Source organism: Balaenoptera physalus (assembly GCF_965194825.1).
Source record: "Balaenoptera physalus genome assembly, chromosome: 7".
In the NCBI taxonomy this organism is placed as follows: domain Eukaryota; kingdom Metazoa; phylum Chordata; class Mammalia; order Artiodactyla; family Balaenopteridae; genus Balaenoptera; species Balaenoptera physalus.
In genome coordinates, this window is record NC_138886.1 from 46,529,453 (window position 1) to 46,673,631 (window position 144,179).

Here is a 144,179-nt window from a genome sequence, read left to right on the forward strand (position 1 = left end):
TTTGTTTCCTTCAGATAAATACCCAGAAGTGGAATTGCTGGATCATATGGTAATTCTGTTTTCAATTTTTTAAAGGAACCTCTGTACTGTTTTCCACAGTGGCTGCACCAATTTGCATTCTCTCTGACAGTGCACAAGGGTTGCCTTTTTTCCACATTCTCACCAACAATTATTTCTTGTCTTTTTGAGAATAGCCATTCTAACAGATGTGAGGACATATATCATTGTGGTTTTGATTTGCATTTCCCTAAGGTGTTCACCTTTTCATGTACCTGTTGGTCATTTGTATGTCTTCTTTGAAAAAAATAACTGTTGAGATCCTCTGCCCATTTTTTAATCAGATATTTTTTTCTATTGAGATATATGAGTTCTTTACATAACGTTTCCCATGTTAACCACTTTTAATTATACAGTCCAGTAGTCTTAAGTGTATTCACATTGTTGTGAGACAGATCTCCAGAACTTTTTCATCTTGAAGAACTGAAACTCTATACCCTTTAAACAACAACACTCCTTTTCCCCTTCCCTCCAGCCTCTGGTAACCACCATTCTACTTTCTGTTTCTATGAATTTGATTTCTTTAGATACCTCCTATAAGCAGAATCATACAGTATTTGTTTTTTTGTGACTGGCTTATTTTACTTAGCATAATGTCCTCAGGGTTTATCCATGTAGTAGCATATGACAGGATTCCCTTCCCTTTTAAGGCTGAATAATATTCTGTTGTATAGATGTATTAGGTTTTGTTAATCCATTCATCTGTCAATGGATATTTGGGTTGCTACCACCTCTTGGCTTATTGTGAATAGTGCTGCTACAAACATGGGTATGTGAATATCTCTTCAGGATCCTGATTTCAATTCTTCTGGATAAGTACCCAGAAGGAGAATTGCTGGATCATATGACAGATCTATTTTTAATTTTTTTGAAGAAATTTTATACTCTTTTCCATGGTGATTATCTCATTTTACAATCCCACCAACAGTGCACAACTGTTCCAATTTATCCACATCCTCACCAACACTTGTTATTTTGGTGTTTTTTGTGGTTTGTTTGCTTGTTTGTTTTGTAGTAGTAGTCAGCCTAATGGGTGTGAGGTGAGAAGTTTGTCAATCATATTGATCTTTAAAAAAAGAAACAGTTTTTTTTTTCTTTTTCAATTTCACTGATTTCTGCTCTTATCTCTATCATTTTCTTCATCCCCCTTGGTTTGGAATCATTTTGCTCTTCTTTTTTAGGTTCTTGAGGTAGTAACTTACATTACTGATTTGAAACTTTTCATCTTCCTTAATATATACATTTAGTGCTGTAAATTTGCTGTTCAGCACTCCTTTACCTGTGTCCCAGAAATTTTGATGTGTTGTATTTTCATTTTCATTCAGTTCATTTTTTCCCCTTCAGACTTTCCATTTGACTCATGTATTGTTTAGTTTCCAACTGTGTGGAGATTTTCTTGTTACCTTTTTATTACTGATTTCTACTTTGATTTCACTGCGTAAGAGAATATACTCTGTATGAATTCAATTCTTTTAAATTATTGAGGTTTGTTTTAGGGGGTATGGTCTATCTTGGTATAGACAGGACCACTTGAAAAGAATGTATAGTCTTTGTTGTTTGGTGGAGCGCTGTATAACATAAATTACATGATTTTTCTTCTTCAATGTGTTGTGTGAATTACATTAATTGATTTCCATATGTTAAACCAACTTTGCATTTCTGGGATAAAACCCAGCTTAATGTCTTTACATATTATTGGATTCAATTTGATAATACTTGTTATGGACCTCATGTCTATGCTCACAATGGATATTTGTCTGCAGTTTTCTTTGTATATGGTGTCCTTATCTAGATTTGGCAACAAGGTTATGTTGGCCTCATGAAATAACTTGGGAAGTATCTCTACCTCACTGCTATATGAAACAGTTTGTAGAATACTGTAAATTATTTTACTAAATATTTGATAAAATTCCCACAAGTTGCTTTGGATCTAAAGTTTTTATTGTGGGAATTGCTTTAATTACAAATTCAATTTAATAAATGTGTATAGAGCTTTTTAGATTTTCTATTTCTTGTGGTCAGAGCACATACTCTGTATGATTTTTTCCCATTTATCTTATTAAAACATAATTTACGTTCAGTGAAATGTATAAATTTAAGCATACAATTGTAGGCATTTTGACAAAAATGTATAGTTATGTAAGTACCACCAAAATGAAGATATAGAGCAGAGGTCATCCAACTATGACCTGTGGACCAAATCTGGCCCATGGACTGCTTATGTTTGGCCCTTCAATTTTCTAATCTGCGCAAGAAATGTTATGTTCAGCTGCTGAAGAATTTTTTGAGGATGCATTATCTTTCTGTAGAGAAATAGAGCTTTTGGAACCCAGAAGAAAGGAAACATGAAGTTCTGTGAGGTAATCTACTTGTCAAGGTCTTACAGAGGAAAGGGAAGGTTTGGGAATTACCTTCAGCTGTTTCCATTTCCCTGAGTCTTAGAGCTGGGTTTCTTAAACCAGAAGCCCAGCATATTTTTGTTTTAAAAAACAAAACAAGTGAAAATCTTGAACCTGTGCCCACAGCCAGCATGTACCCTTTTGAAAGCTACAGTATGTTTTGACTCACTGTTATAGAACGTCCTGAGACAGGAAACATTTAATCCAAAATGTAATGCCTTTTAGGAAAATGCCCCTTGGAAGCAAGGAGTCCAACTGGGTATCAGTGTGAATATTGTCATTGTCGTTGGCAAGATCTTCTGACCTAATTGGTGGAGGTGACATGGACACATGGTGCCTTTCCTCAGGAGTGCTGTTTAATAACACCCAAATACCTGAAACCTGATGTTGACAACGATGAGTATCTTCTTCTTTTCTGCCGGAATCCCCTGCTTTAGTGAGAAGGAAGGAGATACCTTAAAATGAATGGAGAATAGTGAAGTTAAATCTTAGTTAAAATGTTTTAATCATCAGACTGTGTGATAGAAATGAATGTGTTCACTCCAGAAAATATATAACGTTATCACAAAAGGCGTAAGGAAAAAGAAATGAATATGCTTGAGGGAAAATCTGCAAAGCCATAGAGGCTTTGTGTATGTGTGTGTGTGTCGGGGGGGTGATGGAAGGGGGGAGTGCTGGCAAAGGCACAATGCAAAAATATCACACTTACATTAAACTGAACCCAGAAGTTGAAATTCACATTCACTCTGAGTTGCCATTTTGCTGTCTTCGGGGTCCACACTGCAAGATCATGCTAAAGGATTACCAAGAGGCAGTGGAAGGAAGATTTGGAGTTCAAGAGACCTGAGCTCTTCTTTGGGAACTTAGGTGTCCCTAGCTAAGTTACTTAATTCTTTTCTGATTCTTAGATCTGACTTCCTGAAAATGGGTATATAATGATAATTGTATCTCCCATGGATTTTATGAAGTGTCCATAAAGTGAAATATGGTCATGGTTATACAATGATAATGTATATTTTTTAGCAATACAAATGTTAGTAACTCTTGTTTACATGTATGCAATACTGAACTTTAGAGAATTAGGCCAGTTAGATTCAGCACACAGTGAATTCCACAACAAAAGCAAATTATTTTAATTTCCAGTTCACAGGTAATTTTTAAATAAACTATTTGTTTTTTAGTATTATTATGATTTTTCACAATAAAGAGTCTGCTTTACATAATTTATTGACCAAAGTTCCACCCTTAACCTACCATTCAACATGATCTTCTACCCCTTTCCCTCTAACTTCTAGAGTTGGATATATCTTACAGGATTACTTTAATTTGTCTCATAAGGATATTGTGGAAGACCTATATAATAAAGGGCTTTTAAAATTCTAATTTGAAGCTTAATGAATAAAGTTTGAAGATGATCAGATTCATGAATTTTCTTATGGGCTTCAAGGTACAAATTAATACTAACCTTGATCAATGGAACAATATTTCTTTCTCTCACGCATATCCTTCCCCGATCTCCCTACATCCACCAAAGGCCTGACTTTCAAGTTTTTTCCTGTTGACTCTGGCAAAATGAACATGGAGTTCAGCGATTCATTACGTGACGTTTCAGAAAAAGTCTTTTGATCTAACGTATCAAAGAAAAGAATCTGGCAACCCAAAAGTCACCCAGCAGAAGGCAGCATTATCTTTACAAACTACAGCTGTGCTTAGGTGTGTTTGATAAAGTTGTTTGGTTATCATTTTTACAAAATAGAGAACCTCACCAGTTCCTCTAGGGTTCTCAAGTGAGAGATACTCTCAGCCCATATCGCTTCTACACCGTGCAACTAACCTTTGACGACAAAGAATGACATTTTACCAATTGCAATAACACCTAGTAAGTACCTCCTGTCGATAGTAGTACTGTGTTTTAATGAACAAATAAATGGCTTATCTACCCTTCTTGGCAAGAAACACCAGCTATTGAGGCGAAGCACCAGCTCTCCCTACGTTACTTGGGCTAATTGACTCTTTGGATGAAGCTAAATCACACTTATCCCCAGTGGGATGTATGTTTGCCAGTAATCAATAGCTCAACAAGATCCACATGGCAGGTAATTAAGTGGAAAGTAATTAATACCCATCAAAGGTTTTATTAACTGTTTGCCATTCCTTCACTCAAAAGTCCCACTGTACTGTAAATAAGAGGGAAAGAGGCAAGAAGAGAAGGCAGGGAAGAAACTAGCTTTGATTTCTAAGAAGTCAAAGAATTGCAGTTTTCTTCCTGGGTTAATTCCATTTTGAGGCTAGGAACTGCTCTCCAAGTTATCATTTTATTGGTTTGTTCTCTTTGTTCCATTTTTGCAAGGACTCAAGTAAAAACAGGATCTCAAATAAATGCACTATTGTAGAAAAACGGTTTTATTCTGATATTATGAAGAAAAGGGAAAAAAATAAGATGCCACAGTATTAGGGACCTTTGTGTTGAAGAAATTGAGAACTGATAGGCTAAATTTTGGGCAAGAACTTCTACTTAAAAGAAAAGAGAAAACAGTTATCTTGGTGAATAGAATGCTCTAAATATCATTAATTATTTTTGTTACTATCTTAGATTCTTTATATTTTTTATAAAATATTTAACTTTAATTTTTATTAAGAATAAATTCTGCCTCCCAAACCTCAGCTACATCAAGAAGGATTTTACATTTAAAAAGGATTATCCTTTTTAAAATCTGCCTTTTGTGCCAATACCTTTTGGAAGATACATTCAGAAGACTTTTCCTTATGCTGTTGCTTTTTGTTCGTCTTTTGATCTAAGAAAGGAATTGAGTCAGTTCCCAAAGAAGCCCTGACTGTAGGTAGGACTCTTGAATAAGGTAGGAAATTGGTATGGGAATGATGCATAAATTAATAAGACACAAAACAAATTAATCCACTGGGGGAGGCAGTACTTCATCTACTTGGAAATTTCTCACCTATTGACCTGGTAAGGTTCAGGGTTTTAAGGCTTGGATCATTATATTTTCAACCTCATTTATAGTTTAAAAAATGCAGTGGCATATGTTAATGATAGGGATCTGGAGAAGAGATTGTTCCCAACTTAGATCTTTATTACCAAACCTCTATAATATCACACAAGAATGTCTTTCTTATAATTATTGAGATTTCAGAACAGTTCTTTGGAAGTAATAAAGGCACACATGTTCAGGATGACAAAGGCTACTGAACATATGAATACTTGACAAAGTGTTACTTGCATATTTTACTCTATTAAAACAATTCTATGCTTATAGAATTTTTATAGTGCCAAACTAAAAAAAAATTCTTTTCCTTTAAATAGAACACTATTTATTCATGAAACTGAGTATTTTAATTGTTAGTCTAGGGTCATAACTGAAAAATAGGCATGTCTATCCTTGTAAAATTGCTCTAGAAAGAAAGCTAAACCTATAGATGTTTTGAGAACTATCTAATTTTTGTGTATTACCTTTATGCTCAGAAAACTATGCATTATTTAACTTAATTTAATGTTATTTATATTATTAGTCAAAGTTTTTACAGATATTCATACATATATTACATCTATATACTATATACAAGTGAATAATGTGATCCTATTAAAAATGCTTTAGGCAACAAATATAATTTTCCCCTTTTTGCTTAATTTCTCCGCTTAACTCCCAGAGTACTTATTATCACTTATTATCTTATTGTATGTACTTGTATATATCCAATTACATGCATAAATATACATATATACATGCATAAATTCACATAAACATACCAACAATGTTGAACTTTATCTGAGTCCTATGCTCCCGAGAAGCAATAGTGGTTAGGAAGTGGCTCTTTTACTTTCTGCATTTCCATAGAGGAAGGCTCTGAACAGGTCAGGTCAGATGTTTACTGGCCAAGATTCTCATGTTGTACTGGATCTGTACATGAATTTGCTTTTAGCAGCATGAAATTCCAGCAACTGGACAAATGACTAGGAAATGACTGAAAAATGACTAGGAAACCCATCACAGAGAAAGGAAATTCAGCTGAATGGGCAGGGTTTCAAGAACATGCAAGAGGTTGAACTCAGACAAGAGGATTGTTAAATGTCTTTAAGGAAATGAAATATTAACTTACTTGCTGATTTCTATTAATATGGCAGAAAATATATTAGTAGAAAGTTAAGTCAACAGTGAGAAGGTAACATATTAAAAGGAAAAATAATTTAGATTCTGGATGATTGATTCATGAATCATAATCATCACGACAACATCATTTCAGCTACTATTTTTCACATGCTTATTACCCTGCATCTAGAATTCATTCCTTTAATAAATCTTCAAGGGGTTGTTATTATTAACCCCACTTTTCAGCTAAAAATACTGAGGCTTGGAAAGACAAAGAAATTTTCCTGAGTTCACAGAGCTAGTAAGTGGCAGAGCCTGGATTCGAAGTCAGGACTTTAATCATTAGTCAAAGCCTAAAAAGAAGCAACTTCTTACATATGGATTTCCACAATTAAATAATTTTAAGGATTGCAAGTAAATCCAATACCCAATATTCCAACATCTGACTTCTGATAGGAAGAAGGGAAAAGATCCTGCTACCTTGGTTTAATTGTAAGCAATTACCAGTACAAAGAGAGTATTCCACTGAGCTACTGATACTGCATGCTACATAGTTTTAAAGAGGAACGTGGTTCCTAATACACCCAGCACGGGTGCCACTCTATAATTACACTGCTAGCAGCCCTGTAATGAGGACTTTCTTTTTCCCCTCCAATCAATATAAATGCCTATCAATGTAAAATAGCCACACAGCTTTCTACAGTCTGGAGAGTAAAAAGCAATCCCAGGCTGACATAGTATCTATAATCTAAGCATATTGCTTTTTTCAATATGCATTACTGGTATTATTTAACATGCATTGAAGGTGGCCAGCATGCAGGAATAATTAGAACAATGGGCACCTCAAAGGGAACACATAGATGCCCCGCTGTACTGATAATGAAAGGTGCTATCAGAGGCAAATCACACCCAATTAAGACATAAAAAGGAGACATTATTAGTGCTTAATTCTGACTGTGTCAAGAATCTCTGTTTGCCTTCCTTTATTGCTGACAACAGCATTGCCTTGACCTTACTGCAAAATTAATGGTAGGCATTTCATTGTGTTATAGCCACTGTAACCTACTAGAAATTTGTGTGTGTGTATGTTTTTACGTGCTTTGTGATTTGTGTTTTTATATGACATATCACTTAGCCTTAACTTTGTTCATAATTCTTTAAAAAATGCAAAGCCTCAGAGCCAAACCAGATAAAAAAATCTCTGTTCGCAACATTCAAAACTATTCAAGACCAGCTTAATTTAAATTTGCATGAGCTATGTAGACCCGTGAGCTGGGTCTCCATCTGGTTTCGGTTTTTTTTAATTTTATATACTTTACTGTACAGATCTAAAGACAATACTTTAAGAGATATTGTCTTGTGTTGTGTGTGATCATTGCACCTCTCCTCCAGAGGAATTGATGGTAATCCTTAAGCAGTGTGGCTAGACGGCTTTTGTCTTTTTTTTTATTGAAGTATAGTTGATGTACAATATTATATAAGTTACAGGTGTATAATATAGTGATTCACAATTTTTAAAGTTTATACTCTATAGTTATTGTAAAATATTGGCTATATTCCTTGTATTGTATAATATATCCTTGTAGCTTATTTTATACGGAATAGTTTGTACCTCTTAATCCCCTATCCCTATATTGCCCCTTCCCCCTTCCCTCTCCCCACTAGTAATCATTAATTTGTTCTCTATATCTGTGAGTCTGCTTCTTTTTTTTATATTCACTAGTTTGTTGTATTTTTTAGATTCTACATATAAGTGATATCATACAGTATTTATCTTCCTCTGACTTATTTCACTTAGCATAATACCCTCCAAGTCCATCCACATTGTTGCAAATGACAAAATTGCATTCTTTTTAATGGCTGAGTAGTATTCCATTATATATATATATATATATATATATATATACACACACACACACACACACACACACACACATACATATATACACATATATACTACAACTGCTTTATCCATTCATCTGTTGATGGACAGATTGCTTCCATATCTTGACAATTGTAACTAATGCTGCTATGAACATTGGGGTGCATATACCTTTTCAAATTAGTGTTTTTGTTTCTTTTGGATATATATCCAGGAGTGGAATTTCTGGGTCATATGGTAGTTCTATTTTTAGTTTTTTTGAGAAACTTCCATACTGTTTTCCACAGTGACTGCACCAATTTACATTCCCACCAACAGTGTACAAGGATTCTCTTTTCTTCACATCCTCACCAACATTTATTATTTGTGTTTTTTGATGATAGCCATTCTGACAAGTGTGAGGTGATATCTCCTTGTGGTTTTGATTTGCATTTCCCTGATGATTAGTGATGCTGAGCGTCTCTTCATGTGCCTGTTGGCCATCTGCATTTCCTGTTTGGAAAAACGTCTACTTAGTTCTTGTGCCCATTTTTTTAATTGGGTTGTTTGTTTGTTTTATGTTGAGTTGTATGAGCTGTTTATATATTTTGGATATCGACCCCTTATAGGTCATATAATTTGCAAATACTTTCTCCCATTCTGTGGGTGATCTCTTCATTTTGTTGATGGTTTCCTTTGTTGTGCAAAAGTTTTTAAGTTTAATTAAGTCCCATTTGTTTATTTTTGCTTTTATTTCCTTTGCTTTAGGAGACAGATCCAAAACATACTGCCAGGATTTGTCAAAGAGTGTTCTGCCTATGTTTTCCTCTAGGAGTTTTATGGTTTCTGGTCTTACATAGATGGCCTTTTTCTCGATCTTCCCTGGCAGCTGTTCTGAGGCTCTCTGTTCTGGTCCCACACCATCTCTTTGTGCCTGTGTGTATGCTTCCTGCTGCAGGACTCTTACTCAGTTTTAGTTTTCACTTGAAAACTTCCTGAAAGGACAATCTTTAATTTTGAGCCTGTTTTTGTTAATGTTGGGAATGTCTGTGTAGTCATGCAAAACCTGTATTCTCTGTAGTGACTTGTGTTGTTTCTGTTTTACTTTGGTATATGAGAGGGTCATGATGATCTTTGGAGGCAACAAAACTCTTCCTGTTTGAAATCTAAAATAAAAACTGATCTTCCATCATAGTTGTGTCATGACACTTTCTGTGTAACACCATTCATGTTCTATAGGCCACAGGAGCTTGGTATTGGTAACATGTGTATGAAAGTAAAAAGGATATATTCAATTCAATTCAGCAAATACATGTTGAGTATTTAGTACAAGCCAAACCTATGTAAGCTGGTTTCTCAGCAGCAAAACAATTCATAAACTGATCCACCAAAAACTCATAGCCGCGATGACTCATGCTATAGAACAATTCTGAAGACGGTATTGATGAAACATGAGAGTCCACAGGATCCTCCCACACATGTTCTCAGAGAAGAGAGAGGCACGTTGCTCTTCTGATAATTTTACCTCTTCAAGCGTTACACTTTTCACAGTCAGCACAGAAGGACAAACAAAATATAATCAGGCCCTATTATCTCTACCGAGTTATCGTCACTGTTGAGTAACATGATACTTCACTGCTCTCTACATAAGTATTGTCAGCTGATGCTAAAAAGAGGAGGGTTATGTATGTCCAGTAAAGGGACTTACTAGGGCTGAGTCCTCTCTGAGGGCCGAATAAAGTGAAGAAATAGTGCCTTTTGTTTTGCCTCAGTGTTCTCTCAACCTCCTAAATAAAGTGTTCCCTAATAGCATGAAAAAGATATGAGTATAGATGGGAACAAAGGGACCATATCAAGGACTATCTCCATCTCTTGGGCCAGTGACATACACTGTGAGCTGGAATCTTACCAGTTCCTGGGTTCCTTTATCACCCAGCAGAAGAGTTTAGCGTCCATTCTAAATACTCATGAAAACAGGAACTCAATATGGTTGAATTCGGATGACAGATCAATTTCTAAATTCACAGAGACAATGGGATTGTTACATTTTAATATCCCTTCCATTTTGAACATTGACTAAGGTATTCTTTTCTGGTCCTATACTATACATAATACTTTCCATAAGCAATTATACTCCAATAAAAAATTAGTCTTTTTTTAAAAATTGGAGTATAGTTGCTTTACATTGCTGTGTCAGTTTCTGCTATACAGCAAAGTGAATCAGCCACACATATACATATATCCCCTCTTCTGGATTTCCTTCCCATTTAGGTCACCGCAGAGCACTGAGTAGAGTTCCCTGTGCTATACAGTAGGTTCTCATTAGTTATCTATTTTATACAGAGTAGTGTATATATGTCAGTCCCAATCTCCCATTTCATCCCACCTCCCTCCCCTTTTCCCCTTGGTAATCGTATGTTTGTTCTCTACATCTGTGAAAATTAGTCATTTTTTATGTGCAGTACTATGCACATGGATGTTAACTAATTACTTTTTAAAAGAAGTTTTGCGTCTAGCCTGGAACTTCTTCCTTCGTATTTCCCCAAATCAGGAATGGCAGTTACTTGGTATATATGCTGATTATCTGCCTTCCCCAACCATGAAGACATGACTAATTAATGACTGCTTGCATTCCTGTTGGGTCTCAGAATCCTTCTCAACAGAGCTCCTCTCCAGCCCCACAATCAGTCAGAGTTGTCCTGGGAAATTAAAAAACATTTTGCTATCCCTGGCATAGATACTTACAGAAACAATATTTTGGGCTTCATCCCTTACATTCTTCTCTGCCTGGTGTACTTATTGGCTTGTGGCTATGTCTGTATGAAATCGTTTTTTTCTTGAATTATGCTTTTCTGACTTTGACTTGATGTCTTTTCTTACTGTTTTATATTTTATTTTATTGTGACTTTAACCAGAGTATATGTCAAATGTACCTCAGTATTAATAGCTGCCCATTGATTTTCCCTCACTCACTTCAGGAAATGTCTTTACTTCTGCCATTATGATACTGTGGGCATTCAGGCCTCCCCAAGATGCACCACTTTGGCATGTGGATTATTTTGAGCTAAAGGCAATGGAGACCCAGTGAACTCAAGAAAAACTGCTGCCCCTCCTTTAACTACCTAGAAAAAATTTAAACTGGGGATTTTTCTCAGAAAAAGACTTATTTCCAGAGATAATTTTTTATCTAAGTGGCCCCATCTGTATGGCAGGGCAAACATCTAATACATCTGTTCTTCTTCTTATTGTCCTGTGAATGACCTCCTGTCCTTGGAAGCTCCAGACCCCTATCCTATTCTTTAGCTCATGATGGCATATAGACCTCATTTTACCTTTGTCTTTGAACCTCTCATGTGTGTGGGTCTCTGACCCTCTCATGTATATGAGATTCCTGTACATATGAAATTAAATCTGATCTCCTGTGAATCTTTCTCAGGTCAATTTAATTCTTAGATCAGCCAGAAGAACCTAGAAAGGTAAAAGAAAATAATTAATCATTTCAATTTTCATTGTGACTAAAAGTATGGGCCCTGGAGTCAGACAGCCTGTCTTATGTGGTCTTCCTTTGGTTTCCTTACCTGAAAACCTCCTACAGCTGCTGTGAGGATTAAATGAGATAATGCATACAAAGCACTTAGAACAGTGCCTGCCACATAGTATGTGTCTAATACATGTTAGCTGCTAGCAGTGCTTGTAATATTAGCCATTGTTGTTGACCCAGCCTAGGTGGATTTACTCTTTTTTATCTGCACATTCTCAATATGCAAGATCTGATCTCTTAATCACCTTTTACTCATGGAACCCAAGGTTCACAATTATATAAGTGGGGCACATTAATAACAACAATAGCAATGGCATAAATTTCACTGTCTCATTCACCTGCTTCCTTGGAGCCATATCTTTTTTTTTTTTAAATAAATTTATTTATTTATTTATTTTTGGCTGCATTGGGTCTTTGTTGCTGCGCACGGGCTTTCTCTAGTTGTGGCAAGCGGGGGCTACTGTTCTTTGCTGTGTGCAGGCTTCTCATTGCGGTGGCTTCTCTCTTTGCAGAGCACGGGCTCTAGGTGCGCAGGCTTCACTAGTTGTGGCACGCGGGCTTAGCTGCTCCGCGGCATGTGGGATCTTCCCGGACCAGGGCTCGAACCCGTGTCCCCTGCGTTGGCAGGTAGATTCTTAACCACTGCGCCACCAGGGAAGCCCGAGCCATATCTTTTTGAAAGTGCTGTCAAGTGATCCTCCGTCTCAGTGCCCTCATACTAATTTCTTCTCTTCTACATTCCCTTTTTCAAATCAATCCATGCACATCGACTTGCTGGAGAGTACACAACAATTTGCTAGCTAACATACACATGAATTAATTCAGATATTGTACACATGACATAAAAACAATTTAGTGTTTACTGCCCTCAAGGCTATTAGCATCAAGAAGTAGAGAAATAGAAACTTCCCTCTTTCTTCTTCTTTACCCCATCTCTGTGTCTACCAACCTCCAGGACTTTCTCCCAACATGCAAGGAGTTGGCCCACCATGCACATCTTTGTCTTTACACTTCCGATCATCCCCAGTGTCTGAAACACTTGAAAAATGCAAATTTATAACCCTGTAACACCCTAGCTGCGCAGTTCCTCGATATTAACAAAACTTATTTGCATTCCTCCTTTATACATCTAGGTGTGGCCATATCCCGCCTCCTGCATGTTTTGGATCTAATCCACCCTCAAGATCTCAAACTGAGAAATCCTCTTTCTTGAGCAGCTGTTATCCTTCCACTCCCCTCACTTTGTTTTATGACATACTAACTTGGGTTATAATTACTTATATTTATTACTTATCTTCTCTAATATATTGTAGGTTTTTTGAGAGAAAAAAAATCATTTGTTTCCTATTTACCAGCAATGCCTTGTTCATAGGAAGTGGCCTTTTAATGTATGTGGAATAAATCACCATGTGGGATAATCATATAAAGATGTATCCCTCCATGTTCCTTAAATGCTATCCTGGGGCTTATTTGCATGATCTGTCCCTAACAAAACATGCTGCACCTAGTTTTCATAAAATAAATCCATGCCATTTGATCACAGACTTGCACTTTACCAGTGGTGTGTTTTGTAGGAAAGCTGTTTAATCTCTTAGAGCCTCATTTCTCATTTATATAGAAGAGAGAGTCTTTCTGGTATTGTTGTGAAGTGATAATAATGAAAAGCACCTAGTACAGACGTACAGCTGTCATCCCTCTTTGGTATATGATGTCCCTTCTCAAAAATTTGAATACACTGAATACATTTTAATGCATGAAAGATTATTTATCCCTGCATACTGGAAAAAGAGTAAACATTTTTTCATAATGCCTAGTTTTTATGAGAATATAAGGAAACAGGTATATGCTTATAAATGCTGGCGTAAGTATAAATTAGCGTAAGCTTTGGGAAAAGCCATTTGGCAGTGAGAGAAAGGAAGACAAGAAAAACAGAGTCCAGAAGGAGGGAGATGGAAAAGGAAAATCACAGGATATAAAGGAAGAGAGAGATCAAAAAAGGTTGGGGAGTGAGAGGAAATAGGAAAAAAGGGTTGAGGTAGATAAAGAGAGTGGAAAGAGAAAAAAGAGAGAAGAGCAAAATAGGCTTGATGCCCTAGATAAGTAAAATGCTTCCAGGTAGAGAAATAGGTAAGCCCAGGAGTACTGAGCACAGCACCGGTGCTCAGCAGTTGCTTCTCCCTTTCCACCCCTCTCATGTGCTTCTGCTCTGCTCTTTTCCCAGCGGCCACCATCTGGCCCTGATCCCGGAGAGGAGAGCACATACTGTCACTCTCTAACAAAGTCTTTCGTCCTGGGCTTTGCTCTCTCTGGCCACATCTAATATTCTTCATATTCTTTTGATGGTTACACGTGAAATGTAGAATCAATAGGAATTTGATCACAGACTACATGAACATCAGAAAGCAGAACAGAAATAATGTATACTATTTTCTCATTCATTCCACATGGCAACTCTCCGTGTATATGTGATATTGTGGTTTCTGTTAAGAAATATATAGATTTAGTTTTCGTCCCCATTCCTGCCACAGAACTCCTTGGAATTTCCTAAGTGATGAGAGCGGGGGTGGGGGTGGGGGGAATCTCTTTTATTATGTTAATGAGGTAACTTTTGGACCCCACCTAAAGATTAGGGGCAAGCCAACCGTGAGATTAGAGGGTTGGAACTTTCAGTACCACCCCAGACCTCCAGAGGCGGGAGAGGGCCTACAGGTTGAATGAATCTCCAGTAGCCAATTATTTACTCAATCATGTTTATGTAATGAAACTCCTATAAAATCCTGGAAGGACGGGGTTCAGAGAGCTTCCAGGTTGTTGAACACATTGAGATGTGGGGAGAGTGTCGCACCTGGAGACGGCTTGGAACTGCTGCACCGTTTCCGCATACATCTCCTTATGCATTTCTTCCATCTGGATGTTACTGAATTATATCCTCTCATAATAAACCCGTAATCTATAAGTAAAATATTTCTCTGAGTTCTGTGAGCCACCTTAGCAAATTAATTGAACCCAAGGAGGAGGTCATGGGAACCTCGGATGTATAAGCAGTAGATCAGAAGTACAGTTAACAGCCTGGGCTTGTGACTGGTGTCTGAAGTGTGTGCGGCGGGGAGGAGGGACAGTCTTGTGGGACTGATCCCTTAACCTGTGGAACCCTATGCTGTCCCTGGGTAGATAGTGTCAGAATTTGGTTGAACTCTTGGGGATTCTTGCTGGCGTCCAGCTGGTGCTTGTTGGTGGTGCGGGGAATCCCCTTCTCCCCTCACACTTGGAATGGGTACCAGAAACTACTTAATGGGTAAATATCGGATGGCCCCGTTTCTGCCACTACCTCTATGGGTAGCTTTGGCTCATTCTGCCCCTATGTGTCTCAGTTTTCTTTCTTTCAGTTGAAGGAATCAGCAGTTTTAGTTTGAAGTCCGAGTTTCCCAGAACCTGGAGAGTTCTATGGCTCTCCAGTTAGAGACTGAAGTCAGTGATTCCCACAGAAAGTGAGGAAGCATCTGGCAGACAGGGCTCAACAAGGTGGCTCTGCTCTTTTACATTCCATGTACGACTTCTACTGGGGAAGAGTGTGCATTCTCTAAACCCTCATATACTGAGTGATCACAGGACTGTGCACTACTGGCCAGAGGACACACTCATAATCCTACCTGTCTCCTCTCACCGCCACATATTCATGGCAAATCTTTTACTTATGTCCAAAGTTTGCCCAGCTCTCTACAGCTTGTAGGTCCTAATGGGTTCATATTGACTGAAAAATTACAGGCCTCCTTGGCAGATGTACTTACCCCCATAAGGATGGACCTCCAGCCCTTACAAGTCCCATTCCCTGAATTTCTCTTTGCATCCTCACTAATTATGCACTTGAGTTTTTCTGCCCCAGGCTGATCCCCTCCTTCATATCAGCTACCTCTAAAGCCATCTGAGGTCAGCCATCAGCCCTGTTTGTGAGAATGTGGGACTCTCTCAGCGCTCCAGAAGTTAACCATTGAGGAACCAAAGTAGCATCACATCTCTACCACCCTGAGTGCCTGGAGTCACAAGGTATTTCATACAGAAGAGAAGTTACTACTCTGTCCTTTCCTGTGATGCGTTTTGTCCTCTGTGACTAAAACTACACTTCTTGTGCTTCCAAGGCCTTCCCTTTCTGGGATTAGTTCTTTCCTTCTATTTCTGCCTGCATCCCCTTCTCTCCTCAGGGCTTAGGCACATATCGTGTGAAGGTGATGGCATAGTACCAACTTCCGACCTAGAACCATGCTGGTTTTCTTACCCACCATGAAAGCAGTGCAAACCTTTTCCTCCCACCTCCCCAATCCCTTTTATTGCCCCCAGGGGACTTATCACATGAAAATGGTTGCTTTGGCCAACCTAATTTACCAAGCTCTCAGGTATTTCCAGGCCCATGTGAATGAATCCCAGAAATGCCTGAATCCTAATTATATCCTAGCAATGAGCTTACAGATTCCCGTTCCTTCAAGACCATGCTCTTTACAAGTTGGTGAAGGGTGAGTTTGATGGTGTTCTTTTCCCCATGATTGAATACATACACTTTAAAACCCATTAGAGTCTTTTACAGAAGCAGTAGACAAAATCAGTATGAGTTGGTGAGGTAGGCAAGGGCTGGATGAGTCTGAGAGAGTTTAGATACATACACATAGATAGATAGATACACATATCGATATGTGTGGGTGTGTGTGTATACATATATAGATAGATACATGTGTATGTATATAAGATTCCTTTTGTACATATATAAATAAACATCAGTGACATGTCCTATTCGAATATTTCTATTTACTGATCCACCAAGGGAGTGAATGTGGAGCACTAATATAAGAAAGTATAAGAAAGTAAGAGCTTACTATAACAGAAAAGTAAAAGTCAGAACCATGACCCCCCACAGAAAGAAAGAAAAACAAGCCAGTAAATCATGTCCCTAACTTCCCATTGGCTATAATAAAGGCTTTAGACCCACTATTGCTGTTTCCCTGAAGCAAATATACTGATGTATATCATACACTTTGTGCACATTAAACCATTTCCTGGGTTTATCGTCTCTCCTAGGATGATCTCATTTTTAATATTGTATGTGTTTTTAAAAACTGGATTATTTTGTTAATTTTATCAAATTATTTGCTAAATGAAATTTGCTGAATTTTATTGTGAAATATATAATAAACACAAATATATACATATTTATACACAATCTATGTGTGTGTGTGTGTGTGTGTGTGTGTACAAATCAAAAATTTTAAAATATTTTTAGAAGGATGAGATAGATAAAGAGTGTTAACTTAGCAGAGGCATATATAACAAAACCAAAATAGCTTTTGCTGAATCCTTATCATTATTATCAAGAATGTCTAGGTGCTTAGAATTGCGCTATGCAAAACAACTAAAATGCTTTCACATCATCTGAAAATTAAAAAAACGTATTTTTAAGAATTAAGTGCATTTGAGAAAATGTGAGAATGAAGAAACAAAAAAATGAAAGAAATAAGGCACAATTCTAGAAACAGTGATGCTTACCAAATCCAGAAGTAAATTTATTATAATATTTTAAAGTATGCAAGTACAAGGAGAACTCATAGAACTCCAAGTCCAATCTAGTAATATTGGTCAAACAACAATTTTATGGTGTGGTCTAGAGGGCAGTCAGGTATGCACGCCTACATCAATGTTTCAGAAAATAAGAGTTAAGGCCCTTACTGAGTCATGAAATCAATAACAGATTAGAAACATTTTAAGTGGAATAGAACAAAACAAAACAGAAAAGAATAGAAACATGAAATAGAAAAGATAACGTCTTTGTATTTTCCAAGGCAAGGGTGCTATTTCAAGAACCTTTGTTTCAGATATATACATACCTACAGGAAGACAGATATAAGATTTTGTTTTGTTTTGTTATTTTACTGTGGTTACCTACCATATGTTTTGACAGCTCCTACCTTTTATAGTATGAGTGAAAAATAATTTGCATGACACCAATAAGGTGATGTTCTACTTTGAAAGTATTGCAAATGGTGACCTTTCTGCTAGTACAAATGGCAAAGCACTTCACAAATAAAACCCTGTAGTCGAAATAATCAACATGAAGTGATGATGTAGGAAAAGAAAAGGAGGGGAGGCCAGAGCAGTGGGGAGTGGTTGGCAGTGATAAAGAGCCACTTCAATCTATCAAAGAAAAAAATGCAGCTATTAGATTAGCTACTGTCCACAACTAGTGGTTTCTTCTCCACTTCCACATCCCCTACACTGTTTTTCTTTTCAAACGTGTGAGCTCTCGAACAATACAGATTTTGACATTTCCCATAATATAGAATGGCTCAAAAATCATTACAATCAACAATCATTATAATCAACTGGGTGAAATGGCTGGAAGACGCTTAAATGCCTTTAGTGCCAGCTTCTCACTCACTGAAGCAGACCTCAGACCATCTCTCACCGCTGATTAGGCCACGGCTTAATGCATTGTAGCTGGGACTCTGATTTACTAGGAAAAAGGGAGAAAGGGAAAAAAGGGAAAAGTTGAATGTTTTAATATGGACTGAAAGGCTTTCCTCCTTCTTTCTATATTCTGTAACTTCCCACCACCCATATTTTCCTTCTGATTATGCTGACAAGATATTTTTTGGATTCTACCTTAGGGCAAGGTTCTGTATGAATCCTGTGTGATTTCTCAATCTCGAGAGAACTAAGTTTGAGAAGGTTTTCCGCACATGCGTGTGATTTAAACATTTATTATGAAAATGAGATGTATACTCATCTCAAAGATCTGGATAGACCACATCTCATAATGGAGGGAATCTTAGGCTGTGAGTCAGTTCACCCGGGATTCTCACCCAATCATGAAATAGCTGTTTATATAAAATGGACACATTCCTGCGTCTCTCTGGGTTTAGTTTCTGTAACACATCTGCTCCTCATCTGTAAAACAAGTGAGGAACTTGGCTAAATGTTATTAGAGTTTCCTTTCATTCTAAAACTCCTGGAATTTTTCCCTAAAACTATGGGATAAATACAAAAATTCTCACCATGTGTTTGTTTGTTTAAGCACTGAGCCATGATAATGCCAACTAAATAAAGTATACCTGTAGACTGCTAGTTAGTTGCAACCTCCTGTTAGTTACTAGTTGTTCAAAACTAGAACAATTCTAAGGAAACGATGTGACCCGAAAAAGGAAAAAAGTAAAAAATAAAACCCATTTAAGATACTACCAAGAAAAGGATCCATACAGATGTGCCTTTATGGAGAAGTAATAATAGTAGAACACTCTATTCTGTTTATCCTCTGACTGGAGATAACCAACAATGCCTTAGTTGAACAGAGTCTACCCACCATAATTCTACTTGAAAGAATGATGGAGGAAGCTTGGGAAGAAAAAGTGATCCTCATGGAAGAAAAAAATTACTCAGGCTTGACCTATAACATCTCCATATAAGCCCAACAGGAGGGAGGGTGGGTGAACTGACTCACAGCCTAAGATCTGAGTTCTGGAAGAGCTCTTATTTTAACTTGTTTTCCAACTGAGGCTATGGTGTGGGGTGAGGGACTAGGGAGGAGGAGGAAGCTGGCAATTATTTTGTTGGCAGCTTTAGCCCACACACTCCCCGGTGAGTACATTAAAACTGCAATGCAAATGACATTAAGTGGTACAAAGTTGAATACTGTTTTACTTTAATAGAAATATATTTAACATCTATAACTTGTATATAAAAACCTATGAATTTTAAACATATTGTTGTCTAGGATGTTGAGAGAAACTAGGTAATTGATTTGAAGAAAATAGGCAGTCAACAGCAATCCTTGTGGTGTGCAGATATAGCAAACATCTTAAAGGTGACCCATGAATGGCCAAAGTGCGGCCATTGACTTTCTAACTTGTCAACTTCCTTGACTTTCTAACTTCCTGTCTCTGCGCATATGTTTGGATTTCACGTATGCTTTCATTTCTGCTTCTTTTGAGGGCATTCGAGAAGACACATTTTAAAAGTTAAAGAATCAATTTAAAATGCAAACCGCAGCTTCCTAGTTGTTTAAAGGGGGATTACCCTGCTTAGAACAAGGAAAAGTAAGGCTATGCACAGTTCTTTAAGACCAGGGATTTTGGCAGAAATGGTTTGCTGCAGGCACTGTTGAAACAGATTGGTTATAGCACCATGTCTAATAATACCAAGGAAAGCAAAGCTATGACAGGTGTCCAACTTGGCAGTCCTTCCCCCAGTAAGACCATTTAGTTTTTGGCAACCAAAAAATAAAGCTTCATCAGATATACATAAGAGATGATTCACAGCATCTAATCTCTAGACCTTACTTTCCTTCCTCCCATGGAGACAGGAAAGCCACAGCTCTTACCTGTAGAGACAGCATCACAGGACGATGTTTTCAAAGCACTCTTCCTGGTCACTAACTCCTATAGGTTGGAGAATTCTCCTGTTTCTTCAGTGGTAAGGAATAACAGTGTTAATACAGATGTTCTACATCAGGTGGAGATCAAGCCTTTTGACCCTTAGGTGATTTTAGGTGGAAAAATGTAAATTCTTAAGTACATCACTGTTACAGAGATTTATCAGTTTGAGCTATGGAAATTACGACAGATACTAAAATGTCTTTTTTTTTTCACTGAAAAATGGTCAATCTTGAAAGGGACATTCTGTTGCTTCAGAGCTGTAGTACAGAGCACTGGTTTTGCGGTCATACTTAACCTCCAGCTAGTTAGCTATTTGGCCCTAGGAATGATATTAAACTTCTCTAGGCTTCAGGTTGCCTCTGCAAAATAAAATAATAAGAGACTAAAATTTAAAAGGTATGTGTAAATATTAAATGATATGATATATTAAGTGCTTAAGAAAGCAACCCACACATTTAAGATTAAAGGCATTATTTTTGCATTGATCTCATACATACAAGTTGCAAGGTCAATTTGGTTGTGTAGCCAAAATCCGGAAATGTCACATTTTCTCACCTAGCCATACTTTTATTAATGTCGTTCATTAAATTTCTACCTTATTTTTCTGTTTTGCTCTGTTTCATTCTGTATTATCTTCTCTTAAGACCCTGTAGTCGCTTGCATCATTTCCCTGCCCAGTGGAGGATGTTGGCAGCCCAGGTTTTTGTTGTATTTCACTTTCAGAGATGTATCCTCAGACCCTTAAATGTGGCACTGCACCTCTTTTTTGTATTGTCACCTTTTAAAAAAGGTTGATTCATTTAGCTGTGCACCGGCATGCTGTTAGAAAGAGGCTCTCACAATCCACTTGGGAGAACAAATAAAATCTTCCAGCCTCTGCTGATGCATAATCAATAAGGACCTGGGTGTTTCAGATTTTACTTATCTTATAGCTACCTCTGCAGCATAAAGGGAGATTAGAACACGCAAGGATTCTGGGGATATTCATAAACTTGGCTGAGGGATTTTGGTTTCTGACTTAATAGGCCCACGGTGAATATTTTTATTGTTTTTCATCTACTGGGGATAAATGATCAATTTCCCTCAAGACATCCAATGTTAGCACCTGATTTACTCCTCAGTTAGCAGGTTCCCATCCTTATCTCACTCCTGTTTCTAGCAGTGCTTCTGAGAGGATACAGAAACAGACGTTTCCTGATTTGACAGTTGGTGAAAGGTACTGCAAACTTTTCACTATATTATTTTGTCTTTATCATTTAACAAAATAGGTAACTCAAATACTAACTGTATGACTTTCCTAGGGCTGCCATAACAAAGTACCACAGAGTAAATGGCTTAAAGAACAACAATGTATTGTAATCCTGGAGATGGAAGTCCAAGATCACTGTGTTCACAGGGCCATGCTCCCTCAGAAGGCTCTAGGCAGGATTTGCTCCAGGCTTCTCTTCTAACTTCTGACGGTTCCCTATCTTGTGGCAGCATGACTCCAGTCTTCATTTGGCTTTCTCTCCATTTGAGGGTCTGTCCCTGTGTCCAAATTTCCCCTTTTAATAAGAATACCAGTCCTATTGGATTAAAGGCCACCCGTACACCAGTATGACCTCATGTTCACTAATTACATCTAAAAGGCTCTATTTCCAAATAAAGTCACAATTCAACCCATAACACAATTGAACACGTAAATTCATTTATGAATTAATTACTTTATTCTAAGACCTAGTCTATAATAAGAGCTTATTTTTTCAGATTGGTCTCTGGTAGATGAGTTTATAGCATAGGACTCCCAGGGATTTCATTCAGGATGCCGAGTGATAGAAACACCTGGAAGAACACAGGGACAATATTTCTTGACCGTGAGCTGACTGTACAAGGAGAAATAGCATCTATCTTTTCAATGCTGTGGCTGAGGTTCACAGTGTACAACGTCCAAGCATTCCCAGCAAATGAGCAAAGCATGTAAGGTTTTCATATGCAACACTGATTCACAACACAATAGCACATCTGCACTGTATAAAAAGTCTAGATAGACCACTTCATGAATTACACCTAAACTGAGGTGTAAAATTGTGAATATGTTAACTGCAATTCAGATAAATTAATCATCAATTCTTAAATCCTCTGATTCCTATTTCATAAAAGAGTGAACTTGATATAGATGTCCATCTCTTCATCCAGCCACTCTAAATTCTTTAAACTTACAGAGGTGGGGCCTCACCATTTACATCGGCATACGGAATTTAGTGAAAAGTGTGGGCGATGGATTTTTGGTGTGCCTTTTACCCACAGCAGCAGAGCTTTATCTGGGAGACAGTCCCAGATAAAGCTCTGCTGCTGTGGGTAAAAGGCACACCAAAAATCCACTCGGCTCTTTCAGAACTCATTAAAGTACACTGGTACTTCCAAACAGAACTTGGAATTTGAAATGGCTTTTAAAAATGCAACATATTCATTCAGTATAAAATAAATGGTTTGTTAAAAGATTTTTTTAACAAAGTTTAAGAGGCTGAGTCATAGCAAGAAGTCTTAAATCCTATTGGCTTATTTTGATTGCATTTGCAAGTACCTCATGAAAATGTGCAAATCAGCCCATCTCAGCATTTCAGGCTTCCTGTTGATTGTGTGACGGAGTTGCCAGGCACATGACACATTTATTTTACAGCACTGCATGATGAACTCACAGGGTTTTACCTCCAGGACTGAAAGTCCTTAATTTGTTCTTTGAGGAACAGTCTGTTTTCATCAGGAGACACGCTTTGGTTGATCAAGCAATTCTACAGAGAGTGACATTAAAGAAAAAGAATCTGGGGATAAGGGTTAGCAAGGAAGTATCTGCCCAGCGCCTGTGAAAACATAACAGTTCTTATTTTCCAATTAAACACATTTATTCATTTTTAAATGAAGTTTCCAGAATATGCCTACATCCAGCACAATAGCAATCTCCAGGGCAAAGAAAAAAATGAAACAAAGCACAGGAAACATTGATCATTGAATCTGTACTGAATGCTCTGTTTAAGGGAAGTCATGTAAATGTCAAGAAATATATAACACATTTAAAACATGGTTTGGGTAAAACATTACTCTCTGCTTAAGTATCTATTATCATTTTTCTATATCCACTTTAAATATGTTGTGGGGTAAGAAAAATATATGTACAATAGATATTGTTTTTCTGGTTGGTATTAGAATTAGGGAATATCTTGATGTATTCATTTGATATATACATATATATTTATTATTTATCTCCTCCATGTCAGCCACTCACCCCCCAAATACCTCTTCAGACATTGAAGATTCAGGGCTGAAACGACAGACACTCTCCCTCCCCATGTGGAGCCTACGCTCTAGTCTGAGCTCATCTTAACAAGCCACTGGGGGCAAAGGTGAGGTTTGGGGGGCTGGGGTGAGGAAAAAACAAAAGAGCCTCATAGTGTGCTCAGGATAGGAGAGGAGCATTAATTTAGGGACGGGGCAAGCACAAAATCAACTAAAGGGTTTAGTGGAAAGAGAGGAACAAGAATAAGGTAAAAAGCTGAAACCTGAGGTAGTGAAAATGCCTGAGAAACACTGAAAAAGCAGACCAGTTAATATCCAATTTTAAAATACCTGTTGAACAAGTATTTTGTCATTACCTGTGAATAACCAGAATAATCCACTACACACCTGGAGCTACCACCAGACATAGAGAACTGGCATTCAGAAGAAGCTAGAAACTGGAGCAGAGATGTCTAGTAAACATTGCACACAGGGTAGCTCAAGGGACTCGGGTGGGTCTGAGTGTGAGATGAAATCTGATCTTAAAGGGCACAGTGGGGCCCCAAATGGAAGCCATTATAGAAATCTCTCCCACTCTGTGTATGTGTGTGTGTGTGTGTGTGTGTGTGTGTGTACATACCTGTGTATAGTTATTTATCATATATAAATAATTACCTTTAAATGAGAATTTAAACTTGAATCCCAAATTCAGCAGCCAACCATTCCTGTTCGGTTTCTTAAGTTGTAAAATTGAGCATGCCTGGAGCTTCCTGACGTCACAGAGCCTCAGTATTCACATCTGTGCAATAGAGGGTATCTCTTTCTGTTCCACAGGACATTTCTGAAAGCCAAATTCAACAATACACATTAAAACAATTTGTAGATTGCCGCCTGCTGAACAAGTAATGATAGTAATAACTTTTTTTTTTTTTTCCCAGTCCCAGGTTTGTTTTTTTTTTTAACTTTGGGTTTATTTATTTATTTATGGCTGTGTTGGGTCTTCGTTTCTGTGCGAGGGCTTTCTCTAGTTGTGGCAAGCGGGGGCCACTCTTCATCGAGGTGCGCGGGCCTTTCATTATCGCGGCCTCTCTTGTTGCGGAGCACAGGCTCCAGATGCGCAGGCTCAGTAATTGTGGCTCACGGGCCCAGTTGCTCCGCGGCATGTGGGATCTTCCCAGACCAGGGCTCGAACCCGTGTCCCCTGCATTGGCAGGCAGATTCTCAACCACTGAGCCACCAGGGAAGCCCAGTAACAACTTTTATTTGTACACCTCTGAACTCTTTTAAAGCTCTTTACCATATATTATCTTCTTTTCTGTTCACAACCACTCTGCAAGACAGACCTTACTGATCCTATTGAAAGGCAGCAAGACAAAGCTCCAAGAGGCTAATTGAGTATCTCAAAGTCACACAGCAAACGTGAGAGGTCACTTCATATTTCAAGAGCTGCACTTTTCCACAACATGCATTTTTTTAGCCATTTAATGAGATGTTAGATAATCTGCCTCAGCTTCACCTAACCCATTTTGCCTCTGACAGTGAACCAGCTCTGTACAAATGACCCACTGTCAGAGATCTTGAACTATACAATCTTTCTATTTAGTTAAAAACAAATATTCAGAGGTATGGAGAAGGCAGACTAAAAAGTAGGAAAGTGGAGAAGATGTTGAAGTTTAAAACAGAGCTCTTATCATGCTGGGTAATTGCTTTCCATAGGGTTTTTTTTTTTAAGCAGAAATTATAGATCCGTAATATGCTAATGAACATTCACACTCACAGCGTGCGCTGTAATGACTCTGGTGGAGAAGTACGCAGCTTCCATTCACTTCTGAACAGGCTGCCAGATGAAATCATACCTAGTTTCAAGCAATCATAGATTAAATGATATCGGTACCTTACTTTAAAATACGCACACACACCCACCACCACCATAAAATAATATCCTTAATTACAATAAAATAGAAATCTAATCAGAAAGGAAAAGGAATCTTTAGAGCAAATTGTGAAATGACCCCCAAATTAAGCATCTTATAAGGTTAAACAAAGCAGAATAAGTTGGGGATCTGAGGGCAACCTCATTCTCATTCAAGTTTGCTGTCAATCGCAATTCTTAAAATGCCAGAACCTGAGAGACATAACATCAATAAAAAAATGTTGTAGTGATATTAAGCACAGGACAATCCTCTTAACACTTTCTCTAGACCAGTACAACTTCTCACCTCTCAATATGGATCAGTTGGAATGTGGGTGTGTTTTACGTATATGTGAATAGACTACCCAGTCTAGCCCCTGCCACCCGTTCCCTCACAGTAACACAGTTGCCAGCATCTCAGATCTGAGCACACTGGACTTAAATAATTTACTAATTGTCTTGCCACATCATTTTGCCAACTGATAGGAAAAAACCCCGTCAGTAAGCAGCTGATTATTTTTATTATTCCTCTGTCTGTGCTGTGTGACTGCAGTATGGTACAGCCATGAATTCATGAGATGCTGTCACCTCTTTCTTCCTCCGTTTTCTCTACTTAGGACTAAAATGGATTTGGCTATTTGTCCTAATTTGAGTCTATATTGCTAGTGCCCTTCCTGAAGATAAAGTTCATTCTGCTCTCTTTTCCCTCCTTCTGAAGAATTCCATGCAAGGCTGAGACAATACTTTCTCAGTCCCAGAAATATACATCTCATCTAGTTCCCCAATTTAAGGCAGTTTTATAATTATGCATGCATGGATGTACAAGTGAATGTACAGATATATGTCTCAGTTTGGGTTCCTCCAGAACCTTGAAATAAGGATTGAGCACAAATAGTTGGTTTGGAACATTATCCCAGGAAATATTAGTGAAGGAGGGCAGTCATAGGTTGTGTTAATTCTCCTTTTGCTTTGCAGGAGAGCAGACCTGGCTCCAACTATCAAAAAAGCTGCTGGGCAAAGACAAGCAGAGTGTGTTATGTAGAAGTCAGAACGCTATGCATTACATGGGAAGGCCCTGAGGAATATAACCGGGCACCAGCAGCATTTGCTTCAGGATAGATATAACCCCCAAATGGGGTAATAATATAGAACACACATGTCAGGGTGCTGTTAGGATAAAATCAACACATATGTATAGACCACTAGGATCTGTGTGTGATAAGTATTCAATAGGCATGTTATGCCTATGATTATTATGATTATGATATTATTTTATCAATTTGTCATGTCTTCATTTTTATTCTGTTAGTTATATTTCATCTCTGTGCTTTTTTAATATATTTCTTGCTTATTTCATAAGTTATTTTAATGACTTACCATTATAAATAAATTGTAAAAAATTTTAAATGTGACAAATAGAGAGATACAGTTGGAAATACAGACTGGAGCAATGAATGGGACTAAAAGCACATATCACAGTGACCTACACGTTTGTCATGACAGATATATTACATATATAAGTATATAGATATTTCTTTATAAGCCGTTTAAAAGACAAAATCAGCAAGATTGCAAGCCAGAGCTAGTTTCTTATTAAATCTGAGCAAAGAGGCCAAGAAAGGATTGAGAATCTCTTCTGAAGTCAAGGGGCCTGGGTGTTTCAAGGTCCAAAGATAACATAAGGAAAATATTGGCCCCATATTCCATAAAAATTGTATTCTTTTACCAGAGACATAGAACACATCAACATTTGATATGTTTCCATTTATACAGAAATGCAGTGTGTGGGTAGTCATGTGAGATGTGTCCTGCTTCTGAAATTCCAAATAACTTTAGCCTGCCGAAGGTAGGTCTGTTCTAATAGACTCATACAGCCCGTAGATGTTACCCATGGAAAAACTGCTCTCATCAGAACCACTAATTGAGATTAGTGGTTCTCAAACTTTCTTGGTTCATGACACTGTTAATGTTTCATAATACATCTTTGGCACCGAGACCAGAATTAATACTGCACAGTTCCATGTATTAAGTAGTTAGCTCCAAGCAATTGAAAAAGTATTTATGGTTCTAACAATGTAGCAATCATTAAAAAATACACATAAATTTAAATAAAAAAATAATATTTTTATTTATCTCTTACCTAATACTTATAATGGAATCTGCTTTCTGTTGGACACTGCATGCTAACCCTATTTGCAAATTCCAACTCTTGCATTCCTTCAACTAAGAATAATCTCTGGCTTCGGAGCCCGTGTTTCTTACCTGTGATGGCAAGTGAGAAGTCCCAGGGAATCAACGTCCCACAAGGGCATTCCCAACCACCCAGTGGTAAGAGTTGGTGTATAAATACTCCAGTTCCCTTAGCTATGAAGGGGCGTAACTCTGAGATGTTTGTTCTAGTCTGTCTCCCTGAGTTCCCTAATGGCATTAAGCTTCAGTTACCTACAGTGGGAGTTTGCATGATAATGTACCCTTTTAATGGCTGCCTTCTCTTCTGTTTTTCTAGTGTTTGCTGGAATCACCTCCTAATCAATACCCTTCTATACTCAAACCCTTTCTCGGGGTCTTTTCCTGGAGGAAATCAAACTAACATGAATTAATGACTCATCAGCCTTACACCATGTGCTAACAATTCTTTCCTCATAAAGTTTCTCACTTCTTTCCTTTGCTTTTTATCACAGATGCTAACCTGAAGTGTTATGTATATGACAGGCACAGTTAATCATTATATTCTCACAGTGCCTAATCACACTAATATTCACTCAACTGAAATACATCAAGCACCCATGTTTTATATACTGTGCTCAGTGCTGAAAATAACAATATAAATAAATATAAATAGGACATACAATTCCTGCCTTCAAAAGTTTATAGTCTCTGGAGAAGAAAAACTTATGAACTGATGACTACTAATATTAAGTAAATGCTTGAAAACCCTTAATAAATAGTTCCTGAATACTTGAATAGACATCCTTCATGTCGCCATAATTGTCTTTTTTTTAACTGTTGTTGTCTTCTTCTTTATCTCTTCATACAACAGTGTCAGAAAGGAGCAAAAGCAGTGGGTATAGGTCATAAGTCACATGTTAGGAAAATCCCCCTTTTTTGTCTCTGCAGTCAATGTAGGGTCTGTTTGGTCCATTTGTTTAGAATAATGCATTGTGAGACCAAGATTATAAATCTCACTTTGGGTAGACATATGGAAAAAAATCATGAAAGAATTAACACCAATCCATCACCACTGCTAAAGAAACAGCTTAAAAATCACTCATGGTGGGATAATAGCATCATGCTTATTAGTAAAGGAGATTGAGTCATGAAAAAATCACGTGGAAATCTTCCCCCTTTCCCAAATTATCTCCACTCATTAATAATAAAGGTCCCTTGGGGGCTTCCCTGGTGTCGCAGTGGTTGAGAATCTGCCTGCCAATGCAGGGGACACGGGTTTGAGCCCTGGTCTGGGAAGATCCCACATGCCGCGGAGTAACTGGGCCCGTGAGCCACAATTACTGAGCCTGCGCGTCTGGAGCCTGTGCTCCGCAACAAGAGAGGCCGCGACAGTGAGAGGCCCGCGCACCGCGACGAAGAGTGGCCCCCGCTTGCCACAACTAGAGAAAGCCCTCGCACAGAAACGAAGACCCAACACAGCCATAAATAAATCAATAAATAAAAATGTTTTTAAAAATAAATAATAATAATAATAAAGGTCCCTTGGGAAAGTCCTCTTCAGTGATCAGAGATCAATAAAGTGCTACCTGGGTCCATATACATTAAGTTGAGCAGTCCTTTGCCAGATTACCCATGATTCCTCATATGGAATTAAGTTAAACAGCTAGCTAGCTAGATATACATAAAGACATATATTGAAGGATATAATGAATTCTTAATTCCTTGCTCCCCATCAACAACAAAGATAAAATAAAATGACTTTAAAATAATTAGGAGTTATTTTCAATTTAGCTATATTTTCACCAAAGGTCTAGATAGGTCTTGTTAGGGGAGTAGAAAGAAAATAAATATACTATTACATACAATATCATAAGGCAAGTTATATAGTGACCATGATCTCAACTAGTGGTCACAGTTTGAAGCCATCGAATATCAGGAGTTGGTAAAAGAGAGCAAAGAGGCTGCCACAAGGAGGACTTGAAAGGAAGGTCATACTTCCCTTGAACAATTTAATACTCTGTTGGTCTGATACAGCCTGCAATTTATGCCCTGGAATTAAGCGTTGAAGGAAGGGAGACTTGAAACTCAACTCAGAGGTTTCTTGAATGAATCATTGATAAGGAGATACTGTGTTTATATGGTTATGGTTGCCATGTTGCTATGGCTGCCCTGTCTAAACAAGGGACAAGGTAAACAGGAAGCTTTTCATTGCCCTCCCATCTCCTTCAGCTTCAGACAGCAAGAAAATTGAGTTATCTACACCCATGAATGCTTTCACACAGACACATACACAACACACACACACAGAGGCAAGAACATTTTAAACCCCTATAGTACCTACGTCCCTGACAATTTTCAAAGGCTGTCACTGGTTAAATACCAGGAATTAACAAGTGGAGATGAAATTTGTATTACATCATATTCAATAACTATGCATCATTGCCAAGGACAAAAGGACAGGAATCATTTTAGAAAAATACACTTTAATTTTTTTCTTAATTATTTGTAATGACCTTTTAGAAATAGTAGTAAATTAACTGTCCCTTTCACCTCTTTCTTAGAATCTATATCCCAAACTCAGAAACACTACACATCTTACATTTTGTAGTATCTTCTGGTAGTACTTCTAAAAGGAAAGAGGTTTCGGGTTTTATGTGTTTGTACAATTTGGGGGATTTTAAATGGGTGCATTGAAGCAGGGAGAATAAATAATAGGTTTAGCAAAACCCCCCTATTTTGAACTAACTAAAAGGGAACGTTCTGAATTAATGACTATGTTGAAGTCCATGCTATCTTTTTCCCTCCTGAGTATGTTCAGTACCTCACACTAGGCTAATAAAATGTTGCCTAGAAGCAGTCATTAGAGAAACTATTTTACTAAATAAGAATGTAAATAAGAATAAGTCACAATTTGTAGTGTATCGATTGTTTTAAGGGAATATTCCAAAGTACAATTTACATAAACCAATTAAAGGCAACCCTAACAAACTAGTTTACATGATAAAATCAAGCCATGGGCTCTTATAACTAGAGAACTAATAGTCCAAGTGTTGTTAGACATTTACATAGCAAGCCTAATACAAATGTTTCATTTCAATAAACACTATACATCTACAGTCTTGATATTACACCCATTTTACTTATATTGGACAAAGAAAAGGAGCATTGAGAATTCTCCATACACAGATATATACATACACCCATCCTTTGTTGATATTTAGCACAGAAGAAATAAAAATCTCCTGCATATTTTGCTCTTGTTATCTAGGGCCTATAAGAATACCATAAAGGGTGAAAAGTAGACCATCTAGAAAAAAAAAACTAACATACTGATCACAAATAAATGGCCCCTCTGGAAACAAAACAAAGATAAATAACAAAAATAGTCTTTTTATCTCCCAGGGAATAATAATTTAAAATACATTTTTAAGATGTAAAAATCATGATATCAAAGACCAAACCAAAAAAAAAAAAAAAAAAAAAAACTGTTGCAATTGATAGTTATGGTCAAATGCTGATGAATCAATTCAAGGTAAAGTAGAAATGAGAAGACAATTAAGACAGCATCTTTAAAAACACGATTCTACTAATCATACTAGGAGACCAGACAGCAGGCAAATGCCAAGAAATACGGGTCTGATGTCTGCTCTTGCCCGGACATTTGTGTTCAAGAGTAATGTAATTTTTTAAATGTGAGAGATAACAGTGCCTAGTCAGAGAAAACAATACATTTTAGGTGTGTAAGGAAGACTTTTCCTTGACAGACAAGGATAGCAAACAGTTACTGGACTGATTCAGGATAACTTACCACCAATTCTATAAAAAAGATAATTTTTAAAATCATACAAAAATATATAGTTCTTTATTTTAGTTTCAGCCAATCTCTATTCATCAGTTATCAATAAGGAAAACACGTGAATTATTTTTGTCATTAACAAAACACTTAAATTTCCTCCACTGCTCCTTTTACTGTTTTAACTGGTATTTCAGAGGATCGTATGCAGCCTCCAAGCCAACATCAAAGATGCAAGAGGTGAAATGATTTGCTCGTCCCATAAATATTTGGAAACCGGGCTTCAACTAGAATGAGCTATCTTGATTGTATCTCTAAGAGAACTTAGTGGAGTGAATGTTTCTTCTGTGCAGAGATAGAACAATAGCTGACAGAGACAATAGCAGCTCATGTTTCCTTTTTTTCCTCATCAATGTCACAGAATCATCAAGAGTTAAGTATCCTGGCACAAACCACATTACAATAATCAGCTGCCCAACAGGATGGGTCTTTTACTAAAATGGAGAGAGTCTGAAGAGAGTACATCTTGAGCCTTTCAGAGTAGTTAGTCCTTGGCTTCTCTGCTAGGATGGTAAAGAAGAGTCAGGTTTCATTAATGTCAACTCTGATAAAATTGCTGGGGACATGGGGACTTCAATTGTAGAGAAGTGGAGTAAGTCTACCAATTCTCTTAAAACCAACATCTAACAAAGCTTTCTGAAAATATCACATATGGCATGTATCAACCTATGACATGTGGCCAATAACAACAGGTATAAATTTAACTTGGGAAATTTGATATGAAAGGCATACTAACTCATTAATAATGTGCATTATTCAACTCTAGAGACAATACATGAGTAATTAGGCATGACACAGTCAGTGGACAGTTTCGACCACCAGTGCTGTCATGATCAGGGGTGCAATGCAGGAATTTACCGTGGGGGAGATGGAGGTGTACATTTTGAGTTGTTGGGGATGTGTTTGGCAAAGGTCTTCCAAGAGACTTGATAGTGAAAGGAGCCGCCTTGCCTACGTGTCAAGATTACACAGGAATGAGGAGGCTGGTAGCAGGGAAGAAATAGAGCTTTATTGCTGTTGAGAGATATATTTTCATTGGAAGGGAAGTCAACGGTGGATAAATAATATTGTTTAAGGAGTAATAATGTTGTCATCTACTAGAACTGGCTATCATCCGTGGGCAATGCCCAGCACTGGGTAACATAGAAAGAATGATAGAAATGACAATTATAGTCCTTCCATCAAGAAACTTACATTAGACTCTATTATATTAGAGACATCCACAAACTAAAAGAGGCTATAAGAATGCATAGCAGTATGCATAAGATATAGTTACCAAAAAATGTGCTGAAGATAATTATCATTATTGTTTAAAAAGGAAGTTTAGCATTAATAAGGGACAAGTCAAGAAAGGCTATAAAGAATTAAAATAAGAGCGGGCCAATTGAATTTCAAAGTGAAAAAGGAAAGACATGCATGCAAGGAGTGAGGTAAAAGTAGGTGTAGGTAGTAATGATCACACTCTTTCAGGAGGATGTTGAGTAAATAGATTGGACTGAAGCATTGGATTCTAGACTGTGGACTTCTTGATTGTCATGCTGAAAATGGTATGATGTTGTAGAACAGTGGTATCCAATAGAACTTTCTGTGATGAGAGACATGCTTTATATTGGTGCCGTCTGATGTTGTAGGAGTATGTGGCTATGGAGCACTTGAAATGTGGCTAGTGTAACTGAGAAATGGAATCTTAATTTTATTTAATTTTAATTAATTAAAATTTAAATTTAAGTGGCCACATGAGGCTAGTGGTGTCAGTGTTAAACAGCACAGCTCTAGAGAGTAGGGAATCACTGCAGGTTTTAATGTAGGTTTTAAGCAGGGAATGACAAGATAAATATATTTTAGGCAGATTAATTTGGCAGCAGTGTTTAGGAAAGTCAGGGGAAGAATGAGTAGTTCTTCTGAGATTGCACTAAATTTATAAATCGATCTGGGAGAATTGACATCTTTAAAATATGTCTTCCAATCATGAACATGATGTATTCTTCTATTTATTTAGGTTTTTCAATTTCTAAATGTCTCCTAACAGGTTTTATAAACTTATGGGAACACAGTGCAACAGTGCATAATAACAGAAATGTGGAAACGACCCAAATGTTCATCAAAATATAATGTGTGAGTAAAATATAAGGTAATAGTCTATTGCAATAAAAATTAAAGAGCTATAGCTATATACCACATTATGAATAATATTAGATAAATGAAGAGACAAAATGATATATATAGTATTACTCCATTCAAAAAGGGCACAATAACAGGCAAAACAAAATATTATTATTTATATGTATAATAAAATCATAGAGAAAAACAAAGAAATGATCTACTATAAAAGTCAGAATAATGATTTCTTTGACATGGAAGGGATGCAGTTGCAACATAGGGAATTTCTAGGGTTATTATTAAACCGGTTATTTCTCAATCAAGGTGGTTTGTGTAATAGGGCAGTTGCACTGTATACATTTAGAGATAAGTAAAGACATAGTAGCCATACAGATAAAGTTATTATTTACAACAAAAACAAACGTTGCTCAAATGCTTTGCTCTTACTGTCCACAAAATTTCTAGTTTTCTTTAATTCTATTACTTACACTGACATCAAAGCTATAAATACCTTGTTTATGCATTAAAAATCAGTTTAAAAAATTTTGCTACATATTGATTATAATTTGTCCCACTTGACAGTCTTTCATTGTCCTATTTCACACTTGTATAATTTCATATTGATGATGAATCTACTCTTATTGACTGATATTAAAACTTCCAATATCGATAAGATTCTGAAATCTGGTGAGCTGGCTAAGGCAAAAATAATGATCATCACAGAATACTTGACTATTAATTTTTTAAAAAATTCACTTCTCCCCTTCAAAACAAAACCAAAAAAAAGTAAGACTTCACAATAAGTATACATATTAAAAAATAAAAAGAATGTGGATCTGAGTCAGTGTCCAGAGTTCCCTGTATTTTATAAATTTCTAAAGGATATAATCCACGTGAAACTAACATTGGCATACGTCACCTGGATGGTTTAGGAAATAGTATAGCAAATGAAAAGAGAGATTAAGATTTTTCAGGGTTATAGAATTTGAATACAATAATCTCAGGGGCAGATAGAGGATTTAGAAGAGAAATCTTGCTTGCACTCGCTGAAATTTTCCTCCATTTGTTATTTAGTCACTCGCTGATTCCTTTAATAGCTTTTCAGTGGAAGAATTAAAAGAGAAGACTAGAGGATTGTTAGGGAAGTGACCAGAATGAGGGGGTGGGGTAGCTGCAGCCTCTTGGGAGAGAGGAGAGGATTCTGAAGAGGTGGGAAGAGAGTTATTAGACCCAACTATGGAAAGAAAATAAAAACATTCTGAATCCCGGAGGCCCGAGCAAAGGAAACCTTGGGGAGATTTTCTGGACCTGAAAAAGGAATAGCGGCTGAGAAGCAAAGGCCGGGTGCAATTTCCTGACGTGGAGGAAAACTGCAATAAGAGCCCACAAAACAATTAATCCCGAATGCTGAGAAATAGGTACACCAGAGGACTTGTCTTTGCTTTATTCTAGATTCTGGATGTGAGTTCACAGTCAGCAAAAGCATCTTTCTCCCCAGCCAGTAACAGCTCACAGCTAACGTATTAACTCCTTTCTGTTTATATAGCTATAAATAGTTACACATATCTTTATATAGTTTCAAAAAAAACCAAAAAAACCTTACCTTTATTTCAAATGAAGTTTTCACAAGAATCCACATTGTCTCCTGATTAACTCCTCTGCCACCATTAAGAAAGAAAAGTTATACCTATAAAGACTTCATGGTGTAAAATTTAAGTGGTGTGAAAAAGAAAGTGGTGTAGATCGGCCCTTTTTGAAAGCTTCTCTCTCTCTTTTTTTTTTTTTGCCTTCATTAATGGATTTAACATCATTAAATTGCAAAAGGCAGGACAGAAAGGTGATGTTTTGACAAAATGAGCTCGGTTGTTTGGAAGCAGCCCCTGAAGCAGTAGCTCTGAACTGGGGGCCTTGTGGATTTCTTCATAATGCAGATAAAACTTCATGATATATTTAAATCCTTTTCCGCAAACATTTCCCTGATTTGTTGCCAAGCTGTCACTGAATTTAGTAATCCAGACAGATTACCATAGAGGTTCTATTTTTAGGGTCCTTCTGTTAACTGCGGCAGTTGCAGCTGATCGGATTACAGCTACATCCTACCCATGTAAAATGCATTGATGCTTCAAGAGAAACCTGCGCTCCACTCCCGTAATTACAATGTCAGGATCATTGCTGGATATTTCTCTCTGAGTTTATTTTGTAGCTGCATTGTGGCCAATCCATTATCAACTCATGAGATGGTGTGTTTTCTTTTAGTTTTGTTCTGTGCCTTTCAATACTAGCTTACTATTGTGTGTATGTGTGTTTTGGGGGGGGGGAGGGTGGGTGATGGAAAATGCATGCTGTGGGTCACAGAGGACATGTGTAATTTCTCTGATTCTGAGGACAGGAAAATGTGTAACGCAGACATTACTCTCTCCTATAGATGACAATATCTCCATCTAGTGGTGAAAATGAGCTTAACCATCATATTATCTTCATTGTCAGAGGAGGAAAGAGGCAAATTTGCCTCAGAACGTAATTTGTATTTTACCTTTACCTAGAATATAAAATTTTTCTTAAGAAGAATAGATGTTCACTAAGCCAAATTGGACCCCTTCCTGCAGTCTTTGCAAGGGAAAAATAATTCCATTTACTTCAGGGAAAGTCTGGCCTCCAGAAACGACTCTCAATATCCAGGTATACAAAGTTGTCAATAATCTCTTTCATAATTTTTTACAAGGCTTTGGAAGGGAGACGGTTACAAAGTGTAATGAAATAACAAGTTGAATTAATGTCACATGGATTCTTGTATCTGGTCTAATAAGTAAGTTATCCAACACATTTCTCATCTCCCCATAAAACTATCTTTTATTGATTTCATAGTATTTACACTCCAGTGAATTAGTATATATTATAAACATATAAACAAGTAAATTACATTATTTTCTTGGAGGCATAAATGCTAAAGAAGAATGTTAAGATTTTCCCATTCTGTAAGTTATTGCAACCTCAATTAAAAAGCTCTTGTAATATAAAGTCAATAATTTAAGGCTGTCTTTTACAAATGTTGTTGATTACGTTATTGTTGTTTACTTTTGCAATCTCAGGATTGCTTTTAATTAATCTTCCAACTCCTATCAAGTTACACAGCTTTTAGTAACAAATTCATTTACTTAAGTATAGATAGCCCTCAGAGAACCAAGTTGGGGAAGACGGCCGCTGAGCTTGCAGCAGAGCTCCACCAGGTGGCAGCACTCGTGTGGGCATGTTTCAAATCCTGGTCTTTGTACTCGAATTCCCCCTTTTTTCGTGTGCCACAGGAATTTGATCTCTCTAGAAGGACTGAGTAGGGTAACCCAATGCAAAACAGTCAGATCTTTCAAGTCAGAATGCCAACTGATTTGTGTAAAACTGAGGATATTCCTTTCCTGAGTCTGTAATGTCAGACTACACAGAGATCAGAGACAGTTATGAAAATAAATACAAATACATGGGCATGTACACATGTCTATTTTCTAGTTCTGTGTGCTGAGCAACCATAAAAACAATCACACTCCAGTAGCTATGCACATCTAGTGACCAGATCTTGGTTCCTAAAATCATTCTCCTTAAAAAGAAATGAGAAATGGAGAAATGAGTGATTCCAGAGCTCATTTAGGGAAGTGCAAGATGAGCCTAGAGCATATTTTTTAACCAGAAAATATGGAAGTTCTCAGATAATGATAAGGACACGTCAAAATGACAGAGTCCAGACTGAAGAGGCTCCCATGGTCCAACATCAGACAATATGTACACCAAAATAAATTATAATATTAATAGATTATAAGAAATCAAGGCTATGATTGTCAAAGATAAACTGAGGAACTCTTCCAGAGCAAAGAAAACTAAAGAGACAGGACAACTAAACACAACGTGTGATTCTGGATTGCACCTTGGACCAGATATTGGGTGTTGGGGGGAGGATGGCTATAAAAGACATTAGTGGGACAATTGCAAAATATAAAATAGGTCTGAAGATTAGATAGGAATATTGAATAATGTTAATTTCCTGATTTTGATACTTATGGTTTTGTGAGAAAATATTCTTGTTTTCAGGAAACATATGCTGAGATATTTAGTGGTAAAGCCTAAAAGTTGCTTTCAAATGAATCAGAAAAAAGTGTGTGTGTGTAAAGAGAAAGAGAGGACAGAAATGAGGTAAAATGTTACAGCTATAGGGTCTGAGTAAAGTGTATATGAAAATTATTTGTACTATCCTTACAACTTTTCTATAAGTCTGACATTTTTCAAAATAAAGCAATTTAGAAATTTAGTGTCTAGAAAAATAATATTAACACAGTTCCTGGCACATACAATCTTCATAAGTGTCAAGTTTAGAATTCATGATTTCCATAGAACATTGTGAATTAATCATGCAGTATGATGAAATAAAGTAATATGTCCCTGCCATTCAACATTTAATAATTCACAAGGTGAAAAATAAAGTATCCGTATGTTATGTTTAAGTTAGAGGAGACACTTTAAAATGATGCTTACAAACTGTTAGTTTAAAAAACTGAAATGAGGACAGTATTTTTCCTTCCTTCCTTCTTATAATCTCCCTGAAATAATAGTAAATATACACAAGAAGAATAAATCACAGTGGTAAAAGAAAGAAAAGATGTCATCAACCAGCCACATAAATGTTGCATTTCTGTAATATAGAAAACTGGTAAAATCCTATTGATGGATATATTAGAATAGAGAAAATGACTCAAAACATGTGCAGGGGAAGCCTGAAAAAAGATAGGAACAATTTCTTTCTAATGAATCCCAAAGTGGCCAAGCTCAAGATTATCAAAAATGGGGGATGTAGGGGTGCAGAAGTTGTCAGAGGAATTAGTAAAAGGCTGAGTATAGAATGGCTGAGCCTCTGTATGGTCATGCTATAAACCCATAAACAATGGCACAAAAGGAGAAGGTAATCTTGTGGATACACCCTTCACTAGCTCCCTCTTGGGTGCAAATGAGTGAGAATGTCAACCATAGGGGAAAAGGCCAAGAGATTGCAGAGTTGTTGCCAGTTAACCTCTTGGCCAACCCTGAGGCCATATACCTCTAGGCTTTTTGTTATGAGCAGAAAATAAATTCTTAATGGTTTAAGCCATAATTCATCAAGCTTTCTTTTATCTGGAGCCAAAAATATTCCAAAATTTATCCAACATTTAAATGTGCCAATGCAATCATCAGAAAAACTCACAATAATAATATATGTAATAGACAAGCATTTGTAGGAGTAGGTGGGGCTGGGGAGATGGAGTAAGAAAGATATCTTCATGTTCCGCAGGAGAGATGTTAACAGATACTTTCTAAAGTTTATAAATTAAGAAATAGTTGTATAGGTTTGTAATACAAATTATTGAGTTAAAACATATTAAAATATAAATATTCAAATGGATTTACCCATAGAAAGTGGTGCATTCTGAAGCAATAGAAGAGCAAATTAGGAGAAAAGACTTGACTCAAATGCCATCGTTTCAAATAAAAGCAAACAAAATTTTATATGTTAAGAATATGAGATGAGAGAAGATACCATATAAGGTGATATATCATTTTCTTGATTTAATAACATGTGAATATTTATTTGTATAAGTTAAAAAATACGTAAGTACGTACAGTGATTATTTCCCATGTGTCTGTTGTGCAATTTTTTTCTCAAGAATGGACAAAAGAAAGCCAAAATATTTTTCTTTTTTTTTTTTTTCCCCTCTGCTCAGTTGAGAAAGAATAAAATGTTCGCAGTGTAAGGAAAATAATTTACTCAGTCTTTGAGAATAGATTTTAAAGATCCCTGGAAAGAAGTAATTGAATGATTATCTGATTTCATATGCTGTCAATGGGTGCTTTTTTTTCTCCCTCACATTTCCATTTTCAGTACTCTCTTTTCATTACTTCTCATTGTGTCAGGTACATACCCTCCATTTGGTGCTGATGGTCTTAAACATCTGAAAATCTTCCTTTAGAGTGTGACCTGACTTTAGGCAATCTACAGTAAATCCAAGAGTCCATTGGCACAGCACCGAGGACAAGAAGTAAAGAGTATTTAAAAGCAAGACCATTTATCCAAGGAAAAGGAATACTTTCTGCCAGCCTTCCGTTTTCAGATTACTAAATTCTAAATGGAGTTATTCATTCTTATGTGACAGTTTATGATGTTAATAGCCAGCAAAGTGCTTCTGCAAGTAAACACTACTGTTTTCTCTTGTGTGTTTGTTTCCTCCCCAGTGATAAGCAATGGCAGCAATCAGTGCCCTCACTATGTTTCTATTTGTTACCAGCACTGATGATTCTGGCAAAAGGTTGCTGTACCTTATCCCTTCTCTTGCAGACCCATTCACTTCTTTATCAGGACTAAACTTCCCTTTCAGGTTGAAAGTGTGGAGCTTTAGTTCCCCAGGGAACATCCAAGTGTTCAACAGGTCACTAGATGTGCAAGACTAGAGCTCTGGAGAATCAATCCCTAACACGTTAGATTTAAAGTTCATCAAAATATGGGTGAAGGATAAAAACATACATGTGGATGACATCATGTGACCATTAGTGAGCCAAGTATACCACCTTGGGTAATACCAATGCTGCAGACTGAATGTGTGTGTCCCCCTCCCCCCGCCAAATTCCTACGTCGAAACGTAATCCCCACGGTGATGATATTAAGAGGTGGGGCCTTTGGGATGTGCTTAGATTGTAAGAGCAGAGCCTTCATGAATGTGATTTAGTGTTCTTATAAAAGAGGCCCCAGAGAGACCCTTTGCGCCTTATGCCATGTGAGGTTACAGCAAAAAAGAGGACCTTATATGAACTAAGAAGAAGGTTCTCACCAGACACTAAATCTAGACTTCCCACTTCCAGAACTGTGAAAGATAAATTACTGTTGTGTATATAACCCTCCTAGTCTGTGGTGTTTTGTTATAGTGGCCCAAGGGGCTAGGTCAACCAATAGCACTTAAAGAGTAGGCAGAGGAAGAGGAACCCATGGAAGAGGAGGGATGGACAGAGGACCAGAAGGGACCAGAGGATTGAAGTCATGGGAGAAGGGGAGAGCAGACAAGAGCATGTCAAATGCAGCAAAGGAGCTCAGGAAAATAAGGACTAACAATGGTTATTGTATTTATTGACAAAGTCACTGCTGATGGGCCAGGGTCATTTCAGCAGAGTACTGAAGAATAAATGAGCAGGAAGCAGCAGTACCAGCTGCCGAGGTGAACTCTTGTCTGTAGTCTGGAAAAGAAGGATTTATGTGATTTTTAAAAATTTCCACTCCATTAATCGAGTGCCATGTACAACTGACTTAGGGAAAATGGATAAGTTAGCTTTCTAACACTTCACTTCAAATAAAAATATCAAACGTAATATATACCATCACTACTGCTTCCCTAGTACACATATAGCTTTTTCCCACTGTTGATAATTCTTTTATATTCTTTGAAAAGTGATTTTCCATATTTTCCATGCCTGCAGCTTATGTCTCCTGGGCTAGACTGTAAATCCTGTGAAGAAATAGAACATGCTTTCTAGTTCTTTTACTTTTTTTTTTTTTTTAACAGCTCTTTTTTTTTTTTTTTTTTTAACATCTTTATTGAAGTATAATTGCCTTACAATGGTGTGTTAGCTTCTGCTTTATAACAAAGTGAATCAGTAATACATATACAATATGTTCCCATTTCTCTTCCCTCTTGCATCTCCCTCCCTCCCACCCTCCCCATCCCATCCCTCTAGGTGGTCACAAAACACCGAGCTGATCTCCCTGTGCTATGCGGCTGCTTCCCACTAGTTATCTATTTTACATTTGATAGTGTATATATGTCCATGACACTCTCTTACCCTGTCACATCTCACCCCACCCCCTCCCCATATCCTCAAGTCCATTCTCTAGGAGGTCTGTGTCTTTATTCCCGTCTTGCCACTAGGTTCTTCATGGCCTTTTTTTTTTTTTTCCCCTTAGATTCCGTATATATGTGTTAGCATACTGTATTTGTTTTTCTCTTTCTGACTTACTTCACTCTGTATGACAGACTCTAACTCCATCCACCTCATTACAAATACCTCCATTTCATTTCTTTTTATGGCTGAGTAATATTCCATTGTATATATGTGCCACATCTTCTTTATCCATTCATCTGTCGATGGACATTTAGATTGCTTCCATGTCCTGGCTATTGTAAATAGAGCTGCAATGAACATTTTGGTACATGACTCTTTTTGACCTATGGTTTTCTCAGGGTATATGCCCAGTAGTGGGATTGCTGGGTCGTATGGTAGTTCTATTTGTAGTTTTTTAAGGAATCTCCATACTGTTCTCCATAGTGGCTGTATCAATTTACATTCCCACCAACAGTGCAAGAGTGTTCCCTTTCCTCCACACCCTCTCCAGCATTTATTGTTTCTAGATTTTTTGATGGTGGCCATTCTGACTGGTGTGAGATGATATCTCATTGTAGTTTTGATTTGCATTTCTCTAATGATTAATGATGTTGAGCATTCTTTCATGTGTCTGTAGGCCATCTGTATATCTTCTTTGGAGAAATGTCTATTTAGGTCTTCGGCCCATTTTTGGATTGGGTTGTTCGTTTTTTTGTTATTGAGCTGCATGAGCTGCTTGTAAATCTTGGAGATTAATCCTTTGTCACTTGCTTCATTTGCAAATATTTTCTCCCATTCTGATGGTTGTCTTTTGGTCTTGTTTATGGTTTCCTTTGCTGTGCAAAAGCTTTTAAGTTTCATTAGGTCCCATTTGTTTATTTGTGTTCTTATTTCCATTTCTCTGGGAGCTGGGTCAAAAAGAATCTTGCTGTGATGTATGTCATAGAGTGTTCTGCCTATGTTTTCCTCTAAGAGTTTGATAGTGTCTGCCCTTACACTTAGGTCTTTAATCCATTTTGAGTTTATTTTTGTGCATGGTGTCAGGGAGTTTTCTATTTTCATACTTTTACATGTACCTGTCCAATTTTCCCAGCACCACTTATTGAAGAGGCTGTCTTTTCTCCACTGTATATGCTTGCCTCCTTTATCAAAAATAAGGTGCCCATATGTGTGTGGGTTTATCTCTGGGCTTTCTATCCTGTTCCATTGATCTATATTTCTGTTTTTGTGCCAGTACCACACTGTCTTGATTACTGAAGCTTTGTAATATAGTCTGAAGTCAGGGAGCCTGATTCCCCCAGCTCCATTTTTCGTTCTCAAGATTGCTTTGGCTATTCGAGGTCTTTTGTGTTTCCATACAAATTGTGAAATTTTTTGTTCTAGTTCTGTGAAAAATGCCAGTGGTAGTTTGATAGGGATTGCATTGAATCTGTAGATTGCTTTGGGTAGTAGAGTCATTTTCACAATGTTGATTCTTCCAATCCAGGAACATGGTATATCTCTCCATCTATTTGTATCATCTTTAATTTCTTTCATCAGTGTCTTATAATTTTCTGCATACAGGTCTTTTGTCTCCTTAGGTAGGTTTATTCCTAGATATTTTATTCTTTTTGTTGCAATGGTAAATGGGAGTGTTTTCTTAATTTCACTTTCAGATTTTTCGTCATTAGTGTATAGAAATGCAAGAAATTTCTGTGCATTAATTTTGTATCCTGCTACTTTACCAAATTCATTGATTAGCTCTAGGAGTTTTCTGGTAGCATCTTTAGGATTCTCTATGTATAGTATCATGTCATCTGCAAATAGTGACAGCTTTACTTCTTCTTTTCCGATTTGGATTCCTTTTATTTCTTTGTCTTCTCTGATTGCTGTGGCTAACACTTCCAAAACTATGTTGAATAATAGTGGTGAGAGTGGGCAACCTTGTCTTGTTCCTGATCTTAGTGGAAATGGTTTCACTTTTTCACCATTGAGGACAATGTTGGCTGTGGGTTTGTCATATATGGCCTTTATTATGTTGAGGAAAGTTCCCTCTATGCCTACTTTCTGCAGGGCTTTTATCATAAATGGGTGTTGAATTTTGTCGAAAGCTTTCTCTGCATCTATTGAGATGATCATATGGTTTTTCTCCTTCAGTTTGTTAATATGATGTATCACATTGATTGATTTGCGTATATTGAAGAATCCTTGCATTCCTGGGATAAACCCCACTTGATCATGGTGTATGATCCTTTTAATGTGCTGCTGGATTCTGTTTGCTAGTATTTTGTTGAGGATTTTTGCATCTATGTTCATCAGTGATATTGGCCTGTAGTTTTCTTTCTTTGTGACATCTTTGTCTGGTTTTGGTATCAGGGTGATGGTGGCCTCGTAGAATGAGTTTGGGAGTGTTCCTCCCTCTGCAATATTTTGGAAGAGTTTGAGAAGGATAGGTGTTAGCTCTTCTCTAAATGTTTGATAGAATTCACCTGTGAAGCCATCTGGTCCTGGGCTTTTGTTTGTTGGAAGGTTTTTAATCACAGTTTCAATTTCAGTGCTTGTGATTGGTCTGTTCATATTTTCTATTTCTTCCTGGTTCAGTCTCGGCAGGTTGTGCATTTCTAAGAATCTGTCCATTTCTTCCAGGTTGTCCATTTTATTGGCATAGAGTTGCTTGTAGTAATCTCTCATGATCGTTTGTATTTCTGCAGTGTCAGTGGTTACTTCTCCTTTTTCATTTCTAATTCTATTGATCTGAGTCTTCTCCCTTTTTCTCTTGATGAGTCTGGCTAATGGTTTATCAATTTTGTTTATCTTCTCAAAGAACCAGCTTTTAGTTTCATTGATTTTTGCTATTGTTTCCTTCATTTCTTTTTCATTTATTTCTGACCTGATCTTTATAATTTCTTTCCTTCTGCTGGCTTTGGGGTTTTTTTGTTCTTCTTTCTCTAATTGCTTTAGGTGCAAGGTTAGGTTGTTTATTCGAAATGTTTCCTGTTTCTTGAGGTAGGCTTGTATTGCTATAAACTTCCCTCTTAGCACTGCTTTTGCTGCGTCCCATAGGTTTTGGGTCGTCGTATCTCCATTGTCATTTGTTTCTAGGTATTTTTTGATTTCCCCTTTGATTTCTTCAGTGATCACTTCGTTATTAAGTAATGTATTGTGTAGCCTCCATGTGTTTGTATTTTTTACAGATCTTTTCCTGTAATTGATATCTAGTCTCATAGCGTTGTGGTCGGAAAAGATACTTGATACGATTTCAATTTTCTTAAATTTACCAAGGCTTGATTTGTGACCCAAGATATGATCTATCCTGGAGAATGTTCCATGAGCACTTGAGAAAAATGTGTATTCTGTTGTTTTTGGATGGAATGTCCTATAAATATCAATTAAATCCATCTTGTTTAATGTATCATTTAAAGCTTGTGTTTCCTTATTTATTTTCATTTTGGATGATCTGTCCATTGGTGAGAGTGGGGTGTTAAAGTCCCCTACTATGATTGTGTTGCTGTCGATTTCCCCTTTTATGGCTGTTAGTATTTGCCTTATGTATTGAGGTGCTCCTATGTTGGGTGCATAAATATTTACAATTGTTATACCTTCCTCTTGTATCGATCCCTTGATCATTATATAGTGTCCTTCTTTGTCTCTTGTAATAGTCTTTATTTTAAAGTCTATTTTGTCTGATATGAGAATTGCTACTCCAGCTTTCTTTTGATTTCCATTTGCATGGAATATCTTTTTCCATCCCCTCACTTTCAGTCTATATGTGTCTCTAGGTCTGAAGTGGGTCTCTTGTAGACAGCATATATATGGGTCTTGTTTTTGTATCCATTCAGCCAGCCTGTGTCTTTTGGCGGGAGCATTTAATCCATTTACATTCAAGGTAATTATCGATATGTATGTTCCTATTCCCATTTTCTTAAATGTTTTGGGTTTGTTATTGTAGGTGTTTTCCTTCTCTTGTGTTTCTTGCCTAGAAAAGTTCCTTTAGCATTTGTTGTAAAGCTGGTTTGGTGGTGCTGAACTCTCTCAGCTTTTGCTTGTCTGTAAAGGTTTTAATTTCTCCATCGAATCTGAATGAGATCCTTGCTGGGTAGTGTAATCTTGGTTGTAGGTTTTTCTCCTTCATCACTTTAAGTATATCCTGCCACTCCCTTCTGGCTTGCAGAGTTTCTGCTGAAAGATCAGATGTTAACCTTATGGGGATTCCCTTGTGTGTTATTTGTTTTTTTTCCTTTGCTGCCTTTAATATGTTTTCCTTATATTTAATTTTTGACAGTTTGATTAATATGTGTCTTGGTGTGTTTCTCCTTGGGTTTATCCTGTATGGGACTCTCTGTGCTTCCAGGACTTGATTAACTATTTCCTTTCCCATATTAGGGAAGTTTTCAACTATAATCTCTTCAAATATCTTCTCAGTCCCTTTCTTTTTCTCTTCTTCTTCTGGGACCCCTATAATTCGAATGTTGGCGCGTTTAATGTTGTCCCAGAGGTCTCTGAGACTGTCCTCAGTTCTTTTCATTCTTTTTTCTTTATCCTGCTCTGCAGTAGTTATTTCCACCATTTTATCTTCCAGGTCACTTATCCTTTCTTCTGCCTCAGTTATTCTGCTATTGATCCCATCTAGAGTATTTTTAATTTCATTTATTGTGGTTTTCATCATTGCTTGGTTCCTCTTTAGTTCTTCTACGTCCTTGTTAAATGTTTCTTGCATTTTGTCTATTCTGTTTCCAAGATTTTGGATCATCCTTACTCTCATTATTCTGAATTCTTTTTCAGGTAGACTACCTATTTCCTCTTCATTTGTTAAGTCTGGTATGTTCTGACCCTGCTCCTTCATCTGCTGTGTGTTTTTCTGTCGTCTCATTTTGCTTATCTTACTGTGTTTGGGGTCTCCTTTTCACAGGCTGCAGGTTCGTAGTTCCTGTTGTTTTTGGTATCTGTCCCCAGTGGCTAAGGTTGGTTCAGTGGGTTGTGTAGGCTTCCTGGTGGAGGGAACTAGTGCCTGAGCTCTGGTGGATGAGGTTGGATCTTGTCTTTCTGGTGGGCACGTCCACGTCTGGTGGTGTATTTTGGGGTGTCTGTGGCCTTATTATGATTTTAGGCAGCCTCTCTGCTAATGGATGGGGCTGTGTTCCTGTCTTGCTAGTTGTTTGGCATAGGGTGTCCAGCACTGTAGCTTGCTGGTCGTTGAGTGAAGCTGGGTCTTGATGTTGAGATGGAGATCTCTGAGAGATTTTTGCCGTTTGGTATTACGTGGAGCTGGGAGGTCTCTTGTGGATCAGTGTCCTGAAGTTGACTCTCCCACCTCAGAGGCATGGCCCTGATGCCTGGCTGGAGCACCAAGAGCCTTTCGTCCACACGGCTCAGAGTAAAAGGGAGAAAAAAATAGAAAGAAAGAAAGAAAGAAAGAGGCTATAATATAGTGAAGTAAAATAAAGCTATTGTAAAGAAAAGCTATACAGACAAAATCGCACCCAGAAGCATATACATATACACTCACAAATAAAAGGAAAAGGGGAAAAATTAATATATCCTGCTCCCAAAGTCCACCTCCTGAATTTGGGATGATTCGTTGTCTATTCAGGTATTCAACAGATGCAGGCACATCAAGTTGTTTGTGGAGTTTTAATCCGCTGCTTCTAAGGCTGCTGGGGGAGATTTCCCCTTATTTTCTCTGTTCGCACAGCTCCTGGGGTTCAGCTTTGGATTTGGACCCGCCTCTGCGTGTAGGTCGCCTGAGGGCGTCTATTCCCCGCACAGACAGGACGGGGTTAAAGGAGCAGCTGCTTCGGGGGCTCTGGCTCACTCAGGCGGCGGGGAGGGAGGTGTACAGAGGAGGTGGGGTGAGCCTGCGGCGGCCGAGGCCGGCGTGACGTTGCACCAGCCTGAGGCGGGCAGTGCGTTCTCCCGGGGAATTTGTCCCCGGATCACGGGACCCTGGCAGTGGCGGGCTGCACAGGCTCCCGGGAGGGGCGATGTGGAGAGTGACCTGTGCTCACACACAGGCTTTTTGGAGGCGGCAGCAGCAGCCCCAGCGTCTCACGCCCGTCTCTGGGGTCCGTGCTGATCGCCGCGGCTCGCGCCTTTCTCTGGAGTTCGTTTAGGCGGCACTCTGAATCCCCTCTCCTTGCGTTCAGCGAAACAAAGAGGCAAGAAAAAGTCTCTTGCCTCTTCGGCAGCTGCAGACCTTTTCCTGGTCTCCCTCCCAGCCAGCTGTGGTGCGCTAACCCCTTCAGGCTGTGTTCACGCCGCCAGCCCCAGTCCTCTCCCTGCGATCCAACCGAAGCCCGAACCTCAGCTCCCAGCCCCGCCCGCCGAGCAGACAAGCCTCTCGGGCTGGTGAGTGCTGCTCGGCGCCGAGCCTCTGTGCGGGAGTCTCTCCGTTTTTTTCCTCTGCGCCCCTGTTGCTGTGGGGTCTGCGGTGATCGCCGCGGCTCGCGCCCTTCTCTGGAGTTCGTTTAGGCGGCGCTCTGAATCCCCTCTCCTTGCGCGCCGCGAAACAAAGAGGCAAGAAAAAGTCTCTTGCCTCTTCGGCAGCTGCAGACTTTTTCCTGGTCTCCCTCCCAGCCAGCTGTTGTGCGCTAATCCCTTCAGGCTGTGTTCACGCTGCCAGCCTCAGTCCTCTCCCTGCGATCCGACCGAAGCCGAGCCTCAGCTCCCAGCCCCGCCCGCCCCGGCGGGGGAGCAGACAAGCCTCTCGGGCTGGAGAGTGCTGCTCGGCGGGCGCCGATCCTCTGTGCGGGAATCTCTCCGTTTTTCCCTCTGCGCCCCTGTTGCTGTGGGGTCCGCGCTGTTCGCCGCGGCTCGCGCCCGTCTCTGGAGTTTGTTTAGGCGGCGCTCTGAATCCCCTCTCCTCGCGCACCAGGAAACAAAGAGGGAAGAAAAAGTCTCTTGCCTCTTCGGCAGCTGCAGACTTTTTCCCGGACTCCCTCTCGGCTAGCTGTGGTGCACTAACCCCTTCAGGCTGTGTTCACGCCGCCAACCCCAGTCCTCTCCCTGCGATCCGACCGAAGCCCGAGCCTCAGCTCCCAGCCCCGCCCGCCCCGGCGGGTGAGCAGACAAGCCTCTCGGGCTGGAGAGTGCTGCTCGGCGCCGAGCCTCCGTGCGGGAACCTCTCCGCTTTGCCCTCCGCACCCCTGTGGCTGCGCTCTCCTCCGTGGCTCCGAAGCTTCCCCCCTCTGCCACCCGCAGTCTCTGCCCGCGAAGGGGCTTCCTAGTGCGTGGAAATCTTTCCTCCTTCACGGCTCCCTCCCACTAGTGCAGGTGCCGTCCCTATTCTTTTGTCTCTGTTATTTCTTTTTTCTTTTGCCCTACCCAAGTACGGGGGGAGTTTCTTGCCTTTTTGGAGGTCGGACGTTTTCTGCCAGCGTTCAGTGGGTGTTCTGTAGGAGCAGTTCCACGTGTAGATGTATTTCTACTGTATCTGTGGGAAGGAAGGTGATCTCCGCGTCTTACTCTTCCGCCATCTTCCCCGAAGTCTCCAACAGCTCTTTGTATATACAATCGGAAGGAAGTTTATAAAGTTGATCACTAGATGGCGGTAAAGATCAAAAGTTGAATGAAACCGGGGCAGAAAACTTCCAAGAGTAATAATTTTGAAATAAATTATGAATTTGCACATTTGAAATCAATTTAAAAGCCATATTGCCAAATACAATAGCTAATACATATCTGAAAAAGTATGCTGACATGCTCTCTGTGCTTAAAAAGAGGGTTATCTTGGGGAAAACCATAGAAATATTGAAGCCAAATGATTAAAAAACAGAACCTAGTAATGACATGCCTGTTTGTATGACAACTATGCCTTCTACAACTCCCCAGAGACAAACTTACAAGCTTTTTACATTGTATGAGAATCATGTCTAAAATATTAAAGCACAATTCTGTGCCCTCTGTCAGAAAACATGCATTCCCCAACAAGTAAAGAAATTTCTTCATTTAGTATTTTAGCATTCTTCATTCCAGTATTTTCTTCATTTTTCAGGAAAAATTGGAAAATACAAAAAATATAAAATAATATTAGGAGGAAGCATAATAATTCTCACTATATTTAATGGAACTTTTGAAAAAAATTTAAAATAATTTCACAGTTCCTAACTTTTGTGCCAGCGTTTTATTTTAGAAAAGGTATAGGGACTTCCCTGGTGGTCCAGTGCTTAAGACTCCTCGCTTCCACTGCAGGGAGCACGGGTTCAATTCCTGGTTGGGGAAACAAGATCCTGCATGTCGCGTGGCGTGGCCACAAAAAAAAATAAATAAGAAAGGTATAGTATTTGTTGCTATCTTTAAGCATAATTATCATTTTGATTCTTTGCTTAATGTGAAGAGTTATGATAAAAACATTTTAGTTATATAGCCTTTGCACTCGAAACAGCACCATTTTTGTCCTTTGATCAGAGATCAAGGGAGCCTTGACAACTACATGGACTGATTCACCTCCAAGAAAGATCACACAAGTAGGATGGTTTAGTGAATTGCCCAGTGGATCAAAAGGTCTCCTCTCAGCTCTGTTTTGATGTCATTTTTCACTAAACAGTCCCTGCAATGAGTCACTTATGACTTAATTAGAGTGGGTAGCTTATGCTTATGGTGGCACCAGGTGCCAGGGACATATACTGGACCAGACACTATTTTTGTTTTTATTTTGTTTTAAGATAAAAGAGTCTTGACTCTTTTAAGTGAAGATAGGAAAGAATCAATAAAGGGAAAGACTTAAAATACAAATAAACAAAAATCAGCCTCATGAAGTATAAATGCTTACCCACTGGATACATTTATATGTTTTCTATGCAATCCATCCAAACACAGAGAAGCAAGAGGAAACAATGGGTTAACTGTATCCATTTAAAAAAAAAAAAAAAAACTTTAACAAATGATTTTACTGCAGGGTTCTTTTAAATAGGAAGCCGAATTTGTGATTTTATATAAAAGTGGGGGTTTTTTGGTTTGATTTTTTTATTTTTTTAGAAAAAGATACAAAACTCACTCCAAACATAAATTAATATTTACGTGTACATTTTAAAAGAAAATCTTAGAAAAACTATCATACATGACTAGGTCATAAATTTCATGTGTCCTAGCTTACATGTAGAGCAAATGTACAAACCTCTTATTTTGTCTTTGGTTAATCCGGTCTTTCTCCCATGCTCCCAAACAGTGGAAGAAAAAATTAATTTTGAGCCCTATCGTGTTTAAAATCCAATAATGACAGTGCTTCTAGGAACATATGGCTAGTATCTCACATCCTAAGTTAACCTCCAATGTCATGTTCCCCCCAGGTAGGCAAGAGATATGAACCAGCAAACAGAAGGGCCAGGAGACACTGAGCCAGAGACCTCAATCCTTCCCTCGACAATGACACCCTTCCCCATGGTACACTCCAAAAATTCTTAGAGAGTAGCCAAGGGAAGAAGAAGTGGAGGAGGAACTAAGAAACTATGCTCTTTTTTCTAGACAGAGGAAGATCTAAAAATAGATTATTAAATCAGAACAAAATTCACACCAGATGGCACTAAAAGTTCATTTTTTTTCTTCCTTAAACTGAGTATGAAGGTTTTTGAAGAAGAAGAGATTATTTTTAGACAACATAAAGGAGTTACATTCAGGGTTGGCTTCACGGATACACAACCTGTGCAGTCACATAGGGCCCTGCTCAGAAGACCCTACATTTGGTTCAATGGTCTGCCCTCACTGTCTTGAAATTCTTAATAATTTTTGACAAGGACTCTTACATTTTCATTTTGCCATGTAGCCATGCTTAGTTATATTTTCTCTGCCCCTTCATATTATGATGCAACTTTAATTTTTTTTATCCCACTAGAGACAAACCAATAAGGATTTTTTCTTTCTTTTCGTTTTGAAAATTAATAGAAAACTTGGTTTTTCTAGGACTATATAGAGAAGTCTTACGTGTGCTTTTCTGATGTTTTTCTTCTATGGTAATACATTTAGAAAGACTAAAGTAGAGATCTGAATATGGAGAATTTAAAAGAAAAGGTATACATGCTAGATAAACCAGGATAAACATATTTAAAATGTAAAAGTTGAGACATTTGAAATTAATAGTTGGCTTGCATGTTGACAACACAAAATTTCCAGTGGTCACTATCTTCATGAAAATGGAACAGCAATAATTGCTTCCAGTCAGAAGCAAGAGACTTGAAGTTTATTTCCATTAGACTAGCCAAAATGAAACAGACTTCTTTCCAGATGGGTTGTTTGGTAGATGACTCAGCTTGGGACTAAGCCTGAATTTCTACGGACTCCTGTGGTGGGCCCAAAAAAAAGAAGAAAAGAAAAACTCCACCCACACAGTGAAATTCTTGATGTACAGATATGTTCAAGCCGTTTTCCTTTCTTTTCCTTTCCTTTCTCTCATACTAAGTCTTTACCTTCTACTCCTGCTCCTTTTTCACAGGTATTTTTCCTACTTTTACCTTGGACCCATTTGTAGTTCCATATTCACAGAAAAAGAGAGGCAATAAATAAGCTTTCCATTGCTTGAAAGGCTGACACTATTGAACTTAATAATCTACAGTGAGGCAAGCATATAAAGAATATAATCCATAACTTAGTTTACTACATGCAAGAAATCTCATTTCATTTCTCTTTGCAATAGCTAGCTAGAAATGATCTGATATTTCTGATATGATAGAGCATTTTATAATGCATTCTCATATTAAAGGAAGCTTTCTTTGGCAGAAATGCATGGTAAGCTCCTCATAGTAGCAGCAGCTACTGTGTATTAATATTTATTGGGTTCTTTATGTGGGCGCGATGCTGATTATCTCATTTAGTTTTTATCACAACCATCAATATTCTCATTTTACAGATGAGCAAACTGAGACACAGGGAAGGTAGGAAACTTAGCCAGGCCTCACAGTCAGCGAGTGGTAGGGCTAGATTTGAATCAAGCAGCCTGATTAATTCTGAATTATGATTGTGAAGACACTGACCTCCTGTGAATCAGTCTTCAGAGCCAAAAAAGCAAACAGTGATTATAATTGCAAGAGGATGCATTGTTTATACATCAAAGCTAAAGAAAGGATTTGGAAGGTGGGTCACTTTGGCGATTGAGTCAATATCCCAAGTTTCTACCACTGAAACTAAAGAACGGGTCATTTCCACATGACTGCATTTTAGTTTTCCAGACACTGAAAAGACGTTTCTTTTCGTGTATTTCTGGCTCAGCCTGAAGCAGGAACACAAACCTCAGTACAAGGGTATCTTTTCAGGCCATTCAATTTTTAAAAGTCATTTCAGTTTGGAGCTAAGAATTAGCTTAATCCTACTTTAATCACAACAAGATCTGTATCATCCATAGCAAAAGAAATGGATGAGAAATAAACACTAATCATACTGACTGTTTGGCCTATCATTACCAATTACCTTAGTATTTGAAAGCATTGACTTTTTTTTCACTTTCTCTTAGGTGGTTTAATGGTAGCTGTCCCTCCAATTTCTTATGTACCTATTAAGTGTCAGTCCCTTTAACTCCATTACGTCTAATCCATATAGCAATTCTGTGAGGCAGGTAGTAGCAGCAGAAGTATTAGTAGTAGCAGTACTTTTTTTTTTACCGATGAAAAACTATAGCTTAGAAAAAGTAATTACTATCCTCAGGGTCACTTAATAAGTGGTAGAGATTTGATTAGAATTCGGATCCCTCTGGCTCCAAAGTCATTACCCTCTGTACCACTCTGCTGTCATATTATAATAAACCCTTAGCAAATACCCACAAATATCTTTTCTTGTCTCTCTTCTTTGCTAGTACTATTCCATGACTTGCACAAAGAAAAAAAAAATCATTATTAATCTCAACCCTCATTTACTATGATCTTTTGAACTCTGAGGTAGTATGCCAATAAATTGAACATGCCTTGTAAGCACCCCACAAAAATGTTTCCCAAAGTGGTTATCTATTTCTTGTATTAAAATAATCAGAACAGGAGAATCATGACTTTCTTTTTTAAAGCAATGACAACTTGTGAATCTGCATAGCCAATCCGTGGAGGATATTGCAAATGATGTTACATGGAATGCAATGACATGCTATCGTCCTACATGTGGCCTATTTTCTTTCCCCAAAATGGCTGTCACAATATCTCTATTCTTCCCCCAAATCATCTGGGACCTTGCCACTTCCCCTTTTAAGAGGTGAAGTGTAATTACTCTTCACTTGAATCTGAGCAGGCTTGTGACGGCTTGTAACCAAAATAATGTGGCAGGAGTGATGTGTGACTTCTGAGGCTAGGTTGTAGAAGATGTTGTAGCTTATGCCTTGGTAGCTGGAACACTTTTGTTGGAGCCCTGAGCTGCCGTGTCAGTCGGCTTACTTTTCTAAGGATACCATGCTGTAAGGAAACTCAATCTAGTCTACTTGGAGAAGCCCTGAGATAAAGAGAGAGATGCCTGGCTAGCCCTCAGTTTTCCAGTTCCAGCTGACTACAACTGCAAGAGTTTCCTCTAGCCAGAACTGCCTAGCTAGGAAGAGAGAGGTTTGAAGGTAATTCCCTGCAGAGGTCTTGTTGAGAGCAGAGTGGTGGTCTCCTGATTAGGGTGTGGGAATATTAAGAAGGTTGCTGTACATTTTCCCTCCTGCTTTTCATCCCATCGTGGCTCCCAATTTTCTTGCCTATTTCTAAACCCGGACTCCCAGCCTGCTACCCATTCTCAGTCCCTTACTCCAACACACTCATCCTTTTATAAATTCCTCTTTCATAGGTTAGCCAATTAGTTTATCTTGCTTTCAGCCAAAGACCTAACTGATACCTATCATTCAAGCTCATTGGAGGCCTATTGCTTTATATTATCACATATACACATAATCATCCAGTTTTGTTTCTAAGCAAAAGAATTAGTTTAGGGAACCTATGTGGTTCCCAAACATGATGAGCCTAGACATGATGTCTGGATCTCTAGCAGCCATTTTGAGACCATGAGATAACCAACATAAGGAACATGCCAAATGATCACAGGATTTCCTGGTATCATTCAGTCTTGACCCAATGCCAGCAGCAGTTATCTCCTGGATTTCTTGTGAAAAAAAATTTCTATTTATTTAGCCATTATTAGTCATCTTCTTTGTTAATTACAGAGGACCACAAAATTAATTGATACATACATAGAAACTATCCCTGTACATTCCATATGAGGCATATAGGAACAAAAAGAAGAGAGAAAGAAAAAACTCAAAAAGAGTTCAAGGACTTAACCTAGACACTCTGGTGACAGGTGTTACTGAGGTGTGATACAGGAAATAAAGAGCAGAGGTGGGTCACTGCGATGAGTATTTTCTTTATTATTTAATGATAAGAAGAAAAACAAACAAATGAGGATAGATAAAACTAATAGAGAAGCAAGACTCAAGAAGCTTATGAGACATTTTAGCCATAGATGAAGTATGTAGAGCATATGTGTGCTGAGCTTAGATAGAAAGGGATGAAAGACCAATTATTAATACATGGGAGATAGATAATTTTGCAGTGTTAAATATTTTCTCTTTTGTACTGTTCCTAGATTTATACAGATTGTTGAAAATATTACTACTATTTTGTTTGAGAAAATTTTCATTGACAGTATGTAGTTTCTACTCCTCCACACAGAATTTACAAGTATTCTGCGTGTGTGTGTGTTTTAACAAAATCACTGTAAGTTTACAAAAACTCATGTACCAAGCAAGGAAGGGTGACTGAAAAGTTTTTTCTGCAAATGCAAAATACTAGCTACCTTCTTTGTGTGTTTGTTCATTTATTTGTATTTACAAATTTAAGTATGTATTATCTAATAGGGTCTGGGTTAGGCATTAGAGAAACAGAAGTGAATAAAACTGTCTCTACCCTTCTGAAACCTAGGGAAGACTAAGGGCAAATGAACAGGCAATTATAATGCAGTATTATGGGAGTACAGGGGAGATTTTAGGTGTCAAAAGAAGACTTTTCAGAACTAATGTCTTATCACGTAGCTGAAACTATGTTAGAAAGGTAAATATAGGGAATGGGGAGTTTTCCTAGAGTTTAACCCTTTTAAGCACAATATTGTCAGAGGTTTAACTTACACCACAGTTTATCTGTTTATCTACAGGGAAGAACTTTCTTATTAGCATTATGCTTAATTTCAATACCTTGTCATAGAACCTGAGATGATAGTTTTTTTCCTTCTTCTTTTTCTCCTGGATTTGGACAATGAACACATTTACCTTTAATATATGATATTTACATCTCTTATTTTTTCCTTTAAACCTGGCCATTAAAGGGAAATATGCCATCAAAAAAGAAAATAAAATTACCTTTCATGGCGTTATTAGAATCACACACAAAAAAAATCACTGTACTTATTTATACGCAACAGAGGACATTTTGATTTTTACTCATTAATTAAAATAACATCTTTGTCAAAAGACCTGGTGTCTGAAGCAGGTTCTCATTCAGTCTCATTTCTTTCTTGGTCTTTCTTCCTATAGGTAGCTTTGGGGGTCAGCAGACCTGTGTTCAAATTTATGTTCATTCATTCACCTTGGGCAAGTCATGTGACCTTGGGAACTTCAGATTCCTCCTACGTAAAAAGCACATGACACTTTCCTCACAGGCTTTTTTGAAGACTAAATTTTTTAAAAAATTCTTAAACATCTAAGAATAGTTCGTAAGAATGAGAAATTCTCAATAAATTTATTCATTCAATAATTCAACTGGGTGAAGTACCACTAATCCTTCAAGTATTTTCCATTTTGTAGCTCTTCCCAATTTTGTTACTCTCTTATTTTACTAAAGTATTTCATATATGTCTGTATGTAACCATTATTACTTTATACTATCATCTTTTGCATGATTCTTTCTTTCTGGATATATTATAAGCTTCAAAAGTTGAGAACTGTTTTTTTAATAGACTTTATTTTTTAGGAGAGCTTTAGGTTTACAGCAAAATTTTGCTGAGTTCCCGTATACCATTTCTCTCCCTATATCTCACAGTTTTCCCTGTTGTTAACAGATTAGCGGGTACGTTTGTTAAAATTGATGAACCAATATTGACACCTTATTATTATCTAAAATCTATACTTAGGGTTCACTCTTTGTATGATAGAGCTCTATAGGTCTGACAAATGCATAATGCGTGTGTCCACCATTACAGTACTATACTCAATACTTTAATTAACCTGAAAACATCCTGTGCTTCACCTATTCATCTCTCTCTCCTTCTCCCTAACCTTTAACAACCACTCATCTTTTTACTATCTTCATAGTTTTGCCTTTTCCAGAACATCATATAGTTGGAATCATACAGCCAATTTTCAGATTGTCTTCTTTCATTCAGCAATATGTGCTTAAGATTAATACATGCCTTTTCCTCCATGTCTTGATAGCTCATTTCTTTTTATGGCTGAATAATATTCCACTGTGTATATGCTAGTTATCCATTAATCTTTTGAAAGACATCTTAGTTGCATCCAAATTTTGGAAAGTATGAATAAAGCTGCTATAAGCATTTGTGTGCAAGTTTTTGTGCAGACATAACTTTTCAACTCATTTGGGTAAATACCTAGCAGTGTGACTGCTAAATTGTATAAGACTATGTCTAACCTGTAAGAAACTGCCAAACTGTCTTCCAAAATGGCTGTACTATTTTGCATTCTTATGAGCAATGAATGAGATTTTTCTGTTACTCCACTTGGAATGGATTTTGGCCATTCAAATAAATGTGTAGTGGTATTTCATTATTTTAATTTTCCATTCACTAATGACATATGATGTTGAGTGTCTTTTCATATGCTTATTTACCATCTGTGTATCTTCTCTGGTGAAGTGCCTGTTGAGATCTTTTGCTCATTTTTAAATTAGGCTGTTTTCTTATGTTGAGTTTTAAGAGTTCTTTTGTGTGTTTTGGATACCAGTCTTTTATCAGATATTGTTTTTCAAAGATTTTCTCCCAGTCTGTGGCTTGTTTTCTCATTTTAACAGTATCTTTTACAGAGCAGAAGTTTTAAATTTTAATGAAGTCTAATCAATTTTTTCTTTAATGGATCATAAAGAGCTATATATTTTTTTCTTCTAAAAATTTTTTTATATCTCTACTTACTACATACTCTCCTATTCAAGTGTGTATCCACTTACCTATTCTAGAGTCTAGAATTTAGTCAGGAGCCTCTCAAGTAGTTTTTGATAAAATAATTAGGCTAGCACCTTTGGAAAGTATCATCATACAGAGTCCTAGCTGGAAATGGCTGGCACACCAAGCTGAGAGTTTTGTGATAGTTTTAAATAAGAGACTATTTACAGAGGTGGGAGCAGGTTAAAGGAACCAGCATGGAATGTTGCAGCACCCAAGGGCCAGCACCAGCAGGAATTCCAGGATCCAAGTGACAAGAAAGCAAAGTGTTGAGAGCTTGGCCAACCATAACATGTATAATTGTAGAAGAACACGCGTTAACAAATCTGTGTAGAATCAGGGAGGAGGGCGGAAGGATATCTCCTCCTGATCTCCCATCTTCTACCAGCTCCCCCAAAGGGCTGAATTCAGCCCGAAGTCAGAAGGTAAGAGAGCCTGCAGGGTAAAGTGTTCAGAAGTCATCTTCCAGAGGAGAGCAGAAAAGAGCAGATAATGGACCGGGATGGTTAAGACAGGCAAAGAAGAATAACTAGGTTAGGCAGTTTCTTTCAAATTAATTTGGAAGAGGAAGAGTGTGGATGCAATCTTAACTGGCAGAAATATTTGTACCACCTTGACCTTGTTTAGAACAGTGATAACAAACATATCTGGATAAATCCATCCTGTCTCAATGAACCAGCCCCAGGTTCCCTCTGATTTCCCACTCAGGTACTTCTCCTTCTCAATCCAGCACACAAGGAAGGTGTCATGTATAATAACAAAAGAACTAAAAAAATCAGTGCTGTAATAAGCAGCATATCTGCCAGCCTCAGTTTGGCTAATACGTTATGGGCCAAGTCATCATGGTTGTTCCGTAAGATGCAAGGGACAGGTGTCCATGGAGGAAAGTGAAGGACAGTAATTAAGGAAAATAAAGCTACAGTCAGGTGAATGAAGGTGAGAATAGTCAGAAATTCAAATACCCAACTCAATTCTTTTGGGAATGGATAAATTAAATTACCACCTATGTGGTAAGAATACTCTCAGAGGAAAATAACTGATTTTTTTTTTTTTTTTTTACGAACGTGCAAAAGCAATTCAATGGAAGAAAAACTACCTTTTCAGTAAATGGTATGAGAGCAACTGAACAGTCATGAGCAAAAAAAAAAAAAAAGAATTTTGACCAAGGTATGATCTCACACTTTACACAAAAATTAATTCAAAATGGATCACAAACTGAAATGTAAAACGGAAAACTATAAAACTTTTAGGAAAAACAGGAGAAAATCTTCAGGACCAAAGGTTAGATAAAGAGTCTGTAGACGAGACACCAAAAGCAAAATCAATGAAAGGAAAATTGAAAAATTGAATCTCATTAAAACTTGAAATGTTTCCTCTGAGAAAGTCTTTCTCTATTAAGAAGATAACAATACAAGCTATAGACTGAGAAAGTATTTGCAAACCACATATTTGACAAAGGACTAATATGTAGAATATATAAGGAATTCTCAAAAGTCAACAATAAAAAAAAACAATGCCAAAATACAAAATAGTGACAATATCAAATGCTAGTGAGGTTGTAGAGAAACTAGATTACTCATACATTTATGATGGGAAAGTAAAATGGTACAGCCACTCTGGAAAGCAGTTTGATAGTCTCTTAGAAAATATGCAACTACCATTTTTTATAAAGTGAGGAATTTTTATTGCTGTTGCTATTTCATCTTTATACTGGTTCATGAAATATAGCAGAATATCCAATTGTTACAATGCTGATGCAATAAATCCATTATTATACAAAGATACTCTCTCAATAATCTGTACCCAGATGGTAAAATGTATGAAGTTCATTTTCTAACTCTGTGAATATTTTATTTTGTTTAATATGTAAAATCTATTTCATGAGAGGATTATAATTTAGAATTCAGGCTCCTGTCCCCTGATATCAAATTAAACAACTGCATTACACACAAAAGAAAATCAGAATAGAAGAACCAATGACACACCAATTGTCCTGTAAAATCATTTTATTTTCTGAGACATAAACATCTTTCTCAAGCAATGTTACTAGAACAACCTCTTTATGGGGTTTTATAAGTTGGAGTAAATATATTTTTAAAAAACTTATCTCTATTATATAGAGTTGAATAAAAAATGATTTATAGGCTATACTTTTCAGGAAGGAGTTACTAGACTATATTCCTGTTGAAGAAACTTTCCTATTTAAATCTATGATATGGAATGGAAAGATATGGTTAATAAGTCTTCTGATCAAAAAGCTTGAGACCATCATAGGAATGTTTAGTCTCCTCCACAGAGAGACACCAGGATTTTTTCATAATCTCCCTTGGTTTCTTTCTGTTGATAAAAAATAAAGTATACTTAATGCTACCTGAAACCATAATCAACAGAGGTATTTTTAAATTGTAGAATAATTACTGTATTAGACTTAACAGTTGTAGAACATACATCACAGTACATCTATTTTCTAGGATCTTGGATAAGAATATCACTTATTTAATTAAATAATATAATTCATACAGCAGATAACTGATATTTTAATTATTATATGAAAAGCAATAGCTTTCAAAATTCAGATTGCAAACTTCTCTGAATTGATCATGTTATATATTAGAGCCATTATTTTCCAAGAATGAAATACCACAGAGAATTAAGTATAACACAATATAATTTCGTATCACCTCTGACTTGCTCAACCAGAGGGAAAGTTATAAGCCCATGATATTCTCACTTTTTCTTGGTAGATTTTAGTTATCCAATATAAATGCCAAATTGAGTTTAAACAGTCACTTATCTTTCATTAAGTTCAAAACCCCTTGACTTGTCTTTTTTTACTTCTTAACTTGAGCATGTATTTTATATATTTCACATATGACAAAATTAAGGAAAAAGTTAGAATAAAAAGTTTCAAATCCTCTGATCAATATTCATTGATCATAAATCATTATATAAATCATTCTATCTCTCTACTAAAATATTTTGATTGCTAAATGTATGTATGGGAAACTGTTTCCATGACCACTGAAAAATTTGCAGAGTCTTTCATTATAGAACTCACTAGTAGATTTTACCAGTGAAAGTTCAGTTTACTTTAAATTATGTATCTTTTTTTAAAATTTTTATATTTTGGCTGTACCACATGGCATGCAGGATCTTAGTTGCCTGACCAGGGATCGAACCCACACCCCCTGCAGTAGAAGTGCAGAGTCTTAACCACTGGACCGCCAGGGAAGTCCCTGTTTCTTAATATAAGAAATTAATCTTACATATGAAATTTAAGTCAGCCTTTCTTTGAAGAAGTTGCAAAAGTATTGTCATTTGTGGGGTTAGCATTATGAAAATCACAACATACCAGGATGTCTTGGAAGAGAGAGATGCCATACAACTTCTGATAGCATGCTTTGATGTCATTCATGTCAATTTCAGAACGGGAAACCATAATCCTGATCAGTGTCTTGTGACGAGTTCCAATACCCTGTCCAAAACAAATGATGCTAAGTGTCCCTCATGTTCGGAGCATATACTCTTAATAAGGCAGGATATGGGTTTGAATGGGAAGCTCTTTTGCTCACCTATATAGTTTCTATGGAGAAACTATCACCACATTAAAATACACACACACACTTTACACAAGTGGTAATAAAATGACACAAACCAAACTGTGATATCAGCAGCATATATAAGAGCTTTCATAACCTCCTAATTGGTCTTCTACCACCCAGTCTTTCCTCTGTCTAAACTATTCAATAATTACAAATGAAGTAAACTTTCTAAATTATAAATCTGATCTTCCCATTCATCTATTTAAAACCCTTCAATGGCCTTCTGCTGCTTTTAGGATGAAAACCAATCATTTTAGCTGGGCTTACAACGCCCTGCCTAATTCTACAACTTCTTCCACCATGCACCATCACTCTAATTATGTTTACTATCCTGAAAGAGACATGATATCTCCTCCTCCTGGACCAGTCTTGCTTTATCCCTTCATCTCATCCACTTCTGCTCTCCTCTGGCTAATTCCTTTTCAAATATCAGGTCTTAGTTTAGCTGACAGAAAGGCTGCATTGATTTCCAAAGTCTGGGGCACAGGCCCCTCTTCTGCTCTTTTACAATACTAGGTATTCATTGTTACCCATCTAATTACCTCACTAGATAACAGCAGGCATGGGGTCAGGGACTGTACTGCCTACTATTGATACCTAGTAGCACAATGCCTATCACTTCATAGGGACTCTTTCCTATTAATTGAATAGTTAAATCGCTCTCTGAAGACTTCCTTATTTTGGAGTGACAAAGGAAAAAAAAGACAATTTCCTAACTTGTCACAATATAAGCATGGAGGTGACATCTATATAATAAGATGCATGCTAAACGATAAAGTTAAAGTGAAGTGGTTAAGGTATCTCAAATACATCTTAATAACACCTTCCACTTCAGTGATCTTAGAACAAAATTTAAAAACCTTAGAATGACATATAAAGCAATGGCATGGAAGAATAATAAAAAAGATAAATGAAGCTTAGAAAGGGGGAGATTGTGCAACTTACAACTTTAACAGAAGTAGGTTACTAAAATCGTACATTAAAAGAGGAAGTATATCACCCTTCCTCTGCTGACTGAAGTTTTATTTAAATCATGAGTAATCTACAAATTGCATTCAAGCTCACCTTACTATCTTACCTATAAAAGAACACAACAAATCTAACAGAGAATTTTATTCTAATAAGGAAGTATATTACCTCTTGCATTGGATGGAAAAGTAATTCTTTTTAATGGAAAGATATTAAAATAAGTGTAATTTTCAAACAATATGAGGTTTTCTGTTCTTCTTTCCATACACCATAATTTTTTTTTCCCTAAGCAAATCACATATGTTGAAAGTTACCTTCATGGCCTGATGAAGCTTCTCAGCAAAGAAAATTGATTTGCTTGTGACACACTTCACTGCAAGAGAGGTATATTTTAGTTGACATATTTACCACCAAAAAAAGAAAGATGCATGTGACAGAAACAAGAATACAGGGTTTTGCAAGTAAGATTCTATTCTCCATCCCTGTTCCTTACCCCTCCTACCAATATGGGATATTTGGCTTATAAGAAGCTATTCTCTAGATGGTGACTTTGAATATTCTGTCCTCTGACAGCATCACTTTTTCCCTATTATCTTAAATCTACCCAATAGCAACTTCAGTATTTCATGCTATCTTGAGTATACTCTTCATGGAAACAGGGAAGCTAGTAGGTGTTAAAGGTCATGCTGGCATGGAAGAAATAGTTTTTCATGTTGTAATAAGAAAAAAATTTTAAGTGGAACAGGACAGTCTTAAAATATAAGGCAGCTGCCAAATATTATAAAATACTAACAGATGTGTCAATTAGTATGATTCTCTACCTTGATACTCAAAGTGTGGTCTATGGACCAAAAGAATTGGCATCAACTAAGAGCTTGTTAGAAATGCAGAATCCAGGCCCCACCCAAGACCTACTGAATTAGAATCTGCATTTTAACAAGATTCCCAAGGGATTCATGCGCACATTAATGTTTGAGAAGCACTGCTTTAAAATGCAGGTTTCCAAACCTTAACTGGTCATCTGAATAAAATGGGAAACCTTTAAAATCCTTTTCTTCTGAAGACCTTTTCAGAAGCCACCAGAGACCTACTGAATCAAATCCTTTGGACTTGCCCAAGATTACTCAATTAGCAAGTAACAGACCAGAATGTGGATCTGCATTTATTTAATTCCAAATCCTATGCTCTTAATGACCATTTTGACTTTCCTTTGTGCCATGCCCAGCCTGGTGTATTGCATGGTAGTATAAGTAGGTGCTCAGTAAGTATTGTCCACCTGCCCATCTTTTTAAAAAAGGAAATAATATCTGTTATTACTAACAAGGCCATGGTATAACTTTAGCTAAATATTTATTGCCGTTATCTTACATGTTGCCTCTATTTGAAATATAAATTACATCTGCGTTTTTGTTTTGTTTTGTTATATTTTGTTTTGTAAATTATGGGACAGCATTGACAATGCAATTTCAAGTTAGAAAACTCTTCCCCCTCCAGGACTACATACCAATAACTGTGAGGCATTTCTCGATGTCACCTTTCAACTCCAGGTCCAGAACTTTGTTCATGTCATGCTTGCTGTACTTGGAGTACTTCTGAAACACTGAATATTAAATTTAAACTAAGAGATGTACAAAACATCCTATTCTTTAGCAAACTTGAGCAAAATCAGGGCAACTGAGTCAAAGTATTCCTTAGGAGGACTGAACTTCAAAAAACACATTTTAAAGCTAATTATTCAACTGAGCATATTTTGGATACATCATTTTCTCTGAGGAATGTAACTTACATGGCTATTTTGGTGCTTCTGTATATTTTGGGGAAATTTTTGCAAATGTTGACATTTATTAGAAGTGGCATGTGATTGACAGCCATAACACTACATCAGAGATAAGTGTCATAACAAATGGATCTTTCCTTATATAAAGATCTGTGGAGTAGATTTCTCTTAATTTTAACATTAGAAATCGGAGTGCTGTTATAAAAATAATAAACTTTAGGTAATCATCATGACCTTCCCTTTGCCTCGACTTCCAGAAGTCAAGAGCTAAATCTTGTGATCAAAGGAAAGAACTCTTTTTTTGGTTTTTGTTTCTGCTGCATCTAGATACTCTTTTCTTCAATTAGCCATGAGGTTTTTTTTTTGTTTTTCTTCATTGCAATTTCATTTGTTCTGTTGTATGTGTATATGTTGTCAGACCTATTCCAAATATTTTAGGGAAAGGAAATAGTAAAAATAACAAACTAATGTTCTACATGCCAAAGTCATAAAATGTGTTTCAAATACTATAAAATGGTGGTGGTACAAAGCTGGACAAATGCACAAATAGCAAGAAGGGGTCAGGAACACTGCATCCATTTGGTATCAGAGTGACAATGATTAAGATTTCTCTCTTTCCTTTCTCTTACTTGTCCTAAAAAAAAACCCCTGCATCTTCTATAAACAATCCCAGGAAACATTTGTTTTCTTCTTACCTCTGCAAAGATGGGGATAGCTTCTGGTGGTAAGAATGGTGATGAACACATTAACATCTGTCCCTTTTCTTTTTTCTCCTGCTTCATATAAGGCCTGTCAAGAAACACAAAAACAAACACTTGACTATCTGCTGACTTGCTATCTGCACAAGAATGTTAGATCTCTTCAAAGATTTTGGAGGCAGCAGCTGCTTTGTGTCCAATACAATCAGAGTAGGCAATGCTAAGATTATAAGTTCCTTAAAGATGGGAACCCTATTTTGTCAAGTATTTTCCACAGTATCTCTCAAGGCACCTTGCGAACCCTAGAGACTGAATATATGTTTGCAGAATAAATGTTTGTTAAATTAAATTGCTTTAAGATTGCACTCTGTATCAAGGCAACTCCAAGGGACTGTCTAATTTTTAATTTTATTTTTAATTGTTCAAAGTAGTTTTCAGCAAATGGTACTGGTAAGTCAATAATTCAACCATTACCTAGATCTTGAATTTTGATGTTAGAATTTCTGGATTCAAATTCTGACTGTGCCACTTAATAGCTCTGTAATCTTAGATAAATAGTTTGACCTTATTAAACTACAGATTTTCCTCTTTTGCAAATGAAAAAGATAATCCCTGCCTTATTGTCACAAACATGCTCTATTAACTTTGAAATGTTAATTACCATCCTCTTCCTGGGTCACACTAATCCATGTAGCTGCCATAAATATACATCTAAGAGCCCTGATAGCCTTAAAATGGAAAGCAAATTCAGAAATATCAGAAGCAAATAAGAGTAATTTCTTACTATGGGCAACTATTCAAATGCTAACTTTGGTTCTTTAGTATGATTGCACAATTTCTATTAAAATGGTCAAATTTCCAATGGTCGTAAGAAGTTATTCTGGACTTTCCAAGCAAACATCTGACATATATGCATTCATTCAACAAAAGTTAATAAATGCTTATTATGTGCAGGATAATGTACTGGTACAGTGAATGGAGGTGATCAAATAAGTTTCCATTCTTACTAACTCACTGTGATGAATTTGTAGAGAATACTATCCCATGAGGAAGGCATATGTAAATAATAGCTGTCTTTTTTTTTTTTAACAAAAATTCCAGGCCCTAAAATGACACAGTTTTTCTAATGTTGCCAATGGATTGATGTATAAATAACAAGCAACCTCGCTGACACTATATATAACAATATGCTTGAAAGTATATAAATGTTATAATTTTAATGTCATTACAATAATACTTTTACAATATAAACTTACACCTCTAAACAAATGTTCACTGTTAAAAGAATATTAGATGTGCTTATTCTTTCCACTTTACTTTCTTATATCTGGTAAAATAAAAATTCTGTTTTCTCAACAAAACAATTCTTGGGAATAACAAATCAAATTCTCATTGTTCTCTCTCATTCCTCTCCAGCTTCATGAATAGTGCAATCTACTGAAAACATAAAGACCACATTTCCTCTCTTTGACCGCTTGAATGCAGGAAGGTAGGCATCTTTCAGGGAATGGACATTAGGTACCATTGTCCTTTTGGAGGATCTCAGATCTGCTTTCACGTAGAGGCCCTCAAGTGGTACCTCACCTCAGGTAGGACCTATTTGAAGTAGGAAAGTGGATTCTAGGAGTATTTGTGAGTACTTGCTTACCCTGGCATCCGTATCAACCAAGTCGTCCTTTACGGCAAGCTCCTCACATCGGTCACCCTGAAAAATATCCCATTCTTTCGTTAAGTGGTTTTCTAGAATGTAATCACACGATTAACTTAATTCCCTTAAAATCAGATGAATAATATTCTTTGAGGGAAAAGGAATGAATTGCTCATTTCTAGAGAGACGAAATCTAAGATTTTACTTTTCATAAAAGAAGAGGCATTTCCTGAACTATTTGAGTTATACCTTAGCAAGAGAAAGCAAAGCCGTCTTATAATCTCCAGATGTGTCTGAGATGATGTCTTTAGCCAGATCTCTCTTCAGTTCTGAGAAATAAGAAAAGTATATTTTGTATTAAACTAGTGATAAGTAATGGTGATAATAATAATACCTGACATCTCTATATTGGCTCACAATTTGCAATGACAAGTGTTCAATGACTTATGGGACACATTTCAAATATCATCATTTTTTAATAAAAATAGAGGAATCAGAGCAAGCAGAATTTTTGATCATCAAATTTATTTCCTATAAGGCAATTAAAACAATTTAGATAATACTGTGAAAAGCTATAGCCCTAAAGCTTTTGCTAATGAGAATAAATTGCATAGGTGTACATTATTAAATAACTAATTCTGAAATAAAACATACCAGAATTTAAGCAATGAGATGAATAGAACAGTTATTTAAAAGAATAAACCAGAGGAACTTGCTTGAACACAGAGTATTTATTTACTTTAAAAATGATAAATATCTTATATGTAATATATTTTAGTTATGCATGTATATGTGTATGTATACCCGTCTACCTTAGATATAGATGTAAAACTTTTCTTTGTTAAACACCCATACTTAACTTGCAAAATAATGCCGTATTAGCAAAAAATTAACTGAATTTATAATTCACTAGAAGACAGAACAATTTAATAAGCTGTCATTGAACTATACGTTGGGAATAATTTATGGATATTTACCTTTGTAAACTATGTTTTATCAAAGAAAAAAACTAATAATAGTGCCCCTCTTGATGGTTATCACTGATAAATGGATTTAAGATAAATATTGATAATGAGGTATGAATTGCAGAAAATGAGGTTAAAAGCTTCCTTATTCTGGTTCCTTTATTAGACTGCTGTGAAAATAATACACAAGGGCTATTGTATTCTCTATGTTTGGTATTAAAATCAAGCAGAAATATCCTCTGTGGTGCTACATGTTAAGCTGGGAAAACAAAAAAGCTGGGGGCTTAGGAAACTAGAAAAGGAAAATAGTACAGACCCAGCACTGCCCAGGACCCACTTGCAGATACTCTTTATAGTGTTGAGCATACCACTGAAATGAGATGGTTCACTGAATAGATAACATGAGCCACTGCTGGTCTTTCATCCCCATGGATCTATCTGGACGTTGAGAGTAAGTGAATCATTTATGCTCATAATGGTAAAGTTAGTTTCCATCAGAGAATTATAAGCACCAAGCTCTGTACTTTTTCAAGGACAAATGTTTGGGGTGTTTTGTTGTTGTTGCTGTTACCTTTTCAAAATGGAAGACAATGGGACATTTTTATGAAATAAACCTCAGAAAGATATGAAATGTTTTTAGGAAATTCTTTAAATTCAGTGCTTTGAATTGAGTTTTCCACTGCAATAATATGTGGCCATTTGTCCCAAAGGGACACTTTTTATTAAAGTGCAAACTTGATGAGGGCTGAGACAATTGTGTCCCTTATCTGCACCCCAGCAGCTCTAATGTGTCTGGTAACAGTATGTGCGTGCGGTAGACATGTGATAAACAATGAAGAAATATGTTAATATGTAGTTTCCAAAGTCCCCATAATTAACATCCACACTCAATTTTTTTTTGAAGTATATCAGATTTCCTTTCCGACTAAGGCACTTGGGTTGTTGGATATTAAAACTTACCTTCTCTATAGACTCTGTTAATTTCTCTGATTTCTGTGTTAGTTCTTGATGCCAAAATTTCATTCAGAGTGTCTTCGTCAGTTCCAAGGCACTGAATTGAAAAAGAAGAATAAAAGAAATGTAGAAAAATCTTCATTCAAGAATATCAACTAGTTTTTGTGTCCCAAAATTTGTTCGAATCTGACATTTAGTAAATTTCTCACAGTATTTAGTAAATATCCACAATATTTAATAATTACAATAAGGTCTATCTATTATAGTGCTCTAAAAACAAAATGGGTTTAAAGCCAATATTTTGGGCAAATACGTAAAAAGAGAGATCTATGATATATAATAACATCATGAAGATAGTGGAAATAACATAGTTGTTAACACCAACATTTAGTTATTCATTTATTTATTCATTCACTTATTCATTTTATAACCACTGATTGACGGCCCTGTACTAGTTGTTGAGAATACAGTAAGAGGCGTAAGTGGATCAGACATTCTCTTGAGGAAAGGAGTTTTGCTTAAATTAGATGATTTACCTTCATGGCAGCATGGAGCTCATCAGCATCAAACCGGGCTGGAGTTTTCAACAGAGCCAAAGCAACTTCCTCAAGGTGACCTGTGAGGGCTTTCTTCAGAGCTTCCTCCAGGGGCTATAACAAGGAGATGTTATAACCTTCTAGTAAATAACATGCAGGGTGATACAGTAATGTGGTGTTACCTGATCTTTAGATAGTCTTACTGAGTCCTAAACCCAACCATTTTTTAGAACTCCTTCCCTTTACATAGAAAAGGGTACCTGATATTTAATACCTTAATCTTTTAGATCTAGAGTGATTAGAATGAAATTTACTGAATTCATTGATAATTTCTTAAAGGACAGGGTACTCAATCCTTTATACAGGGAAGAAATCACAAAGCTCAAAAGATAGGGGTTGTGTATTAACAGAAACAGTAGTAAGAATACTTTAAAAATAATGTATTAATAACTTTTCCAACCATTGGGATGTGCACTGTTCAAATAAGCACTATAATCAGACATCAAATAGTTTTCTAACTGTACCTCCTTAAACAAATTACCCATTTTTTTGTATAAAAATATAAAGCTTACTTTTAAAATAGAATTATATGTATAAACTTTACATTCAGACATTAAACAGTTCAGTTTAAGTTTTAGCAGAAGACACATTTCAATCAGAACATATTTCTTATTGCCAATAGTAATCTTGATGTCTGTTATGTTCAAGTTAAAGGCTTGTCTCCAGTACGGAACACCACATGACATGTGCAAAGAATCAAGATGACAAAACGATATATAAAACCAGGAAATTTGCTAGAATTGATTACATTGCAACCAAGAGGATAAATACAGTAATCTTAGTTGTAATGGAAGAACAGTGGTTAGAGACTGACAGAACTAGGCAACTGTGCTTCAAAATCTATATTTAAACATAAATATGACTGAAATTAATTATCTCAATTAACCACTCCAACCTACCTTTCCTTTTTCCTGGAGATAGGCTGCTTTGATCTGCTGACGCTGGGCATTGTTTCTCTTAGTTAGAATTTCAATGATGGTTGCTTCATCCACACCTGGAAATAAAGGGCCCCTAGACTTCTAAAATCAGTTTTCTTCATCATCAATAACCGACATAAAATGGTTCATTATCAAAATCCTTCAAAGGAAGTTCTTAACAAAACTAAGAAGTACAAATTTTACCAGACTGGGATATGGATGCGATACTGCATATCAAATGGAAGCACTTGGGTTGACATTCCATTCACTTGAACGAGAAAGGAGGAAGAAATTGTTCCTGGCCCTCAGTGGTGCAGTGTTTGTTTCCTAGTTCAAACCCTAAGTGTGAGCAGAGGTGTTGACTTCAGCATTGAGCCTGTTAGAAATGGGCTTTGTGAGCATATCTGTTGTAGAAGCAGATATTCTACCGATTGGACCAAAATTTCCCAAGTGCTGAGAAAGGAAATATATCTTCGTTGACAAGGAAATCTTTTTATCTTCAAAACAAAAGACTCTTTAAATTGCACATGTCTGTTTTTTAGTAGCCATTCTGAAATGTCTAGGAGGGGACTGTTTTGGGGAGACAGAATTACCTTTAGCTGTGATTGCTTTATGCAAGGCCTCGACATCTGAGCATGGATCAAAGCTAGGACAGGGGCTCACTGATGACCCAGGACCACCTTTGGATCCTTTCACAGCTTTCTGTGGATGAGAGAGAAATAAATTACTGTCCATTCACTTACATTAGTTTCTATTTTAATATTTAACTAAGTTATTTTATTGTCACTTGACTTACAATGTATTCCTGCTCTTCATTGTCAATAAACCAGGCCTGCTTGAGGAATTCAGTTACCATTGACATTTTTGAAGGATCTGAAAAGAAAACAGGTCGATGCGTTTACAAACCACAAACCCACCACACATACACACCACTCCACTCCCTTACATACACAAGACATAGAGCAGCCTTGCCTTTACTTTCCAGGATTACTCTTAGGATCATCCTAAAATGCTAGATTTGGGTCTTTTTAAAAGAGAGTCTACTGCCCTTGAACAGAAACCCATAGCCTCAGAAACGTAGCTCTTTCTCAGCATATTCAGTCCTCACCTTAGGGATCAGATGACTTCTATAAGTAAGCATATAGGCTGAAGAGAGGAGCTGGAGTTTCACTTCACTGCTCTAAATTTACAGACCACCCACTGTATGCCAAGCACTGAGGGCGCAAAAACATTGAAACATCCCTTGGCTCAAAGAACTTGAAGCCAGTGTGTGCTCTCCCTAAGAAAATTCAAAAGCTAAGAACAATTCTTAGAGGAAGTTCTTGGTGACCTGAGCCTCTCTTGCGAATAGTTGAGATTAGCAGAAAAGTTAAAGAGAACAAAACAGAGAGAAACTTGTCATATTTGGGAAGTTGAAAGAAGTTTACTAGAGCAAGAAATGTTAACAGAAGCCCCAATTTAAAAGTTTAAATATATTTCCAAAGGTTTGGATAACATTAATGGAGTTTTTAAAAAGAAAGTTATATTTCAGAAAGGTCATCCTGTATCATAGAGAATGGCTAGGAGATGAGCAAGAGGGAAGATTAGAGACCATTTAGTAAGTTGTGGGAGAATCTATGTAGGATTAATGAGGACTTGAACAAAAGTAATGGGTAGAGAAAGAGCATAATACTGACATTTATAAGGTAAAATAATCTATGACTAATCTGCGGGAGTGGATTCAGACTCAAAACTCTATAGAAAGATATTCAGGTGATATTTCTCCCCAAAATAATTCAGTTTTCTTTTCCATTCCGTGGTATAAAATTATTTCAGTACCTGGAGTAATCACTACATTCACATTTCTTCCTATTTGAGCTGTCTAAATACTAGTCCTACATGTGTTTTTTACCCAACATAAAAAAACCCAGAAAAGGATTATTTTATAGCAGGTGCCTTGCTCTAACAGGATTCATTAGAGTGAAATTGCACCATGCATGCCCTCTTTTGGAAAACTCTATCTTAAAGAAAATTGCCTGACTTGCTGTCGTGGTTCAGCAATATTTTTATTTAATAAAACTGTATATTTTTAAAACCTGAAGTATGTTAAAAATTAATGCATTCTCTGAGTTATCTACAAAAGAAGCCATCAATGATCCTTTTTGTCTAGGGATTTTTTTTTTTAGGCGCTCAAGCTCCAGGTCTACACTGATCTATCTCTCCATACCCTTTTGTTTATTTCTCTGGAGACAGCTCTGATGAGTACATCTGAAGGAGGTTGGAAGGATAATCTTGGCAGTTTTAAATTCTTGCTATGAAGCTAAATGACTCATGAGAACTAAAACCCATAACCTGATTCCTTAATGGCATGTTCAGGCAAAGTATTTCAGTCCACACCTGCTGAAAAATGGCTGTAGTTGCAAGTAATGAGATTAAATACATGAGAGAAATAATATCCAAAGCAGAAACTATCTCCACCTAATTATCATGGGGATTGCTCAAATTACTGTTGTGTCATCTGTGAGAAGAACCAATATATTGTGCACTCACTTAATCTCTTCCCCACAAGCAACTGATAAATTTAAAGTTATTTCCTGAGGTACAGTCATGGTGTACAATTTTGCACAAGGTTTTAGTTCCTATTATACTATAATCTGGTGCAATTGCTGTTGGCACATGGAGTGCCATTTTCCTCTTGCTTAATTGGCATATCCAAAACTTCTTGCAATCTCTGGCAAGGTTTCAGGTATTTAAAATGTCCATTTCTATCATCACATCCATGCCCTTTATGAAGCAGAATCCTCAAAATGAGTGATATGATCGGTCACTTAGCAAAGTACTTTCCCCTCAATTATAGAAATATGTGTTCCAATATTTCCACTCTTTTCAATTAGAAAAGAAAAACTTCAAAAGAGATCAAAGAAGAGATTAAGGATCTTGTCAAAGGTAATTTAAAAAATGAGCCTCACAACTTCAAAATAAATTTTATGGAAACTTTACTCCACAATTTTTTCACTTAAAAATGCTTACGTAATGCATCAATTTCTTAAAAAAAACTTGAGAAAGCCTAGAAAATGATATTGCTCTATTAATTACTTAATACAAAATAACAAAAACAAAGGGGTTGAATAATTTGTTTGACACAAGAGTATCCATAGAGGAGACAGCTTTGTGACATATCCTCTGTGTTCCTCGATTTTAGTCTGAAGCCATTTGGATGGCCTGAAGGTATGATCTGGAATATGGTCAAGCAACCTGAATAGAACCTACTCAGGAAAGCAATTAGAGGAAAATGGAATCTCAATTCAGCCAAATAAGATCCACTAGCTCTCAGCAAAGCTTAAAGACACAAGGATTGTGGCAGGATGTACAAATCCTCAAGGAAATAGTTTCGATCATGTACTGCTAGTTAAGTGCTCAAACGCAGCTGCATGTTTTAACAGAACCTTGAATAGTTGCAACACACCTTACAAATACCACAGCAAAAATATTCTGCTCAGATTGTATTGCTAAACCATTCTGTGTGTTCAATACCTAACCTCTGCATGAAAACCAGCATTTTGTACTTGATTAAACCCATTCAGTAATTTGAAGGTAAGATTTCTTACCTATAAATAAATCACAAACATGCAAACATGATTTATAGATTGCCACATGCTATACAAATATTTGTCATATATTTTTACTATTCAGAGAATGATCTAGTCTATGAAGTAGAATTGCAGAGTAAAAAAAAAAAATTTAATAACCCTCTGAGTTCACAACAGGTTTTACTTTTTCCATCTTTCTTTTTAGTTGCAATGTTTAGAACATGTACTAGGTACTTAAGAGCTTATTTTATTAATTTTCCTTGGCTCAATATATATTTAATCTGGCTACCAATGAGCTCTGAAACCAAGTTTATCTCAGTCCTTAACATCATCTAATTTGAAGATGAAATTGACCATTTATACATAGGCTGACCTATATGGAAATTAATAATATTCCAGAGTTCTTCTAATTAATCATCTGTGAACATGCACTGCCTACCAATCGCATTCATCTATGAAAAAATGGATAACTTTTTAGGGATTAACATTTTTTTTATGTGTCGTAAGAGAGCTCTCTTCCTCTCATTCAGCAAGAAATTAAAGAAGGTAAATATGCATAAGAAGATGTTAGACAGAGAGGGAGCCATGCTTACTAAATGTAAGAGAAAGGTATTCCAGAAATGGTACATTAGCAATTGTACCAACTGGACAGTTTGAGAAAACGAAGGCTTATTGTATGAAAGTTAATTTCCTGATTTTTTAAAACTGCACTATGGTTGAAGTATCTAGAGACATAGGGACATCATATCTGCAGTGTTCTTTCAAATGATACAGAAAAAAATAACTATATAGAGAGGGTGGAAGGGGGAAAGGGAAGAATTAATGATAAAGCAAATGTGGTGAAAGGTTAACACTTGGGGAACCTGGGTAATAAGTATATGGTGATTCTGCGCAGTATTCTTGCAACTCTTCTGAAGGTTTGAAATTATTACAGAAGAACAGTTTTTAATAACTTTAAAAACCACAATTTCTATCTCTGTCAGCTTCATGAAAGGCTACTTCCAGAATTTCTGACAGAGAAAACTGAGTTTTGTGGTCTATCATGCCTTCCTCGAGACAAGTGAGAAAGATCAGAGTTCTGCAAAGACAGCAGCAGAAATTTGATCCTCGCAGAGGACAACATCATTATTCCCATTTTCTACCTGGGTAAACAAAGTGTAATTTCTTCTGGCAGTTTTCTAGATACTAGTGGCAAGCATCAAGGCATACATAAATCCATGCCATCTGATTCCAAAATATTGTATACGCTTTTAAACTAGTGACCAAAAAGACGATGACAAGATCAATGTTATTTTTAATAGCTTACACTTAAGAATCAAATTCATTCACAGTTAACCCATGGAGACCGTGGCAGGTTTCACCCCGGCCCGAGGGAGTTTATTTTTCAATGCTTTGGCTTGTGCATAGTTTTTTCCCTCGAATATATATTTCACAAGTCTTTCCCACACCTACTCGTTTGAGAAAACGCAATTAGTCTGTACAACGGCATGACTTAATGAAAGGTAGTCTCATGAATGTTTTGCTTCTAGACTTTTGAGTAGGGTGTTCCCTTTGCCTGGAATTCTGTTTCAAACTCCATGTCCAATTCCCTTTGCCTAAGTGATGCTTCTTGGTGAGGACTCAGCCTACACATCACGACATCCTCCAAGAGGCCTTCCTTGGTCCAGCACTGAGGTGAGTGACCGACCTTCTGTGTGCTCCCAAAGCATCCTGCCTTTACTCCTACACTTGACCCTATTGTTCTGCATTATCACTTTCTATTTACTTATCTATATTTACAGCAGCATTCCATGGGGGCAGTGATAACCTACCATTCATTATGAACCTCTAATCCCTGGCAGAATGCTTTGTACTTAGTATGCTGATAAGCATTATTGAATGAACAAATATTGTATCAGTGCTAATTATTCAGGAAAAATATCTATACTAATTTAACAAATATTTTCTATCCACAACTATAGGATGTAAAAATAAGAACTGAGGAGTTCTGAGCCCTACTTTGACTCTCTTTAGCTGGCTGTTTGCCCTCAAGAAAACATTTAACTTCTCGGCAGTGGGGGAGAGGGTCTCCATTTATAAAAATAAGAGTGTTGAAATACACAGTAGCTAAGATTCATTATAGCTCTGAAGTGCCAGTCTTAAATTTCACCTCAAGCAGATGGAGGTGGAGAAAATTAGCATAATGAATGAAGGTATTATATAAATTGTATCTGTTCTGATCTTTCTGATAAAAATCTCTCCCATTTTAAGGAAAGAGGAAATCATTTACTGAAAAAACAGCTTTTGGTTTATCACTGAAAAATAATAGGTCCATGGTTTTAAATATGTCATCAATTAATGGGTCTAGAGAGGATTAAGAACCAGCTCAGCAAGCTAACATCAATAGAAACCAATCTTTGCAGATCTTTTGACTGAAAAAGTATTTATTAACCATGAAACTCTAGCTGGTTTCTTAATAATATTATTATTAACAGTTTTGTCAACATCCATCAAATGTCAGATATCTGCCAGATGTGGTTGAGCCTGGGGCTCTAGGGTGGTTAACATAACTTCTGGAGAAGAGGCCATTTGGAAATTATGAAACCAGCATTTTACCACATTTGAATCGTTTTGCAATGTGCCTACCAAAATACATTCCTGCAAGCAGGGGAGAATATTACTTTTTCAAGGTCTATACATAATTTTAGACACAAACAAGGCAAGAAAAAGCACACCTTTTTTCATTAACTAGCACTAAAAATCATATGTTACGTCATTTAACTTAACATTCGGAATGAGCTAAGAAAAAATTCTTGAAGGAACATTTGTAATAAACAATAGCCAAATATATGGTTAGGATTCAAAATCTCTCACTTTTGCACATATATCCAACACCAGTAAAAACTCTACTTTAGATATGCTTTTTGCTTTCCTAAGGAGTTTTATGGCCATTAGCTCACAGCAATCAAGATGCTACTAAGTGGAATATTTTTAGAGGGCCGTACAGGCATTCCCAAGAGATAACTTATCTGACACCACCCGGGAAATACTTCCTTTCCCCTTAGGTTTTCAAATCAGCACTTGAAAAGCCTGTCTATGACACAGAGACCACAGGAAAAAGAATGTGGCCACACCCTCTCTAAATGAAAGGATTAATAAGTGGATCCTCTTATTTATCTACACTGCATGAGTGAACATAACGTTAATTTCAAAATGTTGATTACAAAAGGCATAATTGTCACTATGAGGTCTGAATCTATTTTTTTTGTTTTGTTTTGTTTTGTTTTACAAAAGAAAAAATAAATTATGTAAGTCCTGCTATTTTGAGATAGATCCCTGAAACCTATGTCTGGGTTCTTCTGGCCGGGCTCCCCACAAACACCCACCACCCATCATGATTTCCATGTAAAGCATACACAGCTCTTGGAGACTCATAACTTGTAGGAAAAAACACATTCTTTCCTTCTTTTCCATGGTAACTCACCAACAGTACAATAAGCCAGTATTAAGCAAAGTTTCCTTGTTTTTAAAATTGTATTTCTTAACTAAGTAAAAATAAAATATTGCAATTTGTGATTCCTAAAACATAAATAGCCAGTGTAATTTTACAGAAAGATTTATCAAAGGTGTAAGTGCAGCTAGCCATAAATTACACAGAAGTAACATTAAACACTGTAATGGGAAAAGTTTTCAGAACAGCCAAAACTACCTAAAAGTAAAACCAAGACTTACCTTTTTTTTTCGCCTCTGTCCAAAGACCTAAAGAGAGATTCTTCTCTGAATGGCTCACGCTGGAAGTGGAAACTTGGGCTTCTGATTTTATAGAATTTGAAAGGAGGCCACACCTAGCAACCAGAAGTTAGTAACGGGCTGCCTTTTGTTTGAAATACTGGGTTCAGTCTTGCTCAAGACAAAGTGAAGCAAGCCTTGCAAAATTACTCACTAAACCAACTCAGAGCTGATGGCACAAAGGAAAAAAAACGGAAGTACAGATATTTTTCCCTCTTTAGTTTGCACTGTTTTTTTTACAGGGGAGTAGAATGCAAGAGGTTTTCAAGTATGCAGTACTATCCGCCTCAATCCTGATACCAATAATTGGCATACTTTTTTAGTCAAATGAATTGTGAAATGAAAAATCATAAATTTTAAAACAAAATAAAACCCCCTTTGGTTAAGTCCCAGCTTCATCACTAATTACTATGTGATCTTGGGGACATATTTAACTTCCCTGATTTTGTTTCAACTTTTGTGAAATAGGGATAATATTTTCTAGGCTGCCTACTTACTAGAATTCTTATGACAATAAGAAATAATAATTAAGAAATTAAGAAATAATAGGGACTTCCCTAGTGGTACAGTGGTTAAGAATCATCCTGCCAATGCAGGGACACGGGTTCGAGCCCTGGTCCGGGAAGATCCCACATGCCACGGAGCAACTAAGCTCCTGTGCCACAACTACTGAGCCTGCACTCTAGAGCCCGCGAGCCACAACTACTGAAGCCCACACGCCCTAGAGCCCATGCTCCGCAACAAGAGAAGCCACCGCAGTGAGAAGCCCGCGCACCGCAACGAAGAGTAGCCCCACTCGCTGCAACTAGAGAAAGCCTGCACGCTAGTATTTTGTTGAGGATTTTTGCATCTATATTCATCAGTGATATTGGTCTGCAATTTTCTTTTTTGTAGTATCTTTGCCTGGTTTTGGTATCAGGGTGATGGTGGCCTCATAGAATGAGTTTGAGAGTTTTCCTTCCTCTGCAATTTTTTGGAAGAGTTTGAGAAGGATGGGTGTTAGCTCTTCTCTAATTGTTTGATAGAATTCACCTGTGAAGCCATCTGGTCCTGGACTTTTGTTTGTTGGAAGACTTTTAATCACAGTTTCAATTTCATTACTTGTGATTGGTCTGTTCATAATTTCTGTTTCTTCCTGGTTCAGTCTTGGAAGGTTATACCTTTCTAAGAATTTGTCCATTTCTTCCAGGTTGTCCATTTTATTGGCATAGAGTTGCTTGTAGTAGTCTCTTAGGATGCTTTGTATTTCTGTGGTGTCTGTTGTTACTTCTCCTTTTTCATTTCTAGTTTTATTGATTTGAGTCCTCTCCCTCTTTTTCTTGATGAGTCTGGCTAACGGTATATCAATTTTGTTTATCTTCTCAAAGAACCTGCGTTTAGTTTTACTGATCTTTGCTATTGTTTTCTTTGTTTCTATTTTATTTATTTCTGCTCTGATCTTTATGGTTTCTTTCCTTCTGCTAACTTTGGGTTTTGTTTGTTCTTCTTTCTCTAATTGCTTTAGGTGTAAGGTTAGATTGTTTACTTGAGATTTTTCTTGTTTCTTGAGGTAGGCTTGTATAGCTATAAACTTCCCTCTTAGCACTGCTTTTGCTGCATCCCATAGATTTTGGATCGTCGTGTTTTCATTGTCATTTGTCTGTAGGTGTTTTTTGATTTCCTCTTTGATTTCTTCAGTGATCTCTTGGTTATTTAGTAACGTATTGTTTAGCCTCCATGTGTTTGTGTTTTTCACGTATTTTTCCCTGTAATTCATTTCTAATCTCATAGCATTGTGGTCAGAAACGATGCTTGATATGATTTCAATTTTCTTAAATTTACTGAGGCTTGATTTGTGACCCAAGATGTGATCTATCCTGGAGAATGTTCCGTGCGCACTTGAGAAGAACGTGTAATCTGTTGTTTTTGGATGGAATGTCCTATAAATATCAATTAAATCTATCTGGTCTATTGTGCCAATTAAAGCTTCTGTTTCCTTATTTATTCTCATTTTGGGTGATCTGTCCATTGGTGTAAGTGAGGTGTTAAAGTCCCCCACTATTATTGTGTTACTGTCAATTTCCTCTTTTATAGCTGTTAGCCCTTGCCTTATGTACTGAGGTGCTCCTATGTTGGGTGCATATATATTTATAATTGTTATATCTACTTCTTGGATTGATCCCTTGATCATTATGTAGTGTCCTTCCTTGTCTCTTGTAACATTCTTTATTTTAAAGTCTATTTTATCTGATATGAGTATAGCTACTCCAGCTTTCTTTTGATTTCCATTTGTGTGGAATATCTTTTTCCATCCCCTCACTTTCAGTCTGAATGTGTCCCTAGGTCTGAAGTGGGTCTCTTGTAGACAGCATATATATGGGTCTTGTTTTTGTATCCATTCAGCCAGCCTGTGTCTTTTGGTTGGCACATTTAATCCATTCACATTTAAGGTAATTATCGATATGTATGTTCCTGTTACCATTTTCTTAATTGTTTTGGGTTTGTTTTTGTAGGTCCTTTTCTTCTCTTGTGTTTCCCACTTAGAGAAGTTCCTTTAGCATTTGTTGTAGAGCTGGTTTGGTGGTGCTGAATTCTCTTAGCTTTTGCTTGTCTGTAAAGCTTTTGATTTCTCCATCGAATCTGAATGGGATCCTTAATCTTGCTTGTAGTTTCTTCCCTTTCATCACTTTAAGTATATCATGCCACTCCCTTCTGGCTTGTAGAGTTTCTGCTGAGAAATCAGCTGTTAACCTTATGGGAGTTCCCTTGTATGTTATTTTATGTTATTTTTCGTTTTTCCCTTGCTGCTTTTAATAATTTTTCTTTGTCTTTAATTTTTGCCAATTTTATTACTATGTGTCTCGGCATGTTTCTCCTTGGGTTTATCCTGTATGGGACTCTCTGTGCTTCCTGGACTTGGGTGGCTATTTCCTTTCCCATGTTAGGGAAGTTTTTGAGTACAGTCTCTTCAAATATTTTCTCGGGTCCTTTCTCTCTCTCTTCTCCTTCTGGGACCCCTATAATGCGAATGTTGTTGCATTTAATGTTGTCCCAGAGGTCTCTTAGGCTTTCTTCATTTCTTTTCATTCTTTTTTCTTTATTCTGTTCCGCAGCAGTGAATTCCATCATTCTGTCTTCAAGGTCACTTATCCATTCTTCTGCCTCAGTTATTCTGCTATTGATTCCTTCTACTGTAGTTTTCATTTCAGTTATTGTATTGTTCATCTTTGTTTGTTTGTTCTTTAATTCTTCTAGGTCTTTGTTAAACATTTCTTGCATCTTCTCAATCTTTGCCTCCATTCTTTTTCCAAGGTCCTGGATCATCTTCACTATCATTATTCTGAATTCTTTTTCTGGAAGGCTGCCTATCTCCACTTCAGTTAGTTGTTTTTCTGTCATTTTATCTTGTTCCTTCATCTGGTACATAGACCTCTGCCTTTTCATCTTGTCTATCTTTCTGTGAATGTGGTTTTCGTTCCACAGGCTGCAGGACTGTAGTTCTTCTTGCTTCTGCTGTCTGACCTCTGTTGGATGAGGCTATCTAAGAGGCTTGTGCAAGCTTCCTGATGGGAGGGACTGGTGGTGGGTAGAGCTGGGTGTCGCTCTGGTGGGCACAGCTCAGTAAAACTTTAATCCGCTTGACTGTTGATGGGTGGGGCTGGGTTCCCTTCCTGTTGGTTGTTTGGCCTGAGGCAACACTACACTGGAGCCTACCTGGGCTCTTTGGTGGGGCTAATGACAGACTCTGGGAGGACTCACGCCAAGGATTACTTCCCAAAACTTCTGCTGCCAGTGTCCTTGTCCCCAAGGTGAGCCACAGGCACACCCCTCCTCTGCAGGAGACCCTCCAACACTAGCAGGTAGGTCTGGTTCAGTCTCCCCTGGGGTCACTGCTCCTTCCCCTGGGTCCCAATGCACACACTACTTTGTGTGTGCCCTCCAAGAGTGGAGTCTCTGTTTCCCCCAGTCCTGTCGAAGTCCTGCAATCAATTCCCACTAGGCTTCAGAGTCTGATTCTCTAGGAATTCCTCTTCCAGTTGCCAGACCCCCAGCTTGGGATGCCTGACGTGGGGCTCAGAACCTTCACTCCAGTGGGTGGACTTCTATGGTATAAGTGTTCTCCATTCTGTGAGTCACCCACCCGGCAATTATGGGATTTGATTTTACTGTGATTGCGCCCCTCCTACCATCTCATTGTGGCTCTCCTTTGTCTTTGGATGTGGGGTATCTTTTTTGGTGAGTTCCAGTGTCTTCCTGTCGATGATTTTCCAGAAGCTAGTTGTGATTCTGGAGTTCTCGCAAGAGGGAGTGAGAGCACGTCCTTCTACTCCGCCATCTTGGTTCCTCCTCCCCATGGACTTTCGAAGGAAAATAATTCCCTTAGTTTCTCGTAAGGGTCAGGCCAAAGTAAGACAATTTTTTTTGTTTGTTTTGAAGGTCCAGACACATCTGGAGCAATATGTTTCAACTGTTAAATCAAAATCATTAGTGAATTAGGAAGTTTATTTACTATGTATTGACCAACAGTAAAAAAATAAAATAGAAAGGAGTAGAATAGAATGAAATGAACAATGAGGAAACTATCAGCATGTTTCACATATTATAAGGTAACTATTATTTTGTGAAACCTTGGCTTAGAGTGTTATGTGTGTGCATGTGTGTAGAGTGAATGGTGTAAAGATATAAATGTATTCCAACTGAATGTTGTATTTAAGGTCTCACAAAGACTGAAGGTGACTACTAAAGTGAATATACCCAAGCAAGGTAGCAAATATTGTGTGTACCTAATTATATAATGTAGAGAATGCAATTATATCATGAGTCATGTATACATATGAAAATCAAAGTATTGCTTGTATTATCAAAAAATTGAAAACTCAATTATCCATAATCAAGAAATGGATATGAAAGAGATATAATATGAATGAATTATATATATATATATATATATATATATATAGAGAGAGAGAGAGAGAGAGAGAGAGAGAGAGAGATGAAGACATGAATACATCCTAAAAACCTAATGTTGTCCAAAAAGAGCAGTGGCAAAGGATAAGTATGATATCACTTAAGAAAAATTTTTAAACATCAAAACAAAAGTATATGCTGTAGAAATGTTTACATATGAAATAAGATTATAACAGCATGATTGAGAAGGATACTTACTAATCCAGATAAAGGTTAACCCTGAGGAGAAAGAAATGTAAGTGACATAGGGTATGCATTTTTCACCATACTTATATCTTTTTATTTCTTTTTAAAAAAGCATTCTGAAGAAAGTAACGTTTGTTAAACTCGAGTGTTAGATACAAAGGTGTTTTTATAGCCTTCTCTGTAACTTTCCATATGTTTAAAAATTTCAAAATTGTATGTGATAATGGAATCCGACATTGCGTCTGACATTTTTAGTCAAACTTATATTTATTAGATTCATCAATATTATTGTGTACATTATTATTGTATGTATTATTGTCTTTTCACTATTCTCCTTGCTGTATGGCATTCCTTTGTAAAAATATATCACAATTTATTTATCCATTTTTCTCTAGTCAAATATTGGAATGTTTCTAATTTCTAGCTACTACAAACTGTGCTACTACAAACATTCTTATACATATCTTCTGGTACTTTTACTAGGTCATGGGGTTTGCATACATTCTACTTTAGTCACTACTGCCACACAGTTCTCCAAAGCTGTGGAAGTTACACTCCCAAACAGCAGTAAATGAAAAATCCAGTCTTTCTTTATCCTTGTCAATATTTGCTATTGCTTTTTTCATTGTAACAATTCTGGTGTTATGAGTGGTATTACCTTGGAGTTTTAATTTGCTTTTCTTCAGTGACTAATGAGGTTGAACACCCTGTAACATATATGTTGAACATTGGATATGTTCTTTCTTAGACTCCAGCTCAAGTTTTTGGTCCATTTTTCTAATGGGTCATCTGCCTATTTCTCACTGATTTGTAGGAATTATTTATATATTCAAGTTCTTTACACAATGTTCACAAACAGGCAAAACTTATCTATTTTAGTTTTTTAAAAAATATTTTAAATTGAAATAAATTTACTTATACACACACACACACACCACCACATGCACAAAGTAATTGGTCTGACCTAAAGAGGTGGTTGCAATTCTCAGTCCTGGGAGGAACACGAGAGCTTTGGGTCATCTAGACCATATAGTGTGCTTGAATCTGCTCAGATGCCTCCATGTTAGCGTAGTCACCGAAGGGCATGACTTTCAGGGGCTGACTGCATAGGACATGAAAGACGTCAGCACCAATTGCCATGGTCTTGTGGCCTTACTGCAGGTCCCCGCTATTGACCTGGTCATCAGCAATTGAGATCATTGGAATGAAGAACAATGTGGTGCCCATTCTCATTTCACTAGATTTCCCAAAACCTTGCATTCTGTTGTGACCCAAGGATAAGAGAGAAAGTGCTAAACATGCACTGATATTAAATTTACTGCTAGTCTCAGGGTGTAAATTTTGAGGTAAAAGTTAATCTAATTTATAACTTAAAGAAATATTATATTTCTCCTATCCTCATGTTGTAATTCCAATAGCTACCAAACAAAAAGAGCTAACATACTTGTACTAAGATCTTATATTTCTGCCTCTCTACATTTTCTTTTCTGGGTGAGAAATCATAGATAAAACAGAAACTCAAATTCAATGGTGGCTTAGTATCTATTACTGTTTGACTTAGGAAAATGAGTGAATAATTTGGTGGGTCAATTCTTACACTCCTACCAGCAGGATCATGCTAGGATTAGTAACTTAATGTTTCACAAGTCTTTTTTAATCCTTGAATATGGTATCCCCATTCCTCTCAATATTAGCCTAACAAAAGAGAATAAGATGGTCACATTGGCTATTGTAACTAATTTTACCCCAATAAATTTTCAAGAAATCTGGGGGGAGAAAAATTAAGATTTGTGTTAAGGTCAAGAGGTCAAAGTCTGCCTTCTAAGTTCAAGGAGAGCAAAGGAGCTATTTAAATCCAAAGTTGTGAAATTTCGGGTTTCCTAATGCCAGCTTAATTACAAAACATTTTGTACACAAATTCTTCTATAACCTCTAGTAATTTGTGCTATCATAATGATTTTTCTTTTATTCAATATGTCAACCCACTTGCAGCAAAACTTTCTGATGGAAAAGAAAAAATATATAAACTCATTGCATGACGATATTAGTTTGAGTAATAGATATTTATTCAAAAATCCAATTGGCAGGAACACTTATTCACTGCTGGTAGGAATACAAAATGGCACTGCCCTTTGGAAGATAGCCTGACAGTTTCTTACAAAATTAAACATAGTCTTAGGATACAATTCAGCAATCGCACTCCTAGATACTTACTCTAATGAGTTGAGAAAATTATTTTACCACAGAAATATGCACACAAATGATTGTAGCAGCTTTATTCATAATTGCCAAAAATTGATAGCAACCAAGATATCCTTTAAGAGCTGAGTGGATAAACTGACCATTATACAACCATACAATAGAATTTTACTCAAAAATAAAAAGAAATGTGTTCTCAAACCAGGAAATGACATGGAGGAATCTAAAATGTGTATTGCTAAATTAAATAAGGCAGTATGAAAAGGCAGTATACCGTATGATTTCAACTATATGACATTCTGTAAAGGCAAACTCTAGAGAGTGCAAAAACATCAGTGGTTGCCAGGAGTTTGGGGGAAGGGTAAGAGAATGAGTAGGTGGAGTGCAGGGGATTTTTAGGGCAGGGAAATTTGTCTGTACTATCATATGTTATATACAAGGTATTTTGCATTTGGCAAAATCCATAGAACTGTACAGCATGAAGAGTGAGCCCTAATGTAAACTCTGGCATTAGTTAATAATAATGTATCAATAGTGGTTCACCAGTTATAATAAATGTACCACACCAATGCAAGATATTAATAATAGAGGAAACTGAGGCCAGGGGAAGAGGGATTTTGTGGGAACTCTCTCTACTTTCTGCTCAATTTTTCAGTAAACCTTAAACTGCACTAAAAACTAAATTCTATTAATTAAAAAAAAACTCAGTTGACTATATAACAATAGAGTCACATCCTTAAATTGAGTAATGATGTTATTTTCAACTTCTATTTGAACTCAATAGATTAAACAAGTAATTTAAAACAATTCTTCAAATGGGAACAATTAGAAAAACTGGATCCCCATTTCATACCATATTAAAAAATAATGTCCAGAGGGGTCTAAGATTTAAATGGAAGTAAATATATAAATAACATACATAATCTTTGGGTTGGCAAACTGTTATCTATGCATGGAAATCTAATATGATTAACAGAGAGAGATTTTTAATACACACACATAAAAATGCACATGTGGAAAAATATAAACAAAATCAGTAGGTTCTCACTAAAAGTTCAAATTTTGTTTTCATGTATTAACAAAAGACTGATATCTATATTATACCAGGAGCTCTTATAAGTTGTTGAGGAAAAAAGACAAGCAACGTGAAAAACAACAAAAATTAAGGGAAAATATGAATATTCAGAGAAGCAAATCCAAATGGCCAAACAGGAAAAGTTGTTCAAATGCACAGTAGTGAAGGAAATTCTGTTTAAAAAAACGATGAATATCTATCTATCTATACATATCCATTAGACTGAAGATGGTTTAAAACTTTCTATAACATCTTAACTGGCGAGACTATTCGAAAAGGGGTACCCTCATACGTTGCTGGTGCTTATTTGTTTAGAGAGCAATTTGCCAATAACTATCAAAATAAAATAAATACAGAAGAGGATATGTCAGAGTAGCAGGAAGCAAATGAAGAGAAAGTAATCCGGAAGAAACAACAGCAAGAGGAGAAATTATCAGGAAGGAAGACGTGAGTAATATTGCCAAGGCTACAGAATGGTCATTTCGAAGGAGGATTAAAAATGGGCCTTAAATTTGGTAATTAAGAGAGATAATGGCCTTAAGGATAAGAGTTTCAGAAGCAGAGTAGAGAGAAAGTGGTCTGAAAAGAGCATAGAAGCTGAGAATGTGAAGTATAGGCAACTCTTAGACCTCACACTTTCATAAAATGGTGGGAAAATGGGGAGGAACCACGTACTCATTGTGAGGTAGGAGTGGAAAATAATCTGAATGTATTTTTAAGTGGAATAGTAAATTATTAAATTAAAGAAATTAAAGAGAGTTGAAGATTAATTATTAAAGAAAGAGAGTTGAAGATTAAAACCAAAACCAAAACCAAAAACAGGGTAGCTATTGTAATAAGCTTCCACAAGATTTGGGAGGACAGACGAACCGGAACAGCAAAAGAATTACTACCCTTAGGGATGAGGGGTAACCTTTCCACTGGGGATCTTTTCACATCGTCCTTTCTAGTTGAAGATTTCATGGGAGGAAAGAGAACACCTAGTCCTCGGGTGGGACAAATGTAGTAATTAGGAGGGGCAGAGATGGAAAAATCAGTGGCAAGAAACCTCACCGATGTTCAAAGGGAAGAAAATATGAATACAAAAAAAAGAATGCAGCCATCTACAAGCCAAGGAAAGCAGCCCGGAACAGGTTCTTCCCTGATGGCCCTTAGAAGGAACCATCCCTGCCAACACCTTGGTCTCGGGCTTCTAGTCTCCAGAAATGTGAGAAATTAAATAGCTGTTGTTTAAACCACCCAGTCTATTTAGTACTTTGTCACAGCAGTCCTAGCAAACTATTGCAGATTTATTATTTATCCAAGGACACCCTTGGTTAGATGGCCCACTAACAGTCCCCATATAAGTAATAGTTTTTCCTCGTAGAGAATTAAATGAATTAGCCAATTTTGAGTGTTGATTACTGTTTTGTTTTTTTATAGCTCCCACTAAATCTGTAGGCCCAGCTTCCAGAGATAATTTACACGTATATTATAATGGAGAGAAGATGTAATGTACGATGGATTTGTGTGCGAAATCTCTCTTTGTTCAAGAGGTATTCCATCTTTCCTCCTCTTTATTCCTCTCCATTGACCTGGTCTCGATGATGTAGCAGAACTGGGACTAGATGTTCCCGTGGTTGTAGGAGAGGCAGTGGCTGGGTCCCAATGCCTCCCCCCCACGGGTTGCCCTGTCATCCCTGCAGAACTGTGGCTAAAGAGTACCAACAAATCCCTTGGTGTGCACCCCGCAGAAAGTGCAGGTCCTGCACTGCTTGCACTTGAAAAGGAAATTTATCTCACCAGTGGAGAGTAAAAAATTTTCTTTGCACTGTTTTGGATAAGGAAGTGGTGGACATTAGAATAGCCTTTGACTGTTGTCTCTTAGTGTCCTGAAGTATTGATTATTATGAAGAATTTAAAAGCCATTTTGTCTAGAGTATATGGTTATCTGATTTCGACAAGGTCCTAAAGCAATTTTACTTTCCTCTTTCACTTTGCTATTGCAAGACACATGTTATCGTAGTTTAACAGTAGAGTTTTGCCACAACATACCACATTTTTTTCAACATGCATAACAGTGGCAGGGGATTTAAGACCAATTTTAATAACTGAAGGATTCAAAATGTCTTTCAATGCCATAATTGTACAAAAATATTGGATGTGACTCCTGTGTAGCTAGCTGGTATATAAAAATCATTCTTTTAATTTTTATATTAAAAGATATTTTAATTTTATAAAAGATATTTTATAGTTTTTATACATCCCTACTATGAAAGGTTGTGAAATTGCCATAAAATAAGTATCAAAATATACGATAAAAAAGAGAGGAAAAGCTGCACACTTTTTATAACCAAGATCATCTTTAAGCTCAAAGCCAAACATGCAAATTCTAACATTTTCCCTAAATCTGCTACATAACCAGGAGTCTTTTGGAGAGACTAAAAATAAGCAAAATGTGAAAAAGAAACAATTCTAAATTCCATGCGTGATAGCCAGGTTCAGAAGAACCCCAAGAAATTTAAATTCAGCTAATGGGTTTATAGTGAGCAATCCAGAGAATTAAAGATCCTTAGGCAGCTCTTCTTTCCATTTGAAACTATATCCTGTTGCCTGGTTAAGGTTTTGCATTTTTAAGAGGCTGTGGCAGGTGCTTGCAATGTGCACATTTCAGTTTAATTTCCATCTGGGTGAACAAGAAGTCAGATGCCTGGAGCTGAGGCATATTTACCGTAGACACAGGTAAATTTGCTCAAACTGCTCTAAGTGTAAAGAGAATAAAGGCTTAGTTGAGTAAAGAGAGAGCACAAAAACTCACTGGGATTAGAAATGATGGGTTAGACAAATATTCTTTGTAGCATTTGATATTTGCAATATGGAAATGAAATGCAGATCAGAAGAACTGACTCTTGGACTTCTTAAAACGCAGTGTCTCCTAAAGTTCCTTTAAACGAAAACATCTAAGTTACATTTCTATGTAGCTTGAGTGTACTAAGTTTACTATCACTATAAGGTATTTTAAAAAACTCTATAGATGGGGTTTTGTGAAAACTAGTACCACACTGAAGAGAGCTATTGTATCGCGAATGTCACTACCATACAAGAGATTTGCTGAGAAGAATTAATGAAGAATCCATTTTGTGAACAAACCTGTTTTGCAGAAGGAGTCAGAGAAGTTGAGAATGTCTAACTGTGGTTTGGTGAATCATGACTTTAAAATTTTCCACAGGGTGAGGAAGAGGGGGAGGGAGATTTGCCGGGAATTGCATGATCCTGCCGAAACTTAAGAAAGGAAAAGAAAATGCCATTCCTTTCCTTGAATTACCTGTATCTTTCTTTACTAGGCAGTTCGAGTTTAACGTGACACATGCTTCAAACTGAAACATAAACTCTTAAAAATAAAAACAGAAGAAGCTTTTTTCAAGTTACTCATTTCACTTTAAGGAAAAATGGTAGAAAAGCCACATTTTTTTCCATGGGAGGGCACTCGGAAGTGCTTAAATACTTGTGTCTTGAAGAAGCTGCAATGCTTAACAAATTACAGTAAAGTTATTTCAGCTGCTGAAACATACTATTCTTTATTTCTGCTGGTCTCATGAAGGCTCAGAAAAGACTTTAAGGCTGATTTCTAGGTCAAGGCATTCTCTGCCTTTGAGCTTCTCTCTGTGGAAATTCTATTCATATTTTAAGACACAGCTCAAAAGCCAATCCTCTATAGCGTAACTTCAAATCTCTACAGAAAGGAGTGTTGCTTCTCAGAAAAGCAAACAGCACATTGGTTGGATCTTGAATACAGAATCATTTCACTTGAATGTTTAGTGTACCTATTTTTATGTTGTCGCTCTCCCCTACTAGATCAAGTTTCTGCAGGATGCATTCTTATTCGTTCTCAAATTGTCCACAGGGCTGTGCAAGTTGTAGGGGCACACACACTGAAAAGCAAACATTTATTCAATTATTTAGCAAAATAATTCAGCTCTACAGTCACTATGTGTGAGCTCTCCCACAAATGTTAGCAATCACATGTACTAGGTCCTCTTCCAAGCACTGGGGACTTGGTGAAAAACAAGAAAAAAATCTACCACCCTCACAGAACTTACATTTTAATGACACAAGTTGTATTATGTCAGAGAATCCACTCCAAAAAAAAAAAAAAAAAAAAAAAAAACTTACACTTTTTGTCTCTATGGACTTTTTAAATAATCTACTCATTATTGTGCAGACTTTGAAATTGCACTTTTGCCTTATGAGGTAATTGCAGCCAACAGATCATAAATGGAAGATTGTCTGATAGTTTAGGTCATTCTCTTATAAGCATAGCCAATATCTTTGATTAAAAGAAAAAAAAAAAAGAACTAGAGTAAGTTGATAACATAAGGCAGTAAAAATTTAACCTCTGAAAGCATCTAAATTCAATTCTCTGCCCCTTGTGGACATACTGTGAAGAAATCCCATCTATCCCTCCGTAATATGGATCAGAAAGGGTTGTGAGAAAAGAGAACCTTGAAAAAGCCAGGATTGGCATTGTGTCCAAAAGTGAAAGTCAAATTCAGGAAGAATAGCTTATCCCACATTGGCCAATAGAAGCAGGAGCACACAGAGGAGGATCAGAAGACAAATCTACTCCAATAAAAATTAATTAAAAAAACAAACAAACAAACAAATCTACTAAAGCTAACTGTAGTAGCTCTCAACAGTAGAGGGGCAAAAGGCCAGACTGTTCAAAGTCTATGTAAAGGGCCAGAACAGGTCAGATGGTATTAAGGAATTACTAATACTCACTGAGCTTTTGCAGTGGGCTAGGTAATGGCAAGTAGGCTTTACTAGGGAGGAGGGTAGAGGACTAGATTCAAGACACAGAGAGAAGATTTTGGCAAGTTAAGCATTGTGGGAGCCTCAGCAACTCACCAGGGGAAGATGGCATTAGAAGTAAGGGAAGCTTTTCAACTAGCTTGTCATCACTTTACAAGTAAATTAACCTCTTCTTAATGTAAATAGTATCTGTGGTATTGTTGATTTGTGCTGTTAAATGTAAGTTCCCTGGATTAGTCAGGATTGCTAGTGCAGAAACTGAACTCCAACAAGCTCAGTCAGAAAGGGGGAAATAGACGAGAACAGTACTAGAGGTCTCTTTTGTAACTCAAGTACAGATCTAGCCCTCAGACTCTTAGACCTAGGAATTTGCATGTTGTTTGACGTTTCTGTCTCTTTCTCTTATCTCTGCATTAATCAGACTAGTTTTTCTCCTAATGGTGGGAAACTTAACAGACAAAATTCTTGTCCTTCACACTTATCATCACTTCTCTATCAGAGAAGCACTGCTTCTTCCCCTGTCAGGGAAAAAAAAAAAATCCTGGAAGGGTTCCAATTGGCCTAGCTTGGCAGATACCTTACACCTTAAACCATGCACTGGGGACAGAGAGCTGATGTACTATGACTGGAGGACTTTACCAGAAATAGTTGGTTGGTTTTGCCCAAAAGAAGGTAGGGTTATTCTTAACATCAATAAGAATGTTTCTCAGAACAAGCAACAAATGTCCGCAACATAGGGAGGGAATCCACTGTCTTCCTTAGTATCTCCACTTTTATTGCCTGGAAAGGTTTAAAATCCTTAACTTTCAGCCTACAATGCATTGCCTTTATTTTCCCCTTGGTATAGCTGGAAAAAAGTCTTCTACAGTCTATACAGTGATTTATGGATAATAGGAAATTTTAAAAGGAAGGAGGGCTTCCCTGGTGGTGCAGTGGTTGAGAGTCTGCCTGCCAATGCAGGGGACGCGGGTTCGAGCCCTGGTCTAGGGGGATCCCACATGCCGCGGAGCAACTGGGCCCGTGAGCCACAACTACTGAGCCTGCGCGTCTGGAGCCTGTGCTCTGCAACAAGAGAGGCCGCGATAGTGAGAGGCCCGCGCACCGCGATGAAGAGTGGCCCCCGCTCGCCGCAACTGGAGAAAGCCCTCGCGCAGAAACGAAGACCCAGCACAGACATAAATAAATAAATAAATAAATTTTTTAAAGTAAGGAAAATTTTTGTACATTGCTTCCATCATGAACAACAGGCAAAGAATAAATTCTCCCTCTGGTACTGACTTAATGTGAAAAAACAATCAAATCCTACTTTCCGTATAAGTAGCATCAAAGTTAATCGGTTTAATTATTTATGCATTTGATGTTTTTGCAAATGTGTTATAAATTTGTAACCACTTGCCATGAACAGATAAGGCCTATTTTCTTTTTACAATTGTCATAGAACCTCATTTCATTTATTCTTTATCGTAGTGAAATATTGTGAAGGTGGGGAAAATATAGTCCATATCAATGTACAACCACTAACATGATCTTTTTGTTGTTCATTCATTTTTGCTACTCTGATCACAAGCCTTTAGTTTATACAGTACATCACTATTTGCAAAGTCCCGTTATTAATTCTCTCATTTTATCATGGTTGACTGCCATGTACTTTCTTGGCTCAGCTCATTCCAATGTAACATAAAATAGCCTTTGGGCTAGAGATTGACTGACTTTGAATAAGATGTGCATTGTCATTTAGGTATAGACAGAAATAAGATGAAGAGTAGAACTGAATTTTCATGACTTTTCATAAGATGTACATTCAACTGGATAGCCCTCAAAGGTAGCAAATTTGAGATAATGAGAGCTTATTAAAAGCATGTTTTTTGTTGGGAATTTCATGACTGGTTTGTAAGACCCCCAATCGCTGCCAGTTTACTGCTTAGCTTAGAGGTCCATTTGTAGTCAGGAGGACAAGAAGTATCCAATTAAGGTTTACAGTCTACCCCAAATTCTAGAAGATTCATTCTAAAGATAGAGACATAGAGTACTTAGGAATGGCCACCATTTTGCACTTAGGAAAAGCACAACTTTTCATGTGTAATGTGAGATTTAGGTTCAAATCAGTTCTTAGAATACACACTAAGTCAAGGGTGAATTTCCCAAAGGTACTAATTCAAATCATTTTGTAGTTATAACTCTAAATAATATATATGTCATGGATAGCTCCAGAAGAATGTTTGATTCAGGTTCTGGAGAATAGAAAGCAACTGCCCAAAGCCTTGGAAGATTGGTGTGCAACATAACATTTAAATTTCCTTTAAAAGAAAAAGTCTAAATCAAAAACATTTATTTTTATTAAAAAAGAAAGCAATATTTTTATAAAGATTGGCACCTTGCTTTTCTTTTTTTATATATATTATTGAGAACATTAACCAACATCTCTCATTTTTAATCTTCTTTTTTCCTAATGGTTGATATTTTCATGTTGCTTTTTTGATGCCTGAAGGTAATGATCTACTTTCATATACATTCATAGATTATAATTGCACTATTATAAAGGAAAATGATGATTTCAGGTAGAACTCTGTGGAAGAAAATAGATGTGTGTATGTGTGTGTATATATATAATATATATTCTGATATATGTATTCCATCAATTCTGATAATACATATAAAAATATGTGAAGTGAAATAATACAATAATTTATATTTCTAATTGACCAGTTTAAGCAACTGCCATATTCATTAAGAGCCTGTTGTTGCCCTGGTTCTGTACCTGTCCTTCAGATGAAATCTTATGTCACAGGCTCAGGGAGAAACTCTTTCCCTCAATATCATTTCTCGAGAAAAATGCAGAACATGTTTTTTAATGTAAAAATGTAAGAGTTTCATCTCTTGCTTTAATCTCTAAAAATACCTAAAAATGGGAAGATAATGCAATGGTTAAATATTATTTATGTTTGCTTTATTTTATTTTGTTTTTTACCTTCTCCTCTGCAGTCAAGAGCTAAACCCTGAAGGCTTGCCCCTTCCTCTCCCATTCTATGTCCTCAGCTTCACATGTACCCTCAACCAAACAAGACCAATTTCTCTACCATTTCCCAAATAATCTCTGTTCCCACTTGTGCACATTTGCTCATCCTGTTCCCAGTAAAGACACTCCCTTTTTTTTCCCATAAATCTTTGCATTCTTTAAAGTGCAGCTGCAACCTACAGTATGTACTCCTGAACTTTCCAATTCATTCCTTTGAGTAATCAAATTCTTGTTTATATTAGTACTTAATAGTTCCATAGTCTTAGAAACTTCTTTAGAGCACCCACTGAGTTTTTAATGCTTCTTTAATTTAAACCTTAAAAAGATCCTGTTAGAAATTGCTACCATCTCCATTTTTCTGTTGATTAAAATGAGGTGAGGTTCACAGAATTTCAGATATTTTTTTCTCCTAAAGGAAAAGTGAATTAAGTGACAATATTTGAACTCAGGTCAGTTTGTTTAGGACTACAGATGACATTCCTACCACATAGAGCAGAGCTCAAAATATAGTAGGTGTTTGGATTAATTGTTATTCACACATTCCCTTTCAGAATTAGAAGGAAAAAATTAGAGAAGTCTAATTATGACTTAAGAGGAACTGAACTCCTTTTCAATGAATTTGATGTGAATATATAGTTTCTTGTGTAGTTTTCTATGTAGTTATGTGTTTGATATCTATTTCCCCCAACAGACTATAAGTTCTTTGATTTATTTCTTATTAGTTCCATTCCCTAGCACAGTGCCTGAAACATAGTAGGCACTTAGTACTTGTTAAATGAATAATGAATGACGAGATATCTCTATATTAGAATGAGATCATTTGTCTGAGGAATTCTGTAATAATAAGGAATCAAATAGAACAATCTGGTTTACTTTCCATGACTGGGAAGCCGATAATATTCTTTTAAGCTCAAAGGAAATCTACTAGCAGTACTTGGACAGAATAAAGGTGAGCCAATACTGGCTGTTACATAATACAACACAGGTCCTGTGACTGAGCAACAAATATGGAAAATTTATATCTCTGAAATCAATTCTAGTTTCAGTTTCTGCATTATAACATTCTTTTTTCTCCCTTTCTTCATTTTAAAATGAAATTCTTTACAGTTAATTAATGATATGATGACAGTAATGAAGAATGGCTTTCTTGTTTAATAACCCATTGTGGACACATTATTAAGTAACAAAATTTGGAGTGACCAGAATGGGATTTAGAAGGATATCATTGTAAGGAAAAAAATAATATTTGGGTATAATTTTTAAAAACAGGACTGGGAGGTAGAGGAGAGTGGAGAGGAACATTTTAAGGGTGAAACTAACTGAGAGAAGGAAGGATAAAAGAAGCACTGTTAATACATGCCTGACTTGGATAAGTTCCCGAGTAAATAAATCCTTTAGGTGGAACCAGTGCAGAGTTATTTGAAACTGAGTAAGGAGGCAATTTAATCCATCATGGTAAACCTGAATTAAGACTCTTTGTTTCTTTAATGCTCTAGCTACTGCTGATATAAAGTACATCTCCAACCAATCAACAGGCTTTATCTACCCACGATTCTGAACTCTGAAACAAAAAGCTTTACAGGGCATTGTGCCTGGGTGAGCAGGTGGGAAGGTAATGATGCAATTGTTTATTTATGGTTAACTAGTTGATTCCTTGAGTTTTAAGACTGAAACTCAACAGATTCCACCCTGTAGGACACACTCAGGCACATATTTGAGATTCCTGAGACAAGCTTGAACTTTCCTCAAAAGAGCAAATGGAAACCAAGGAGCGTGGAGAGGGGTGTTGCAGCCCCAGTAGAAACGCTTTACCTCCTATAGCAATGCTTTATCATTTAAGTTATAAAACTGAATTGGTTCTGTTCTGCTGTAACACAAATGTGTGTGTGTGTGTGTGTGTGTGTCTGCCTGTGTGTGTAACATTTACTCAATGTCAAAGTTCCTGAATAGCAGTAACTTAAATTTTCTCAACATTTTTGGCCAGGTGATAATGGACAGCATTTCATTTGGAAAAGTTTAAACACACTAGGATAGTGGACTCTGCTATAGAATCTGACTCAAAGGAGACCACAGTCATCACGTTATATTCATCTTACTCTGATTCCTGCATAGACGCTTCATTGGCACTTTGCTGAACAACATTGCGTAGATTTTCCCAAGAATAATAAGGCAAATATTGATTCAGAAAGGTACGTTTACTCATGGTCATTTGTCAATTTAAGGCCATTTTATTTAGAAAAATACATTAGGACTGTACTTACTAAGACCAAAAACATTAATAATTCACTATATTTATAAAACATCTCAGATAGAGTGGTTCAGACCACTTTGTTGGTTTGAGTGGAATATTTAAAATACTTATAAATATGTATACTTTATATTATGTATACATTATATACTTATATATATAATGTTTGCTTATTTTTGAGTATAGATGATAAAGTTGTCTTCCTGCCAATAATCATGTTACTGTTTGAACAAAGTATATGATTGATCATCTGGAACTTTATCTTCTGACTGCCTGATTCTTGACAAAACCACCGTGCAGTCAGGGACATTAAAAAGTGCCTAGTGTTTTCTTCGCAAATATGTAACTACAAAGTCTTTAAAATAAGAGAGATAGAAGTGAAATCCTATCTGCTATATTCATGAGGGGTGAAACTTTCTATTGGTTTTACACTTTAGGGCTTACAAAACTTTTGTCACATGTATTTATTCCATCCTCACAATTATATTGTGGGAAAGGTCGGGCAGGTGATATTATCATTGTACATATTTCAAAACTGAAATGCACTGAAGTTGAGATTTAGTTCAAGTGAGTAATTAGTAAATAGGAGAGTGAGGAATCTAGACCTTATACTTTCTTTGAGTGCAGACCATGGTGCCCCCTTTAACTTAGACATTTGGAGGCATAAAATTATCTAAAGTTCTAAATTACAGATTGACATAAATTATAGAAAGAAAATTATTGCTTGGCAGTAAAATCAAAACATAAGACCAGAATGTGAGGTTTATAGTGACTACAAACCTACACATACACTTACCATTTAATACTGATAGAACCACAGGCATCCACTTTGTTTCCCCTCTTTAGGAGGGTGTGGGAACCTAAAAAGGACACCCATGTTTCTAACTACTACATCATTATTTAATTTCCTGTACGATTCTTGAAAAACCAGCTCTTCGGGAGTTAGCACTCACGGTGTATTCATACTGTTCAAAGTTTTCTTTCTTTTTGAAACTTTTGTTCTTCTCAGTAATTTTTCATGCTTGACACTTGAGACAAAGCTAGGTGATGAAATAATGAGATGGTTTGATTAATTCATTGTCTTTATAATGAAAGGAATGCAATGCAAAGGCATCATGCATGCCTAGTTTTTGTCCACTCAAAACCTTTTCTCTGGGTTGATTGCTCTTGAACTCTACTGTTTTTCATGATTTTCTTTGACTTAGTCTCTGAAGTTCTTTCGTCCTTGAATTGCCTCTTACCTTTCAGTTTTTATGTTGAAATCTTCTTTCATTATGTCTTTCCTTCTATTCCCTGAAATCGTTGAAATACTTAGGTTCCAATTTTCTTAGAGTTCTTTAGAAAATAAGTAAGTTGACTCTCCAGACAACTTTATTTGTATTTTTGATTTCAAATAACTTATAATCCCTATAAAATTGCCAAGAATAAGTTTTATTGATTACAGGAAATGTAATACAAAATATCATTATTCCATCTTCAAAACAAACCAACTAGAAAACTACCAAAGCATGAACTAAGTCAAATACATAGATATCATGGTTTACTTTGATCTCACGTGTTGAAGAATAATCCAATTAAATAAACTTCAAAATACTCTGCCACTCTGTATGTGTGATGTATTTAAATAATTGATGATACTATTGATTGGAATTCTTGTTTTAGTCACCTTTCTAGAAATTTAGAAAATTTTATGATGTAAAGTATTCTGCTTCCATCAATGACATGAATGATATAATTTGGGAGAAGTATTAAAAATTCCAACTTAAAAACCTTGCTAATTGTTGAAGAGCAAAAGATAAATTATTTGATTTTCATCATTCTCAAACTACCCATCTTAGATTTTTAAAAGATATTATCAAGATGATGACTTTCCCACCCCTGCCCCCCAAAAAACCTTACACTTTCTACAGATTCTGGGCTTAAAATATAGGAATGATTTTTAAGAAAAAATGTTTAGGAAACCTTGCATTTCTTCTTAAGGAAATAAATTTGGGAGAGAAAAAAATCAACCAGTCTACCATGAGTTCGTCACTTTCAAATGAGAGGAGATTTGGAAACTTTTGATGGGTCATCAGTAGATATTTTTCCCCTAACACTGTGGTCATTGGCTAATATTTCAGCACAATTTTGGGTAGAGGAGCAACACAATTAAGAAATATTCCAGGAAATATTCTGTGCTATTTCACATGATACATAGTTGATGCTAGGATGACATTACTTCTCTGAGAATATGACGAGACATATGGGAAAACAGGGAGTATCAATCTAAAAGTACCTCTTGAAGGTATTTGGATTATGGACGGTTACCTCAGGTGTCAGGAACACAGAAAGCTGCTTTGGTGAGCAAGAGACAGAATATATTCTACGTACAAATGCTGAGGCTTGCTACAACTGGTTCATCAGGGTGGGGCCATAAGAGTCAACCAAGGAAAAAACTACATCATGCACAAAATGCAAACATCAAGCCAGTTGTTGGCCAGAGTCCTGACAGAGCCCTTAGTAAGATTATTAAGAAATAAATATCTTGGCTCACCATGGAGTATACAATGTGAATCGCAAATGCTCATCAGGATAGCTAATTTTTATTGACACTTTGTGGGTCATTTATTACTGATAGAGTTCCAAGTGTAAAGGCTATTCTATTTTTTACTATTTTCTTTATGGGATTGGAAAAACTCACACATCCAGTAACTAACTTTACCTGAAATCCAGTGTGATGAAACATTGAGTTATGAAGGTCTTTTAATTAAACTATATTATTTAAGCTATAATTTAAAACATTAGAGAAAAACTAGAAATAGTAAGGAAAACAAAAAGAATCTTTCACAAAAATAAAAACCATAATCCAGTTTTACAGAATCAGTCATTACAAAGTAAATCTACAGGTTACAGAATAAAGCAGTGGCATTAGGTGAAGCTTTAAAGCTAGAATTAATTAAACTACTTCCGATCATACCCATTTATTTTTCACCCTGTATTTCCTATATGTCTTATATGTAGAATCTGAACATTTTCCACAGAGAAATCCTCTTTTCCATCCAAAATCAGCTTTCATCTTTTTTCTGCCTTCCAATTTTGCTTCAGCCCATCTTTTAAAGGCAAAAGATAATATTTATTGCACACATACACACTGTAGAGCATTACGCAAAAACTTTGTACCATGTATTACCGGAGATAATTCTTGTAACAGTCTGTGAACCAGATACCATTATTCTCCTTACCTTACAAGAGGCCTCACATTGGTTAGATAACTTGCCCCCAGTCTGTATGTGAGAGAACTTGAACTTAAACTGGGGGCAATTATTCTCTAAAGACCAGGCTCTGAAAAGCTATGCCACAAGCAATCCAAGTGCAAGCCTCTTTCTTATAGAACTTTAATTTGAATTTGAATACAGTTTAGTGTTACATGAACTTCAAAAGTTATGAGAAAATGAACTAAGCCAGAGGAGTAAAACTTCGTTTCACACGCACACACACACACATTTTTTTTTTTTTTTTACCATTCTTAAAGAAATTTTTTGAGGGAGTGACTTTATGTCATTTCTCTCATCTATAAAAGAGAGGTGGTGTCAATGTCATTTACTTTTTTGTATCCATGGATGTGATGTGAAAAAATGGTGATGTATAGTTAAGAATGGAGGCAAGAGTATACAGTGAAGAAAAGACAGTCTCTTCAATAAGTGGTGCTGGGAAAACTGGACAGCTACATGTAAAAGAATGAAACTAGAACACTCCCTAACTCCATACACAAAAATAAACTAAAAACGGATTAAAGACCTAAATGCAAGGCCAGACACTATAAAACTCTTAGAGGAAAACATAGGCAGAACACTCTATGACATACATCACAGCAAGATCCTTTTTGACCCACCTCCTAGAGAAATGGAAACAAAAACAAAAATAAACAAATGGGACCTAATGAAACTTAAAAGCTTTTGCACACCAAAGGAAACCATAAACAAGACAAAAAGACAACCCTCAGAATGGGAGAAAATATTTGCAAATGAAGTAACTGACAAAGGATTAATCTCCAAAATGTGCAAGCAGCTCACGCAGCTCAATATTAAAACAACAAACAACCCAATCCAAAAATGGGCAGAAGACCTAAATAGACATTTCTCCAAAGAAGATATACAGATTGACAACAGACACATGAAAGAATGCTCAACATCATTAATCATTAGAGAAATGCAAATCAAAACTACAATGAGATATCATCTCACACCAGTTAGAATGGCCATCATAAAAAAACCTACAAACAATAAATGCTGGGGAGGGTATGGAGAAAAGGGAACCCTCCTGCACTGTTGGTGAGAATGTAAATTGATACAGCCACTATGGAGAACAGTATAGATGTTCCTTAAAAAACTAAAAATAGAACTACCATATGACCCAGCAATCCCACTACTGGGCATATAACCTGAGAAAACCATAATTCAAAAAGAGTCATGTACCAAAATATTCATTGCAGCTCTATTTACAATAGCCAGGACATGGAAGCAACCTAAGTGTCCATCGACAGATGAATGGATAAAGAAGATGTGGCACATATATATAATGGAATATTACGCAGCCATAAAAAGGAACGAAACTGAGTTATTTGTAGTGAGGTGGATGGACCTAGAGACTGTCCTACAGAGTGAAGTAAGTCAGAAAGAGAAAAACAAATACCGTATGCTAACACATATATATGGAATCTGAAAAAAAAAAAAAAAAAGGTCATGAAGAACCTAGGGGCAAGACAGGAATAAAGATGCAGACCTACTAGAGAATGGACTTGTGGATACGGAGAGGGGGAAGGGTAAGCTGGGACAAAGTGAGAGAATGGCATGGACATATATACACTACCAAACGGAAAATAGATAGCTAGTGGGAAGCAGCCGCATAGCACAGGGAGATCAGCTCCGTGCTTTGTGACCACCTAGAGGGGTAGGATAAGGAGGGTGGGAGGGAGACACAGAAGAGAGGGGATATGGGGGTATGTGTATAAGTATAGCTGATTCACTTTGTTATACAGCAGAAACTAACAAACCATTGTAAAGCAATTACACTCCAATAAAGATGTTAAAAAAAGAAAAGAATGGTAAGATGATGAGAAACTTTGTAACATGAGAGCTAACAGCAGAGATTCTGGAATCTAATTAGAGCAGAACAAATTTGATTTGCTACTGACTAAGCTATATAACTTTTAACAAGTTTCTTAATCTTTCTGTGCCTCAATTTCCCATCTGTAAAATATACATAACAATTAGTATTCCATATAGTTGCTAGTTGATTATATGAGGAAAATCTGAGTAGAAATCTTAGCACAGTATCTGATACATAGACATTTCTCAGTAAAGATTTATTTTGTTCCTCACAACAAATAAACTAAAGACTAGACCATAAAAATAAGAACAAAGCTGGTCCCTAATTAGGGAAGATAATTTTCCAAGATAAAAGGGAGTTTTAAAATAAGACAAGTTTAGGTTTTCTTTTGGAAATAGTTGTTTTACCATTCTGCATTTTTTCGGGATAAAAGTGAAGTTATTTTGGAGAATGAATTCATTTTTTGTACTTTTTTGATGTTCTCTGAACTTCTATGTTTTTAAAGACACATGATCCAATTTTCCTAAGAGTTTATCCCTTAAGGAAAATAGATTAGAAGAGATCTTAAGAAGCTGAAAGAAAACAGGTGAATTATTGATGATTGCATTTCTCCTGATTGTGTTTATGAGCTTCCATTCAGAACAAGCAAAATGTTTATCATTTTATTATCAGAAGACTACATGTCATAAAACAGGAACGAGGGGAGTTTTATAAGCGATCTAATGAAAAGCTCTGAAGAAAAAGAAGCAGCATGTTAGAAAAAGTTGCCAATGATGCTGTAGGAGCAGAAATATTACTGATACTAGAAACCAAGGAGGAGAGAAAGACAAGGGCTTCTGAAGCTGTAATGTTTAATACTGGAAACTCAAGGAGATACAAAGCCCTATGGCCGAGTGCTAAGCCTGTCACAGCATGTTTTTCTTTTGAGTCTGTGGCTGTCAAGGCACTTCCTTAGCTGGTTGCTATAGAAATAATTATAGTACAGGACGTTGAGAATTCAAAGCAGATGGATGTTAAAGTAGAAACGCTGTCATCTTTGTGTGTTTGCTCTAATATCCTTAGGATTAAAAAAGGAGATAAAATTAAAAGCAAAAAGCATCATTGCTTGAATTGAAAATTAAGAAATATGGGTTTCATAGTTTAAAGAAGTGTTTCATTTCAGCACAAAACAGTTAAGTGAGAGCTACTGGATGAAGCCCTCAGAGTAATCAACAAATGCTAACAAAAAGGGGAACCAAGGGCTCCTGTCAAGTGGAAGAATATCTGATTTAATCAAAAAACTGAGGATAAGTATATCTTTTTTTTTTTTTAAACTTTGGGTTTATTTTATTTATTTATTTATTTATTTATGGCTGTGTTGGGTTTTCGTTTCTGTGTGAGGGCTTTCTCTAGTTGCGGCAAGCAGGGGCCACTCTTCATCGCGGTGCGCGGGCCTCTCACTGTCGCGGCCTCTTTTGTCGCGGAGCACAGGCTCCAGACGCGCAGGCTCAGTAGTTGTGGCTCACGGGCCTAGTTGCTCCGCGGCATGTGGGATCTTCCCAGACCAGGGCTCGAACCCGTGTCCCCTGCATTGGCAGGTAGATTCTCAACCACTGCGCCACCAGGGAAGCCCTAAATGGTCTCTTTTTTAAGTTTGTGGTTATATGCTGGGATGTGACTACCTTGAAAAAAAATACTCAAAAAATCAAAGCTATTTTTTTGCTATCACCATATTAACTTTGAATCTTTCTTTCTGTTTAAATTTTTTCTTGTGAGATTTATCATATATAAAGAAGATTTTATAAGCTATAAATGTGTGCATATGTGTATATTTGTGTGTGCTTGTATAAAGGTAGATAGATAGATAGATGATAGACAGATAGATAGATAGATAGGTATTATTTCTCTTCTGTTCTATCTGTCTTTTGGTCTTTCTCTTAACCAGTACCACAGTATCTTAATTTCTAAAATTGCATAACAAGTTTTGATATTGAATAGAGTGATCCCAGCATCTTCTTCAAGTCTCTCTGGGCGAAGACACTGATAATTTTCAGCATTTAGGAAACAGTCACATTTCCCATTTTGGCATGATAATTTATGGAAGGATACCATGATAGCAATTGTGGCTTTGTAGTCAATATGAAGTAATAGATGACAGAGTTACAAAAGGGCCTAAATTGTAAGACCACGTATCTGTTCTACAGTGGCTATTATTTCCTTTGACTCATCTGATGTTGAAAACATAATTCCAGCTTGAAAACAAAAACACAAAACCCTGAATTTAATCTACCTGAATACCCAGGTTAATCATTCCATATTAAATACTCCTATTTAAGTTTATCTCCAGGATTTCAAGTAATTCTGCCAATTAAGAATCTAAGATAAATGTATGGATGTAGTAATATTTGCATTCTTATAAGCAGTGATAAACAGGTCTATTTCTAGTTCAAAGAATGAAAGGGATTAAAATGCTAAATGGAAAATTCTAATTAAGATTTTGTTAAGCAAGAGAGCACTGTAATAAGTGCTGGCATATAAGATTGATCCTGTTTGCAAGGGTCTAAGAATCGAGTTGGAAAAATTGACTTTTCTTTCTTTTTTTCTTTTTGGTTGCGCCGCGCTGCTGGCGGGATCTTAGTTCCCTGACTAGGGATTGAATCCACGCTCTCGGCAGTGAAAGCACAGAATCCTAACCACTCGATCGCCAGGGAATTCCCAGGACTTTTCTGTACATATAAAAATTTCAACAACCAATCAAGGCTGAATATAGTAAATATTAAATGAACAGGATAGCTGTTTAGAGGAAGGGGAGACTACCAAGACGTGGAGGTCATTGAGAGAGGCTTTACTGAAGACTTAAAACAGGGTAGCACTCACATGGAGAAGGTGCAAAAGGGTATTCCGGACATGAGTGGCATCGTTAGCCAGTATAAAGAGACTAGAATGTGCATTGTGGACTTGCTGACTAATTTCAAATTAGAAGTGAATTATATGCAAAATATGACAAATTAAATTGCAGAAATCTCTACAGTATATACTTGTGGCATTGTAGGGCCCTTCTGTGGGTGTGAGGACTGGCTCGGTTTTCAAACTGGATGAGGAAGTTGTATTCCATGGGCACTGATGAAATCAGCCTTATGCCACCCAATTCTAATAATTTTTCATTATGTATATCAAGCCATGCTCTTGTCATCTGTCCATCTATTTTTCCTTTAGCAACATCTTGGCATATTAGCCATCACCATAGATCCCTAGTGGTTGAGTATTGCCACTTGACCTCTGCTATTCTGGAATCATATCATTCCCACTGACAGCAGGGAACCTGGCTCTCTAATAATATTGCCTATCATCAACCCTGGTGCAGTCACCACTGAGCTTGCCAGACATGCCAGTACCTCCATCACTAGCTTATTCTTCATAAGCTTAGTGATGAGAGCATTTTCTGGCCCTTCCAAAGAATGTAGCCTGCTGGTGGGTTCTCAACCGTTATACAATAGGGCCATTCTAACAAGTTGACTTCCCTGAGCCTTTCGATCTCTTCCTCAAAGCTCTGCCAGGGGAATTCTGTCGTTTGCCCTTAATTTAATATGAGCCTTTTGTCCCCGCAAGCCTCCAGTAATCATCCCAACAGTATTTTAGGACCATTTCCAAGTGTTCTTGCCAGGGAGTTTTCAGTCATGGGAGAATGCTCCCTTATTGGACAGTTCTCCTCTACGGAGCTTATCTTTCACCATCCCTAACCCCTACCCAAGTCCCATGCTATCAAGACCTACTTCCTGGAGTGCTCTCTCCCACCCCCACCCCTGATTTCTTTGGCTACAATTAATCGTGTCCTGAAGTTCCTTTGGTAAATAATTCCTTTTTGCCTCTAGCAGGGAAGTACTTCCCTAGTTGGCCCATGCTGAGACTTGTTAAAGAACTAGAACACAAGGAGAGGGAGTGGGGTCAGATCTTGAACAGAACAATTACTATCCTCCAAAGCATCCATCTCAGTCGAGGTTTTGGTACAGTCTTCAGGCAAGAGAAGGCTGCTCTTCTTCAGCAAAACAAAGTAGGCTATGCTTGCAGGCCCAGGGGTTCAGAGGAATCGGGGGTCCCATGTTCTGAACACATCTACCCATATGTCTCCATTCAATGTCTTAGAACCCCACTCCTTTCCTATCAGGGCTTTGATTTTAGCATAAAAAACTTGCCAAGGCTGTGGATTCAGTAATCATTATTACTCTACTATTTTTACAATAAAAAAGTGCTTATGAAATAATAGAAAATTTATATATTGTCTTCTGCCCCCAGTTCTTGGCACAGAGTTCCTGAAGCCTTGTAATTTCCTAAGTGAGAAGAGTACTAGGAGCGTCTTTTGTTCTAATATTTGGCTTTTGACCCTTGTTCCTGACATGGAACTCCTAAATCCCTTGGAATTTACTGGGTGATAGTAGTGTCCTTTGTTCTAATGAGGTGACTCTTGGCGGGCTCTTTGATGGGGACTGGTAACCAAAAAGAGCAAGCCATGATTAGAACCTTGGAATTTTTTAGCCCCACTACCCATTCTCCAGAGAGGGGAGAAGGGCTAGAAATGGAGTTTATGATCAATCGTGCCTATATGATGAAGCCTCCACAAAGATCCCTATAGTATGGGGTTTGGAGAGCTTCCCAGCGGTCGAACATGTGGAGTTGCTGGGAGAGTAACGTGATGTACCCAGAGAAGGCATGGAAGCTCCGCACTCCTTCCCATATACCTTGTCCTACATGTTTTTCATCTAGACATTCATCTGTATCTTTTATCATATTCTTTATTATATAATAAACTATTAAGTATAAGTGTTTCCCTATGTTCTGTGAACTGCATTGTGAGCAAATTATCAAATCCAAGGGGGAGGAGGCCATGGGAACCTCTGATTTATAGCCTAGTCAAATGGAAGTTGTGGGCAACTACTATATGTGATTGGCATCTGAAGTGGGGAGAAGTCTTGTGGGACTGAACACTTAACTTGTGGGATCTGATGCTATCTCCAGGTAAACAGTGTCAGAACTGAGATAAATTGTATCACATCCAGCTGGTGTCAGAGAGAATTTCTTGGTGTGGGAAAAAAACCCACACATCTGGTGTTGGAAGTGTTGTGACTATGGTAGTAGTGTGAGAACAAAAGAGACACAGAGGAGGAAGAGTGAGTTTTTTCCATATAGTTCATCATCCAATCTTCAGTTCCATCTGCTTTCTAGCGACAGAAATAGTGGATCTCTTTAAATGCTTCTATGGAGGCTTTCTAACTTTCTTTCACACAGTACGCCAGATTGGTAATTGACAAATCTGAGCCTGTCAATTTTCTTCTTCAAAACAACAGTGGTACTTAGCAACAACCAACACAGTCCCTATAATTACTGATCCCTCCATATTTCTCAAATGCTTAGTATTGTGCAAGTCAGTGCATCTCTTCTCACCTGTATCCCATCCCAACTCACCACTGGTGAAAATTATAGCAATTATAATGCTAGAGTGAGCAGGAGGTTTTTAACACAGTTTATCTCTTACAATGGGATCTCTATTGCTATACAGCTGGCAAGTGATCTAATTCCAAAATCACATCCAAGAGTATGCTATCTGGGACCACTTCTGAAATTACTTATTTTCAGTTGGGTTTTTGCATTGGTTTCCTAGGGCTACCATAACAAAGTCTCACAAAGTTTGTGGCATAAAACAACAGAAATTTGTTGTCTTACACTTCCAGAGTTTAGAAATCCAAAACCAAAGTGTTGGCGGGGTTGGTTCCTTCTAGGCACTCTGAGGGAGAATCTGTTCCATGCCTCTCTCTTGGCTTCTGGTGATTAATTAGAAATTTTGAGCATTCCTTGGTTTATAGATACATCACTCCAACCTCTACATCTGTCTTCACACGTGGTTCTCTCCTTTTATTTCTGTGGTCACATGACATTCTCCCTGTGTGTCTCTATCTCTCTGTTCAAGGTTCCCTCTTCTTATAAGGACAACAGTCATATTGGATTTAGGACTAATACTGGACAGTATGACATCATCTTGACTTAAGTACACCTACAAAGACCCTATTTCCAAATAAGATCACATTTACACATTAGGATTTCAACATATCTTTAGGGAAGTCACAATTCAACTCATAACAGTCCCAAAGACAAAGACAAATCCTGTGATGGGAATTTGTGTGTAAGTGATTTATTAGGATATATTCCCAAGAAAATACAGTAGGAGGGTAAGGAAATGGGAATGGTAAGGGAAGAAGACCAGTCAAGGATACATTAATTAAGCCGCATTCAACTGAGGATAACTTTTGCTCACTCCAGTCATGGAGTTCTGGGGATAGTGTAGGTCACAACTCTGAATTGGTCCTCAGAGGCAAAGAAGTTAGATTATTCTCACCTCTGTACCCATTGGTTCAGAGCAATGGCTGGAGGAACATTCCCAGGCATATTTCATTCCTGCTTGTATGGGGAAAATGATTGTGACAGACTGAAGATAGCTGTTATGGACTGAATTATGTCTCCCAAAACTCATATGTTGAAATCTTAACACCCAGTAGCTCAGAATGTGACTGTATTTGAAGATAGGGCCTTTAAGGAGGTAATTAAGGTAAAATGAGGTCATATTATATATGACTAATCCATTATGACCGATGTCCTTATAAGAAGAGATTAGTACACAGACAGCACACAGACAGAGGGACGACCATGTGAGGACACAGCAAGAAAGTGACCATCTACCAGGCAAGGAGAGAGGCCTCAGAAGAAGCCAAACCTGTCAACACCTTGGTCTTGGACTTCCAGCCTCCAGAACTGTGAGAAAATAAATTTCTGTTGTTTAAGTCACCCAGCCTGTGGTATTTTGTTATGGCAGCCTCAGAAAACTAATACAGTAGCCATTGACAAACATATAGGTGCTGGTTTGTGAAAGTTGAGGTCACACTGGGGGCACGTGAGCATGGAGTGGAAGAAGAATCTGAGGGGATGTGGGAAGAGCACTCATGGGGTCTGCTCTGACCTTAACCCTTGAAACTCCCAGTAAACCATTTCTAGAATGTGTGCGTCTTGCCTCCACGACTTCAATCTTTGCTCTATTAGACATTCTGGTTTCCAGAAAGGATGTAATAAGGGTTCTACTGAAACCTGAAACTCAAACCTTGTCAGTGTAGGCTCTGAAAAATTACCCAGGCTTGTTTTTATACAATGGAGACAGAAACAAGTATATATATGGACCTCAGGAGATTCCTTTAGATGCATTTTGATTTTTCTACACCTGGTGATAAAAATGAGCAGGTTAATGCAGCAACTGCAGTAGGATGAGCGCAAGGTACCAAGAGAGCATGGGCCATTCAAGGTTGAGGAAATGGGTCACTCCGCAAAGTGATCAACCTAGACCAGGTGCAATTTTAACCAAGCATGGGAACATCTTGAACAGTTAATGGAGGAGTGAGAAGAACCCTTAGTTGATTGGTTGGTATTGAAAACTCTGCTTAGTTCAGTATATCTAAATTCTATTTTCATATCTGCATACACAAGGGATTTACATCACAGTCCGAAAAAGTACAATTCATAGCCAAGTTTGAGGAATTGTTGTATGTGGTTGGGGAAATATAGTAAACAATCACACAAATGGCAGAACCTCTTTGCTTCTATAAAGGACTAGTTCTAAGATTCACGTTGTCATCCATTAGGTTAAATCTGTTTTTATATGCTTTTATGTTTCCAAATCTAATCAGTATAATGTCTCGTTGAAATGGCATTCTACAATATAATGCAATATTAAAGTTGATCTTACTTTAGTCATTCCTAATCATAACTGTATTGTTTGCATAATTTTTATCTTTAGTTGGAGTTATAATTTTATGTATTCATTTTCTACAGAAATAATTTACTGTGGATCTGTAACTCAAAAATTAGTATTTCAAATATTTTTCTTATTACATATTTAAAGAAAATATCACAATAATGATAATTCAACTCTCAAATATTTAAGAATAAAATGTAGAGATGCAGTTCTTATTTTAGAAAAAGGAGCAACATGATAAATGTGATATTACGAGTTTTTTCCCAATTAAGAATACTTTGTGTAATATATATATGTCAGGTTATTATAATTTTGATTCTGTCAAGCATAACAATGAATGTGAAATCACTTAGTAGAATTTTTAATAATGTAAATTCAAATTTTTGCATGTGACTCTAAGTGATATAAGAAAATTATAGGTTAACTGCAGGGATGAATCCATTTAGAGTCATTGTTTATAGTCATAGAATGGAAAATATTCCAAAAACAATTCAACCTATGATAGAATAATCTTCAACATTTTTCTCAGAGCTAAAATAAACATCTAAATAAATCTTGCATTATGTTCTGTATGAATAATTATATTGATATTAGTTTCACAAATGTTATTTTCACACCCAGTGTTAATTAACTTTTAAATCTACTAATTAAAACAGCAGAATCTCATGCTGTAATACAAATAAAGAGACAATTTTCTTCCCAGGGAACCAAGTTAAGTCAGAATTCAAACTTAGAAACAGAATATAGACAAAAATATTAACCTTCCATCTCAGCCAACCTCTAATTAACACATGCATGAAAAAGTAGATTAAACAAAATTCTTAAAACTGAATAATTCCATGCTTACAGATCATCAGCTTATAATGAAAAACAAAACAAAAATTGCTTAATTCTTGCATAATTGGACAAGTCAGGAACCAATGGTGGAAACATTTTATGAAAACACAAATCAGTACACATTCTAATATTATCTCAATTAAACCTGCACTTACTCATGTCTCTACCATCCTCCTTGTTTCCTCTAACCTGCAGAACCTCTTCCTTATTCACCATCCCTTGCCCAGTGACTGAGAACAGTTACTTGGAGGATATCCTACCTGCCTTCTCATCTCAACCAATATCAATCAAGCCAGGCAATATTTTAGGGACTGAAGATATAGGAGTGATCAGAAGTCCATACACCTGTCTTCATCAAGGTTATATTTTTACTCAAGTGATAGACATAAATAAATTAAAAATAAATAAATAATTATCTTAAATCCTGAATCTTACTGTGCAACCTTGAGTAAGTTATTTAACCAGTTATTTAACCTACTAAGACTCAGACGTTTTTTAACCTATAAAATGGGGATGATAATATTGCTTATCAATGGCTGTGTGTGTGTGTGTGTATGAACATATATACAAAAGAATATATATAAAAATATATATATATATATATATTTATCTGCCTTAAGATAAAATTAGCCTTCTTAAAAAGAGAATTATGGGCTTCCCTGGTGGCGCGGTGGTTGGGAGTCTGCCTGCTGGTGCGGGGGACACGGGTTCGAGCCCTGGTCTGGGAGGATCCCACATGCCGCGGAGCGGCTGGGCCCGTGAGCCACAATTGCTGAGCCTGCGCGTCTGGAGCCTGTGCTCCGCAACGGGGGAGGCCGCGATAGTGGGAGGCCCGCGCACCGCAGTGAAGAGTGGCCCCCGCTTGCCGCGGCTGGAGGGAGCCCTCGAGCAGGGGCGGGGACCCAACACAGCCATAAATAAATTAATTAATTAATTAAAAAAAAAAAAAAGAGAATTATAAATCCTATCAGACTGAGCAAGGATCCTTGTGTAGACAGAAATCAAGCTCATGGAAGTAAGCATATACTTTAATCAGATCTTGTGCTATAAATTGCCTTTGTTGACATGATGGAATATAAAGAAAGATATAAATTATGGATGATCCAGTGAGCAAAGAAGCTTGTTATTTGACTGCTTGAGCTGAGGCATAGAGCCCATTAAAGTGAGAAAGTTAAACATCAAATACAAATAATATTTTACTATAAGGCTGCTTTCTTAACCAGAGGGGTGCTGACTTAATTTGTGATATGATTTCTGCAGAACAAAAGAGATCACCCTGCCTCCAAATAACTTCCAGTGCCCAATATTCTACCAGTAGAAAGCCAATAGAAGTGATTTTCTTAGTTCTCTTAATGGTTTTAGGTCAGTTTAGGTTTCAAGATACACACAGTTACTAAATAAAAGTTGCTTTTTAGGTTACAGGACATGAAAGAGACAAGGAAGGGTCAAATGTCACTGAAGGTGGAGACGAACGGTACAGAAGATGTACTGCCTACACTGAACTTTTTAAATAGATGATCCTGTATTAGTATCTGGCAGTGATCTAATTTTTCAGTGGAATGTGTCATAACTTACCCAACATGAGGCAGACTACCGGCAAGTTCCAAGAACCTGCCAGGGAGGCAGTCAGAGGGTATAGCTGAATCTCTACATAATTTGAAGGAGTACAAAAGCAGGCAAGAGTCGATTTGAAGCTGGGAGTGGCAGGACCAGGAAATAGAAGATGGGACTCGAGCCATGCATGTTGCTTCACCCATGCAAATCAGAAGGTACTGCTGAGTCAAACTAGGCGTGAGCAGTCATATGGTACCCTGGGAAAATCCAGAAAAGCCAAGGAAACAATTATGTTAAGTTAGGAAGAGAGAGTCACTAAAGCAGGCTGGAATGGGAAACAACCCATGTCAAACCAGGAGAAATATTGATGGTTGCACAGTAGCAAAGAAAATGCATGAATAGGCTCCACATGATCTTGTGTTAGACACCGCATTGCTCCATCCCACTCATATTCTTGTTTATTCTATACATAAAGGTCTTTAGCATACCTTCTGGAATTTTTGTAATCATGACATATTATTCATGCTGCCCTGATATCTCAGAGTTCACTGACCTAAGTAAGACCACAGGGAAAAGAATTAAGTAGTTCTTTCTTTGTATTCCTAAATCATGATGGCAACAGTCCCCTCACTTGACTGGTAGAACGTAATGACCATGAAAGTGTAATGTCATTTAAGGTGTCTCACACGCTTCCCAAGTCAGTTTTCAGCTACCATCAGGATACAGGGTCTGTGGCCATTGCTATGCTGGAAGGGTGACCATGAGCTCACAAGAGCCAGCTGTGCACATTTCTCCCAAATCCATGTTTAGTGAATTTATGTTGATAGCTTTAAATTGGCTATGATGGAAAAGACTACAAACCAGGGCTTTTTAACCCTCCCTGGAGAGCTGGTTGTCAAATATTACCAGCACACCACCAGGTTTGCTCTGGTCTTTCTTTCCACCAGCTCTCATTTGTGGTTTAATTCCACTGCTCATGAAGCCATTTGGAAAAGCCCCATCATTGCCACTGCTTACCGTGAGTTCAAGAGTAATGTCAATAGTATTGTTTCCAGATGCATCAAAGGCTTCCAATCTTGGGATTGCCAGAACATTCCTGGATTCCATGCAAAGATGGGAAGAAGATTCTCCTACCTCAACTCTTCATTTTTGTCACCTAGGCTCTAAAAACTCCTAGTATTCCCATGGTTTCTTGGTCTATTTTATTGACTTCTCTGTGGTGTCTCAAAATGAATCCAACAGTGGGAGGGGCAAGATGGCGGAAGAGTAAGACGCGGAGATCACCTTCCTTCCCACAGATACAGTAGAAACACATCTACACGTGGAACTGCTCCTACAGAACACCTACTGAACGCTGGCAGAAGACGTCAGACCTCCCAAAAGGCAAGAAAATCCCCACGTACTAGGGTAGGGCAAAAGAAAAAAGAAATAACAGAGACAAAAGAATAGGGACGGGACCTGCGCCAGTGAGAGGGAGCCGTGAAGGAGGAAAGGTTTCCACACACTAGGAAGCCCCTTCGTGGGCAGAGACTGTGGGTGGCAGAGGGGGGAAGCTTCGGAGCCACGGAGGAGAGCGCAGCCACAGGGGTGCGGAGGGCAAAGCGGAGAGATTCCCGCACGGAGGATCGGGACCGACCAGCACTCACCAGTCCGAGAGGCTTGTCTGCTCAGCCGCCGGGGCGGGCGGGGCTGGGAGCTGAGGCTCTGGCTTCGGTGCTAGCCGGGAGGGAGTCCGGGAAAAAGCCTGGAGCTGCTGAAGAGGCAAGAGACTTTTTCTTGCCTCTTTGTTTCGTGGTGCGCAAGGAGAGGGGATTCAGAGCGCCGCCTTAACGAACTCCAGAGACAGGCGCGAGCCGCGGCTGTCAGCGCGGATCCCACAGCAACAGGGGCGCAGAGGGAAAAACGGAGAGATTCCCGCACAAAGGCTTGGCGCCGAGCAGCACTCACCAGCCCGAGAGGCTTGTCTGCTCACCCGCCGGGGCGGGCGGGGGCTGGGAGCCGAGGCTCGGGCTTCGGTCAGATCGCAGGGAGAGGACTGGGGCTGGTGGCGTGACACAGCCTGAGGGGGGCTAGTGCGCCACAGCTAGCCGGGAGGGAGCCCGAGAAAAAGACTGCAGCCGCCGAAGAGGCAAGAGACTTTTTCTTGCCTCTTTGTTTCGCGGTGCGCAAGGAGAGGGGATTCAGAGCGCCGCCTAGACGAACTCCAGAGACAGGCGCGAGCCGCCGTTATCAGCGCGGACCCCAGAGGTGGGCAGGAGACACTAGGGCTGCTGCTGCCGTCACCAAGAAGCCTGTGTGCGAGCGCAGGTCACTCTCCACACCGCCCCTCCCAGGAGACTGTGCAGCTCGCTGCTGCCGGGCTCCCGTGGTCCGGGGACAACTTCCCCGGGAGAACGCACGGCGCGCCTCAGGCTGCTGCAACGTCACGCCGGCCTCTGCCGCCTCAGGCTCGCCCCGCCTCCTCCGTACCCCTCCCTCCCCCCGGCCTGAGTGAGCCAGAGCCCCCTAAGCAGCTGCTCCTTTAACCCCGTTCTGTATGGGCGGGGAACGGACGCCCTCAGGCGACCAACATGCAGAGGTGGGTCCAAATCCAAAGCTGAACCCCGGGAGCTGTACGAACAAAGAAGAGAAAGGGAAATCTCTCCCAGCAGCCTCAGAAGCAGCGGATTAAAGCTCCACAAACAACTTGATGTGCCTGCATCTGTTGAATACCTGAATAGACAACGAATCATCCCAAATTCAAGAGGTGGACTTTGGGAGCAGGATATATTAATTTTTCCCCTTTTCCTTTTTTTGTGAGTGGATATGTGTATGCTTCTTGGTGAGATTTTGTCTGTATAGCTTTGCTTTCACCATTAGTCCTAGGGTTAGGTCTGGCCGTTTTTTGTTTTTTTTTTTACTTTAAAAAAATTTTTCTTTTCCTAATAAATGTTTCCGTAATAATTTTTTCCTTATTTTCTATTTTTAGAAATTAAAAAATTTTTAATAAGTTTCTTCATATTTTTTATTTTTAAAAAAATTAAAAAAATTTTTTTCTTAATAAATTTTTTTCTTATTTTTATTATAAAAATTAATAAATCTATCTTTAAAAATTAAAAAAAAATTTTCTGAATACATTTACTCTTAATAATTGTTTTCTTATTTTTTATTATAATAGCTTTATTTTATTTTATTTTATCCTCTTTCTTTCTTTCTTTCTATTTTTTTCTCCCTTATACTCTGAGCTGTGTGGATGAAAGGCTCTTGGTGCTCCAGCCAGGCATCAGGGCTGTGCCTCTGAGGTGGGAGAGCCAACTTCAGGACACTGGTCCACCAGAGACCTCCCAGCTCCATGTAATACCAAACGGTGAAAATCTCTCAGAGATCTCCATCTCAACATCAAGACCCAGCTTCACTCAACGACCAGCAAGCTACAGTGCTGGACACCCTATGCCAAACAACTAGCAAGACAGGAACATAGCCCCATCCATTAGCAGAGAGGCTGCCTAAAATCATAATAAGGCCACAGACACCCCAAAACACACCACCAGACATACACGTGCCCACCAGAAAGACAAGATCCAACCTCATCCAACAGAACACAGGCACTAGTCCCCTCCACCAGGAAGCCTACACAACCCGCTGAACCAACCTTAGCCACTGGGGACAGATACAAAAAAAACAACGGGAACTACGAACCTGCAGCCTGTGAAAAGGAGACCCCAAACACAGTAAGATAAGCAAAATGAGAAGACAAAAAAACACACAGCAGGTGAAGGAGCAGGGTCAAAACACACCAGACCTAACAAATGAAGAGGAAATAGGCAATCTACCTGAAAAAGAATTCAGAATAATGATAGTAAAAATGATCCAAAATCTTGGAAATAGAATAGACAAAATGCAAGAAACATTTAACAAGGATGTAGAAGAACTAAAGAGGAACCAAGCAACGATGAAAAACACAATAAATGAAATTAAAAATACTCTAGACGGGATCAATAGCAGAATAACTGAGGCAGAAGAACGGATAAGTGACCTGGAAGATAAAATAGTGGAAATAACTACTGCAGAGCAGAATAAAGAAAAAAGAATGAAAAGAACTGAGAACAGTCTCAGAGACCTCTGGGACAACATTAAATGCACCAACATTCGAATTATAGGGGTCCCAGAAGAAGAAGAGAAAAAGAAAGGGACTGAGAAAATATTTGAAGAGATTATAGTTGAAAACTTCCCTAATATGGGAAAGGAAATAGTTAATCAAGTCCTGGAAGCACAGAGAGTCCCATACAGGATAAATCCAAGGAGAAACACGCCAAGACACATATTAATCAAACTATCAAAAATTAAATATAAAGAAAACATATTAAAAGCAGCAAGGGAAAAACAACAAATAACACACAAGGGAATCCCCATAAGGTTAACAGCTGACCTTTCAGCAGAAACTCTGCAAGCCAGAAGGGAGTGGCAGGATATACTTAAAGTGATGAAGGAGAAAAACCTACAACCAAGGTTACTCTACCCAGCAAGGATCTCATTCAGATTTGATGGAGAAATTAAAACCTTTACAGACAAGCAAAAGCTGAGAGAGTTCAGCACCACCAAACCAGCTTTACAACAAATGCTAAGGGAACTTCTCTAGGCAAGAAACACAAGAGAAGGAAAACACCTACAACAACAAACCCAAAACATTTAAGAAAATGGGAATAGGAATATACATATCAATAATTACCTTAAATGTAAATGGATTAAATGCTCCCACCAAAAGACACAGACTGGCTGAATGGATACAAAAACAAGACCCATATATATGCTGTCTACAAGAGACCCACTTCAGACCTAGAGACACATACAGACTGAAAGTGAGGGGATGGGAAAAGATATTCCATGCAAATGGAAATCAAAAGAAAGCTGGAGTAGCAATTCTCATATCAGACAAAATAGACTTTAAAATAAAGACTATTACAAGAGACAAAGAAGGACACTATATAATGATCAAGGGATCGATCCAAGAGGAAGATATAACAATTGTAAATATTTATGCACCCAACATAGGAGCACCTCAATACATAAGGCAAATACTAACAGCCATAAAAGGGGAAATCGACAGTAACACAATCATAGTAGGGGACTTTAACACCCCACTTTCACCAATGGACAGATCATCCAAAATGAAAATAAATAAGGAAACACAAGCTTTAAATGATACATTAAACAAGATGGACTTAATTGATATTTATAGGACATTCCATCCAAAAACAACAGAATACACATTTTTCTCAAGTGCTCATGGAACATTCTCCAGGATAGATCATATCTTGGGTCACAAATCAAGCCTTGGTAAATTTAAGAAAATTGAAATCGTATCAAGTATCTTTTCCGACCACAACGCTATGAGACTAGATATCAATTACAGGAAAAGATCTGTAAAAAATACAAACACATGGAGGCTACATAATACACTACTTAATAACGAAGTGATCACTGAAGAAATCAAAGGGGATATCAAAAAATACCTAGAAACAAATGACAATGGAGACACGACGACCCAAAACCTATGGGATGCAGCAAAAGCAGTTCTAAGAGGGAAGTTTATAGCAATACAAGCCTACCTCAAGAAACAGGAAACATCTCGAATAAACAACCTAACCTTGCACCTAAAGCAATTAGAGAAAGAAGAGCAAAAAAACCCCAAAGCTAGCAGAAGGAAAGAAATCATAAAGATCAGATCAGAAATAAATGAAAAAGAAATGAAGGAAACAATAGCAAAAATCAATGAAACTAAAAGCTGGTTCTTCGAGAAGATAAACAAAATTGATAAACCATTAGCCAGACTCATCAAGAGAAAAAGGGAGAAGACTCAGATCAATAGAATTAGAAATGAAAAAGGAGAAGTAACCACTGACACTGCAGAAATACAAACGATCATGAGAGATTACTACAAGCAACTCTATGCCAATAAAATGGACAACTTGGAAGAAATGGACAGATTGTTAGAAATGCACAACCTGCCGAGACTGAACCAGGAAGAAATAGAAAATATGAACAGACCAATCACAAGCACTGAAATTGAGACTGTGATTAAAAATCTTCCAATAAACAAAAGCCCAGGACCAGATGGCTTCACTGGCAAATTCTATCAAACATTTAGAGAAGAGCTAACACCTATCCTTCTCAAACTCTTCCAAAATATTGCAGAGGGAGGAACACTCCCCAACTCATTCTACGAGGCCACCATCACCCTGATACCAAAACCAGACAAAGATGTCACAAAGAAAGAAAACTACAGGCCAATATCACTGATGAATATAGATGCAAAAATCCTCAACAAAATACTAGCTAACAGAATCCAACAGCACATTAAAAGGATTATACACCATGATCAAGTGGGGTTTATTCCAGGAATGCAAGGATTCTTCAATATACGCAAATCAATCAACGTGATACATCATATTAACAAACTGAAGGAGAAAAACCATATGATCATCTCAATAGATGCAGAGAAAACTTTCGACAAAATACAACACCCATTTATGATAAAAGCCCTGCAGAAAGTAGGCATAGAGGGAACTTTCCTCAACATAATAAAGGCCATATATGACAACCCACAGCCAACATTGTCCTCAATGGTGAAAAACTGAAACCATTTCCACTAAGATCAGGAACAAGACAAGGTTGCCCACTCTCACCACTATTATTCAACATAGTTTTGGAAGTGTTAGCCACAGCAATCAGAGAAGACAAAGAAATAAAAAGAATCCAAATCGGAAAAGAAGAAGTAAAGCTGTCACTGTTTGCAGATGACATGATACTATACATAGAGAATCCTAAAACTGCCACTAGAAAACTACTAGAGCTAATCAATGAATTTGGTAAAGTAGCAGGATACAAAATTAATGCACAGAAATCTCTTGCATTCCTATATACTAATGATGAAAAATCTGAAAGTGAAATTAAGAAAACACTCCCGTTTACCATTGCAACAAAAAGAATAAAATATCTAGGAATAAACCTACCTAAGGAGACAAAAGACCTGTATGCAGAAAATTATAGGACACTGATGAAAGAAATTAAAGATGATACAAATAGATGGAGAGATATACCATGTTCTTGGATTGGAAGAATCAACATTGTGAAAATGACTCTACTACCCAAAGCAATCTACAGATTCAATGCAATCCCTATCAAACTACCACAGGCATTTTTCACAGAACTAGAACAAAAAATTTCACAATTTGTATGGAAACACAAAAGACCCCGAATAGCCAAAGCAATCTTGAGAACGAAAAATGGAGCTGGAGGAATCAGGCTTCCTGACTTCAGACTATATTACAAAGCTACAGTAATCAAGACCGTTTGGTACTGGCACAAAAACAGAAACATAGATCAATGGAACAGGATAGAAAGCCCAGAGATAAACCCACGCACATATGGTCACCTTATCTTTGATAAAGGAGGCAAGCATATACAGTGGAGAAAAGACAGTCTCTTCAATAAGTGGTGCTGGGAAAATTGGACAGGTACATGTAAAAGTATGAAACTAGAACACTCCCTGACACCATATACAAAAATAAACTCAAAATGGATTAAAGACCTAAGTCTAAAGCCAGACACTATCAAACTCTTAGAGGAAAACTTAGGCAGAACACTCTATGACATAAATCACAGCAAGATCCTTTTTGACCCAGCTCCTAGAGAAATGGAAATAAAAACACAAATAAACAAATGGGACCTAATGAAACTTAAAAGCTTTTGCACAGCAAAGGAAACCATAAGCAAGGCCAAAAGACAACCCTCAGAATGGGAGAAAATATTTGCAAATGAAGCAAGTGACAAAGGATTAATCTCCAAGATTTACAAGCAGCTCATGCAGCTCAATAACAAAAAAACAAACAACCCAATCCAAAAATGGGCAGAAGACCTAAACAGACATTTCTCCAAAGAAGATATACAGATGGCCTACAGACACATGAAAGAATGCTCAACATCCTTAATCATTAGAGAAATGCAAATCAAAACTACAATGAGGTATCATCTCACACCGGTCAGAATGGCCATCATCAAAAAATCTAGAAACAATAAATGCTGGAGAGGGTGTGGAGAAAAGGGAACACTCTTGCACTGTTGGTGGGAATGTAAATTGATACAGCCACTATGGAGAACAGTATGGAAGTTCCTTAAAAAACTAAAAATAGAAGTACCATATGACCCAGCAATCCCGCTACTGGGCATATACCCTGAGAAAACCATAATTCAAAAAGAGTCATGTACCAAAATGTTCATTGCAGCTCTATTTACAACAGCCAGGACATGGAAGCAACCTAAGTGTCCATCATCGGATGAATGGATAAAGAAGATGTGGCACATATATACAATGGAATATTACTCAGCCATAAAAAGAAATGAAATGGAGGTATTTGTAATGAGGTGGATGGAGTTAGAGTCTGTCATACAGAGTGAAGTAAGTCAGAAAGAGAAAAACAAATACAGTATGCTAACACATATATATGGAATCTAAGAAAAAAAGAAAAAAAAGGACATGAAGAACCTAGTGGCAAGATGGGAATAAAGACACAGACCTACTAAAGAATGGACTTGAGGATATGGGGAGGGGGAGGGGTGAGATGTGACAGAGTGACAGAGTGTCATGGACATATATACACTACCAAATGTAAAATAGATAGCTAGTGGGAAGCAGCCGCATAGCACAGGGAGATCAGCTCAGTGCTTTGTGACCACGTAGAGGGGTGGGATAGGGAGGGTGGGAGGGAGGGAGATGCAAGAGGGAAGAGATATGGGAACATATGTATATGTATAACTGATTCACTTTGTTTTAAAGCAGAAACTAACACACCATTGTAAAGCAATTATACTTCAATAAAGATGTTAAAAAAAAAATGAATCCAACAAACAGTGTAGGAGATAGATGGTATTCCAACCCTTCTCTGATTTGTTTTACCCCTTAAGGGCCTCATGCCAACTACCAAATGTGGCTTTTCCTCCCCAAAGGCATATATATATATGAAACTATGGGAAAAGAGAGAGAAGTAATGTTGTCTGATGACAGGGGGGGCAGTTGGAGTCCAACTTAGCCAAAAAGTAAGCATGCCATTTAAAGTTATTTTTTAAAGTCATGCACCAATTGTGCTGTACATGTCTCTTTTGCTCCATTTCCCAGATTAACTCTTCATGCTTTTTCACTCTGCTCTTTGTTGTGGGAAATTAATACATAGGGGCTACCTCAATGGTTCCCTTTCCTCCTCACCTCCTGTTGAGTTTGACCAAAGGAAGACACTAGCAGGAGATCTGAAGGTTGGATGGTCTTTTCTATATAGCTGCTCTCCCTGGGTTCTCATAACTGTTCTTTCCTGTGTCCCTTGTTCTAGGGTTAGAAACAGCTCCCTGCTGTTGCTAGTGTCACGATACAGCACCATCCCTCACTGTTTTCCTAAAACCTCACGCTGTACCTTTTTAAAAAAAATCCTTTCTATTAAAATCTCATCAATTATCCAGTTTGAGTATGCCATTCCTTATTCTGCTGGGATCCTGGCTGCTATGCCAATTAAACTGTCATAGCCCATGGAGTTTAATGGTCTTCTGACTAAAAGTATTTCTATTTGGTATATTAATAAATCATATACTCATGTTGTTTCAACTATGGAAAAACAAGAAACCTAAGAATCATTCTGCCAAAAGTAGCAGTTTATTTGACCTTAATTATTGTACATCTACCTCACCTATAATTTTATGAAATCTTGTCAGAGTTTAGTAATTTTTTTCTGAAGGCATAATTTCACTTGACATACACAGGTATCAAAGAGAAAAATCAAGGATAATGGAGGAACATTGAGGACACTGTAATATATGTAAAAATATTTTTGATGCATATTGGTCTAAGAAGAATACAGCAATTTTATCAGGGTATTAAATATACAGTGATGAATTGAAACAAATAGGTTCCACTCCACGAACACTCTTTCTGGGTTCAGTTACATTACGGTGAATATCTGGTGACATAATTTTGGTTTAAAGTAGGGAGGTGTTATAAAATCTACTCTCATGTTAGCAGGATCTTGAGTTTCACATTATTTGACTGAAGAGTTTCTGGAAAAATATTTCCCTACTCACTTATTCTCAGAAAACCAACAACTGGAATAATTCCAATCAGGAATTAACCAGGAAACATTTCAGACTCTAACCCTCTATGCTCCAGACCATCCTGAGTCAGTCATCCAGCTACAGTGCTACTCCGAGGCTAACGCAGTCTCGAGAGTGAGAAAGAGGGCATCCTTGCCCAGACTTACAACCAGAGACTAGGAGAAAGGTCATGTGATATGCCTGATTTGTCGTGAAAATGTGGGAAGGAAATACTGGGTCATTTTATTGTTTCCCAATGACTGTATAGTTTGTACAACCTGTGTATTCAACGGGATAAGGGTGATGTTAACATTTCCTCTCCTTATGATATAATTTCTACTATCTTACCTAATGACTCTAAAAATGTGATCTTATAGCTCCATATTTAAATTTAGTTAAAAAATAATGTGATTAAAATGTGGAATAAACCCAAATAAGAACAAAAAAGATAAATTAAAATATATACATATATATATACTGTATATAAAATGGTAATATGTATACATGAAGGGAAAAAGACCTAAGTTATTACCTTACTCACTCCAACCGTCAAAGGGCTTAACATAATAATTTGGACATATTACGGCCTTGACACCTGTTTATTGAATTTAATGCAAATATTCGAAATAAAGTTAATATTGGATTGGCTATTTCTGAGAGAAGTTCCAAACTTAAGCATTTAGTTTTCTTTACACATAATGAAAAATTAATCTGCTTACAGAATCTTGGCAACTCCAAAAAATCCAATGACTCTCTCAAGGAACTGAAGATTACCTAAAATGGCTTGTTAGCAGAACCATGACACAAGTAATCGTTGTGCCTGATGCTCCCTTGCCCAGAATTCTTCCTGATGAAATACAAGCTACCTGCCTTGTGTGACTAAAGGTATTAAGAGTGATGAAGAACATGGACAGGGTAATAATTGCTTAGTGCTATGAAACTAATCCAAAATGTACATGAATTGTAATATTTAATGCTCATTATAAAAAAGATCTCTGATGTCTTAACACACCTTTAAAACCACTAATTCAAATATATTCTTTTACCTTCCTAAGAATTTCCACTCATGAGCTCTCAACTCAACAACAGCAATAATTCTAAAGAAAGTAAACAATCTACATTAATCAGGTATAAACTTTCCCAGGTTGTCATATATATTTAGCATGAACAGTTTTGATGAGAGTAGTTATGCTGCTGTTTCTTTAAAGTTGCCTTTAGGTTGACAGGTTAAAGTATTTTCTTGCTTCTCTTCAGCAAACAAGAAAACACGTGTCCTCAGACCTACTAGAGAATGGACTTGAGGATATGGGGAGGGGGAGGGGTAAGATGTGACATGGTGAGAGACTGGCATGGACATATATACACTACCAAAGGTAAAATAGATAGCTAGTGGGAAGCAGCCGCATAGCACAGGGAGATCAGCTCGGTGCTTTGTGACCACCTAGAGGGGTGGGATAGGGAGGGTGGGAGGGAGGGAGATGCAAGAGGGAAGAGATATGGGGACATATGTATATGTATAACTGATTCACTTTGTTATAAAGCAGAAACTAACACACCATTGTAAAGCAATTATACTCCAATAAAGATGTTTAAAAAAAAAAAAAAAGAAAACACGTGTCTTTTTTTGTTGTCTTTGTTTTTTTTTCACCGGGGGTGGTGGTAGGGGGGTGGGAACAGTTCATGTATAGATCAAACATCAGAGACCATTGAACCAAGAAGTGTTAGGGCAAAGCTGAGAATCAGTACAGAGCCAAGGTTGTAGCAATAGTTTCTGACAAAATCAAGGAGTGATTTGAAGACAGAAATGTTGGAATTTGTAGCAAAATTGGTGATCTGGATCAGCAAAGCAAGACAGAAGACATTTCCAATCCAATTGCATTATTTAGGATGGGATAGGCTATATCGTATTAACAAAATGACCCCTGAAACCTCACCGGCTTAATATATAAAAGTGTATGTCTTGTTTACCCAAAGTCAGCTATAGTTTGATAGTTCTCCAGAGCAGTGCCCTTCCCAGTAGTACCACAGATACCCAGGCTCTTTCTATCTTCTAAGGCCACCATCAGAAATTCTCGGTTTCCAGGGTGGCTATGTTGGGGGAAAAGAGAGCTGAGGATTGTCTAGACTCTCACTGCTGAGACTTAAAAGTCGCATGTGTTCTAAGGCACAGACCATAGAACTCATCAAATATTCCATGTGCTCTCTTACATCTTCCAGTCTCTATATAGTTAGTTCTGGACAATAAGACTACTTCCAGCCAATGGGCTGTGAGCGGAAAGGGCATGTCATCTCCGGAATGAGGCATTTAAGAGCCCGTGTGAGTTCTTCAAGCTTTCTCTCCCCATGCCATGTGACTGCAGTTCCAAATGGTAGAGCTACAAGATTTAAAAGGAAGAAAAAAAAAAGAACCTGATCCCTAAGTCACTGTTTAGAAGGGAGCTGCCCTAGAGAGCTACTGGACCTACAGATGGCTTTGTGTGGGCAAGAGCAGAGTAAAGTTGTACGTGCTAAGCCTTAAGATTTGGAATTTGTTTCCACAACATAACCCAGCCTATCTTTACTGATACCCCAGTGAAGATGAATGCTTCAGAACTCAGCCCTTCAGTGGAGAAAGTTACAATGAGCTCGGTTTCCTAGAATCCTACTACTGTTGAAAGATGAATATTACAACTCAAAGTTAACAGCATTGCATGAACAGGGATAAAGTTATGTGGCAAGAAATGTGTCTATCCAGTTTAGAAGCAGTGATATATTTTAAATATAACAGCTAGTTCTCCCAAGAACAGATTTTATCTTACCCCTAACCATTTTTTTTTTCACTTTCTTTTCAGAATCTAAAATAATCTAAGGGTTTTTTAACTGATGGCCAACAAATGTTTTCATAACAGACCTGAGTGACCATTTCCTCACAGTAAAGGATAATAAACTTTCAGGCATCCAGTTCTTTTATTAAAATAGGTCTTCCCAATTGCCTTTTCTCACATATCAAAAATAATTTCAAGTATTTTTTTAATTGAGCATGATATAGATTACAGCAACTGTAGACTCATAATCTCACTCCCTATATAAAAGATACTATTAACATTTTTAATATGTTGGCTTCAGATTTTTTTTTTTTATATTTGGAAGTAGAAAGGGCCTGACCCTCTCTAAAATTGGAAACAATTCATGTTAGATAGTCCTAGGAGAAACAAGGCTATAAAACTATTTTTACTAACTTTGCAGATTTTAGTTTAAATATAAGTTGTACATAGTTTGAAATTACTGAATGGGAAACAGACATCCTTGCCTCTTGGTTGGGCCAAACCTCATGACTGGGAAATGTACAGCCAGAGAAACCATGAAAGTACATTTTAAATTTTGCTTTGAGTTTTGAATCCTTTGGTTTCAGTCAAGGTATAGGAAGTCAGGTTTATGACTAAGAAAGCCACTTCTTCCCTCTCATGCAATGAATCGGAGGCAACAGGCAGTTAGCTAGAGCTCAGCATATCAGAGAGAGAATTGTTAAGCAGTCAAATACTCTCTTTTAAAGACCATAGCAGGAAACAAAATGTCCAAGTACTACTTTAAATTTATAGAACTATTACAAACCTAGGAATTTTTTTTAACATTCAAAACAACATAAAAAAGAAGTCTTAAAGATATCTCTTATAGAAGAAATGGAAAATCAGTCATGTTATGAAGTGATTGATTAGTAATAAAAAAATTTCTCCCCTTGTTTATAGTATTTCTTTAATAATTGATTTTATATATATTATTCTTTTAAACATGTCACCCTTTGTTATGGTACAGGAAAAAAATTACAGGTGAATATTCAGAATCTCTTGTATCTCTCACATATCAGGAGAATGTTTTTTCTTTGTTTCCATAATCTGGGGCTTTGTTGGGCAGCCTGGAATAGGGGGTGAAGGAGGAGACAGTAAGAACAGTAAACTGAAACCCATTTGATTGATCGTCACTGCTCAGGGCTGGGAGTTATTCTTTTGTAAAGAAAGAGTGAAAGGGCAGGGACAGGAGAGACAAGAGGTTGGGTTAAAGGAAAATTTTTAAAGATTTTAGAAATAGAGGGAGAAGATTGGGAATAAGTTGCCGTACTGTGATGAGTGGGTCTTTGGGTTGATTGAAAGATAAATGAAGAGGATTTTTATGTTGGGTTTTGTGTTATGAATGGAAATCTTCTCTTCCAGAGGATTCAGTAAAAATTAAAGAATCTCTCTCCCAATTAGAGATGATTTTTCTCAATAAAATGCTGAAATGGGCCAAAGAGTGACCAGCTTCATAGGTTGTTCTGACTTTTAACAAGATATTTTAATTATCTAGAAAAAAAAAATTTAACCAGACATCCTTTTGCTATACAAAGCCAATAGGAAAACAACAAATAATGATTGATCAATGTGGTCAATCACTTAAAGAAAATTCTCAAAATAACAGACTGGGATCAGAACATAGATTTCAGCGAGGAATGCTTTCACTTAGAAGTATCAGAAAGCATGTCTAACAGGTGGGATGCTTTTCTTACATCACAAGAAATCTGAAAATAAGCCTCTGTTGGCATTTATTCAGCAGCTCAATGATGGCAGACCTAGCATCCCTGTTACTTTCTTTACTTTTCATGATTGAAATGTGTCTGCCACTTAACAGTGGCAGGTCCTTGAGATGAAAGAAAAACTGGTTTGATCCTTCTAGCTCATGGCAAAGAAAGAGGATGACATAGGAAGTAGAGTGGCCCCGAAAAGGAGGCTTGGGGAAGACAGCAGAAAGGCTTTTGAGTAGTTCAGTGTTACCTACTTCAAGTTTGATTTCTAGGGGTGTCCCACAGAGAGCAATATTTTTGTTTTTTAATGATTCTCCTGTGACTATCCTCACTATTCAGATATTTCCAATTAGTCTGGTTAATACCAGGTTGAAACCAGAGTCAGGAAATAAGGATGTATCTGGGCTCTGAGGCATAACTTACTCCTTCTATCCACCGTCTTCCTGAAGTAAAAATCGTTTCACAAAACAGTATCGATATAAGCAATTTGGCATATATTTGTACCACTAAAAATCTCAGGTTCTTTAATTCTAAAAATGAGCTGCATTTTGGATAGTAACAGAGGGGAAAGTTGTATCATCAAGGACTCTATTGGCTATATGAAGTAGCTGGTATATTTTATCATCTTAAAATCTCTAACAACATAAAGAAAAAGAAGTTTTGTAGGGAAAGATTGAGTTTAATGTGGGTCATGGCTCAAAACTTTTATATTTCCACCTGGATGGAGATTTGAAAACTTGAGAGATTTCCATCAGAATAAAGTCAACATAACTTATGCCACCTACTTAAATGTGCCTTCAAGCATGTTTGAAATAATGCAATAGATTATAGCTTCCAGCATCCCTCATTTTGTGCAGCGCCACCTTTCTCTATGTGCTGTTTTGGTGGCTGGAGTGGCTCTAGTCAGCCCCTGGTCAATGAATATGAGTATCTCTGATCTGAGACATTACAACCCTGGGCCATAATGAGGAAGTATTCATTAGGAGTATTTTTATTTTCCTTACTGTGTGGGATTTATTACCGATCTCTCATTTACGGTTGGTCTGAGAGTAGACCTTGATCACTTCCAGGTACCTTCCCATGAACGTTTTTCACCTGAGTTTACTTGTCTCTTTCGAAGTTGAAGAGCTGGGAGTGCCCTGGATGGATAGATTTGGCATCAACAAAAAGCTGAGTTTTTTCAGGTGGCGCATTATAAGGAAAGAAAAGAATACAACTGTGGAAAAAGGTATTTTGTTACACAATATGCAAATATTTATATTACCTTGTAGAACAGGTTTGATAAAACACACCCCAAACCAAGAAGAATAACATACACGTAGCCTATCCTTCCTACTAATTCTAGCACCATAAAGAATGTGTTTCCATTTCTTTATCATTACAGAGAGTAAAAAAAAGGTTTTGGTGCTATACTGATAAAATTGAAAGATGACAAGAATTGCTATAATCTAAAAATGGTAAGAATAGGAATAAATCACATACAAAGAGGTGTTCTACTAATATATTAAGCCAACAAAATATAATGTTTTCCAAAAATGTATATATTCTTTTATTTATTATTGATAATGATGAGGATGAAAGTAATAATAATAGCTACTTTTTATTAAATGGCTTAATAAATATCTAATGACATGAATTTTATTTTTTAAAGCCACTTTATTTAGGTATGATCGTCATACAAAAAGCTGTAGATATTTAATGCATACAACTTGATGAGTTTGGGAATAAGTTTACACTTGTGAAAACATCACCACAATCTATGCCATAAACATATCCATCACTATCCAAAGTTTCCTCATATAAATTTCAATTTTACATTAGCCCATTTAATTCCCTCACCAACTTTAAGAGGTAGGCATTTCTTTTACTCTGAAAGGAGTGATCGTTTGCCTCAGGTCAAACTCATTGAATGTTGTAGAACTAGGAATGAAACTCAGGTTTTTAATACTTCAAAGCATAATTATTTAACACCTATTATTTTTTTTGTCTCTCAAACTTTAGAATGTATCCAAAGAAAATAATTTAAAAAAGAACAAATATGCATATATGCCTGCATTTATATGTATATATATGCAGGCATATTTCAGCATTATTCATAATAGAAAAAATTTTGAAGTCATTAAAATTAATGAAGAGTGTATCAATAAGTAAAAATGTTTATAGTAGGATGATGAATTTTAAAAGCTCATTGTACAAAAGATAGGTGATCCACAGCAATAAACAATAACTCTACTTCTGTGGATAGAGATGTAGAGATGTATAAATAAAAGAAAAACATTTATGAGGGTGAAGTATATACAAGACATTTTAAGATATCACACAGGGCTTTCACTGTTTTATGTGTGGACAATGGATCAAAAATAGATATAAAGGCTAATTGTCTTCTTCTTTTTAGATGGACTGATTTATTTTTATTTATTTATTTATTAAAATTTTATACAATTTTTAAAAGTTACTTTCCATTTACAGTTATTACAAAATATTGGCTACATTCTCTGTGTTGTACAATACATCCTGGAGCCTATCTTACACCCAGTAGTTTGTACTTCCTACTCCCCCACCCCTATATTGCCCCTCCTCCCTCCCCACTGATAACCACTAGTCTGTCTCTGTATCTGTGGGTCTGCTTCTTTTTCGTTATATTCACTAGTTTGTTGTATTTTTTTAGATTCTACATATAAGCAATATCATATAGTATTTATCTTTCTCTGACTTATTTCACTCAGCATAATGTCCTCCAAGTCCATCCATGTTGCTGCAAATGGCAAAATTTTCTTCTTTTTTATGGCTGAGTAGTATTCCATTGTGTGTGTGTGTGTGTGTGTGTGTGTGTGTGTGTGTGTGTGTGTGTGTACCACAGCTTTTTTATCCATTCATCTGTTGATGGACACCTAGGTTGCTTCCATGTCTTGGCAATTGTAAACAATGCTGCTATGAACATTGGGGTGCATATATCTTTTTGAATTAATGCTTTTGTTTTTTTTCAGCTATATATCCAGGAGTAGGATTGTTGGGTCATATGGTAGTTCCATTTTTAGTTTTTTGAGAAACCTCCATACTGTTTTTCACAGTGGCTGCACCAATTTACATTCCCACCAACACTGTATGACGGTGCCCTTTTCTCCACATCCTCGCCAGTATTTGCTATTTATGTTCTTTTTGACAATAGCCATTCTGACAGGTGTGAGGTGACATCTCATTGTGGTTGTGATTTGCATTTCCCTGATGATTAGCAATGTTGAGTATCTTTTCATGTGCCTGTTGGCCATCTGCACTTCCTGTTCGGAAAAATGTCTATTCAGTTCTTCTGCCCGTTTTTTAATCAGGTTGTTTGTTTTTTTGATGTTGAATTATAAATTAGATTTAAAATTTCCAAATTAGTTTAAATATTTTCATTTCTATATATTATGAGACTAATAAAAATATTATGACATATCTTATAAATTATCGTATTGAAGATCTCTGATTGTAGATAACAATGAATTCTTTGCTTTGTATTACATTGTGAGAGAATATATTAAACCAAGTTGATGATGTAATCATTAATACTAAAAATAGAAATACAATATTTTCTCAGTGCTAAGGTAGCTTTTCTCTTTCACATTTTAACTTTTTTGAAATTGGGATTCACCTTGTAATCTATGTAAATATTTAGTGCAGGTTATGAGACAATTTTTTATAACATATGAAATATTATATCAAATAAACCTTTGGTATATGTTAGACACTGTACTTGACTTAAAAATGGTATGAAGTGAGGCAAAGATCATCGGGTTTAGAGATGTAACAAATTTCTACAACTAGACACATTAGTAACTAAGACTAAAAAGCAAAACCTTGAACTAGCTAATAACTTTTTTCATAAACAGGAATTTTGGGGAGGCTATAATTATAGCACATTGGTATGAGTAAAAACTCAAGGCAGGAATCTTTGTCTGGTGCATGGATATAGTCCTCAAATCTAGTGTAGCAGCTGGCATGCAATTAGAGACTCAAAGTGTAAATGTTGAGTGAATATTTGAGCTGCTCAGAATTTTACAAAGTTCTAAATAAGTCAAATTAGATAACAACGGCAATTACAAATATATATCTTTTGTACCAGGCCAAGTTCTAGGTGCCCTTCTCATATGAACTCACTTATACTTGTCAACCTTATAAAGTAGGTGCTGTTTTTATTCCCATTTGATAGGTGAGGAACCAGAGGCTTTAAGCAACCTGCCCAAGGTCACACAGCTAGTAAATGTTGGAACTGGAATTTGAACTCAAGCCAGATATCTCTGAGTTCTGTGCTCTTCAACAGTGTACTACGCTGCCTCTGTAGGATTTTAAGGATTATCTAATCTATATTCAAACCTCACCTGAGGTCTCAAGCATTATTGACACAATTTGTTAGATTAGATCTTTATTCTTTCAATTCCCAGTCTCATATTTCTGCCTACTACGTCAAAGGCGAGGCTGACAATCCAAGCACAGGGATTGGTGGTGGTGGTGGTCTTTGTGATGAAAGGTTAGGTGTTTTGCAGTTTTAAACAAATAATAAATTACTATAATAGTATTTAACTATTTTTTTGCTGCGCTGTGAGGCTTGAGGGATCTTAGTTCCCCAACCAGGATCAAACCCGTATCCCCTGCAGTGGAAGTGCGGAGTCTTAACCACTGGACTGCCAGGGAAGTCCTTGTTTGACATGATATGGCTCAGGTTAAGCAAAAGTTGTTGAACAAAAATCAAAATAGTACTGATTTGGAGGTTACATGGTAAAATTAGGACAAGATCCCACCTATAATAAACAAAATCAAAGGGTAGGAGTTGCCAATAATATTAATAGTATCTTTAAGATAAGTTCATTATCATATAATGAGTTTTTAGCAAACAATTATATCAATACACATACAAAAAACTTATGAATAATGACTCCATTTAAACAGAGCTTATGCTTCTGTTACATGTTTCTTATTAAAATGAATTTTGCATGCAATTTTCAAGAATTAAATGAAATTATTCAATAACTCACCTTCCTTTTTGATAGCAGAGTGTTAGCAAATAAGACCCAACTTAGCTTTTAAACAACATATCCTGCTGGTTATCTTGATTAATAAAAGGTTTAGGTTTAAGGCATCTTTCTTTATACCTCAAAATGCAATTATAAGGCACTATAATTGTGTCAGACATTGTAGTAAATGCAGAATCAATATCATGAACAAAGCCACAGTGAGGATATGCGGACAGATTCTGTTTATTCTCTAGTCAGCTTCTTAATGATTCAACCTCTTAATCTCTGTGGGTTTCCTGATATTCTAGACAGGTGACAAGACCACTACCTAAGGTTCCCAGAACATTCTGCTGTAGGCCAGGCCCAACCAGGTCAGAGAAGAACGGCAGGCTCTTCTTAACATAAAAATAACAGATTCTTTGAATGACATCAGTGCCTTTAGCACAGGGTGAAATTGAGCAAGATTTTGTTCTCAAGCGCAGACCATGAAAATGAGGAAAAGGAAACTTACCTCTGAGAAGAGAATAATCCCATGTACTTGGCATGTAGCAGCGACTGGGCAAACAGCTGATTGGAGGAGTAGTTTAGGAGAAGAGAAAATTACATGGGAATTAGAGTCAAAAACTTGGGTTCAAATGTCAAATTAACCACCTTTTAGTAGTGTGAGCCTGAAGAAGTCTCCCATCTTCCCTAGGTAGTGATTCCTTCACCAGTAAAATTTGATTAATAAAACCAACTGTGAAGATAATTTTTGAGAATTAAATAAGAATATGTCTAAGTGTTTAATATAGGGCCTGTATGTAGTAGATGATAAAAATTTTTAGATGAATCCTGCAAACATCATGTTAAATTTTTAAAAGTTGGTTTATATGTCATATGGGCCTTTCTTCTCCTGCTTTTTAATTTTTCCATTTTTCTCTGAAATTTTGCAGATGACAAAGGACGTGCACCAAATGCAACATAAACACAAATAATCAAACAAATGGGGTTTATGAGAAAAGAAGAGAAGATGAAGGATATACACGTTTTCTATCATAGCTATGCTATAGTACATAAGTGCTAATAATCTACCATTGACCTAATTTATTTTCTTGCATTATAACCCATTTTCTGTTAAAAAATTATAATATGCACTATCACATGTCTTATGTTACTCTTTCTTAGGTCTTAATTTATCTGATTGACCTACTGACGTATTTAGCAATCAAAATCTATAGTTTTTATTTTGAGAAAAGATACCACTGATGTATAGGTCCTCACAGAAAATGAATTTGCTTTTGCACCCTCATGCTGCAGTGGCAGGTGACAGCTCCCCCTACTGACCAACAGTGTAGAGGAAAATATGCACATCTGGTCATATGTGCATACGCTAAAAGCTACTAGGAACTTAATTTATGGGTCTATAGGCGCGAAGACATCTAGACAAATACACGCACACATATGCATGCAAACACACACACAAAAACGCTATCTGCATGCATGCACACACAAAAAAGTTCACGTTTTCACTCCTGTCCCACATGCATAGGCTTGACAAATGCTGAGCATATGGAGAACCAGTTGATAGAATTGAATGGCATCTTCTTTTTGTGCATAGCAGGAGTACAATCCAGGTGGACTAATGTAGGTATTTAATAATAGCTACGTAAATCTGCATCCCAGGCACCAAGACATTATTTATTTATTTCTTTAGAAGTTATTTATGTTTAATGCTTAAGAGTCTGAATGCACAAACAATCTACAATTATAAAAGTACTGGTGGGCAATACAATGCATTAGAGCTATGTACAGTGCACAGTTTAGTATCAAAACCTTTCTACACTGTAGAGTTTTACAAAACTATTAATGACATCAAACACTAAGCACTTAAGAGACCATTTTTTTTCTGCTACTACATTAGGAACATCAATGGACAGTCCATTTCAACTTGCATCATCCATCCATTTCTAGTACGAAATTAATTTTCTGCTTATACAATAAAGTTTATCTACACAGTTCTCTCGATTTTGATCCATAGCAGCAAAGGCATAGTACATCAGCAGATCAGTACATCAGACAGTATTTTAATTTCATCCAGTTATGAGGTACTCAGGAATCAATGATGCCTGCATTAAGTTTAAGTGTAACTATTTGTTTCATATTCTTTTACTAGTTTCTAACTGTGTCAGACTCTTTTTAACTTATTGAACTATTCAATTAATGTTCATTAGACGTCTACCCTGGGCCAGGCAGTATGCTAAGTGCTGGGTATGCAGCAATGAGCCAACCAAACAAAATCTCTTCCTTCATGGAGATTACACTCTAGTGGGGAGAAATGAATGTCCCCACTAATTCACACTCAGTCTCTGTCTTCAATGTATAAAATGTTTCATATAAGTAACAGTGAGTATTCATCATTCCCTTAATGAAGTTTGGAAATGTGAGTTTTGATTGTCTTTTGATTGCCTAGACACTGTAGTCGACCTGTTCTTTAATAAACTTCTGGCTCTATTTCTAGTTTCTTGCTGATGTTTCTAATGGGCCCAAAAATGCTAATAGATAGACATCTTATGAAAATCAGATATCGTGAAATAAAAAATGTGAAATCAGTAGTGCTCACGATATGGAACTCAGTGGGAGATGTGCGTGCATAAAAGAACTTACTACTATTTCTTTAAGACCTTGATCTTTTTCCAGTGTCCCAAAATATAAGCCATCTCTATCACTAAATTTATCATTCTTCTCATTTACAGGGAGTTACAGAAACACTAAATAACGCATGATTTGCAAAATCCCCATAAGCTTTGAAAGAGGAGGAAAGATCATCAAAACAAAAATGCCTGTGTACAGACCTGAGTGGGGTTCACGTTTAAGGTTACCTTCTGTTAAAGCTACTCAGATTAGATTTTTGAAGCCAAAAGGTAACCTTTCAAGACTCATACGTTTATTAAGTCAAGAATTGGCCACAGAAGACAGTTGCGTTGCCTTTTAGCTCCAGGCTGGTGTTGATTATCACTGGGCTGAAAAGTGACTAGCTACCCATTCCCAAGTGCAGGGGAAGCATGTGATCCAGAGTTCCCAGCTACTCTTCTTGTTCCTAATACCAACACAGTGAGAGGTGGGTGGCCTTGACATTATTGTCTCTCTCTACAGTAAGGGGTTTGTTGAGGTTTTATCCTATAGAATGTGCCTGAGTAGTAAGGAGCAGAGATTACATTTAGTTAATGCACTTTTAAGGATTCTTTCTCATGTCTCTATAGAATGACCATGAGAGGAAAATAAAGATACCAAAGAAATATTTGAAGCAGATCATGACCAAGTAGCACAGAAGAACAAACACTGGTAAAGTCCAGTGAAGGTAATGTCGGAATGTAAACTGTTCCCTAGAAATGTAATTCTATATAAAATACTAAATAGACCCATAGAGATAATTCTAACTAGTATTGGAGAGCAAACAGCTCCTTTTTAATATTAAACATCTTTCCTGCTATTATCCACACATTTCTTCTCTTCTTCCTTCTGCTGTTTGTATTCTTGGTTGGTAGAAGGGAAATGGTTCAAAACTAGTTGCAGCCATCTTCTTTAAGTAAGGTAAAATGCAATGGATAAATGCAAGTTCTTTCTCAGCCTTCAAGAGTCTTATCTTAGCGCTAAAGAATAATGTTTAAAATGATTGGCCTGCAGTTACTCCACTTTTTTTTTGTTTGCAGAAAACTACTGCAATCATGTATTTAATCATGTATTTACATTTTTAAAAGTCTGAAATGGAGTTATAGATAATTTGTAGAATTCTATATCCTTTCAAGTGTCAACGTTGATATTTGGTCTCTTGGAAGAGGAAACAGAGCTTTCACAGCCCCAACTCACTTTGGAAACTTCTTCACACTCTGAGACTTAGGACTCACCACGAGAAACACGAGGGGAAAATTAGAATGTTGGACCTTGGGGAATCGGCTGACTAGTTCTTGGTTTTCTCACCTGAGTCAGTACAAGAAGTTTTTCTCCTTAACTGTAATCTTAATTTAAAATGTTTCTCATACAATTACAAAATTAACAGTGTACTTGACTAAAAAGCAAAGTTATTTTTCTCTTGAGTTGCTTTTCAAACTTCAGTTTTGGGGAGTGAAGACTGTATTCATTTGCTATTGTAGTTTTAACAAATAACCACAAATTTAGTGGCTTAAAAATACACAAATTTATTACCTTATTCTGTTGGTCACAGGTCCCAAACAGCTCTCACTGGGCTAAAATCGACGTGGGTAAGCTCTAGGGGAAAATTCATTTCCTGCTTTTTCTAGCTTCTAAAGCTGCCCGTATTCCTTGGTTTGTGCTTCTTCCTCCAACTTCTTTTTTCTTTTGTCACCAAGTGTAAGCCTTTTATTTTAAATTTAGTATATGACAGGGATTCATTTTCTCTCCAGAAATGTGATGCTAAATATTGACCATTTAAAACCTAATAAAATGCTGAGTGGAAAAGATTAATAATTCAAATGCATTAACGTTGCAAATGTCTCTGAATGTTGTAGGCTGCCATCATAGTATGTATTTTATTTGACTCCATGGTACCATTATGATAGCTGCTGCTCTAAATTCTTCCTCCATCTTTGAAGCCAGCAACATAGTATCTCTCTGACACTGCTTCTGTTGTCACATCTATCACATCTCTGTCTCTGACTCTCCTCTTCTGCCTCCTTCTTCCACTTTTAAAAACCCTTGTGATGGGACTTCCCTGGCGGTCCCGTGGTTGAGACTTCGCCTCCCAATACAGGGGTTGTGGGTTCAATCCCTGGTCAGGGAGCTAAGATCCCACATGGCTTGTGGCCAAAAAACCAAAACATTAAAAAAACAGAGGCAATATTGTGACAAATTCAATAATGACTTTAAAAATGGTCCACACACACAAAAAATATTAAAGGGACTTCCCTGGTGGCACAGTGGTTAAGAATCCCCCTGCATTGGCACGGGGTTTGATCCCTGGTCCGGGAAGATCAAACCACGGGTTTGATCCCTGGTCCGGAAAGATCCCACATGCCGCGGAGCAACTAAGCCCGTGCGCCACAACTACTGAGCCTGTGCTCTAGAGCCTGTATGCCACAACTACTGAGCCTGCGAGCCACAACTACTGAAGCCCACACTCCTACAGCCTGTGCTCCGCAATAAGAGAAGCCACCACAACGAGAAGCCTGCGCACCACAAGGAAGAGTAGCCCCTGCTCGCCGCAACTAGAGAAAGCCCGCGCAGCAACGAAGACCCAACACAGCCAAAAATAAATAAAATTAAAAATAAATAAATTTTTTAAAATGCTGTGAATTCAGAACACAATGATAAAGAAAAATTTATTTTAAAAAATCTTAAAAGAACAAACCCTTGTGATGGCATTAGACCCACCCAGATAGTCCAGGAAAATCTCCTTAATTTAAGCAGCTGATCAGCAACCTTAATTTTGTCTGCAACTTGAGTTCCCCTTTGCCATGTAACCTAACATATTCACAGGTCTGGGGGATTAGGACATCCAATGGGAGGACATCTTTCAGATGCCACTATTCTGCCTACCACAGAGACGGTAGGTGAGAAGCACTTAATTTCGTAATAAAAAGTCAGTTGATAAACCCATATAGTGAGACTTGAATTAAAACTTTCAACCTCACCTCCAGATTATGGGGTGATTTAATAGCTCATTTTGGTCACCTACTATCTGACCAAATACTACAGCTGAATGGATCACCTCTATGTTAATTCACTCAATTTATATTCTAGCATGCAGACATAATTTTAATAATATTCCCTAGAAATTCACTTTAAAATTTTTGAGACTATAACTGATTTTGAAGTATCTTTTTTTGGTCTCAGAAACAATCATATATAAAGATAACAATGTTTAAATAATGGAAAATCCATTGTTCTGCCCTTCTCCTTTTAGCTTCTTCCAACGTATATAGGCTCTGATGAAGAAAAATGACAAATTTATGGAAAGAAAGAACATTTCCTTCAGCAAGCAAAGAAAATGGAAAAATAGGAGAGAGAAAAGGTAGGTTGAACAAGTGTACTTTACCATTCATAGTTTGGGCCTGATGGAGTTTCAGTCCGAAGCTTTTATTGTATCCTTGCTCTGTCATGGCTCAAAGTTTCATTTGCAGTTTCTGTGAATAATAACCCGTCATTTTTTCAATCACAATTTATGAAGCAAAGTGCTAGATTCTAGGATTGTAAAGAGGAACGAGACAGGGTGAAGGCATAAAGACATATAATTTCAGTGCAGTAAGGGAAGTATGTTGAGAGAGATATTTGTGGATTATTAAGGGAGCACTAAGAAAGTGTATCTAACACATCCTGGAGAAGAAAAACAAAGACAGATTCAGGAATAACTTCCAAGCAGATAAATGCCTAAGCTGAGTACTAAAGCATACGGGGTAGAAGTGGAGCACACATTCCACGCTCAAGGAAAACCATGAAAAGAAATGTGAGGAAGCCCCTAGTGTACCAGGAACTCTAAGCGTCTCCTTGTCACCATGGTCAACTTCTTTCCACTCTTCAAGATACACTTCACAAACCATCCCCCCTGAGAAATCATCCCTAACCAGCCTTAGTAATCAAACTTCATTACCATAGCTCCCTATTTACTTCTTTATTGGTATTTATTACAGTCTTTAAGTATGTTAATGCATGTGTTTAGCATTTTGCTTCTTTTCTCCCTCACTAGAATGTATAATAAACTCTACCAGACACTCTCATCAGTGCATTTTTCTAAAGTTTTTCATTAATGAAATATCTGCAGTGATTTTTAATGATAATTTCTTGTAAGTTTCTTCCTTATTCTTCCTCTTTTTTCAGCTGCCCATGAATTGCAAGAAATCAGAGTGGAGCTGGGAAAAAGTCCAGAAAAATCTGAAACTTGCACATGACCATCCAAATGCAACGGTGTCCCCAGGGAAGATGATTTCCTGGGATCTGGATGTAGACACAGAACAAGAGAGTATAAACAAGCTTGGAAATGTAATCCTTTCTCACGGCTTTAGAATAACTAAAACAATTTTTAACAACATTAATTTGGTGGCCTTCAAGTAAATATCCTTCCGATATCTGAATTTGTAATGCAAGACAGTGTATAAAAAAATTGAAAACATCATGTTGCTTGACATACAGAAGGAATACATTTGAAGGCATTTATTTCATGGATACCCAAATGTATATATGCCATTTTCTTTTAGAGGTCTACTTTTTTTTTTCTCTCAAAAGACTTTTTAAAAAATCACAATATCATGTTGAGAGGTAGGTTCTGGCTTTTAGGTAAAGTGCATTATCTAGCTAAGTGACTAAATTCATACCGTACCACAGTTGAGAATCTTCAAAACTATATCTTTAAAAGCGAAGATCTATTCTTTCTGACTTTTGTAGGAAACAGCCAGACGTGTATCTTTTAATTTAGAGTTCTACCAAATCACTGGTTATCTACCAAATCACTGGTTATAACTAAGAGACACACACACACACACACACACACACACACACACACACACACACACACACACACACACTCATGTCTTCCTAGGCTGGAAATAAGGATTTAGTTGTCTAAGACTATAGTTTTCATTTTGCTTTCTCTCCAGCATCTGGTAGCTTAGAGTCAGACACACAGCAGTTACATACGGCAGACTCGATGAAGGCTCAGCCATAATGTCCCACTAGGCTCACAACCACAGCATCCAAATTATTTTTCAGGTAGAACAAAATGTTTCCTATACCTAAGTTCACATAAGAGATGTTTTCTTTTCACTTTTTTATTTAGAAAAAAATTGGTAAAATTTACATATAAGTAAGAAGCATATATCTCAAACAGACCTTCTTAGGATTAAAAGGAAAAGAAAAAAAAAACCCTTTTATCTTACTAAGATACTTCCGTTGAAAAACAGAACACTGCCTTAGGTCTAAGAAAGAAATAAAAATAAACACACAATATGTTTATTCCCGGTTGCACTGGACAAAATCAGAATGATAGAGCCAGCCAAGCCAGAGACAGTAATCTTCTTAATCAAGATTATTCTTTAAGACTACAGAAAAACTGAGAGGACATTTCATTTGCATTCTTTTCTGTTTTGTCCCCTCATTGACTGGTGTTAAAATTGATCTTCAATTACTAATGTAATTATTCATTTTCAGTGGTGAAATGTAATCATTAGTTGTCTCACAAATTGCCATTAGTTCCCTCGCTATATTTAAATTTTTAAATTCATTTCAATATAATGAATATTTATTTTATTCTTACTATCACAAACATTTCAGATTTACTTCCTTGTTTGCAATATTCCCATCTGTAAGCAACATCCTAGTTGTAACCTTAACTGTTAAGAATGTTTCCTGTCCTGGAACTGTACATACTTATCTCTGATACAAGAGAGAACATGAAAAGAACTTTAAAAGAGGTAGAAGTTTTATGAAAGTAATCACATTATAACTGAATAGTGTTTCCAAAAATATATATAGTATCCCGCAAACGCATCTTCAAATAAATTAAATATTTCTCTGCTTTTTAAAACTTTATAGCACCTGATAAATCACCGTGGATTCCATAGGAAATATTTCAAGATGACTTGAAAATTAATGAGTTAGTAAGCTAGGTTCAAAGCTCAAGAAACCCATGAAAATGTTATGAGGAACACTTAACTTTTGACTTTGCAAGCCTTGGAAGAGAATTAATTTTATGACAAAAATTAAACTAAAATAGTATGCAATTATAAACATGAGTTTTAATTTAACTTATTTTTATCACCTCAAACTCATACTCTCATTCCACACTTCTTTAAAGCACTGATGTTTCATACCATCATAGCAAATTAAACAAGAGGATAGTTGGCTGAGATCATTTGAACTTAATGGAAACAAAATATCAACTGTAAATATAAATTTTGACTTTCTGTGAAACATATTTACAAATAGCCTTTAAAAGTCTGGTATTGAGTTTTATAAGTTATTCTTAGAGCTGTTTTTCTCCCCTCAAATAAGCACTCAGTTACTTGAAAAGACTTAACTGCAACAGCAACAAACCCCTCAATTTATACAGTTTTAAACCATTTCCCACAAATTTCTGGAACATTAAAAAAATATTTTCAAAACACATATCTCAAAATTTAAAGTATATGTTATTTCATACAGGATTCTTTGCTTTTTATAAGTACATTTTATTGCTGCTTTTTAGCACATGATGACATAATACTCTTTGCTAATATATTCTATTTATTTGAAAGGATGCTCAGTAACGTGGTAAAAGGTAACATGGTGATATTTTAATATAGACTTTTTCTTGTGCTGTTTACCATCATCAAGACTGTAGTTTATGTCTGTAGAGCAGTTGATTAGAACATTGGGTTAATCATAGGTTTGATTTCTATGTGGGCTGCATGGTATAAGGCCCTCATTGACCTTTTTTTTTTTACTTTTTTACTCTTTATTTATTTAATTTTTTAACATCTTTTTTTAAAATTTAATTTTATTTATTTTTTTATACAGCAGGTTCTTATTAATCATCAATTTTATACACATCAGTGTATGCATGCCAATCCCAATCGCCCAATTCATCCCACCACCACCCCCCCCGTCGCTTTCCCCCCTTGCTGTCCATATGTGTGTTCTCTACATCTGTGTCTCAGTTTCTACCCTGCAAACTGGTTCATCTGTACCATTTTTCTAGGTTCCACAGATATGCATTAATATACGATATTTGTTTTTCTCTTTCTGACTTACTTCACTCTGTATGACAGTGTCTAGGTCCATCCACGTCCCTACAAATGACCCAATTTCGTTCCTTTTTATGGCTGAGTAATATTCCATTGTATATATGTACCACTTCTTCTTTATCCATTCGTCTGTCAATGGGCATTTAGGTTGATTCCATGACCTGGCTATTGTAAATAGTGCTGCAATGAACATTGGGGTGCGTGTGTCTTTTTGAATTATGGTTTTCTCTGGGTATATGCCCAGTAGTGGGATTGCTGGGTCATATGATAGTTTTTTTTTTAGTTTTTTAAGGAACATCTATATTGTTCTCCATAGTGGCTGTATCAATTTACATTCCCACCAACAGTGCAAGAGGGTTCCCTTTTCTCCACACCCTCTCCAGCATTTGTTGCTTGTAGATTTTCTGATGATGCCCATTCTAACTGGTGTGAGGTGATACCTCATTGTTGTTTTGATTTGCATTTCTCTAATAATTAGTGATGTTGAGCAGCGTTTCATGTGCTTCTTGGCCATCTGTATGTATTCTTTGGAGAAATGTCTATTTAGGTCTTCTGCCCATTTTTGGATTGGGTTGTTTGTTTCTTTAATATTGAGCTGCATGAGCTGTTTATATATTTTGAAGATTAATCCTCTGTCCGTTGATTCATTTGCAAATATTTTCTTCCATTTTGAGGGTTGTCTTTTCATCTTGTTTATGGTTTCCTTTGCTGTGCAAAAGCTTTGAAGTTTCATTAGGTCCCATTTGTTTATTTTCCTTTTTATTTCCATTACTCTAGGAGGTGGATCAAAAAATATCTTGCTGTGATTTATGTCAAAGAGTGTTCTTCTTATGTTTTCCTCTAAGAGTTTTATAGTGTCCAGTCTTACATTTAGGTCTCTAATCCATTTTGAGTTTATTTTTGTGTATGGTGTTAGGGAGTGTTCTAATTTCATTCTTTTACATGTAGATGTCCAGTTTTCCCAGCACCACTTATTGAAGAGACTATCTTTTCTCCATTGTATATCCTTGCCTCCTTTGTCATAGATTAGTTGACCAAAGGTGCGTGGGTTTATCTCTGGGCTTTCTATCTTGTTCCATTGATCTATGTTTCTGTTTTTGTGCCAGTACCATATTGTCTTGATGACTGTAGCTTTGTAGTATAGTCTGAAGTCAGGGAGTCGGATTCCTCCAGCTCTGTTTTTTTCCCTCAAGACTCCTTTGGCTATTCATGGTCTTTTGTGTCTCCATACAAATTTTAAGATTTTTTGATCGAGTTCTGTAAAAAATGCCATTGGTAATTTGATAGGCATTGCATTGAATCTGTAGATTGCTTTGGGTAGTATAGTCATTTTCACAATGTTGATTCTTCCAATCCAAGAACATGGTTTATCTCTCCATCTGTTGGTATCGTCTTTAATTTCTTTCATCAGTGTCTTATAGTTTTCTGCATACAGGTCTTTTGTCTCCTTAGGTAGATTTATTCCTAGGTATTTTATTCTTTTTTTTGCAATGGTAAATAGGAGTGTTTCCTTAATTTCTCTTTCATATTTTTCACCATTAGTGTATAGGAATGCAAGAAATTCCTATGCATTAATTTTGTATCCTGCAACTTTACCAAATTCATTGATTAGCTCTAGTAGTTTTCTGGTGGCATCTTTAGGATTCTCTATGTATAGTATCTTGTCATCTGCAAACAGTGACAGTTTTACTTCTTCTTTTCCAATTTGTATTCCTATTATTTCTTTTTCTTCCGTGGCTAGGACTTCCAAAACTATGTTGAATAATAGTGGTGACAGTGGACATCCTTGTCTTGTTCTTGATCTTACAGGAAATGCTTTCAACTTTTCACCATTGAGAATGATGTTTGCTGTGGGTTTGTCATATATGGCCTTTATTATGTTGAGGTAGGTTCCCTCTATGCCCACTTTCTGGAGAGTTTTTATATAAATGGGTGTTGCTTTTGTCAAAAGCTTTTTCTGCATCTATTGAGATGATCATATGGTTTTTATTCTTCAATTTGTTAATATGGTGTATCACATTGATTGATTTTTGTATATTGAAGAATCCTTGCATCCCTGGGATAAATGCCACTTGATCATGGTGTATGATCCTTTTAATGTGTTGTTGGATTCTGCTTGCTAGTATTTTGTTGAGGATTTTTGCATCTATATTCATCAGTGATATTGGTCTGTAATTTTCTTTTTTTGTAGTATTTTTGTCTGGTTTTGGTATCAGGGTGATGGTGGCCTCATAGAATGAGTTTGGGAGTGTTCCTTCCTCTGTAACTTTTTGGAAGAGTTTGAGAAGGATGGGTGTTAGCTCTTCTCTAATTGTTTGATAGAAGTCACCTGTGAAGCAATCTGGTCCTGGACTTTGGTTTGCTGGAAGATTTTAAATCAAAGTTTCAATTTCATTACTTGTGATTGGTCTGTTCCTATTTTTTATTTCTTCCTGGTTCTGTCTTGGGAGGTTATACCTTTCTAAGAATTTGTCCATTTCTTACAGGTTGTCTGTTTTATTGGCATAGAGTTGCTTGTAGTAGTCTCTTAGGACGCTTTGTATTTCTGCAGTGTCTGTTGTAACTTCTCCTTTTTCATTTCTAATTTTATTGATTTGAGTCCTCTCCCTCTTTTTCTTGATGAGTTTGGCTAATGGCTTATCAATTTTGTTTATCTTCTCAAAGAACCAGCTTTTAGTTTTATTAATCTTTGCTATTATTTTCTTTGTTTGTATTTCATTTATTTCTGCTTTGATCTTTATGATTTCTTTCATTCTACTAACTTTGGGTTTTGTTTGTTTTTCTTTCTCTAGTTCCTTTAGGTGTAAGGTTAGATGTTTTACTTGAGATTTTTCTTGTTTATTGAGATAGGCTTGTATTGCTGTAAGATTCCCTCTTAGAACAGCTTTTGCTGCATCCCATAGGTTTTGGATCGTCGTGTTTTCATTGTCATTTGTCTGTAGGTGTTTTCTGATTTCCTCTTTGATTTCTTCAGTGATCTCTTGGTTATTTAGTAACGTATTGTTTAGCCTCCATGTGTTTTTGTTTTTCATGATTTTTTCCCTGTAATTGATTTCTAATCTCATAGCGTTGTCGTCAGAAAGGATGCTTGATACAATTTCAATTTTCTTAAATTTACTGAGGCTTGATTTGTGGCCCAAGATGTGATCTATCCTGGGAAATGTTCCTTGTACACTTGAGAAGAAAGTATCATCTTCTGTTTTCGGATGGAATGTCCTATAAATATCAATTAAATCTATCTGGTCTATCGTGTCATTTAAAGCTTGTGTTTCCTTATTAATTTTCTGTTTGGATGATCTGCCCATTGGTGTAAGTGAGTTGTTAAAGTCCCTCACTATTATTGTGTTACTGTCGATTTCCTCTTTTTTAGCTGTTAGCAGTTGCCTTATGTATTGAGGTACTCCTGTGTTGGGTGCATATATATGTATAATTGTTATATCTTCCTCTTGGATTGATCCCTTGATCACTATGTAGTGTTTTTCCTTGTCTCTTGTAGCATTCTTTATTTTAAAGTCTATTTTATCTGATACGAGTATTGCTACTCCAGCTTTCTTTTGATTTCCGTCTGCATGGAATATCTTTTTCCATCCCCTCATTTTCCCTAGGTCTGAAGTGGGTATCTTGTAGACAGCATATATATGGGTCTTGTTTTTGTATCCATTCAGCAAGCCTGTGTCTTTTGGTTGGAGCATTTAATCCATTCATGTTTAAGGTAATTATTTATATGTATGTTCCTATTACCATATTCTTAATCGTTTTGAGTTTGTTTTTGTAGGTCCTTTTCTTCTCTTGTGTTTCCCACATAGAGAAGTTCCTTTAGCAGTTGTTGTAGAGCTGGTTTGGTGGTGCTGAATTCTCTTAGCTTTTGCTTGTCTGTAAAGCTTTTGATTTCTCCATCGAATCTAAATGGGATCCTTGCCAGGTAGAGTAATCTTGGTTGTAGGTTCTTCCCTTTCATCACTTTAAGTATATCATGCCACTCCCTTCTGGCTTGTAGAGTTTCTGCTGAGAAATCAGCTGTTAAC

At 37.0% G+C, this 144,179-nt stretch overlaps 1 protein-coding gene and 3 long non-coding RNA genes across 13 annotated transcripts; 1 reads left to right on the top strand and 3 right to left on the bottom strand.

Annotated features, from left to right (window-relative positions):
- Window positions 1–1,424: 1,424 nt before the first annotated feature.
- LOC309664982 lies at window positions 1,425–42,590 on the bottom strand. Its single transcript, XR_014266114.1, has 3 exons — window positions 25,408–42,590; window positions 24,306–24,471; window positions 1,425–23,149 (listed from the first exon to the last, which is right to left on the bottom strand). It is a non-coding gene; the product is annotated as an uncharacterized lncRNA (long non-coding RNA).
- A 6,422-nt stretch (window positions 42,591–49,012) lies between these two features.
- On the bottom strand, window positions 49,013–77,218 carry ANXA1 (annexin A1). Of its 5 annotated transcripts, none has more exons than XM_082471082.1 (13): window positions 77,038–77,173; window positions 70,554–70,630; window positions 70,351–70,459; window positions 69,740–69,834; window positions 68,781–68,894; window positions 68,251–68,341; window positions 66,575–66,654; window positions 66,326–66,382; window positions 64,675–64,768; window positions 63,707–63,802; window positions 62,517–62,575; window positions 60,984–61,106; window positions 49,013–56,083 (listed from the first exon to the last, which is right to left on the bottom strand). In XM_082471082.1, the coding sequence occupies exons 2-13, from the start codon at window positions 70,617–70,619 to the stop codon at window positions 56,054–56,056; spliced, it is 1,014 nt and encodes a 337-aa protein (XP_082327208.1). In that variant the 5' UTR covers window positions 70,620–70,630; window positions 77,038–77,173; the 3' UTR covers window positions 49,013–56,053. The 5 variants fall into 5 exon arrangements, with proteins under 5 accessions (XP_082327208.1, XP_082327205.1, XP_082327206.1 ...); XM_082471079.1 differs by lacking the exon at window positions 49,013–56,083 and adding an exon at window positions 59,620–59,968 and having other exon boundaries at window positions 77,038–77,218; XM_082471080.1 differs by lacking the exons at window positions 49,013–56,083; window positions 77,038–77,173 and adding an exon at window positions 59,620–59,964 and having other exon boundaries at window positions 60,980–61,106.
- A 6,647-nt stretch (window positions 77,219–83,865) lies between these two features.
- LOC309664991 lies at window positions 83,866–99,780 on the bottom strand. The gene is made up of 2 exons (XR_014266127.1): window positions 96,353–99,780; window positions 83,866–89,412 (listed from the first exon to the last, which is right to left on the bottom strand). It is a non-coding gene; the product is annotated as an uncharacterized lncRNA (long non-coding RNA).
- A 5,782-nt stretch (window positions 99,781–105,562) lies between these two features.
- On the top strand, window positions 105,563–139,710 carry LOC309664981. 6 transcript variants are annotated; one of them, XR_014266109.1, is made up of 5 exons: window positions 105,563–107,426; window positions 109,448–109,611; window positions 121,641–126,681; window positions 131,377–133,344; window positions 133,684–136,436. It is a non-coding gene; the product is annotated as an uncharacterized lncRNA (long non-coding RNA). The 6 variants fall into 6 exon arrangements; XR_014266108.1 differs by having other exon boundaries at window positions 131,377–136,436; XR_014266111.1 differs by lacking the exons at window positions 121,641–126,681; window positions 131,377–133,344 and adding an exon at window positions 137,255–139,710 and having other exon boundaries at window positions 105,583–107,426; window positions 136,344–136,451.
- The last annotated feature ends 4,469 nt before the right edge of the window (window positions 139,711–144,179 follow it).

Coding starts and splice junctions, on each gene's coding strand:
- ANXA1 (XM_082471079.1), bottom strand. CDS start 70,619: ATGTCAATGGTAACTGAATTCCTCAAGCAGGCCTGGTTTATTGACAAT. Junction 70,460..70,553: donor ATGAAGAGCAGGAATACATT/GTAAGTCAAGTG, acceptor TCTCATCCACAG/AAAGCTGTGAAAGGATCCAA. Junction 63,803..64,674: donor CTATCCCCATCTTTGCAGAG/GTAAGAAGAAAA, acceptor TTTAATATTCAG/TGTTTCAGAAGTACTCCAAG.